The sequence below is a fragment of the Lynx canadensis genome, chromosome E3 (assembly GCF_007474595.2).
Source record: "Lynx canadensis isolate LIC74 chromosome E3, mLynCan4.pri.v2, whole genome shotgun sequence".
In the NCBI taxonomy this organism is placed as follows: domain Eukaryota; kingdom Metazoa; phylum Chordata; class Mammalia; order Carnivora; family Felidae; genus Lynx; species Lynx canadensis.
Window position 1 is genome coordinate 3,896,633 of NC_044318.1, and position 108,141 is coordinate 4,004,773.

General features: G+C 57.1%; 3 protein-coding genes and 1 long non-coding RNA gene across 8 annotated transcripts; 2 read left to right on the forward strand and 2 right to left on the reverse strand.

The window, feature by feature from the left end:
- Positions 1 to 8,661: 8,661 nt before the first annotated feature.
- Positions 8,662 to 11,151, reverse strand: LOC116737818. The gene is made up of 3 exons (XR_004343046.1): positions 10,484 to 11,151; positions 8,852 to 9,622; positions 8,662 to 8,691 (listed from the first exon to the last, which is right to left on the reverse strand). It is a non-coding gene; the product is annotated as an uncharacterized LOC116737818 (long non-coding RNA).
- An 801-nt stretch (positions 11,152 to 11,952) lies between these two features.
- Positions 11,953 to 30,856, forward strand: GLIS2 (GLIS family zinc finger 2). 3 transcript variants are annotated; one of them, XM_030301286.1, is made up of 8 exons: positions 11,953 to 11,986; positions 26,653 to 26,895; positions 27,700 to 27,872; positions 28,407 to 28,583; positions 28,664 to 28,797; positions 28,905 to 29,026; positions 29,670 to 29,867; positions 29,998 to 30,856. In XM_030301286.1, the coding sequence occupies exons 2-8, from the start codon at positions 26,724 to 26,726 to the stop codon at positions 30,795 to 30,797; spliced, it is 1,776 nt and encodes a 591-aa protein (XP_030157146.1). In that variant the 5' UTR covers positions 11,953 to 11,986; positions 26,653 to 26,723; the 3' UTR covers positions 30,798 to 30,856. The 3 variants fall into 3 exon arrangements, with proteins under 3 accessions (XP_030157146.1, XP_030157144.1, XP_030157145.1); XM_030301284.1 differs by lacking the exon at positions 11,953 to 11,986 and having other exon boundaries at positions 26,667 to 26,895; positions 28,908 to 29,026; XM_030301285.1 differs by lacking the exons at positions 11,953 to 11,986; positions 29,670 to 29,867 and having other exon boundaries at positions 26,667 to 26,895; positions 28,908 to 29,026.
- Positions 30,857 to 33,479: 2,623 nt separating this feature from the next.
- On the reverse strand, positions 33,480 to 99,604 carry LOC115504352 (mitochondrial import inner membrane translocase subunit TIM16). Of its 3 annotated transcripts, XM_030301282.1 has the most exons (31): positions 99,466 to 99,604; positions 96,799 to 96,895; positions 95,858 to 95,932; positions 92,078 to 92,148; positions 91,452 to 91,635; positions 88,729 to 88,805; positions 77,897 to 77,947; positions 71,660 to 71,746; positions 71,126 to 71,208; positions 50,991 to 51,045; positions 50,556 to 50,613; positions 50,292 to 50,437; positions 50,117 to 50,209; positions 49,829 to 49,960; positions 49,245 to 49,371; positions 48,853 to 49,028; positions 48,231 to 48,339; positions 48,036 to 48,122; positions 47,813 to 47,955; positions 47,631 to 47,735; positions 47,466 to 47,551; positions 46,578 to 46,719; positions 46,394 to 46,483; positions 45,454 to 45,570; positions 44,809 to 44,937; positions 44,291 to 44,389; positions 43,675 to 43,761; positions 35,560 to 35,644; positions 34,575 to 34,711; positions 34,114 to 34,179; positions 33,480 to 33,646 (listed from the first exon to the last, which is right to left on the reverse strand). In XM_030301282.1, the coding sequence occupies exons 1-31, from the start codon at positions 99,523 to 99,525 to the stop codon at positions 33,560 to 33,562; spliced, it is 3,141 nt and encodes a 1,046-aa protein (XP_030157142.1). In that variant the 5' UTR covers positions 99,526 to 99,604; the 3' UTR covers positions 33,480 to 33,559. The 3 variants fall into 3 exon arrangements, with proteins under 3 accessions (XP_030157142.1, XP_030157141.1, XP_030157140.1); XM_030301280.1 differs by lacking the exons at positions 33,480 to 33,646; positions 34,114 to 34,179; positions 34,575 to 34,711; positions 35,560 to 35,644 and adding an exon at positions 42,943 to 43,562 and having other exon boundaries at positions 99,466 to 99,602; XM_030301281.1 differs by lacking the exons at positions 43,675 to 43,761; positions 44,291 to 44,389; positions 44,809 to 44,937; ... (22 more) ...; positions 96,799 to 96,895; positions 99,466 to 99,604 and adding an exon at positions 40,941 to 41,064.
- On the forward strand, positions 55,654 to 66,130 carry VASN (vasorin). Its single transcript, XM_030301283.1, is given in 6 exon segments — positions 55,654 to 55,679; positions 64,102 to 65,654; positions 65,657 to 65,686; positions 65,689 to 65,851; positions 65,853 to 65,987; positions 65,989 to 66,130. Coding segments are annotated over 5 exon segments (2,013 nt in total). The 5' UTR covers positions 55,654 to 55,679; positions 64,102 to 64,111.
- Positions 99,605 to 108,141: the final 8,537 nt, after the last annotated feature.

Consider the following 108,141-nt stretch of genomic DNA (forward strand, 5'->3'; position numbering starts at 1 on the left):
AGTGACAGAGGGAGGGTATTGGGGTGGGGGCCTCTCTCAGGGGTGACTCGTAAGCAGAGGTCTGAAACGTCCTCTCCAAAGCACTTCTCAGTGATCATTTCACGAGAACTACAGCATTGTGGACCAGAGAACTCCTAGCACTCGGCAGGTTCTTTTTGTTTATTTTATTTATTTTGAGAGAGAGACCATACAAGAGCAAGGAAGGGACAGAGAAAGAGAGGGAGAGAGTGAGTCCCAAGAAGACTCCACATTGCCAACTGTGGAACCTGACGCGGGGCTCGAACTCAAGAACCATGAGATCATGACGTGAGCCAAAACCAAGAGTCAGGCGCTTAACTGACTGAGCCACCCAGGTGCCCCCACTCACCAAGCTCTTGAGGTCGCTTCCTCAGGTTTCTATCAGAATTAATACGGGGAGGTCCGCCTCTATTGCTTTAATTAGAGCTTTGTTGAGATAGCATTCACATATCATGCAATTTACCAGTTTAAAGTATACAAAGTGTAAAGTATACAAGTATTCGTGGGTTCGAGCCCCTTGTCTGGCTCTGTGCTAACAGCTCAGAGCCTGGAGCCTGCTTCTGATTCTATGTCTCCCTCTCTCTCTCTGTCCCTCCCCCATCCATGCTCTCTCTGTCTCTCAAAAATAAATGTTAAAAAAAAAATTTAAGTATACAAGTCAACGGCTTCCAGTTGTGCACAATCAATTTAGAACATTTGCAACACCCCAAAAAGACACCTGGCACCCACTAGCATTTACTGTCTATCACCACACCCCCAGTCCCAGCACCTGCTAGTGTGCTTTCTGCCTCTGTGGATTTGCCTATGCTGGGTGTTTCCTGTCAACAGAATCACAGTATGTGGCCCTTTGTGTCTGGCTTCTTTGCACTTATGCTTTCAAGGTTCATCGGTGATGGAACAGGTGCCAGTGCTTCTCTTCTTTTTATGGCTGATAATACTCTACTGTATGGATGGACACGTGGTTGGGTTTTTTTTAATGTTTATTTATTTACTTTTTTTTTTTTTTGAGAGAGAGCACGCGTGCGGTAACGGGAGAGGGGCAGAGAGAGAGAGAGAGAGAGGGGAACAGAGAGTGTGAAGCAGGCTCTGCACTGATAGCAGAGGGCCGAATGTGAGGCACAAACCCACGAACCACGAGATCATGACCTGAGCTGAAGTCAGACGCTGAACTGAGCCACCCAGATGCGCCGGACCATGTTTTATTTACCCATTCATCAGTTGATGGACATTTGGGTTGTTTCCACTTTTGGCTGTTGTAATGCTGCTGTGAATACCTCTACACGTTTTTGCACGGACATATGTTTTCATTGCTCTTGGGTAGATACTTAGGAGTGCAATTTCTGGGTCAAGTGGTATCTCTATGTTGAGTTGCTGCCAGACTGTTTTTTTTTTTTAAGTTTATTTATTTATTTTGAGACAGAGAGAGCACAAGTGGGGTGAGGCAGAGAGAAAGGAAGAGAGAATCCCCAGCAGGCTCCGCACTGACATCACAGAGCCTGATGTGGGCTGGAACTAACGAACTGAACCGTGAGATCACGACCTGAGCTGAAGTTGGATGCTTAGCTGACTGAATCACCCAGGCTCCCCGCTGCCAGACTGTTTTAGAGTGGCTGCACCATTTGACATTGCCACCAGCAGTGTGTGAGGGCTCCGATCCTCCCTATCCTCCCCAATACTTAACTATCGTTCCTCTTTTGTTATAGCCATCCTGGGGGGTGGAAAGTGGTATCTCACTGTGGGTTTGACTTACAGTTCCCTAAAACCTGCCCTGCGGTGCCCTGAGCTCTCCCTTTCCTTCCGTACTCATGCTGCCCCAACCCCTGAGTAACCCAGTCCCTTCAAACCCTACATCAGGTCCTGTTTGATCCACCTCCCTTCTCGTAAGGGTCAAACCTATAGCCAGCCCAGTTCAGCCAATGTCTACCACTTGAGGTTTCAAGTACAAGAAACAGGGGAGAGGAGAGAGGGGGTCCCGGTGTGTGCCCCAGGGCAGACAGGGAGGGAAAGCGGTCCTCAGGCAAGTTCTGACAGGCGGCCCTACACATCTATCTGTACCCCACTAAAATCTAAGCTCTCCTGCATTGCGCTATGTGCTGACAGCTCAGAGCCTGGAGCCTGCTTTGGATTCTGTATCTTCCTCTCTCTCTGCCCCCTGCTCATCCTCTGTTTCTCTCAAAAATAAACATTTAGAAAGAAAAGGAAGGAAGGAAGGAAGGAAGGAAGGAAGGAAGGAAGGAAGAGAGGAGAATAAGTAAATAAATAGTTTTAAAAAGTAGTTAGAGGGGCACCTGGGTGGCTCAGTCGGTTAAGTGTCCAACTTCAGCTCAGGTCATGATCTCGTGGTTCCTGAGTTCGAGCCCTGTGTCGGGCTCTGTGCTGACAGCTCCGAGACTGGAGCCTGCTTCGGATTCTGCGTCTCCCTCTCTCTCTGCCCCTCACTGCTCATGCTCTGTCTCTCTCTGCCTCTCAAAAATAAATAAATGTTAAGAAAAAATTTTTTAAAAAAAGTAGACATGGGAGACAGAGGTGCAAAGAGACCAGTGCCTGGGGTGCCAGGTAGATGGCATGGTCAGGAAGATGAGAGGGTACTAATCCTTTTATCATGAAAAGCATACAGAAGTCAGAAGTTCCCAGCAGGAAAGCCTGGCTACTGGATGGCTCCCTTAAAAATGGCAGGTTCTAGGGCGCTTGGGTGTCTCAGGTCATGATCTTGAGTTCGTGAGTTGGAGCCGCACATCGGGCTCTCTGCAGTCAGCTCCGAGATTGCTTCAGATCCTCTATCCCCTCTCTCTCTGCCCTCCTTCGCTGATGCTCTCTTTCTCTCTCAAAAATAAACATTTTTTTTTTGATGGCAAAAAAAAATAAATAAATAAAAAGGCAGGTGCTGGGGCACCTGGGTGGCTCAGGTGGTTAAGTGTCCGATTCTGATTCTTGATTTCAGCTCAGCTCATGATCTCACGGTGTGTGGCCTCAAGCCCTGCATCAGGCTCTGCACTGACAGCGTGGAGCCTGCTTGGGATTGTCTGTCTCCCTCTTTCTCTGCCTGCCCCCCTCCCTCCCTCTCTCTCTCAAAAATTAATAAACAAATATTTTTTAAAACGGCAGGTAGTTTTTCCCCTATCAGGGTGTGCTGCTTTGGGAAGGAGCCATGTAGAACCCACACCAGCCAGACCACCTTAGGATGAAGGTGTGGCCAGATTCCCCTCAAATCAGAGTCTATTTGGAACAGCTCAGTGGGCTAGCCTAGGGGAAACCTCAGGTCAGCCCATAGAAAAGTCAGCCTGGCACACCCCAGAGACTGAGTAGAAACACTGGGGATTGTCCTGAATAGAGATGGGTGTTCCCCCTGGCTATGCCTCTTTGACACACGTCTAGCAAAGGAGGTCCAAGGACGGAAGCTAGGGAATACCACAGGCAGACTGGAAGCCAGTATAGAGCCAGAGGGCTGAGGAGGTAGGCACAACCTGGGGCTGGTGGAGAAGCAGCTCAGAGGTCTCTGTGCAAAGAACTGCCTGAGGGAAGCTCAGGACAGGGAGCTCAGAAGAAAGTGGGTGACGTAGGGGCAGACGGCTCGGCCTCTTCGGGGGAAACTTGGCAGGGGAGGGCTGGAGACAGGGCTATCGCTTGAGACGCCATCATTATTGTAAACAGGGGGAGAAGCTGTGCTGATGACAGCACTCCAACGGAGACTAGGATGCGTTTAAATCCAGTCATGGAATCCAGCCACACCAGGCTCCGCTCTGCTAGAAAGCGCTGGAAGGGAAGGGGTTTCTCATGGCTGCCCGGCTGGGAGGTCCAGGCCAAGTTAGAGGACCACATGCATCACAACCATTGGGAGCCTGTTAAACATGCAGACCCCTGGGCTCTGCCTCAGACTTAGTGGGTCAGCTGGTTAAGTTTGGGAACCTGCTGGGGCTCTAAGACTCAGAATACTGCAGAGAAGCACAAGTCCGCAGGGAGGGGAGGACCAGCTCAATAGGAAACAACGCACAGGGAGCAACTGTTCACCACAAGCCCCGTCCCTGGGGGTTACTTGAGGGGACCTGCTCACATGTCCTGGCATGCTATCACCATGAGTCTCAGACCTATCTCCTCCCACCTGGGCACCCTCACACTTGCAGCCCACCTGGTCAGTGGCCGTAACTCCAGCTGCCCCCCTTAGTTCAAGGCCAGGGCACGCAGATGGGTCCCAGGTGCCCAGGTGGACTCATTCGCCTGATGGGCCCAGCTCCAAAACCAAAGCCCCAGACTTGATGAGGAGGAAGCCCCAGCTGGATGGCCCTGCCAGGCGTCCGCTAAGGCGTCTCTGGCCGCACCTACACCAGTCCCTCCTGAGAAGGACCGACTCATCCGGCCTAGACACAAAGGCCTGGGGACAAGGCCGAAGGACTGCAGAGCAGAGAGGAAAGAAGAGCTCAAAGCGTCTCTGTCCCCTTTGGTCATGATCCCCACAGAATATGTGTGGTGTGTGGGGGGGGTGTTCTCCAAGCCAAAAGTAAAGTATATCCCCTCTGTGGGGATGAATCAGCTCCCTGAGGCACAGGATTCGGGAGTCCAACAGTCCCATCTTTGGCTACTTTATAGCTGTGCACTCTCAGGCAAATCACTTAACCTCTCGGAACCTCTGTCTCCTCTACGAAATGCACCTAAGAGTAAGTCCCCCTGTGGACCCATACCATCAGGACTTCTGACTGACTGGTGACCTGAGGCTTGGACACAGAGGGTTGGGACCCGCACCTAACCTCAGGCCTACATTTCACGCCACAGCCCCGGGGCCAAGACTGGAAGGTGTGTCCAGCCGAAGGAGTAAAGTTGCATGATTCGCCATCCCTGCCCCCAGTAGAAACCACATGCCTTCCTGGAACCAGAGGCACAGGCAGACCTACCTCCTTTTTTCCACATTTCCCCCCTTCCCACAGCAGAGGAAAGCAGTTCGTAGAGAACTCAGATTGGCAAACCCTGAGGCCCTCCCCCCACCCTCCCCGCCACGGGCAGCGGTCAGGGAATCCGCTTGCCAGGGCAGACTTGGGTGGTTTCATGCGTACGTTTTCATTGCTGCAGCTCACAGGGAGGTGATTTCACAGGGAGTGATTCTGGTGGTCTGCAGTCGCTGGTGACTACACTCGGCCTGCCTTGCCTGGCACCGCAGGCACTGCCTTTGTTACTGCTCGGAGCACTCGGCCATACTGCCCCCCTTCCCGCCCCCCACCCCCAGGCTCTCAGCCCTTCCACCCTCCCTCTCTGAAGCAACTTGTACCTGCTCCAGAGCCTGGAGGGGTGACAAGTGCTTCCCAGACGTGCTCGGAGGCGCCCACTACACCCTTGTCCTGTGCACTGATTTGAGGCTGGGTTTCAGAGCCCCAATTGCTGGGTATACATTACAGCAGGCTGGCTTTTAGGGCCGACTGCTGGCAAAGCCGGCCCTGCCTGCCCATCCTTCATTCCAGGTCAGTCATCCCCATTTCCGTTTAGGACTCTGGGAGGAAACTGAGGTCGGGCATAGAGGACCTGTCTTGGGCAAGGTCACCCCACCCTGGGTCTCCTGGGTGTGTTTCAGGCAATGACCTAAATTTCCTGGGCTCCAATGCTGTGTGACCTTGGGCAAGTTATTTAACCTTCCGGAACCTCATTTCCTCTGACATAATGATACTGTCCAGGTCCCGGTTGTCCCGAGGAATGAAGGAAATTATATGCATAAAGCACCTAGCGCTTTGCCCGCTACCCGTTCCACACCTGAAGCTATTTTATCATTCTTCCACCCTTTTTGTTCTCCCTTCTCTCCACTCCAGCCACACAGGCCTCAGTGCCCTGGGGCTCCTCAAAACCCCTGCATAGGTTTGTTCCCTGGCTTCTCCTCAGGGACCCTGCCTAGTCGTCTGGTTGACGCGGTCCCCCCCACGTTGTTCGTTGTTCATCCTAGCCTTAACACTCTCTCGGACATACTGGACATCCTACTGAGTCACCCCGCTGGCCTCTCTCGCCCTGGAACGTAAGCCCTCTGAGGGCAGGGCTTTCGCAGTACGGCCCACCCAGGGCTTTCGCAGTACGCCAGGAGTGAATGAAGGAGTCCTATCCAGGGAGCCTAGCCCTGGGGCCGACCCCGCCCTGGGGGGCAGTCAAGCCCAGCCCAGGCCAGAGGAGCAGCGCCCGGGGGGCCGCCGGCCCCAGCAGGCTGCGGAACGCGGGCTCCCGGGGCGCGCGGAGGACAAAGGGCGGCCCTACCTTTGCGGGGGGCGTCGCGGGCACCTCCCCCAAGGTGGCTCCGGCGCGCGCCACGCGAGGTCACATCCCGGGCGCGCCGGCCGGAAGGAGGCCCCGCGCGGGGCGGAGGGCGGGGCGTCATTGGGCAGACCACGCCCCCAGGGCGCGGGGCCACGGCGGGGGCGGGGCCACTGGACCGGAGCCGCCTCGCACTTCCGCTCGCCCGAGCCGGCTCATTCATATTCATAAAGACAGGCGAGGGGCGTGTCCCGTGTCCCCGCGGCGCCCCCGCCCCCCGGGCCGCCGATCCCTCCCCGGCGGAGGCTCCGGCCCCAGTGGGGCGCCCCCAGCTTCCGCCTCCGGGAGGGAGTTTCCACTTGGTCACAACTCAAAAATGTGTCGCTCCCGCTCCTCCGCCCCCTCGTCTTTGCCCTGGGCGGGGGGTCTCCACCCTCGGAGAGCAAGGAGGGCGGGGCCCAGGGGAGGGGCGGCTCCTCCTTCCTGGGGCAGGTCCATAGGGATGGGCTGACCCTTCCCTTTCTCCCTTCCTCCAATTTAGCGCTTGTAATAATCCTCATTTTTAAAACAAAATAATAGTATACTTTATTGAGTGCTCGTTTTGTTGCAGGCACTGTGCTTTTTATATTATCATGCCCAAAAGCTCGGAAAAGAGTGACTTACCCACTATCACACTGCTGGCCTTGAGCTTTTTCGGAAAGGTTCGTACTGTTGGGTTCGAGGGGCAGAAGCTTGTCCCCCACCACTTTTAGGAACTGGGCTTACCTAAAGCACTCATGGCTGGCTGGGGGTGGCTGAGGGGTGCACCTGAATGCCCCATTTGAAGAAGCTACTACTGGAGGAAACCAAAGCATGAAGCCAGGACAGGCTACACAATTTGCCAGACCTAGTGCAAAATGAAAATTCCAGGCCCTGTACTCCAAAATGATTAAGAACTTCAAGAGGGTGATGGCAGAATATTCAGCCAAACATGGACCCTGCTGAGTACCAGGACTGCACAGGTGAATGTCCATGAACCTGCGTGATGAAGTAGCTCAGCAGCTCTTCTCGGGGCTGAGAAGCCAGCAGGGATACCCCCACCGCCCACCTCCAATGCCACCTCACTCACCCCTACACCCCAGCCCAGGACCCTCACTTCCACACTGGCATCCAGGGCTCAGCCTCCAGAACGCCAAAAGCTGAGCATTTCAGGCCATCTAGAACTGGATTCGTGGGGGTCTGGTGAGTCCTGTGGGGACAGTGTGTCCTAAACCTGAAACACCCAGCTGGCCCTTGAGGCTGGGCCTCCTGGACATTCTCAGCCCTGGGCCACCTGGACAGGTGGGCTGGCTCATACATGCCAGACCCAGCACAGGACTCAGTTCTGACTGGAAGCCCTCTTTTCTTGCTGGAGCAGGGTGTGAGGAGCAGCCCGGGCTGCTTCCCAGAATAAACACCCCACCCACAGTCAGCCCAGCCCTGCAGGCACAGCAAGCCAGCGCCAACGGGAGAGAGCTCACCAGGCCCCAGCTCAAGGTTAATAAGTCACCCTGATCTCACCCCCCTCCATCACTCTATCCTTCTGCCTGGGCCCCCACTCACAGTGGTTGCAGGCTCACTGATAACAACAATGGTAGCTACTATTGTTGCACTCTTTCATCCCACCAAGCAGTGCCCTCTGCACTGAGGCTCACGCTGTCCCATAATAGGCATGAGGATCACCAATTTCACAGATAGGGAAACTAAGGTTCAGAGAGATCCAGCTTGGCTAACCTAAGGTCAAGGGCCGGAGTTTGGGGTTTGCTGCCATTCATCCATCCTGGTTCCTGTGGTCTCTCCTCCAGCTACAGCGTAGGTCATAGGGCTCACTTCTTTATTTTGTTGTCTTGTATTATTTACTTTCAGCTCCTTGAATAAATTACAGGCTCTGGAAAGACAGGAACTGTGCATAAGCACAGTGGTGTAAAATGCTGAATCTAGCATGTGTATTCATGGAAGTCATTTAAGCACCTATGTTGTGCAGGACACCCTTCTTGCAGTGTGCATGTGTGTGAATGAGTGAGCTGTGTCCCCTCTGGATACTGATAGGTAAGGGGTCCCCACTAGACTGAGAGATTTCCTTGAAGACATGGATAGGCATACCTAGCCCAATGCACAATGTAGGGCCTCAGTAAATGTTGACGAATAAACACATAATAGGAGCTTAATAAGCATCTGTTGAATGAATGGGAACCTCTGAGATGTTCAATAAATGTTTATTGTTGAAAGTTTAAGGGACCAGATTCAGCCCCCCAAATATATCTTTCAGCAATTATCCTAGCTCAGACTACTATAACAAAATAACATAGATGGAGTAGCTTAAACAACACACATTATTTCCAACAGTTCTGGAGGCTGAAGTCCAAGATCAAAGTGCTGGCAGATTCAGTTCCTGATGAGGACACTCTTCCTGGCTTGCAGATGGCTGCCTTCTTGCTGTAAGTTGGGGAACTTCTGGTTTAGTACTAGCAGGGGTGACAGTCCATAACACAGGAGAGGGGAACAGGTAGCAAAGGATGGTTGCTCAGAACAAGGACTCTTAGAGGGAGGAAGCCCAGGGTGATAGGAGGGGGGGAGGACATCCCCTCTTACCCACCTTTCACTAAGAAGGAGGAAGCCAAGCTTGGTGTGACTGCTATAGCAGGCGCTGCCTCCTGGAAAAGCACAACCCCCCACAAAAAATCCTTTCAGAGCCTGGCCCTCTCAGATGTCCTGCACCCCCACCCCATAACTTTTCTGATGCCCCAGGGAGATAGTGTGTTATAACACAAGCTTTGGAATCAGCTCAGCTGAGTCTGCAATCTGGACCATGTCTCTCACTAGCTTCTAAGACCTTGGCCCAATTACTTCTCTGTGCCTCAGTTTCCTTCTCTATAAAATGGGAATAATAATAGGACACACCCTCAGGGTTACAGTGAATATAATAAAAGTGAGCCATCCAGTACAGAGAAAAAAACTCGTCTGGCTGAGAACTGGGGGTTTCTGGGTCGGGTCAGCCCCACCCATATTATATAGTTCTTCACTCTTGTGGGATTTGCAAAAGCCAAATTTAGGGGGTTACTGGCAGCTAAGGGGACTCCATCTGGGTCCTGCAATTGTGGACACTAGGTAGTGATGGCTAATATGTGTTAAGAATGTACCTCATTTAATCTCCAAAACAACCTTAGAAAGGAGCAAGGTGGGAAATCCCAGCTCAGAGTTCCAACTGCGAGCAACCTGCTTGTCCATGAAAACTAGTGTGTGTAGAAAAACATTGAGAAAGGCCCTCCCAGGGTGAAGGTTTCTTATGGTCAAGTGCCCCTCAAGGTGCAGAGGTCATTGGACTTACCTGGTCATTGGATTCAGGTCCTACTGGATTGTAAGACCTCTGAGGGCAAGGACAGCTGAGGTGGTCACTCTTGTTTTCACTCTCGCCCCGCCCCCCCCCCCCCCCCCCCCCCCCCCCCCCCCCCCCGCATCCTCCCCCTCCCTTCGAGGTCGAACAACACTTTGCCCCTGGATGCAAGGCCGCCCTGCGGGCAGCATAGTCGCGATCCCCGGCGCGCCGGGAGGGGGCGCTCTGCGGCCCTCAGCCTTCACCCCTCCCCACGCACCCGCTGATCCGCGGACCGCGAGAGTCGGCCCTTAACAGCCCCCTCCTGAAAGGTGCTAGGTCCCAAAGCTGGCCTGCCCCCAGGCCCATCTGCCAGCTAATGTTTAACCCGGTCTCGCTCCACATTATCCACACGAGGGAAATCGGGGTGGGGTGGGGTGGGGTGGGGGCAGAGGAGGTCACCTCTAAATCGCCACTCTTCGGCCTACAGGCCTTTCATGTATTACCCAACAGTTCATGAGCACCTACTCTGTGTCTATTCACATAAATCGTGAGTACCTATTATGTGTCCATTTATGCAACCGTCATAAGCATCAACTGTGTATCCATTTGCCTAAAATATAATAAGCATCTACCATGTGTCCATGCAAAAGTTTAAGAGCACCAGCTGTGTCCCTTTACGCAACAGTCATGAGCACCTACTATATGTACATTCGCTTAATATATAATGAGCACCTACCCTATGACTATGACCATCCGTGCAACACGTCTTGAGCACCTACTAGGTGCCAAGCTCTGTACCAAGAGCTGAGGATGTTGCGTGATCAAGACCCACCGGCCTCGGGCTGCGGCGGGAGACAGCAGCATCAAATACACGAACGAAGGCGTAATGACACCCGGAGTTAGATGCCTCACCTATAGAGGATGCTTTTCGTCTCTTGGGCTCCTCAAGGCCAACTGTGAAGCGGCAAGGCTGGCCAGTAGCAGGAGGACTGTTTTTGAACCAAGATTTGCCACCTGACAGCAGAGCAGCAGGAAGATAACTGGGCGGGGGCTCCAGATTGGCCCAAACAAGACACATTCAGGAACTCAGAGCCTGGGTTCAACATCAGGAGGGAGAAACAGCTTAGGCGGGTGCGGGTGCCGGGCTTTCGCACTCGCCGGCATCCACTCCCACCGCGCGTCCTAACCGCGGGCGCCGCGCTGGACGCGGAAGGTCCCAGAGCGAGCAAGGACCCCCGCGGCGCTCAGGCTGGGGATGCAGGTTGTCCCAAATGCTGGGACCAAGACTGGGGCCGAGCGGAAGCCAGGACTGTTCCCGGCCCGACCTCGTCCTAATTCTACGGGGTGGGAAACTGAGGCCGAGGGCAAGGCGGGGACCAGCCCGGCGAGGGACGGGAGGGAGGGGCTCATCCCGGCCTCGAACCCTGGCTTGCGCCTCCCCGAATCCGAAGCCGGGGCCTCTGCCTGCCGGGCGCTGCCCGCGCGTTCCTGGAACTGGGCTGGGCGGAGAAATCAGGGCCTGCGGAGAGGCATTCCTGCCGCCCTCCCCGCCGCCCGTGGCCGCGGGGGGCCTGGCCAAGGTGACCCCGCGGGAGGGAGGCTAGGGGCCCCCGCCCCCTCGGCCGCAGCGACCTCCTCCATCTTCCCGGTCTTCGGGGCTTTTCCTCTGGGCCCGCACGCCCTCCCTCCGGTCATCAGCGCGCCCGCCCCCTCCCCGGGCTTCCCCGAGGGCGGGACATCCCTCCCACCCCCACCCCCGCGCCCCGCGCCACCCCCAGGCCACCTCCGGGCCGTGTCCCAGCGCTGCCCTCGGGCCGGGGGCGGGGCTGCGGGGGAGGGGGGTGACTCGGGGATGGGGCCGAGGAGGACGCGCGTCGCTCGGCCGCGGCCCGCCGCCCCCTCCCTCCCGGTGCCCGCTCCCCGCGGCCTCGCCGCCCTACCTCCCCTCCCCCGGCCCAGCGCCGGCTCCCGTCCGCCCCCTCCCCCCCGACGCGCACGCCCCGCCTGGCAGCTGGCGCCCCGGGCCTGGGGCCGCGGCGGCGAAAGGGGTTTGCTGGGAGGGCGGGCGCGAGGGAACCAGCGGGGGAGGGAGGAGGGAGCGAGGCCGCCCCCCGCGCCCCTCCTCCTCCCCCCTCCTCCGCGGCTCGCCGGGCCCTCCTCCCCGCCGCCTCCCTCCTCCCTCCTCCCTCCCTCTCTAAGACATCCCCGCACGGCCCGGCCGCCGCGGCCACCTTCCCTGCCCGAGCTGCAGATGTGGCGGAGCGGCCGGGCGCCGGGCGGCCGTGCCAGGGAGCCCGCGCCGCGTGAGCCTCGCGCCCGGCCCCCGCCCGCCCCGGCCCCTCCCCCGCTCGCTCCCCCGCCGCCCCCAGACCGCCGGAGCCCGCAGCCGGGAGCCCGACCGCCCCCGCCGCCGAGGTAGGAAGCCCCGCGGCGTCGCGCGGTGGGGATGGGACTGGGCGGGGGGGGCTGGGCTGTCGCGCGGGGGCTGCGGGGGGCTGCGGGACCCGAGGGTCGCCTCCTCCTCCCGCGTCGGCGCCTCGCCCCGGGCCATTGTGAGCCCTCGCCGGGGCCCCTGCGCTCGCTCCCTCGCTCCCTCGCTCGCGCGCTCCCTCCCTCGCCGGCTCCCCGGCCCCGTCCCTCCGTCTCTCCGTCTTTCTCCTCCCTCCCTCCCTCCCTCCGTCCGGAGGCCGGGCCGAGCCTCGGCCGGGCCCGGGGCGGGAGCAAACTTCGGCGGGGAAGTTGGGCGGCCGCGGTGGGGGCGCGCTGCGGGGTGAGAGGGGGCCCCCGGAGCCTGGGCACGAAGTTGTCTGGGGCAGCCGGGCAGCCGCCCCTTCCCACGGCTGCGCTGGGGCTGTTTCTAGGACGGGGTTTGAAAGGTGTCTCCTCCCTTGTCCCGGAAAGTCTCCCCCCTGCTGCCCCTGGCCAGCCCCGGCCCTTCCTGGGGGGGCAGGGGAAGGGAGGCGTCCCTGGGGGTCAGGACAGGGGGTACTGCCGCGTCAGGACTGGGACACTGCAGTCCTGTATGGCACTTTTTCGTCCGCCGCCGCCCAGGGGGAAGCAGAAGAGCCTGGCAAAGTGATGAGGGCAGGGGTATCCAGCCGGCCTGAAGGAGGGTCTGAAGGGAGTGGGGGAGGGGTGAGGCAGGTGCATCCCGAGGGAGGGAGAGGCAGGCACCCTGCTTCCCCGCAGGCCCCCTGGAGTGGGGCTGGAGTCCAAGCTGGCACCTGGAGCCCCTGGCACTCTGCCCTGGCCAGTCGGGTACTCAGGCCACAGCAGGGCAGCATGCCGCCTGTCCCCGGGTCCAGGAGGGCCCGCCTGGCCTGGCCACCCCCAGGCGGTGATGGTTGCAGGGATCCTGGCCCTGCCCTGGGGCTTGGGAAGCGGGAAGAGATCCTGGGAGGAGCCCTGGGCCCCCGGCCATCACAGCCTGGGATCTTGGCTCTGAAGGGAACGCTTGACACCAAGGGGGCAGCCAGGGAAGCCCAGGACCTGGCCAAGGCCTGGGCTCTCATCGTGGCTCTTGGTTTAGGCCAGGGACAGGGGCCGAGCTGTGGTCTTTAGAGGCAGCCATCCTGAGGGTCTCACACGCCTGGTCCTGGCATCCCGGACGAAAGGTGGGGCTTCGCTGAAGCTAGAAAGCAGCTAGGAGACATTCTGCGCGCCCCCCCCCCCCCCGGCCTTCCTCAGCTCCCAAACGCAGGGAAGGGGAGACTGGCCCCTCAAGTCTGCCCACCCACCCAGACCTCTCCAAGCCCTACTCCTTGTGCCACAGTGCCACAGCTGTTCCAGCCCAACCCACACATCCCTCCATCCCTCCCCGTGACCTCGGAGCCTTCCCCCTCTGCTCCTCCTTCTCCCCTCTGGGTCTGGGCTGGGCCTCCCAGCTGGCCCTGGCCCACTCTGGGGGAGGGGCTGCACCTGGGGAGCCCTTCCCAGGACACCCCTCTCCGAGCTCCAGCCCAGCCCATTTTACAACCCCACACCAGAGCTCTATTTGGCCCTCTCTGCAACCAGCCAAGCAGAGGCAGATGCCAGGGGGTTGGGGCACAGTTTATGGGGGTTGGGGACCCCTTGGAAGCAGCCCTGTTTTCCTTAGCTCCTTACCCTCCCCCTCCTTTCCGGAGCTGCCATTAGCGCTGACCCTCTGACCCCTAGTGCCTGCCCGCCCTTCCCTGTCTGTGACCTTTGACCTTTGGTGTTAAATCCCTCCAGCTGGGGCTCTTCGGCCCCTGGGTGACCCTGGCCCAGGTCCCCTGGGGGGCCTCTCCCTGCTTCTGGCTCTCTAAACAGGGACACCTGCCAGTCCCTCCCTCACTGATGGGGAGGGGGTGCCCCAGAAAGCCAGACAGTGAGTCACCCCACTTCCAGGCACCACTGCTTTTGGAGTCAGTGGCTTTGGGGGATTCGCTAGAGCCAGGCCACAGCCTGGAGGATGAGTGGGAAAAGCCCCTGGCCTGGGAATCTGATGTCCTGGATTTGAGTTTTGGCCAGGCCACCAACTCCCTGGGGTCCTTGGGCCGGCTCCTCCCCTTTCTGGGTCTCAGTTTCCTCATCTGCAAAACCAAGAAAGAGGTCAGACAAGGTGAGCTTCCCGAGCTGGAGTCCCTGAGAAGACTTGGTGGGGGGGGGCAGGGACTGAGAAGGGGGGGTCAGGCCAACAAAAGCCAACTCTCAATTATCCGTGGGTGGAGCCAGTATGAATAACTGGATGCCACAGACATCCAAAAACCTCATTTCAAACAATCGTGTGAACCGCGTCCCCCCAAAGCTTTTGTTGTTTCTCAAAAGCCAGCTGCAAACGGGTAGCCACAGCAATGCTTTCAGCCTGGGCTCCCCTTGCTGGGAGTGCCCTTGGAGGGCACACTGGCCTGCAGGAAGACAGAGCTCTGCCAGGGCCCCTCCTCGGGGCCTGTTGGGGAGCCTAGACCCCTCTCAGCCACACCTTGCGGGCCCCACTCTCCTCTCCCCTCCTTCCCTGGCCTGGCCTTGGCCCCAGGCGGTGGGAGTGTCTTCTGCCACCTAATCCTCCCAGGGTCTGAACCGCGGTATAGAAGGAAGAATGTGTCTTCCTGACGACATTTTCCCATGTGCATTTTCAGCTACCCTGACTTGCCTGGAATCCGAATTTCCCACTTGGGCGAGGGGGTGGGGACGGGGTGCCGGGCAGAGTTTGGGGCAATCCCAGGATGAGGGAGGGTGGCGACAGCTGTGGCTGGGGGACCAGATGTTGGGGCTGGGGCCTGCAGTTAAGCTCTTTGGGAGGCATTTGGGGTGGGGCCCTGGTGCTGGGAGGCACATTGGGGTTTGAGGGGACAAGATGGCTGCCCTCGCCGCTCCTCTGCCGCACCGGATGCCTCTCCAGGTTGTGTCCCAGGGGGAGACTGTGGAGGCCCCTCACCCGAGTGGGGAACTGGGCTTGCAGTGGAGAGGCCCTGGGTCGGGTGGAATAGGGGCCCTGCTTTTTCTGAGGCTGCCGAGAAGCCTCCCTCTATTCAGGATTATTGTTCAACCCCTTCCTCCATTCAGGGTTATTATTGTCATTTTATATTTCACACAGATGACTGAGGCCAGAGGGTGACCCGTGGAAGGTGCCAGGTGGTCCCCCCACCTTAACCCAGAGGTGGGGAGTGTTCCTGGCGGCTGAGGGGGCACCTCAGGGCCAGCCAGAAAGATGCAGATCCTACGTGCCTGGTTGCTTCCCTTGTGAAAGGGTCATAGAAATGGGCGGCCCTGACATATGTCTGGGATTTCACCTCTCTGAGATGGGACACATAGCCTTTCCCCAGCCTGCCACCTAGCCTGGGTGTGGGGGACCACAGCTTTTGCAAGGCCCTTGGGACACATCTGCCCCAGTGGCTCCAGCATCACCCTGGTGAATTCTGATTCAGGTGGAGCTAGGGGCAGGGACTCAGCATTTTCAACGTCTCCTAGGCTCTCTAGTGCTCTGCTGACTGGCTGGGGTTGAAGCTTTGATGCCAGAACAGGAAAGGATGTGCTGCTAGGGGTTCCTATGTAAGGCCTCAGCCTAGAAAAGTCCCAGGTTTCTCTCTGGGTTCCAACTCCGCCCTTGAAACCCCTGCTGTCGCTGCAACTAATAAAAATATGCCAGCTTCGGTCCCTGGGGAGGTGGGGGTGGGATTGGTGAAGTGGATGGGGGATAGAACTTCACAGGGGGAACAACTCCCTGAAAAAATCAGCACAGTGCCTCCAGTGGCCCAGCGAACTTTGCAGGTGTTGACGTCTGTCACCTGAAATTGCATTAATTTTGTGAGGAGGATCCTGTGCTCACTATTTCACAAATGAAGGGACTGAGCTTAGGATGGACAAGGGCCAGTGGGCCTCTGGGCCCGAGTTCCCAGGTCTGCCATGGCTGGGGGAGGGCTATCTTGTGGCCGGTTTCCCAGCCTGAGATGAGAGGGGACCCTGCTCTTGAGGGGAGCCGAAGCTGGCCCCAGCAGCTGTGGACAATGGGCCCCAAGACTCCACCCTTTCCCGGGCACCCTTCTGGCCTTAGCTGCAGACCGCTCTACGGGGGAGGTGAGGTCTGCCCCAGGTCCATAGGGGTCCCCGGCCCTTCTTCCCATTCCAGCTCTGGTGCTATGGGACCCTCCCAGGGTGGGGTCCTCCAAACAGCTGGTCCCGGGGGAGCCTCGGAGGCCTGACCTCCCATCCTGGCTAGGATGCTTCTCTCTAAGCTCCCTCAGGCTAGGCAGGGCGGAAGCTTTGGCTCTGGGCATCTTGAGGGGTGGGAGCTCTGGCCTTCTGCTCCTTCTCCCCCTCCCAGATGGGATGGAAGCTTCTGGTTAACTGGTGGTCAGGCCGGGAGGAGCCTGGGGGGCACAGGGATGTGAAGTGATTCCAGTGTTAGGGTGGGGGGAGGACTTCCCATCTGCTCCAGATGCCCCTGGTGGGGGATGGGCTGATGGCCTGAGAATCTTCCAGTGGGAGTGAGGGGAGAGGCAGGGGCTTCCTCAGGCCCTTTGTCTTCAATGTCTGGGAAGCCAGGTAGTACTCGCCACAGGGAGGGCCCCACTATGGAGCATGTGACATGTGTGTGCACACGTACTCCCGCCTTGGCAGATGGCTGTCTGGGGAGGGGACTGACCCGGCCCCTGGCCCCCTCCTCCAGTCATGGCCAAGGGCGGGTGGGAGGCTACAGAGGCCCCAGGAGACTGCTGAGCTGCCTGAGTCAGCCCTGGGAAAACAATCCTGCCCAGCTGACAGGAGGGTCTTGTCTCCTTTGCACAAATGCACTCACAGGCTAGTGCCCCGCTGGGACCCTGGGAGTGAGGAGGCTGCGGTGGGGGCTGGGTGTGTGTGTGGGGGGACTGAAACTCAGAGATTTGAGGGCTTGGCCTGGGGTCACTTGGGGTCAGGGAGGGACAGAGGGGGACTAGAGCCTAAGACCGTCAGGCCCTGGCCCCTGACGTGCCGGTTCAACCAGGGAATCCCCTCAGCTCCACTCCTGTCCACCCCCACCCCCATCCCCTGCAGGGGCATGAGGGCATGACGTGGGGGCAGCTGCGTCCGGAGGAAGCCTCTCTCCCTCCCTTTTCCCCATCGTCCATCTGGGTCTGGCTGGCAAGTCCCAGCCTGCCTGAGCCATTTCTCCCCTGGGCTACTGCCTCCTGCATCCGCAGCCCCCCAACCCCCATCCCCACACTTGCGGGCTGACTGCCCCTGAGCTGTGATGTCCTCCTCCCCCTAGGCTGTGGGGCCCTCCATTGTCCTGTCTGTTCTGAAGTCCCCCCCACCCCCAGTTCTGTCTGCCTGCCAGCCCCACCCTCTTTCAGGCCAGGCCCCCAGCACCACCTCAGGATACCTAGTGGTCACCCTGCATGGTCCTAGGAGCGGACATGGGCTCAAAGGAGGCCAGGCCCGGCAGGCCCCTACTCAGTGGATGTTTCCCTTTGGGTTTGAAGACCTCCCCCAGCTTCTGGACTTGCTCGGCTGCCCAGAGTGAACAAGTGGGGAGGGGCGGGGGCAGCGGGCGGGGGCAGCGGTGGCAGGGAGGAAGGAGGGGGGAGGAGTCCAGAGTTCAGCGCAGGGCCCCTGCTGGGCCTGCTCGAAGGCAGCTCTGGGGTGGGTTCTATGCGGGCACGGGGTGGAAGTGGCAGCAGAGAAGCTGGGGGAGCTAGGCCCTTCCAGTCATCCCAGCTGAACCAGGGCACTGCTGGTACCCCGTCCTTGTCCAGGTCTGCTCCCGGGTCCTTTGCCCTGGACAGGGAGAAGGAACCCTCTGTGTCAAGGCCCAGGCCCTGCCCCTCACCTTGACCTTGGGCCAGCCACTTCTTGCTTTGAGCCTCAGCCCCTCCATACGTACCCACCTCACCTGGCTGGTGGGCACCACAAATGGAGTCATTCACTCAGGAGACGGTCACTGAGTGCCAGCAGAGGGCAGGTGTGTTGGTGCTGTTCAGGGAGTGCTTAGGGTGCTGGGGCTCCAGTTCACTTTAGGCCAGCCCTCTCCCTTCCTGGGTGGGGAAACTGAGGCTCAGAGCCTTGCCCACATCAGAGTGGGGCAGGCCTGTTTTCTGGCTCTGCACCCCCAGCACTTTGTATCCCTGCCCCGTTCCCGATGGTGGAAGGAGTGAGCTCGGTGTAGGGGCCGTGGGAAGAAGTACAGTGTTCTGTCTGTTCCATGAGGCTGTCACCTGCTCTAGGACTCCCTTCTTGGAATGAGGCTCTGAATGACAGGTGCAGGGGTAAGTGCCTGGGGCCAAAGGTCGGGGGCAGCGCATATGACACTCTGTGTGTGGGCCAGGCACCCAAGGTGTGCTCAAGCACCGTTCACACTGGAGCGTCTGAGTGGCTCAGTCAGTTGAGCATCCGACTTCAGCACAGGTCATGTTCTCATGGTTCGTAAGTTCAAGCCACCTCTATCAGTGAGGAGCCTGCTTGGGATTCTCTCTCTCCCTCTTTCTCTGCCCCTTCCCCAACTCACGCTCCCTTTCTCTCTCTCCCTCTTTCAAAATAAATAAACTTAAAAAAAAAAAAAAAGCTGGTGACATTGTGGCATTAGTGAGGACTTGGACCCCAGATGAATGTGGCAGGCAGCACAGGGCCGCTACAGGGCTGGAACGTTTCCCTCAGCAGCCTGGGGACAGAAGTAGGTCCTCTGCTCAGCTGTCAGGCACCTGGAAGAACAGCCCATGTACAGCTGCAAGAGTCTGAGGTTGGCCAGGGTGAATCAGGAAAGACTTGCTGCAGGAGGGGGCGGGTAGCTGGAGGAGAATATGCGAATGTGGAAGGTTGTCACCAGAACCTGGCACCCAAGAGGTGAGCAAGCATTGAGCTCGTGGGAGAAAGGGAATCCTGAAAAAGGAGGTGCTGCAGGGAAGAGCCTGGGGACAGGAGCCTCTGGGCTGGAAAGAAAGAGGGCACTTTCTGTGTGGAACACTCTGTGGCTCCCCGGTGCCCTCCAGGTCCTGGCCCAGCCTCCCTCTTGGGCCCCCTCTTCTGGGTGAGGCAGGTTTGCTGAAGGTCAGCCGGTGCCACCCCCCAGGCCTCTGCAGCATTGGGCCCAGAAAGCGTGTGGGCTTTGGGGCCTGGAAGTGAACCCCAAGATGTGCTCCTTACAAGCTCTGTGACCTCTGCAGATGACTGAAGCTCTCAAAGCCTCCACCTCCCTCTCTGGGAAATGGGAAGGGTAACAGCCAGATTGCAGGGCCGGGAGGGTGTATGGAGATGGTGAGCGGGTGGCAGACTGGCCTGTCTGGCTCTCAGAACAAGTTAGAGGGCCCCTGGGTGGCTCCGTTTGTTGGGCGCCCAACTTTGGCCCGGGGCGTGATCTCATGGTTCGTGAGATTGAGCCCTGTGTCGGGCTCTGCTGATAGCTCAGAGCCTGGAGCCTGCTTTGGATTCTGTGGCGCTCTCTTTCTTTCTTTCTCTCTCTCTCTCTGTCGCTACCCTGCTTGTGTTCACTCGCGCTCTCTCTCTCAGAAATAAATGAATAAACTTAAAAACAAAACAAGTTATGATGTGATGCTCCGTCTGCCCCAGCACTTCGCCCCACATCCCCTCTTCTCGGGAGCAGCCCATCCCAAGCCTGCCCCCACTGAGGTCGGGGCGCCCTTCATCCTCGCTCACCTGTGGGCCCCCAGAACTGAGTTGGGTGGAGGGCCTGGTGTTGGAATGCGTAACTGAGCGATGGGGTAAATGAGGCGGAGGGAGGGAAGGGCCAAAGTCCAGCTCGCCTTGCCTGCCTTGCCCGCCTCTGCCCACAGCTGGCAGGTGCTGTTCAGGGGACCTGGTGCTCATCCCAGGGTAGCGGGACGGATGGCCCGTGGGCAGGAGCCCCCCCGCCCCCCGGACTCGGGAGGTACTCACTGGGTTGTCTTGCAGCCAGACTCAGTTGGGGAAGTGCAGGGTTTCCTTCCCTTTGGGGACTGGGCCTCATCCCCGCTACTCCTCCTCACTCCTGGGTCCCAGCCCCTGACGCTGGTCCCGTGCTATGTCCTGTGTGTACGGTGTCAGAGCACAGGTGTGACACGCATGCATATGCCTGTATGTCCGGGTGCACTGGGTGCCCGTCCATGTCCTATGGGACACTGGCCGTTGCCTTTCCTGGCCCCAGAGGGTTCTGGCGGGGTGCCCAGCCCTGCCTGTCCACCATGAGTGGCAGTGCTGCCTAGCAAGCCTGGCCTCCTCCTGCCTAGGCCTCAAAGGGTGTGTGTCCCTGTCTGGCTCCCCCAGCCCCATGCCAGCCCCTCCCAGGGATTTGGGCAGCCTGGGCCCAGCCCTTCCCTTCCCAACCCCGGGGGCGGGTGTGGGGGCTGCTTGGCGGGCTCGCCCCTGGCTGAGGCCCAGGTGCAGGCAGTGCTCATAGCCCCAGGCACCCCCCCCCCCTTACCCCGCAAGCTGGGCAGACAGGAAAATACCAGACATAGTTGTGCAAAGGTGGCTGCAGGCGGGCGGGCAGTAGGGGGTGGAGGCTGTGAGATGGGGGCCTAGAAGCCACTAGGCCTGGGGGGCCTGTGTGCCAGGCTGGCTCTCGCAGCTGGGCAGGCCAGCACATCTGTGTGAGTGTGCACATGTGGGCCGGACCCGTGTGGGAGTTGCTCCTCCCTAACCCCCCAGCCTGGTGGCACTAGGGAAGGAAGGGCATCTCCTGGGAAGCCAGGACTGGTGAGGGGCGTTGCGGGTGGGGGAGCCAGCTGTGAGCCTTCCAGCTTCAGCACTGCCTGAACTATCTGGGTGAGCTTGGCAGGCCAAATGATTGCATGGGGCACCCCCAGCCCAGAGCCAGGAACAAGAATCTTCAGGGCTACTGGTTGCTGGCACCTCCCGTGTACCAAGTGCTGGGCCAGGCTCTCCCTGCAGGGCGTCCCGAGTCCCCACCTTCCCTGGTGAGCTGGGCACCTTATACTGTACCTATGTTTCCACCCAAGGCTCAGAGGGGGCAGCAGGGACCCATCTGAGGCCCCACAGCAGGGGTGGGAGCTCAGGGGACTGGGACCAGCTAGCCTGGCTCTGGGTAGCACTATCTAAACGTGCCGGAGTGAGGATCCTGGCACACACTCCTGTTCAGGTGCTGCCCAGCTGAGGGCTTTCTTGAGGCCCCCAGAGCTGAGGGCAGAGACCTCATCCCTGGTGGGGTCACTTGGGGCACTTGCACTCCCACCTGGGTGGGGTCTGCCCACCCAGGGGAGTCTGGGGGCGGTGATGGAGGGGGCTGGCTGAGGGCCCACCTTGGGTGGGGGAGGGGCCTGCCTGCTGAGTGAGGTTCCCAGGGAGGGCAACCCCCTTGCTCTTCCAGGAAGTACTGCCTGCCCTGGCCCCTCTCCCGGGGCCTGCTGCTAGAGGCCTCAGGATAAGCCCCTCCCCTGGGTCCCGGGAGGAGGCCTGCTCCTTCCTGGACCGCACACCGCCTCTCCAGGGCCTCCCTCTGTCTCTGATGCAGTCAGGCTCTGGAAGGTGGCTAGGGTCAGCTGTGTCCACTCCACAGGACAGCAGAGGCCTGAAGCTTTCTGAGAGGCACAAGCTTGTTTAGTTGCACCGTAAAATGAAGGCCATGTGGGCCCAGGTGAGAGTGAGACTCTGGTGTCTCTGGGTACAGCGGGGATGATCATGATCCCCACTCAGCTGTCCTCACAGCTCCAGGCCAGCCAAAGCTTGGAGGTTTCAGCGATGGTGACAGTTCATTCAACAAGTCTGATCAAGTACCTACTATGTGCCCAGCACTGTTTTAACTGATGATTATTACATAATAATGGGAGACATTAAGAAATTATAGGATGTGTGCATCATTACCCAAAACCCAGTGAGGGGTGTCTTATTACTATTACTGTCATCCCATTTCAGAGGTGGGGACAATGAAGCTCAGATGGGGAAGTGACCTGCCCTAAGACACATGGGCAGGAAGTAGCAGAGCCAAGTTGGAGACCCAGGTGGTCTGACCCGTACTTGGAGCGTGCTCTGCTGCCTGGTCAGGAAGGGGGGGTGCGGAGACATGGGCTCCGCCCCTGCCCCCAGCCCCTGCTGCCGGGCTGCCAGGAGGGTGGAGCTCTTGGCCAGAGCAGGGAGGGAGCCGGAGCGGTTCCCAGGAATGTGGGGCCGTTTGCTTTGGCAGCATATCTGCCCTCAGCTCTCCAAGCCTCCCTGTGCACCCCCCCCCCCCACCAGAGTTGGCCCCTCCAACGCCCACCCACTGCTGCTGCCCCTCCTAGGCTCTGTACCTAGCTCCCACAAACCCCTGGGCAGGGAGGGTGTGCCCGGCTGGAGCACCTTTGCCTTCCCCCGCCTCCTCTCCCCCAGTGAGCACAGGAGGGGCCAGTAGTGAACATGGGCTTCTGGACTCACCTGGGCTAGAAAGCCAGTCCTTCCACCGACAAGCTGTGTGACCTTGGACAGGTCACTCAATCTGAGTTTCAGGTTTTGCATCCGTAAAATAGAGATGACCAGCACCTGCTTTAACAGGTGCTGGCTTTTTGCCTCACCACCAACAGCTGGCTGTTGGTCCTGTTGTAATGTAATATTCGCTCATGGCTTGCAGTGGGCTCGCTTCCCCCTCCAGCCCTCAGTTTCCCCATTTATGAGAACAGCATGTTGATAGTGATGACCCAGTCACCGAACACCAGGGAACCCATGGAGCAAGTGGCCGGGGGGGGGGGGGGAGGGAAGGGACTTACTTCCCCTTTTCATGAGATATCAAGAAAGCCACTGGACTTTTGAGAGGTGCATCTTGGGCCCTTGTCCCTAAACTCTAGCTAGATGGGCATGGTTGACCAAAGGGCAGCTTCAGGACTGCCTTGGGAATAAGGGGTAACTCTTACATGGCCCCAGGCTGCTGTGGCGTGCACAGGGAGAGCCCCCAACGTACAGACAGTTCTGACCTCTCTCTCTCTCTCTCTCTCTCTCTCTCTCTCTCTCTCTCTCTCTCTCTCTCTCACTTCGGCAAGGAGCCCCTGAGAGCTTCTCAGGGTGGGTATGCCTAGCTATCCCCTCCACCCACACAGGCACCCCTCCAAGCTCCCGGCCAACCAGCCGCCCTCCTCCAAGGAGGGAAGGAGGGGCTTTATTCACAGCAGAGTCCAGCCCACTCCCGAGCCTGGTGAGCTCGAGCCTCAGTTTCCCCATGGTCGTCGTGGGCACCTACTCCCAGTAGGGGTTTTAGAGGGTTCCAAGAATCCATGGACAGCCGGTGCCTGACACATGGTAGGTGTTGGACGGATGTTGACCGCCCCCCACCCCCAAGCAGCGTGCGTCCCACCCCAGGCCACAGCTCCCTGGTGGAGTCCGTTTCCCACCCACCCCCTCCACCCCGCCCCCCGCGCTCGCCCCGCCCGCCGCGGGTGGGCTCGGCCGCCAGGTAGGCCGGGCCGGGCGGGGGCGCTCGCCTGGCGCTGCAGCTGGGGGCCGTCTGCGCGCGGCGGCCGGCGGGCGCACAATAGCGGCCATTGTCTGGGCCGGGCCGGCGGGGCGGGCGCGGCGGGCGCGGCGGGCGGGCGGGGGCCGGGCCCCGGGGGGTCCCGCGCGGCCCACCCTCGGGGTGACCCCCGCCCCGCGGGGAGGCCGGCCGGGGTCCCGCGCCCGCCCCGCCGCCCCGGTGGTCCCCGCGCCGCCCCGCTTCCTCCAGCTCCCTGGGCTCTAATTAGTTCCTTGCGCAGCTGGAGCAGCGGCGCGGCGCCCGGCAGCGCGACCACCTCGGCGCCGCCTCTCTGCCCGCCCGCCCGAGGGGAGGGGGTCGCTCCCGGCAGCCGGGACGCCGCGTCGCTGCCCCGCTGTTGCGGGCTCCGGGCTCCGCCACTGGTTCCGAAACTCGACTGCTCCCTCCGAGCCGGGCACGTCACCCCTCGGAGCGTCCCTGGCCGCCTCTGGGAAACGGGTCGGGGGGCCCGCTTCCCCAGCCCACCTGGTTGTCCAGAGCGTCGAATCGGGTGCTGGCGTGGCTGGCCTCCGGAGGTGATCACGGCGCCAGCCCCCAGGGTTCCAGGCCATGCCGACCGCCTCAGAATCCCGGGAGCGTGCCACCCTGGCTCTCACCTTCCCCACTCCACGCAGCCCCGGAACAAAGAGCAGAGCCCCAGTTCAGAAATGGCCCCTGCAAACTGGGGGTGGGAAGTGGCAGGGGACACCTTGAGGCTGATCAAGGTCAGGACGGAAGACCGGTCATGGGGGTCTTCCCCTTGGTGTGGGACCACCTTTCGGAGGAAAATTCTGGGTGGGGCCAGCCTGGGGCTGGGTGTGCTGGGAAGTGTGGGCTTGTGGGGTGGCTTTCGCTCCTTCCCCAGGAGTGGGGGGCTGGGCTTCTGGGCTGGGTTCTGGCTTCCATCCAGATGAACCCCTGCCTCCGGGGGCAGAACCCAGTGGCAGGAAGTGTGTGTGTGTGTGTGTGTGTGTGTGTGCGCGCGTGCACGCAGGAGGTGGTTCTCTGGGGACTGAGCCTGCTGATTAAGGAGGCTGCTGGAGTCCCCACTCCCACCTTGGGTGCTGTGCTTGCCCGGCTGTGGGAAACAGGCTCCTCTAAGGGCCCTCCCCAGTTCTAGGTTGAGACAGTGACTCCCGCAGGTCACTGCGGGACCCACAGGTTAGGGCCCCTCCCTGGACCCCTTCTGGCCTGGGGCAGAAGCCAGTAGGGCAGATGCCAAAGGATGTTACCTGGGCAGGGTTACCAATGGAAGTGTCAGTTTGAGTTCCCAGTTTCCAAACCATCCTGCCCTCATGGTCCCCTTCTCCAGAAGGTCCAGTTGGTGGTGGGGGATGGAGACAGAGGCTGTGGGGAGGCCTGTGGCCCTAGGCCAGCTGAAGGACCAGGCCACCAGCCCTTCCTGGCTCCTGAATTCTTAATCAGCATAAATATTTACTTCCTTCCTCCCCTTCCAGGCTCCCAGCACAGAGGAGCTTCAGGGAGGTTGGACTGGGCCTGTGTCTAAAAATAAACAGGTGGAGGGACAGGCAGACACACAGACAGACATAACTGGGGGAGGGGGGTCAGGCAGAGGGCAGCTCCCTGTCCAGCCAGAGGGAGAGTGGAAGGGGCCCAGATCCATCCATCACTGTCACTCACCCACCTGCCCACTTTGGGTCTGGGACTCCTAAAGGACAGGGTGGCAGCCTGATGCCAGCCCTGCTTGCATCACTGGGAGTCCCTGGCCCTACGTGGCCTGGGGGGCAAATCCAGACAGATCTGACTGCTCCCACCTGATGCAGTTTAACTGGGACAAGTCAAGTCACAGATGGGGCCCCACCACCAAGTGCAGCTGCCCTTCCGTGAGCTCTGCTATCAGCCGTGTGCTGGTGGGGTCTTGGGATGTCCTAGAAGCAGAGGGTCCTAATCGAGGGAGGGGGCTGCCTTGTTCCCTGTGTGTTTGGAGGGTCTTGGCAGACGTGGAGCATGTCAGTGCAGACACATGAAAACAGAGAAAACTGTTTTAAGTTGCTGAGGTGCCTGGCCTGGGAAAAGGATGAGTGGGGACGTGGGGGCTGCCCTCCTCCTTCCTGCTGCATCAAGCAGGTCTGCACATGTGTGGGCCACTCCGATTCCCAGGCAGAGACTGACAGACACTGAAATATACGGTCATTTACCATGTGGTGGTTACAGGGATGTCCTGTGTTGAATTATGCAAACGTGGATTTGGTGAATGATGTAGAGTGTCTCACAGTGTTAGCTTGTTCAGCAGATAGATTTTCAGGGTGTGATCCTCTCAATGAACAAATGCAAGGAAACACTTTTGACCACATGCGAAAGGCTGCCCCTGGAAAAAGGTTGAGTTTGGAATAGAGAGTTGATCTTGCTCTCCTGTCATTTGTACGTGAAGAAAATGACACCATTGAGAATTTGTAAGGAAGTAGTGAAAATAACAGCATGAGAACTTACAATAAAAGAATATCACCAGCGCTGGTCCACTTCCCTCCAAACCCTGTCCCTGGCTAGCCTGCCTGGATCACAGTCCCCAGCTGCCCCCTGGTGGCGGCCCAGAGCCCTCTGGGTCCCAGGCCCATGGGCACCTCTCTGGACCTCACCTGGGAGGCAAGGCCACCTGTCTGCACCCCCATCCTTTGGGCCAGGTTTTGCAGCTTGCCCGAGACACACTCTCAGCCTCCTTCCCTTGCAGGTGGTCACAGCTGCCTGGGCCCAGCACAGTGGGCCCTTGGCAACTGGTAGCTAAGGGACCACTCCCGGCTGCCTTGGAAGATACTTGTCGCTCTTCTGGTCTGGTTCTGGGTCTTCAGGCTCAAACCGGGCATGTGATCCCGAGCACTTTTCCCTCGGTCAGAAATAACCTTTGGGACATGGCTGGCCATTTCCAGGGAGATCTGGCCTGGAACCTGGTAGTTCTGCCACTTTCTAGCTCTGTGACCTGAGGCAGTGTCTCTAAAACTCAGTTTCATGGCTGAATGGACTCTCTGAGCTTTGCCTCCAGAAAAGACCTGAGGGCAGCGGACATGGAAGCTGTCCGTAGGTGGTTGGCTCTCCTCCTGCCCCCTGGACCAGAGCCACTCAGAGGGCCTCCCTTCCCAGGGAGATGGCCTTCACACTGCGGGACATCCATGCTCCGTCCCCTGTGGGCTTCAACGGGTGCAGCCCGAGGAGAAGCCTGAGGTCACAGTCTCACGACACAGCTCCTGTCCTCTCCCAGGTTCCTGCCTGAAAACCAGCTTGGGATCCCCCCGCTGCCTGCAGCCACCTCCTACCCAGCCCCCCATCACCATGCACTCCTTGGACGAGCCGCTCGACCTGAAGCTGAGCATCACCAAGCTCCGGGCGGCGAGAGAAAAGCGTGAGAGGGCGCTGAGTGCAGTCCGGCACCGAGCTCTGCACAGGGAGCTCGGCCTGGTGGACGACAGCCCCACCCCAGGCTCTCCAGGCTCCCCGCCCTCAGGTACAGCACCCCCAGTAGGCAGGGAGGTCTCGGGTCCCAGTGAAGCCGTGGCAGTGGGAAGAATGTCTAGGGTGTGTCCACCAGGATGTCCACAGCCCCTAGCAGCTTTCAGCCTAGAGCTCTGTCCATTTATCCTTAGCAGTTTGTCTCTGGAAGTGACATTGTCCCCAGGGGGAGGCAAATGACCTGCCCAGTTCATGAAGCTGGCACAGCAGAGCCAGGATTCAAACTAGGCCTCCGGGAGGACACAGAGGGGCCGGTGGGGGGGGGGGGGCAGGGGGCAGGGGATTCACAAGTAGTGACAAGGCCCTGTGACCCAACTCCTGGGCTCTGAGGTCAGGTCAGTAGAGATTGGGGACCGAGCCCAGCAAGATCTTCTCAGGGGGTGCTTGGGGCTCAGGACTCCCACTCTGCCTCCACTGAACCCTGAAAACCCGACCTACACATGTGAGGTGTAAGGCTCTGGAGGCATCCTGGCCCCAACGCCTGGTGTTCCAGAAGGGAGCAGTGAATCAGGAAGGGGCCCAGGAAAAGTCCGAAAGGTCCCTACCTACCAGTACGACAGGAAGCCAGGGGTCTGGCCTCAAGTTCCTGTTCAATGGGTACTTTCCACTCTTTATCTTGACCGATGTCTGAACTCTCATGGTGATGCGGGCCACATTGGTCAGGTGCGCAGCCTGCTGCTAGATGCGTGGGGTCCCAGGGTGGTCCAGGGGTGTGAGGGTGGCATCTGCTTCCAGGGTCGTGGTGGGAGACTCACAGGACCCTCAGCCCCAGCACCTCTGAACAGTTTTTCTCTCTTAGGCTTCCTGCTGAACCCCAAGTTCCCCGAGAAGGTAGAGGGACGCTTTTCGGCTGCCCCTCTGGTGGACCTCAGCTTGTCACCGCCATCTGGGCTGGATTCCCCCAATGGCAGCAGCTCGCTGTCCCCTGAGCGCCAGGGCAATGGGGACCTGCCTGCAGTGCCCACCGCCCCGGTGAGGAGGGCATAAGGGCTCTGGAAAGAGGTGTATTGGTTTCCTGGAAGGGACCACAAACTGGGTGGTTTAGAACAACGTAAATGTATTATTCTGTCACAGTTGTGGAAACTAAAGTCTGAAATCGAGGTCTCGACAGGGCTGTGCTCTCTCCCAAGGCTCTGGCAAGAATCCTTCCTCACTTCTTTCCAGCTTCTCTTGGCTCCCGGCGTTCCCTGCCTTGTAGCTGTGTCACTCCAGTCTCTGCCTCTGGTGTCACCTTGCCTTCTTCCCTCTGTTGTGTCTCTGTGTTCAAATCCCCCTTTCTCTTATGAAGACATCAGTCACTGGATTTAGTGCCCCCCAATCCAGTATGACCTTGACTGCATCTGCAAAGACCCCATTTCCAACTAAGGTCACACCCAAGGTACAGGGGGTTGGGACTGGGACATGTCCTCATGGGGGACACAACCCGCCACAGGAGACAGGGGTGGTGGGGACCTGCTGGCCCAGCAGGGCGCACTGACCAGCTCTGTCTCTCCCCTCTCCCCCTAGGACTTCCAGCCGCTGCGCTATCTGGATGGCGTCCCCAGTTCGTTCCAGTTCTTCCTGCCTCTGGGCTCCGGGGGGGCCCTGCACCTGCCTGCTTCCTCCTTCCTCACCGCCCCCAAGGACAAGTGCCTCTCACCAGAGCTACCCCTGCCCAAGCAGCTGGTGTGTCGTTGGGCCAAGGTGAGTGGGGGGGTGGCCAGGAAGACCGGGGTCAGTGTGCACAGCCCCGCGTAGACTCAGAACCTTCCCCGGCCCCGCAGTGTAACCAGCTCTTCGAGCTCCTGCAGGACCTGGTGGATCACGTCAACGACTACCACGTCAAGCCTGAGAAGGACGCAGGGTACTGCTGTCACTGGGAGGGCTGTGCCCGCCACGGCCGCGGCTTCAACGCCAGGTGAGGGAGGGCGAGAGGGGGGCCGGGGGAGAGGGGCTCCGGAGTCCCGCGAACTGAGTCGAGGTCCCCCCCCCTCCCCCCCCCCCCGCACCGTGCCCTCCCTGGAGCAGGTACAAGATGCTCATCCACATCCGCACGCACACCAACGAGAAGCCACACCGCTGCCCCACCTGCAGCAAGAGCTTCTCGCGCCTGGAGAACCTGAAGATCCACAACCGGTCGCACACGGGTGAGTGGCTGGGCTGGAGGGCTGGCCCCGGGGCAGTCAAGGGGTGAGGGACGCATCTCACCGTGCAGTTGTCGCTTTGCGAGTGCCACTTCTGGGCGAAGCCTCTCCCGCGGGTCCCCTCTGCATCCGCCCTTGGGGCACAGACACATCTCCAGGCGCCGCACTCAGAGGCACTCAGCACCGTTGTTTGTGAGGCTTTGTGAGGCGGCGCGTGCCTCCTCCTGGCTCTGCCCAAGCACACGGTGGGGCCAGCCTGGTGACACGCCCACATACCTGACTTTAAATTTCCCAACCACCAAAAAAACCCATCCTCATTGCCGCATTACACAAAGTACAAAGGAAAGAAATGAATTGCAATGACGTATTTTCTCAAACCCGATATATTAAAAGACTGTCAATGAGACATTAGATTGCACGAAGTCTGTGGAATCACAATCTGGTGTGTATTCCCTCCCCCCCAACCCCGTGTGTTTTACGCTCACAGCACAGCTTGGTTGGGGCCGGCCACACTGCAAAGGCTCAGAGCCTAGAAGTGGCTCCCCGACCGACGTTTAGTAAATGTGGAGGCGTTTTCCGGAGCCAGAGCCGGAACACAGCCCGGCGAGCTTTCCTGCAGCGCTCACGGTGGGCCACGTCCCAGCAGGGTCTTCCTGGAAGTGTGGAAGCAAATGTGTGGTCCTGCCGGTGGAGGTGGTCGCTGTCACCCACAATTTGAAGCACGGGACCGAGGCCGAGGGCACGCCACCAGGCCACAGGCAGGGCTGGGGTGTGACCGGGGACCAGGCCGGCTGCTCAGCGCCTGGGCCCTGCTGCCCCCAGCTGGGAAGAGATCTCGTGCCAGGTGCCAGGGACGCCACCGCCCACGTCAGAGAGTCCCCCACTCTCCGGGAGCTCTCTGGGGCCGGGGGGAGGGGGGGGGAGTGCGGAGGCTGGGCTGGGGAGAGGCCCCTCACGCCGGCACTGCCCTGCAGGTGAGAAGCCCTACGTGTGTCCCTACGAGGGCTGCAACAAGCGCTACTCCAACTCGAGCGACCGCTTCAAGCATACGCGCACCCACTACGTGGACAAGCCCTACTACTGCAAGATGCCCGGCTGCCACAAGCGCTACACGGACCCCAGCTCGCTGCGCAAGCACATCAAGGCCCACGGCCACTTCGTGTCTCACGAGCAGCAAGAGCTCCTGCAACTGCGCCCGCCCCCCAAGCCACCGCTGCCCACCCCCGATGGCGGCCCCTATGTCAGCGGAGCCCAGATCATCATCCCCAACCCTGCTGCCCTTTTTGGAGGCCCCGGCCTGCCTGGCCTGCCCCTGCCCCTGGCCCCCGGCCCCCTTGACCTCAGCGCCCTGGCGTGTGGCAATAGCGGGGGCGGTGGGGGTGCAGGGGGCATGGGCCCCGGGCTGCCGGGCCCCGTCTTGCCCCTCAATCTGGCCAAGAACCCGCTGCTGCCCTCACCCTTTGGGGCTGGTGGACTGGGCCTGCCTGTGGTCTCCCTCCTCGCTGGCTCCGCTGGCGGCAAGGCCGAGGGGGAGAAGGGGCGCGTGGCAGTGCCAGCCAGGTCTCTGGGCGTGGAGGGCCGCAAGACACCCCTCGAGAGGACTGAGAACAGCCGCTCCCGGCCGAGCCCTGACGGACTCCCCCTGCTGCCGGGCACCGTGCTGGACCTGTCCACGGGCGTCAGCTCGGCGGCCAGCAGCCCAGAGGCACTCGCTCCGGGCTGGGTGGTCATCCCTCCAGGCTCCGTGCTGCTCAAGCCGGCTGTGGTGAACTGAACCCGCCTGGTGGACAGCTACCTGCGGCCCAGCTAGGAGCTCCCGGCCCCCTGCCCCCGACGAACGGAAACTCTTCTGCGAAATAGCAATAATGTCCTCCTGCCCCTGGGGCCTGGTTGGCTGTGTCCCCCAGGCAGACCCAGCCCCAGACAAGCTGGGCAGCAAGGATGGTGCTAGAAGGTCACTGGTGGTGTCCCAGGCTCCGGAGGGGAAGCTGGTCCTGCTAGCCAGGGAGAGCTGTGCTCCTGGGTGCTGAGGCCTCGCTCACCTCCAGCCCACCCCCTGCCCTCTCCTTCACCTAGTCCTCAGATGCCCTGGCCCTCCACCATCCTCCCTCATCCAGGACCTCCCTCATCCAGTCACCAGCCTGGGTAGGTCACCTGTCCCCTCCCTGCCATGACCACCCGCCAGCCATGTTCCCGTCCTGCCTAGCCTCTCTGGGCCCCTGCTCTGGGGGCTTCTTGGACCCCTTTCCCTCTGGCCCACTCTCCAGAGGGAGAGCAAGACAGACGCAGGCAAAGCCACAGGAAAAAGCCACCTTATCCCTATGACAAGGCGCCTCCAAACTCCGAGAGGGAGGCCCGCTCTGCCAGCTGCCCCTCACCACTAGCCTGTCTGGAAAGAGCCAGCATGGAGGGTCAGCCCCTTGTCCAGGCTGGACACTCTCCCAAGTGAGGGGCCCACTGACCACTCACCTGCCCCTTCACTACTGGGCCTTCTCCCTCTCCTTTCAGGGAGCCCTGGGGATGTGGGGAGCAAAGCCCTAAGCGAGGAAGAGAGATGCCAGGACCTGGGGCCCTTGCTTGGCTCAGGGGGCAAGTGGGACCAGGATTGGCCCAGGGCAGTGCCACTCTGCACAAGGGACCATGGAAGCTTGCAGGGTGTCAGGAGATGGGAGGCTGGCTGGGGACAACCCCAGGCTAGGACACAGCCCCAATTCTGGGGGTGCCAAGTCACAGCCAGCACACAGGAGGGGTAGGGCTCCAGGCCAGTGCTGGGCATGGGACCTTTCCAGAGGCCATGGACAGAAAGCCCCGGGCTTGGGGGTGGTAAAGCGAACCGGGATGGCCATGGGAGGGCCCCAACTCTGTGCCTGGGGAGGGGAAGCTGGAGGAAGGTGCCTGGATTTAAAACATGATTGTTTCCTTTGGCTTTGGCTCCTCCCAACTGAGCCTCTGTCCTAGAGGTACCCCCCCGCCCCCCACTTTCACTGGCATGGGCCAGAATAAGCTAAGGATGCTGGTGCTCCATATGCCCTACAGCCCACAGCCCGACCCTAGCAGGCCTTGGGGCCGCAGCACATACGCTTTCCCCACCCTGAGCCCCTGCTGTTCCTCCCTGGAGGTGGCCTGGTGCCACCTGGGAGGTGCTGGCCTGGCAGTCAGGACTTCTGGCTCCAAGGCCTGCCCGGTCCTTGGCCACATGACCAAGCACTCCATTCCCCTGCTGTAGGACTGGGAGCTGCAGGCCAGCAGCGGGGTGGTTAGCAAGCCTGCAGACCCCACCCTTTCCTGGACTGCCCTTCTGTCCTAGAGGGGTCACCCTGACCCGGCCTGCCCTGACAGGGCCTCGCAGTGCTGGCTCTGCCCCTTGAAGGGGCTGTGAGCAAAGCAGGAGGGAGCTGGTCTCCTTTCTTCGGGCCCCACCCAGGACCCAGGCCTTAAATCCCCAGTTGGGGGTGAGGGGTTTGAGACTCAAGCCCAGGGAGCAGAGGAACAGGGCACTGGAAGGTGACATTAGCTCAGCATGTGACTCGGTGATAGACCAGGCTCGAAAGGGCTGGTGTACGTGTTGTTGTTGTGGGTTTGTTGTTGCACATTCCAGGATATCAGTATTTTAACAGGTTCTAAGTGCCTTTCTATCGTAGCTTATGTTTTTCCTCCTCTTGGCTCCATTGCTGTTAGCATAGAGTTTAAAAAAAAAAAGAGATAAGCTAATGACTATAACAATATATTCCTCCATGTGAGAGGAAGTTTATAAAGAAACAATAAAATTGAGTTGCAAAGACAGTTTCTGTTTTGGCCGTGCCACGAGCTGAGCCACCCTGCTTGGGAACCATCCTGTGCCTGGTTTGGGTCACCCACCCCCAGAACGCAGCACCCAGAAGCCCTGTTCTGGGGCTTCCTTCCCACCCTGTGGGTGCCTCGGGGAGGGAGCGGCCAGAGGGGGCAGGTGCTGAGGGAGCAGAGATGGAAAAGATTCTAGGTGACGCAGGACCTGGTCCTACCACCACCTGCTGTGACCCTGATAAGAGCCTTAGTTCTGGGAAGACACAACTCGTCCATTGAGAGTCTGGCAAAGGCTTCTCTCTCTCCCTGTACTGGAGCATTCCACCCAGATTCCAGAGACGCTAGAGTCAAACCCAGCTCAGGGAGAGGTTGCCTGTGACTGAGCCGTGGGCCTGTGGGCCTGGGGCTCTGGACCCGGTGGGAAGGGCAAGGGCAGGCCTGAGGGCGGGGATGCTCATCGCAGGAGGGGCCTGGCACTGGAGCTGTGAGGGCAGGAGTGGCCCTGTCCAGTACGTGACAGCTCAGCAGGCAGGGCTGGGCTGGCTTCTTGCCAACCTCGCCCACCCCAGCCCTGTGGGGTGTCAAAGTCATGTTAACAGGGATGCGGTACTACTGGCTTCCCCCCTCCCTGCTGGCAGGAAGAGCAGTCTGCCTTCTGGAATGTGGATGTGTGCACTGAGAAATGCGGAACAGACATTTATTACCGAGCTATAAATTAGAGGTGGTGGGCAGGGTGCAGGAGGGGCTAAGTGGTCACGTTTTGGGCATCCGCTCCTTCTCTCTGTCCTCCTGGGCCTGGATTCTGAGCTCCTCCTGCAGGCGCTCCCTGGCTCGGACCACCTGGAAGGGAGTTAGAATCAGGCAGGGCAGTGAGTGGGATGGGCCTCTGCCCTTCGCAGTCCTTCCAGCTTCGAGTCCCTGCAGAGCCCTGGGCATGTCTGAACCAACAGCCTGGGAAACACAAGTGCCTCCTTTACGGGTGCCCAGCATTCCCAGGGGGACAGGGCCCGGCCACACCCTGCTCTTCACCCGCCAGTGGTCCTGTTCCCTCACAGCCATGGCTGCTGGGAGGGCCACTGTCAGAGTGACACAGGGCCCAGACATTTCAGCCCAACTGGCTGGGCCCCAGGGAGCTGAGGCAGCCAGAGGGAGTGGCAGCCTAGGGGGGGCCTCCCTGAGGCTGGGACACCAGGGACTGCCCGGCACACCTGCCTGCCTGCCAAGCTCTGAAGGGCCTGGGAATGAGGGACCCCCCCCAGTGAGAAGGGCCCTGGACTTGTCCCCTCCCAGCATCAAAGAGCACTCACCTTGGACTGCAGGTAGAAGGAGCCACCCACGGATTTGTCGTTCACCTTGAATAGGTGTTCGTAGTTCTGCAGGGGAGGGGAGACGGTGAGAGGGTGTGCAGGCTCTGGGTTACAGAGGCAGGGGGAGCTAGGAAATGACAAAGAAGGAAAGCCAAAGGGTTCAACCCTGCCGCCCCGCAGGCCCATGGGACTGCTGGCGGACAGAGAGGTGGACAGGTGCCCACAGAGGGAAGGGGCTTGTCTACCACCAACAACTGCTCTGTCCCTGCCACTGCCTGCTTTGGGCCTAAAAACAAATGAGTGACAGCGGCTGCCGTAACTCAGGGGTCCAAGCACCTGCTCCTTTCTACCAGGCCACATTCACTCTGGAAGACCCTTGTAGCCTGACTCCTCCTGCCCGATCCCCCCCTTTCTGGTCTTCTGAGGCAAGACCTGTCTCAGAGCCAGCCTAGTGGCCTCACCTTCTGGATCTCCTCGGGGCTCAGCTTGGAGACATTGAGAATCTGCTGTGCCTCCTGGAGGCTGAGGCCGGACAGGTTGGAGGCAGCTGCAGACTGGTGTCCAGCGCGTCCCCGAGCGTCAGCTGCTGCCCGGCTGGCTATGTAGACACATGGGTGAGTGCTCAGCCCTCAGCAGCCCAGAGGTTCCCCTTGGGCCTTCCGAGTGGGCAGCTCAGCCTGCCAGGAGGCACGGGAGAAGACACACACAAGGGACAGGGTACATCTCTTCTCCAGGAGTGGCTTTTTTTGGGGGGTGGGCGGTGGGGGACGGTGAAGTGAGGACAGATTTACTCCACTGGAGGACAGGGGCAGGGTCTGGTCCCCAACCTAGACCACAAGATGGTTCTATTCCTCTCTTCTCCCCTGCCCTGTCATCCCCAGTGCACAGCAAGTTAGGGAGCTTTAGGCTACAATGGGAAGCAGAGTGAAGCCGCACAGATATGAAGAGGCAGGAATAGCTCAGTTGAGACTTGGCTGCCCATCAGCTACCTAGGCCAGCCAAGCAGGTGGCTCAGGTGACCTCTTCCCTTTCAATGACCCTAGAATCAGGGTCCACTAAACTTTTTCTTAAAGGATCAAAGAATAAATATTTCAGGCTCTGCGCACCAATTAAAATCTGGGTTTGCAACTGCTCGAATCTTGAAAGTAGCCAGAGGGTATGGCTGTGTTCCAGTAAAACTTTACTTATAAAAACACGTGGTCAGGTGAACCAGTTTGCCCATTCCTGCCTTAATGTTCAAGTCAACCAGCTTTCCCTTTCACGAGAATGTCGGGAAGTCCAATACCCCCACCCCCACCCCCTAGAAATGCCCCAGACTGCCAGAACCTCAGCCAGAAGTGGGTCCTGGCATCCCAATGGACCCATGGTGAGGGGCCATACACAAGAGGAAAATCTCACCGGGGCAGGAGCTCCCAGCCCAGGGGGAAGACTGGGGCTCCAACTTACCTGCAAACTCCTGCCGCAGGGCTCGGGCAAAGGCCCTGCCCACCACCTGCACCCCCATCACAATGATCTGGGCCAGGTATTTGGCCTGTGGGCAAAGCAGGTACCTGGTTAGCAGGTTGCATTTTCCAGAGATGGGACCCTGGAAATGGCTGCTGAGTGGCAAGGCTTCTGGAGATCTGAGGTAATGAAGTCCAGGGCAGCAGCCTCAGGCAACTTAATCCAAATTACCTTGATAAAAGGCTTCTGCTTTGGGTGGCTTCAGATGCTCTCTGGAGAGCTGGCTGGGGTGGACCTGACGGTGTTCCCAGAGGCAAGTGGGACCCTCCCTTGGCCTTCAGACCCGAGGACAGAACAGCTAAAACAAAGGGGCTGCAGGGCACAGAAGCTTCCAAAGGAACACTATGGCCTGGAGCCAGAACCAGGGGCTGGTCCCAGACCAGCCACTGCCACTAACTCACCCAGTGCTTCTGAGACTGGAGGTCCCAACCTTTGTTCTACCAGCAGGAAACTCAGGGAGCCTGGAGCCACCCCAATTCTCCCAAGACTATTCACGAAGGTTGCAATCAACACAACAAAAGAGAAAAAGAGGCTCCACCTTTCAGCAGCAAAAAGCCCACTAGGGAGGCATTTAAGACAACTAACTGGTGAGGGAAAACAGGACTGGTCACCGGTTCCTCCACTGGTTCAAACACCAGCACAGTCGCACAAGGACACACGGAACCCTGCGGTGCCCTCAGAGCTCCCGTACACCGCCTGGCCTGGCCTGGCCTGGCCTGGCAGGGGGAGCCTCTACAGGGCACAGCATGGTGGTTTTCTACTCCCAGACCGCGTGATTCAACACACCACAGGGGCACACAGAGCCTCATTAAGCATGACCAGAAGTATAGAAAGGCAATGGAAGGAAACCTCAGGAATGAGACGGAGACATTGGAAAAAGATGAGATTTCTACTGGGCTGGATTTCGAGGGCAGGGAGGATCACAATGGGAATACTGGGGCTTTCTAGGCAGAGGAACCAGGGCGAGCCCACCAGGAGAAAAGTGTAAAGGCCGTCCCGGGAGCAGCCAAGAGCATAGGGGACTTGTAAGGTCGTTGGAGAGAAGACGAAGAAGGTGGCCGGGATGGGAAAACGTACAGCCCTTATGGAGAAAAGACGATACAGACAGCACACCGGAAACGACCGGTGTGTGCGATGGTACAAATGAGGGCGGGCAGAGGGCCCAGACAGGCCTCACTGCAGGCCGACACTGCTCAGGGGGCACATGCCCGTGGTTTCCCTTACTCTTTCTTGCACTTGTCGGTAGTTAGATGTTCTATCAGTCAGCAAGTATCAACTGAGCCTGGGTGCCAGGCACTGTGCCATTTAACCCAAGACCTCAAGCCACCAAGGCACAGCAGGGTTTAATGACGAGCCCAAGGACACGGCTAGTACTCGGGGAACGTGGGCAGGAAACCCTGACATTGGTACTCTCAGCCATGGCATCCTCAGGCTGCCCACCTCACAGAGGATCCTGCAGGGAGGGCAACTCAGCAACCTGACAAGGATCAGGGACTCAACCCAGAGGCCAAAGAGGGGCTTGTGAGATGCCAGGGGAATCCGGATTCCAGAATTGGCTTTGTGTGGCTTCCAGTGGACTTGCCCTTATAGGCAGGGCGGGATGTTGGTTCTGGGACATTAGCAGGAATTAAAAAATGGAAGTGGGTTTGGATTTCACACGTAAATGGAAATTTCATAAGCCCTGTTATTTCACACCAGAAAGCAAAGCTCAGTGAAGGCTCTGTCCAGGGATCAAAGGGAGGGGCGGGGCTGCGTGCCAGGAGGAGTCAAGACCAATACTGTGTGCACTGGAGGGAGGGAAGCCTCCCAACTTCTCCGTCCAGGCCCGAAGCCCTTCCCAAGTGGGACTGGAGGTTCCCAGGTAGACGGCTGGCCCCGTCTGAGGTACAGTGAGGCTGACAGGCCAGTAGGTGACGGCTTACACACCCTTCGGCCTCAGACCACACCTTCTTCACCTGCTGCCACACGCCTAGGGGCAAGGCCACTGCTCCACCCATCACTGCCCTTCAACTTACTTCTCTGCCCCGGGATGGTGGCTGTTGCTCAATAACGAACCTTAGAAACTCAGAGTGTAACTGGGCAGCCCCCCTAACCACCCCTGCAGGCTTCAAACCACAGTGGCATGGTGTCCCTGTCGTTCCTGCTGCCAGAGCTCCATGGCTGCAGAAAAGGTGGGGATAGCCTCTAGTTTCAGAGGGTACCCTGACTGACCAAGGGAGCTGCCTGGTTGGTCCACTGAGGCTACCAAGGTTCGTGTGGGGGGCATCTCCAGGGGATGATGTGCGCTCATACAGGCAAGCTTTGGGATCACCCGTGTACAAATCCCAGCTGTGTGCTCCTAACGTGTTCTCAGGTCCCCTTAGCCTCAGTTTTCTCACCTGTAAAATGGGGACACGATAGGGCTGTCACAGGGATTTAATGAGATAATGCTTGTAAACTGCCTGGCACGGAGCCTGTTGATACAATAAGTACTCAATAAATGTTGGTTTCCATTTATTATACACTGTTTCACAAAACCTGACAATGGTCAGACATTATGGAGTAACAAAGCTTTTCCCAAAAAGGCAACTCATTTGATAGATCCACTAATTCCTCACAGGAAAAGGCTGAAAAAAGCCAGCCTACACTCCTAAGGAGCTGGAAAGCAGCATGGAAGAAGAGGGAGAGGGCTGCTTTGCAGCTCTAATCTGGCTCCCAGCTTGTCTTCTTGCTAGCTGTGTGGTCCTGGGCCAATTACTCAACCTCTCTGAACCTCAATTCTCTTATCTGCAAAATGGGGAGAACAATACCTTCCTCACAGGGGGGCTGCAAGGTCCTCAGGAGGCAATCCACATAAAACCAAGCAGACAGACAGTGGCAGGTTCACAGCAGCCCAGCAGCTACCTTGCTTCTGGACCAGACCCTGCTTGGTGCTCAGTGGTCTAGAGACCAGGCAGTGCAGCCAAGTTTCTCATCCACCTATTCAGTACCCAGTGCCAGCCGTGGGTCAGATGTGCTCACAGTTCTGCCAGCTACAAGAGGTGGAGAAGACTGCCACTGGGTGAGGTTTCTTCTAGAAAGTCCTAAAACATCCCAGAGTCCACTCACTGGCACTTGGGCCTGAAGACCCTGGGCCAGAACAACCAGCTGCCATGGCATCCGACTGAGGCCAAACTTCAGGGTTAGCAGAGATCAGAGCCACAGGTCGCCAAGCCTGGAACCCACTGTGGAGGACACATACATTTTCTCATCTGAGGAACACAGCCCAGTGAAGGACCAAAGCTCTGCAGGTGGGGCAGAAGGCCACAGGAAAGCATCTGGGGACACTCGGGAATGTGGCTTATCTCATGTTAAGTGCATCAAGAAGGGACCTGGCTTTCAGACAGACCGATGTGCAATGTTCCCTTCAGAGCCCAGTTCCAGGTTCTTGGGCTGGCGGGCAGAGACTATCACTGAGACTCACTCCCTTCTCAAGGATCCACTGAGACAGGAGGGGGCTCTGTTCACCCAGAGCCCCTGCAAACAGCTGCTGGCATCACAACTAAGCAGGAGGGCAGTCAGGAACATCTATGCCTGGGGTCCCCGCCTATGGCCGGCACAGCAGCCCACTGGTATGTGAATCAACGTGACACTTAAACAGGTCACCGTCGGGAACAATGCTATGCCCCCAGACGGGGTTTCCAAACGCCTACCACTCCCTCTGCTGGAGGGCTTCAGCTATCCCCCAAGACACACACAATTCTGCCATTGTCACTGCCGGCAAATTCAGTCCACTTTTCAGTCCAGCGTTCTCAGCTTTGGCTACAGACAACTTCTCTGGTCTTCTCTCCCCTCACCTCTCTCCGCACCTACTTCGAGATCAAGCTCTCTGACTTCTTTACCCCAATGTCTGCAGCTGGCAATTCACACACCATACAAATCACTCTTGTCAAGTGTTCAGTGCTTTTTAGAGTATTCGTGTAGCTCTGTAAATACACTAAAATGCATGGACGACTACTACTAGTTCCAGAACATTTTCACCACCCCTCCCCAAAAAAGAGAGCCATTAACTTTGAATATCCTATTACCCTGATAGTCAAAACCCAACATCCTGCAAAACTTAACACAGCCTGGGGTGCTGGGTGGCTCAGCTGGTTAAGCGTCTGGCTCTTGACTCTGGCTCAGGTCATGATCTCATGGTTCGTGGGTTCGAGCCCCATGTGGGGCTTTGTGTTGGCACTGTGGAGCCTGCTTGAGATTCTCTGCACCCCCCCCACTCATATGCTCTGTCTCCTCTCTCTCAAAATAAATAAAACACTAAACACGTTACCCCTATCCCCCCAAGTGAAACCTCCCCAGGCTCCTACCATGTCTATCCTCCCACAGCACGATCTTTTCCTACTAATATGCTGTTCTAGTTCACAGACCTGCCTGATTCCTCCTTTAGGATACAAACTCCCCCAGAGCAACCTTTTAACTTTGCTCTTGAGGGTGGCTCAAAGTTACACGCACAAATGAGAAGGACCCAGTTCAACCGTTCGTTGTGGGTCCTCAAAAAATGGCAGTAACCGGGCTCAAAACCAGACACTGCTGCATGAATGACCCTAGACGAATCAAACTCTGAAATTCAGGTTCCTTAGCTGTGAAATGCGGACAATGACAGTACGAACTTCATAAGCATTACACGAGAGAACCCACGTAAGGCCTCAGCTCAGGGCCTGGCACTTGCAAGCCGCTTCCTTATCCTTAATAGTAAGAAATGGTTCCCCAAACTGACTGCCTCAATCCCTTGGGGAACTGACAGAACCTCCGAGGGCAGAGCTCAGGACCATGCATTTTTATAGGGTCCTCAGGTGCACCCGTCGCAGCCAGTGTGGCCCAGGTCTGTGGATTGGCTCCAAGTGCCAATGGTACCGCAGAAACGCTCAGTTTTCGGTGTCGAGGGGCCTGGTTCAAGCCCTAGCTCTGCCACTTCCTTGGCAAAGTCTCGGAGAGCGTTTGGTCAGCTGCGAAAGGGGAACAATAATAGGGCGACACCACCAACTACCTGCGGGGCCAAGCAGGGGCTCCCGGGTCGGCCCTAGCCTCCCGCTGGGGCTGTGCGCTCATGGGCTGGAGCCCACGACCGCACTCGCTGGGCATTTTGCGGCCGGCCAGGCCCTCCCTGCTTTCCGGCCAAACGACTCTCCGTCGCCCCGAGGCCGCCAGCGCCCGTAGCGGTCCTCCCGGTACGACGCCCCCGGACCCCGCTTCCCGTCCGGCACGAGGCGGCGCGCGGCTCCCGCAGCCCGGCCGCAGCTCGCCGCCCCTGACCCGGCTCCGAAACGGCCCCCCCGCCCCCGGGCAGCGCCCATCTCGGGCCTCACCATGGTGGCCGCTCTGCCTCGGGGTCGTGAGCTGCTGCTTCCTGGCCCCGCGGCCCCCAGCTCAAGGGCGGCCGGCGGGTCAGAGGTCAAGGGAGAGAGCGCGTGCGTGACGCCGTACAAAGCATGCGTACTGTTCCCTCCGGAGGGCGGGGTGTGCCTTGACGTAATCCGTAGGCGGAACCAGAGGCGGAGTCGGCCCCGGGCTCCGGTTCGCAAGACTACCGGGGACGGGCGATGGCGGACGATGGGCGGGCGATGGGCGGTCCCAGGACTCACCCTGGCCCTCGCCCGGCCCTTCGCCCTTACCCGCTGTGCCAGATGCCACAGAATAAATACAACTGTCAAATGCGGAGCAATTTCTTCCCTTGATTTTGCCAAAATATTTGGTACTAAAAGATATGCAATAAACATACGACACCCCACGAACATAAGGAGTAGGATGCCAAAGTCTCACAAATATATAAGAAAACAGGAAACTTCAAAATAAGTTTCATGCTAGGGTCCCTCTACTCTGGGAAGGACCTCTCACTGCCCCCTCCTTCAAGTTCTTGCTCAAGTGTCATCTTCTCAACAAGGCCCACCCCGATCCCCTACCAACGCTGAACCTTGTCCTGCATTGTTTTATAGTAACAGCTTTATTGAAATAAAATCCACACACCATCCAATTCACCATTTTAAAGTGCACAATTCAGTGCTTTTTAGTATAGTCACAGACTTGTGCAACCATCACCACAAGGACACCACAACATTTTCATCAACCCCTCAAAAAAATTCCTGCGCATTAGCAACCAATGCCCCTGCCCCATCCCCCTGCGCCTGGCCACCACTCATCTTTGTTCCGTCCCTATGGATTTGTCTGTTCTGAACATCTCCCGGAAAGAGAATCCAACTATATGTGGCTTTTTGTGTCTGACTTAAACTACCATTCTTGGTCCCCTCTGTTTTTTTTCCCGGAAGTTCTTAATCATCTTTAAAAAAAAAACATTTTTTTTTTTTTTAATTTTTGAGAGAGAGAGAGAGAGAGAAAGACAGAACAGGAGTGGGAGAGGGGCAGAGAGGGAGACACAGAATCCCAAGCAGGCTTCAGGCTCTGAGCTGGCAGCACATAGCTGGCCTTGAGGCTTGAACTCAGCAACTGTGAGATCACAACCTGAGCTGAAGTCAGCCGGTTAACCGATTGAGCCACCCAGGCATAATTCATGTACTTTATGTTTATTGTTTATAACTTGTTCCTGCAATTAGAATGTGGATCCCTGGTGGGCAGGACTTCTCTCTTTTCCCCACTCTGAACTTCAGCACCCAGAAGGGTGGCTGGCACAGGAAGGTATCCAACACATGGTTGTTCAATGAACGTTAAGTCAGACTGCCTTGTGCTATGTCCCGGACCACTGCCCTTTCCTTTCCTCCAACTCTTCAAATTCTTTCTTCCCTCAGTGCTGTGGCCACCTGACTTTGGTCTGAAACATTCTCATGGCTCTGTGGCTCACTGACCTTCAGGTCTCAGCTCTCAGCATAAAGGTCACCTCTCAGACTGAACACCCTGCTTCGTCTGTATCTCTGCTGCTCTGTTTACATAATTGTCTTCCTTATGTATATATTTGTGGTTAAGTAATCTCTATGCGCAACATGGGGCTCAAACACGCAACCCCGAGGTTAAGAGTCGCACACTTTACCAACTACACCAGCCAGGTGCCCCTAATTTGTCTTCTTTTATGTCTCTCTCACAGTTTGCTTACTTGCACACAGTCTGGCTCCCCTGCACAGGAGGACAATGACAAGTGCCTTGAGAGGCCTGGTCTCTCCCGTCCCTTACCGTATCTACCATCCAGACCACTGTTGGGTATCTATGTGTTGGATGAATGAACCAACTCATAGCAGCTGAAAAGGCCTGAGGAGCAAAGTGAGGCCTGGAACAAGGGGGAACCCAGGGCCAAACCGCCTTCACCCATACTCCTGTCCCCGAACTCTCGCAGTCAGCAAGAGACCACAGCAGCACAAGAGGTAGCCAGCTCAGAAAAGTTTAATTGCTGAAACATCCAGGGTATATTCAGGCCAGTCCCTGAGGGGCTCACACCCCGCTCTTAACTGGGCCATCAGCTCCGTGATGTCCCCCTTCTCCTGGTTTCAAACCTGGGGAGGAGGGCAACTGGTCCCTGGGCTGGTGCTGTGCCAAACGGCCCTGGCAGGGGGCCAGCACCCAGGCCTCTTACCTGGAAGTGGGGGCAGCAGGCAAGATGGGATGTTGCCCGTGCTAAGTGAAGGTGCTGGGCAAAGCCAGCCCAGGCTGGGACCAGCCCAGGGAGCTACTAACCCCTCAGCACTCCCAGCCACCCACGCTCCCATGCCATGGCTCCACATGCTAGCAGGCAGCTGAGGAGAAGCAAGCCAGTCCCAGGTGAAAGCAGAGGTGCAGACAATCCATGGGAGTTGCAGCGGGACCTAGAGGCTTTGGAAGTGCCCAAGGCCCAAAGGAAGTCAGGGCTTTGGGGAGAGGTGTGCCAGGGCCACGAGGCATCTTCCAGTTTGAGGGGGAGGACCGGAGGTGCGCAGCGGGCACATCAGGTGATTCTGGGAGGTGGCGGCAGCAGGTGAGGCCAGAGGTGGCTGGTGGGCAGTCTAGTCCTGGGGAGATAAACCAAGTCGGAGGGAGTTGAGAGGTCTGAGAAGGGGGGTGTCGCAGGCTGCAGGGTGAGGGAGGGACGGAGGGGATGCCAGGGCCCTCTCATCTACTCACCCACTCATCCTCGTCCACACCTTCAAAGGAGTCCTGAGGGAGCGGGTCCTCGCGGTTCCCCAGCTTTGCCACCATGGCACTGAGCAGCTAGAAGAGTGGACAGAAGAAGAGGTGGCAAGGGAATAGAATAGGATCGCTAACCCCAGGAACACAGGCCTTCACAGTTTGAACCCAGTCAAGGGTGTGAAAGAGCCATTTTCATCAGAGCCCTGACAAAGGGGATGGTTTTCACAAAAAAATACACTTCGACCAATATTAGGGAGCCAGTGACAGACTCTGTGCCACGCAGCACTGGAGTCTGCACACTGCCTCAGATGCTCAGATGTGCACCAGGGCCCCAAATGCACTTGGGTCCCAAACCCTTGGCTCTGTTTGGGATGGGCCAGGCCAGAGGGGGGCCTCCTTCTTCCCTTCCCTGGATTCCTGAGTCCTGTGCCCCATGGGTCCACTTCAGGGCTCTGGAAGGTCTCCCCCAGTAAGCTGCCCAATCGAGAGAGGTGTGTGACCCTGGCTCCTGTCCCAGCCTGGGTCGGACAGACAACTGAAGGGCAGTCATTAGGTACTGCCAGGACTCTGTGTGCGCCATACTGGTCAACCCCCTCCCATGCCTACCTACCTCTTCCTTCTTTTGCTCATCTGACTTCTCTTCCAGGTACAGTGCTGAGGACGGGGCCCGACGGGCAGGGGCTTCACGGGGTGCCTGGCTCACTGGGGTAGGGCAGGGACAGGCATCAGACATCAGAGAATCTCCTCGGTGAGGACTCCTTGCCCAACCCTTTGGTACCATTCCCTAGGGAATCCTGTGGCGGAGACCCCAGAGAGGGTAATAACAGCTGCCCCACCCTCTGCTCACAAGGCTGCCATGGGCACCATGTAGCGTATGTGTGCACATCAGGGGTGGGAACTGTGATGGAAACACAAACCCTGGGCCCTGCCCTTGAAAGGCTCAGAGTATGAGCCTGGAAATGCAAACACCCCATCCTTGGAAACATCAGAGGTTTCTGTGTGACAGGGATATTGGGGGGGGGGATCTTGGACTTGACCTTTCGACCCGTTCTCCAGCCCTCCCCCCCCCCCCACCACTCACTTCCCTGCTTCCTACTTGCCACCCCCAGCTCCTCAGCCTACTGGGGTCATGCCGGGGGGCTGTAGGCTGATCAGCCGGGGCTGACCATTAGCACCTCCCAGCCAGGCCTTCGCACTGAGCACCGGCTCCCAGCTCATGGCCGTGTCTGGGAACACGTCATCCTGGAAGAACTCTTTCTGTAGGGAAGAACAAAGGGGCTACCCTGGGGAACCTACCAGAGGCCCAAGGTGCATCAGCATCCCTTCGGAAGGGGGTAAGGTAAGATCCGGGGCCCACTCTGGGGTTTCTGCCAGTTTCAGAATCTCAGCAGAATAAGGGAACAGACACCCCAAAGAGCAGTGAGTGGGATAGTTTGGTGACAGGGCCAGTCGGGCCCCAAAGCCCCTTTTATGGGGACTGGTGGGGGTGGGGAGGCGCCTAGGTGGCTCAGTCAGTTAAGCGGCCGACTTCAGCTCAGGTCATGATCTCACGGTTGGTGAGTTCAAGCCCTGCGTTGGACTCTGTGCTGACAGCTTAGAGCCTGGAGCCTGCTTTGAATTCTGTGACTCTCTCTCTCTCTCTGTCCCTCCCCTGCTCACGTATTCTCTCTCTCTCTCTCTCCAAAATAAATATATGTATATAAAGATTAAAAGAAAAATTAAAGGTACTGGGAAGGAGGACTAGGTGTTGGGGTGTCAGGCCCCCAACCTCACCCTGACTCGGGGTAGACGGAAGGCAACGGGCTCCAGGGAGGTCTGGCGAAGCCGCAGACATCGGGCAAACTCTACTTCCTGGACGTCGCACTCTGTCTTGGGCAAGAGGATGAAACCCTGGAGAGCAGGGGGATTGAGTGGACACCTGCACCCCCACAGACTGCCAGCACCCCTACTTAGGACCACCAGAACCAAGGCCCATCCCTGAATGGGAGCGTGCTAGCAGATGCTTAACAGCTAGCTCTCTGGAGGGGCGCCTGGGGGGCTCAGTCAGTAAGCTTCCAACTCTTGATCTCGGCTCAGGTCACAATCTCACAGTTCATTGGTTTGAGCCCTGGCATCGAGCTCTGAGCACACAGTGCGGAGCCTGCTTAGGATTCTCTCTCTGACCCTCTCCCACTCACACACACACGCACACACTCTTCTCTCTTTCAAAATCAACATTTTTAAAAAATCTTTAACAAGTAGCTCTCTGGAGGAAAAATGCCGTTTTGTAGCTCTGACTAGCCTATTTCCATGTTGTAAGAACCCACCATGGTGATTTCTCACCACCAACATGACTTGTTGAATGCAGAATGGGGAACACATGTGTGGTAGCAGCATCTAGTCTATCCACTGGCAGAGCCCACAGGTGTAAGTAGCCTCGACGGCACAAAAAAACCATAAAATCAGGTAAAATAATTAAGAAGTGATACATTGAATGTTTACTGCCTAGGTTTTCAATGTAATTTACTTGTAGGTTCATATAACTTAAGGTTTTATAGTTTAATTTCTAATAATGGTGGAGTTTAACAACCAGCTCCTGACAGCTGCTGGGCACACCCTGGCCCAGTGACCTGCTGACCCGACAGGCCCCTGCACTTCCCCATCTGGCCAGGAGAGGGCAGGGGAGCCCTGTGTCGCACCCACCAGGAGGACCAGGGAGGGCGCACAGGCTCACCTTGTGGGGGTCAGGCGATGTGAAGCTATTGCACTCCAGGAAGAAAGGAGCCTCTGGGAGCAGCTCGTATAGGAACACACGGGTGTCACCCTGGGTGGGTGGCAAGAGTGAGGCAGCCAGCTAAAGCTGCCTTTCTCCCCACCTTTCACCTGCCCACCACCCCCGCCTGCACGCTCTAGCCCACCTTGCCCGTGAGTAGCACCAGGCTGGTGTCCGGGTCATAGCTGGGAAGCAGGGTTGAGGGAGCCACATCCAGCCCCAGCACTGCCAAAGGGCCACCGGCCACAGCCTTGGCGGGGTACAGGAGTAGCTGGCGCTCACTTCGGCTGCAAGGGAGACCCCAGGAGCAGAAGCAGGTCCTTAGAGCTGCAGGGACCTGAGTCAGGGAAAGGACTCTAGCAAGGACCCTGATCCTGTCAGGCTTCAACACCTGAGGAGTGCCTCTGTCCCTTTTCTTTCCTGATCCAGTTCTCAGAACTACTGTCTCCGGTCTCCTGCAACAGTGGCCTAACCTGCTGGCCTCATCCCCTACTAATGCTCCCTCTGCTGTTCTCCGATCCTCCACCAGCATGGGTCTCGTGGCCACTGTGGCCTGCTGTCTGTACTTCTCTCCCCATATTCTGCTTGTCATTCTCTGCTCCAGCCAGGCTGGTCAGCCTCCTAGCCTTTCCACCCACACTTGAATGCCCTCTCCTCTGGATTTCTGGCTACTAGCTCCTTTGTGACTCAGTTCAGATGACATCTACCTTAGGAGGCCCTCCCTGATCCCTCTTCCAATGTGCCAAATACTCTCCCTTGGGCCTCTCCACTAGGGCTTGGTTGTTTCATGCTTTTCACCCGGTCCATGCCAGGCATGGGCTCCAGGCAGTAGGTATGGCTCTCATCCCTCTGGGTCTCCCTCCCTCCCATCCATCCACTAACTTACCCACCAACCCATCCATCCATCCATGCACCCAATAAGTGAGTAGCAGGAACAGCTTTTGATGCCTAACATGTGTATGCGTGTCTGGGGAGAAAGGACACAATTAGCTGCTTAAGTCTGGGTGTGGGGATGGTAGTCCTGAGTCCTCACCTGTCAAAGCCGGACACCAGCAGACAGTGACCGTCACACACCCAGACAACGCGGGCTCCACGGGCCCCCTCAGGCCCTGGGCCTTCCTGTTGGGATACAGCACATGAGGGCCAGCAGCGGACCCTCAGTCAGGTCTGAAGGCTGCCCTCATTGCCTCTTGCTCACCTGCAGGGGCTCAGGGCCACCCCGGGGCTCATAGACCCGCAGGTGCCCATCCTTGCAGACAGTGGCCAGATGCTGTCCGTCGGGACTCCAGGCCAGGCCGAAGATCTGGAGGCAGATGTGGATGGATGTGAGAGGCGGCCTCTCAGCCTGTGGCTGGGCGCCTGCTCCCACAGATGTCCTACCTGGTCCCGATGGCCCTGCAGCCTCAGCCGCTCAGCTCTGGCCTTAAGGTCCCAGATCCGAATGGTCAGGTCATAGGAAGAGGAGGCCAGCACGTCGGCTGCCAGCGGGTGGAAGCGCAGAGAGTAGATCTTCTCTGTGTGGCCTGGGGGTGAGGCAGGGAGTAACACTGAGTTCCTCAGGAGCCACTGCCTGTCTCCCAGCCCCCACCCTGGCCCACCTGACCTGTGAGCACGGCCTCAGGTGTCGTGAGCACCTCCTCCAGGCCCTCTGGGGGCACCCGCCACAGTCGGATCCTGGCATCCTCCCCACCTGAAGAGAGTGCTGGCTCATCACTGCTGTGCCCAAGACCTCTGGGCTCCCCCTACCCTCATTCACACCCCTGGGCCCTCCCTTGAGCCTAGCGCCGAGCCTCCTTACCCACAGCGAGGCGGTAGGGGTCAAAGGGGTCCCAGGCCAGATCGGTCACAGCTGCGCCATTCTGCATTGTGGGCAGTGCTGTGTCGGGCAGGCGGCCAGGCTTCCGCAGCTGTGGGAGGTAACCCCACCGGCAGGCCCATCAGTAACAGGCAGGAGAGCTCGGTCCCCAGGGTCTGCAGGGCAAACAGCACGCCTGGGCCCCCCACCTTCTGCAGCTGATGCCCCACTGCCGGGTGGCCCAAGCTCTCTGCCTCAGCCGCCTTGTGCTCTGAGCCCCAAGCGCCAACTGTGATGTCCCAGAAAGCGAGGGGGACAGCGTGGAGTGGTGGAAAGAGCTCAGGCTTGGGGCTCAGGCAGCCTGGGTTCGAATCCCAGCTCCACCACTTACACAGCTGTGTGACCTGACAGGTCACTAAGACTCTCTGTGCCTCACTGCTTTCATCCATCTGTAAAATGGGGATAAGAGTGGTATCCCCGCAGCACAGCTGGGAAGATCAAAGGGGACGCTGGCAGGTGCTTGGCACATAGTTTGTGCTCAGAGAGTATGAGCTGGTGTGGGTACCCAATGCCCTTAACTTCCTGCAGGGCCCTGGGAGGGCACCATGTGAGTGGGGTCTCTCACCTCCAGCACAGCCACCTGCCCGCCACTGCTGAGCAAGGGCACAGCCACACGAAGCCGGTTGGCACAGAACCCATCGCTCTCGCCAGGGGTGGTGAGGTTGAGCCCCTTGAGGTTGGTGATGTGGCTGTCTCGGTGCAGGACGGTGCCCTGAGCATGGCGGAACTTGGAACTGGGGCCTGGCAGGCGGCAGGGATGGAGCCACATGAGAATGCCCTGCCCACCGGCCTGCCTGTTCACATCACAACAGGATGGTGCACGACCTGTGCCCAGGCCTCCAGAGAACATCCAGGCTGCCCTCTTACTGCAGACTTACTCCATCCCACAAGGACAGGTGACCCCACCAGGAGAGGAGCAGATGTAGACTGGGTTAGTTCCTGCCCTGATGCACTTACCTAGCAGGCTCTGTAGGGATCTCTGGCTGGGGCTGGTGCCGATACCACTGGTGCTAGAGAGCGAGGGCCCCAGGCTGGAGGGCGTGGAGGGGGAGGTCAGCGAGCTGAGAGGGGAAGAGAAGCCCTCCTGGGGGAGAAACACCCTGGGTCAGCCAGCAGGCCCCCAGTTTCTTGGCCAGAGAGAAAGGGGCACTGGGGTCATCACTCTGGGCCCCACCTCCCAGGCTATGGGACATGCAGGGCAAGCTAAACTTCAGACGGTGGGGACAGTGGGTGGCAGCTGCCAACTCCTGGCTTGGTAGGAGAACAGGCAGGCCCCGTATGGTTAACATCTGCCAGTGCTTCAAGAGAAACCAGAAACCTAGATTTTTCTGTGAAAGTCTGGCTTTTTAAGGGTTTGCTCAATTTGGAGAACAGCGTGAAGTTCTTTGTTTGTGCTTCACATGTTTCTGTCTCTGTTATGCTTGATGATGACTACAAAAGGCTCAGAGACCCTCAGGCAGGCGAACACACTTGGCAGCTTTGACTTAGGCACCAGGATGGTGGCAGGATGGAGACGAAAGGAAGACCGCCCTGGCACTCACGCTGGGATCCGCATCACCCGCGGGAGTGTCTGCAGGCTGGGCCTGGTCCGGGGAGGGCTCCGCAGGGGGCACCAGGCAGGAAGTGAAGCTGAGGTGGGGCCGCCGAGCTGGGTGGAGGCTAACCTTCTGCACCTGAGGGAAGAACGTGGTGTCCCAGGCAGGGGATAGGGACAAGGAGGGAGACACAGGGCAGCTGAGTTCATACAGCTGGACTGTGGGGTCGTGCGTGGGGCAGGTGGAGGCTGGGAGTGGCCAGCCAAGCTGGAGGGCAAGGGTGAGGGCCCCTACCTGCTGGTTGCTCCCCACCCACCAGGCATGGGGGTCGGAGGCAGGGATGCAGCCTGCGGTGTCCGGGAACAGGTCCTCATGGAACTCCACAGCCTGTTGGCAGATGGGGACGTACGTGGCCAGTCAGGTCTAGGCCCCCTAGACCTTCCCAGCCCCTCACCCAGGTCCCCCTCACCTTGCGAGGCACGTGGTAGCTGACAGGCACGATGGCCGTGTCGCTCAGCTGCAGGACACGGAGCACCTCACAGCCCATGACAGCCAGCGCCCGCCGGGGCACAAGAGCCGCGCCCCTCAGCACACTCTCAAGGAGGCACTGCGTCACTGTGGGGGACAGCATGGGAAGACAGGTGGGGAGATGCGGGGGTGGGGAGCATGGGAAGAGAGTCAGGGAGGTGGGGGAGGGAAGGCAGGGGGACGGGGAGGAGGGAACAGGGCTTACCTGGGCTCAGCGCTGGCTGCTGCGGGGTCACCTCGTAGCAATACAACTGACTATCACCCTGAAAGGAGCCCAGACTGAGCGCCACTCGCCACCCGCGCCCCGGTGGCCTCGCATGTGCTCCAGATCAGACACCGGCTCCCACCCCCGCGCTCTGGGCTGAGTTCCTCGGTAGACTTCACTGCACACGGAGTAAGAACAGGGCGGCTTCGGGGCTTACAGAACGCCCGCTGTGAGCTAACACTGCTTGATTGTTGGCCTTGTCCACAAAGCTGACATTCTTGGGAATTACGGTCACGCCAACCTGAAGGCCACTCAGCCTGGCAGAGGTGGAGGGCATCCTGCTATCTCCCAGCAGGCCAGCTAGGTCGAAGGTTGGGGCCTGGCCTGGCCGCCCTGGGGGGCTGATGTGGGTGGGCACTCCAGCTTCTCACTTACCTTTCCTGCCAGGACCAGGAGCCCGGTGTCTGGGTCCAGGAGGGGCATCAGAGACCTAAGAGAGAGGGCTGGTAGGCAGGATGCGGCCAGCCACTGTGCCTGAGGGGCGGCTGGGGGCCTCATGACCCCAGACAGGGGCTCAGGCCACACACCCCACTGGCTAGGATTGAGACGGTCCCTCTAGCTGCATCTAGCCTGTCCGGTACTCTCTCCTTGCGCGACTACACGCCAAAGCACATCCATGTCCGAGACTTCCTGCCCTGCCCACCCTCCATCTGCCCACCCTTTTCATCCCAGGACTTGTATGGACCCTGGGCATAAGGGAGCAGGCCCCTTTTCCACACCTCAGTCCCAAGCTCCATCCCTGGCTCACCACATACGTTGTCTCTGGTCCCCCCTTGTGCCAACACTGGGCATCAGGCCAGAGTTCCCAGGGAAGAGGCGTAGGCGTGCTAGACAACTACCCTACACCCTAGCCCAGGACTACCTACACCCTGCCCAGTGCAGTTGGCCTGGGCGCACCAGGCCTGCACAAAGGTTTGGGGGCCACCTCCTCAGTTATCCCAGGCTCCTGATGACATCTTAGAGACTCAGAACCTCCCTTGGCATGACTTCGAGCCCCTGTGCCCAAGCCTAAGCCAGGGGCTGGGAGCAGGGCCTCCTTCACCACAGTGCATCCCTGCTGTCCCCACTCTGTTCCTGAGGTGGGGCTCTGCGTGGGGGGGGCAGTGGCTGGGAATATACACCCCAGCGTCCCTGCCACTTTGTGGCCAATGGGCTGTCACTGTCCAAGAGAACTCTGACAGGTGCCTTCATCCATTTGTTTCTTCCCTTGGTTTTAGTTTCATGTCCCTGGACCCGAAGGCCTGGACTCTGACTCCAATGCTGCCACTCACCCTCAGACAGAGCCCCTTCCTCATCATGGTTCCAGTGGTCAGAGGTCACCAGCTGTGGCAGCTGCATCCAACCCTCACCCAGGCAACAAAGCTCCCCCACCCCACCCGTCTGTCCCCTTCTGGCCAGCTGCCCACCCCCCCCTCCCCACCCTGCTGGGAGCCACAGAGTGGGCTGGGAAACTGGGTGGGGCCGTGGGTGTCTCCACGGCTTCCTGGAGTGCTCTGGGCTGGCCACCTGTGAGTAACAAGGGCTCTAATTACCTTGAGCCGGTAGGGTGAGCCGGGCTCAGAACTGTCTTTCTTGACCTGGTCTATCGCCTTCTCTGTGGGGGAGCAGGTGGGCAGGGGGACAAGGTGTGTGACCTAGGATGGCCCTCCATGCTGATGCTGGCTCCAGTGGGGATGGAAGCAAGTCCCTTCAGCAGCCCCAACAAGACTTTCATTCATTCACTCACTCATCCATTCCCATTCATTCCCTTGTCAAATTATCCATGCCCAGCCCTTGGCTTAGCCTGCAGGTGTGACCAGAAGTGAGTGCAAAAGACCCCACCTCTGTCCTCAAGTTGCTCACAGCTTGGCCTGAGAGGCAGATGCAGCTCCCTCTCCCCCCAACACACAAAACACGTGAAGGCAAAGTTCCCTGAGGACAGCCAGCAGGGAGCCGGGATACCAGACCCTGGCCACAGGGGAGGGGGGTGTTCCTTATGCCCAAAGGGTAAGGAGGAATCAACCAAGCGGGGAGGGTTCCAAGTAGAAAGAGCAGCATGTGCAAAGGCCCTGCAGGTGTGGTAGGCAGATGCACGGTCTTCACGGTGTGAGGAACAGGGCAAAGGACGATGTGGTGATGGCTTGGGCAGTGATGGTGAGGGGCTGAGCCTCAGGATGGGGGGGGTTGGGGCCAGACAGAACGCGGCCTGGTACCTGAGGAGGGGAATCTTGCCTCCCTCCAATGGACAAGCAACAAGAAGCTGATGGCATGTCTCAAGTGAAGGGGGACAGGACAGAGACCACCACGCGGAGATGGACAGGAGAGGGCAGAAATGAGAATGATGGGCTCCAGGCACCGTCAGAGAGCAATTGGGACGGGGGACTCCTGAGGCACCCCGCCCCTGTCACCTTAGCAGGAACTGGGGAACGGGCCTGTGAGTGGCACAGACGGCTCATCCGTGCTCCACACCGACCTCCTCGAGATGCTCCACCTGGCCTCCCTGCACCCTCACCCGTCAGCCCCAACGGGCCGGCCCATGACTCAGGTGCTGGGGGCGCGGGGCAGGAAGTCAAGGAGGGCAGGGCTGGCTCCCCCAACAGGTCAGGCCAGTCTTCCTTGCCTTAGGCAGAGCCGTCCACGGGCACAGGGCAGGAAATGGGGTCATGGCACCCAGCCCCAAGGGTTGGCCAACAGCTGGCACGGGCCTGACCCCTGGCCTTGTGAAGAGATCCAAGCCAGGTCTGGGTCTGGAATGCAGAACATAGTTCCGGCCTGGCAGAGGGCCACCAAAGGTGGTAAGAGCTGGCACCTCTCCCGCTGTCACGGTATGGGGCAGGGCTGGCATCTGGGCTGGCCACTGGAAAGGGCTCTGGCCCAGGTCCAGGGGTCTGCCCCAGACCCAAAGTCATAGAAGGTCTACAGCCTAGAGTGGGCCCCTACTTCCAGACCCAAGTCCCAGAAGATGCAGATACCAGGTCACATGAGGGAGAGGTTGGTGCCTGATAATCTCATCAGCTTTCCTAATATTCCTGCAATTAGCACAGGAAGTACTGCCTGCCAGGAAAAGCTGCTTTAAGAGTTCTCCGGCTCTCCCTGGCAGCGCATCTCTCCCCTTCAGACCCACCAACCTAGATATCCTGGCATCACCACTGGTCCAAAGTAGTCCAGATCTCCTGGATCTGCCCGTGTCACCCAGGCTGGGCAGCCGAGACCCCCTTGGACCAAGCCTAGCCCCACACTCCCTTAGAACCAGGTTCTAAGCGGGGCAAGGGGAGGGGTACCTTGATGCCATATGAGGGGAGAATGGAAAAACTGGGGAGGGGGTCCCCTGGAAGCTGCCTGTGAACCTCTGCGTGAGTAGTAGCATGGCATGTGTAAGCCCAGGCCCAGCACTGGAGTAAGGGATGCACCCTTTAGGCAGGTGTGTGGGCTCTCTCCATCAGCAACAACCGGACAGGGAGGTGAGAAGCTTGGGGGCCTGTCACAAAGTCCTGTTCCTTAGGGAGGGTTAGGTTGCAGCACCACCCCCCAGGGGCATCTGTGGACGCTCCTGAGGGCTCTAGGGAACACAGGGCCATCTCACTGAAGCCACACAGTACCCACTGCAAACTCAAATGCTTCAGGAATGTGAGCGGGTGGAGTGCTCCTGGTGGAAGACACCTGGGAGTTGTGGGGACGGGGGTGGCCAGTGAGCCTCGGCTTCCATCAGAGGGGGCAGCTACTCCTCGGCCCTGGCCCAGAGTTCCTACTGAAGGGCAAGCTGGGAAGTCCCGTTTTGATGTGAAACCACCGGATTTTTCAATGTTGGCAATGGCTTCAAAGTTTTAAAAAGTCCCAAACGAGCCAAATGAAACACACCAGAGATCCAGCACTGGCCCAGGAGCAGAGGTTCACAAGTCATGCCCCGCATCTCCACACCAAGACAAGCATGCAATACAGGCCAGGCTGGAGGGGATGGCGGGTACCCCAAGGCCTTCTGGAAGCTGGCAGCTGAGCTGGTCCCCAAAGGCTCTGAGGCATGATTCTGACCACAAACATGGAGCAAGAGGGCAGAGAATTTTCCTGGAAGACTCCAAGGCAGGGAGTTTTTCTGGACTAGTCCAGTCCCTGGCACCCACCCCTCCTGCCTGTCAAGGGCCACCATCAGCTGCGCCCAGGCCCCACTCACTGAGTGTGAGGCCCAACCTCCCAGTTCATCCCACCCCGTCCAGCACAATGGTAAAAGTGGGGCCCTGGGCAGACGGTCACTTCCCTTCCTGTGTCTCAGTCCCTTCATCTAAAATGTGGAGAATGTGGTCCAGGGATGCTCACCTCCCTGAAAGCCCTCATGGCTAAAAGCACCCCCGAACTCAGATTTGGCATTAGAGATTGTATTTAAGAGGCTCTCAGAGGGCTCTCTGTGGCCTGCCCAAAAGTTTTTGAAATTGGGATTAGCTACCAACAATAACACATTGACAGATTTCACCTCAAAAAAAAAAACAAAAAAAAAAACAAGAAAAAAACCAAAAAACAGATTCCCAGTTTCTCTTGAAAAACCTGCAACTCTCACAGACTGGGGCAGGTCATAGGGGTTGAGCCCTTACACCAACCCTCAGCCACCCACTCCGGCCTCTCCAGGTCCCCACAAACTCTGGGGTCAGCTCCTCAAGTTTGTATTACCCTTATATCACCTGCCTGTTGTGTCACAGGCATCCGGGTTTGGGACTCTTGGCCTCGATATTCTCTTCTTTTTCACACGAAAAACAGGGGCCCGCCCAGGGTTGTAGGGCGAACTAGTGGCAGACCAGACTGGAGCGCGGGACTCCTGATTCCCTCGGTCAGGAGGTGGAGTATTAGGTTGCCCGGCGGAACGACCCCTTCAGCGGAGAGAGGAGGCGGGTCTCTGTCGGCCCCGCCCCGCCCCGCCCCATGGGGAGCGGCCCCGCCCCCGGCCCTTAAAGAGCGACCCGCCTCCTAGCCAGCCGACTCCGCAGCCCAAACCCCGGGCGGGGAGACACCGACGCTGCTGCCTCGGGACCCTGGAACCAAGGACGCTTCCAGGCCGGCCGGCCCACCCCGCCCGGCTCCCGCTGCCGCCGCCGCCCGGTGAGTGTCTGCCGGGCTGGGGCGCTGCGGGCGGAGACGGGGGGGCGCTAGGGGGCGGGCTGTGCAACGCGCCGATCACGCGCGCGAACCCCTCCTATCGCGCGCACACGCACTCAGGACCGACACCTGGACCCCAGCCCCGCACGATCACCCGGGCGCAGGGCGGGCGGGCCCCGTGCACCCCCTGCCCGCGCCCGAGTCGACCCCTCCTCTTGTAGTCCCGGACAACCCCACGGCCGCGCGCGCACCCGCGCGCGCGCACAAGACTCACGGGCCAGTAGCCGGCAGGGCTGCGAGCAGACAAAATAAACACCCCCTCCCTCGCTTCCTCCTCCCACGGCTGGGCCCTCCGGCATGACCAGTTTTATGAATCAAACCCCTTTGAGGGGATAGCCAAGCCATAGTCTTGGGTTACTTTTACCTACTGGAGTGGGACACTCTGGTTCTGGGCCTGGAGCCCTCCGTGCCCCTGTGCAGATCTGGGCAGATCGGCCGCCTGGGTATTGAGGACCCTTGTCACCCAGGGCAGAGCAGGGGGCCAATAGGCATGCAACCCTGAGGAGGATTCGGGGGTGGCTACGAGGTATTTGACGCCCCATGGGGCACGAGGGACAGACCTTGGCTGGCTCGGGCCCTTCATTTTCCAGATATTAGGGTGTTCTGTCTCTGCCTCTGCCATGGACAGGGCTCTGCTTGGGCTATGAACCCAATGGCCTGGAGCCAGCTTAGTCCTTTGTGTCCCTGGGCTGGCAGCTCTGGGGCCTGAGGGCTGCTGAGGTCCTCTGTGGTCACTGGCAGGCCAGGCAATTGGTGCCAACCATTCTGCCTTGCCCCCATTCGTTAAAGATTACCACACCAGGGTCACTGACTGCCTCTCCTGCTGGGGCCCAGGGGTGGAGTCTGAAAGGTGGGAAGGAGGAAATGGCCCTGAGGGTCCCAGTGTCCCCCCGCTTGCCTTTTGGCAAGGGCAGGTGAGGTTCTGGAAGAGGCACCAGGATGCAGAGCCCTCTTCTCCAGGCCTAAAGCTTCTGGGGCTGGGTAACTGTACTAAAATGTAAAGGCTCCTTCCCAGTCAGCTGGACTTTGAGTGTTGGGAGCATAGAAGGGTAGCTAGGTGGGTGCCCTCCAAGTGCGGTCCATTTGAACTGACTCAGAGGGTAGCGAAGTCCAGCATGGGCCCAGCTGTTGGCAAGGCCCAAAAGGGATAAAGCAGGCGGGTGGGGGGATGGGAGAGCAGTCCCCTGGGCTGGCTGTCTTCTCCCAGGGGACTCAGCCCCCAGAGCTTCTGTAAACAGAGTGTCAGAGGCAGGAAGAGGGCTCTGGTAATGAGCAGCCCAGCTGGATTCCCTCCAGACCATTATCTGGCCCAGGGAGGGGGGATGAGCACACACGTGCCAGGCTGGGGGCCTGGGCACTGCCTGTCCCCACCTCCCCCAGTTGCAGACTGAAACAGCTACCCTGGGACCTGTGGGTCCAGAGGGTCAGATGGGGTCAGTGGGGGGTTGCTGTCCCAGGGCATTTGCTTTCTCCACACTCTGGAAATGGGGGAGGAGGGATTGAACACAAAAAGCCAGACCCGTGCTCTCCTTAGGAAGCCTCCTCCGGCAGGCATGGAGATGCCCTGGGCAGGAGACGGGTCCACAGTCTCTTGACTCCCATTCCTGACACCCCTACTAATGCCTTGGGTGGGGGGGGCTGGAACAAGTCCCACGTAAAGATAGTTGAGTCCCCATGGGGTCTTGTAAGTGAACCCCATCCCTGAACTGGGTAGCTCCTGGGAAAAGGAAAATGGTGTCTCAGGTGGGCCCAGGAGGCAGCTCCCACCTCAGCAGGCCAGCCAGCCAGCCCCCTTGGGGACCAGAGAGAAGGCTAGGGTGAGTCTGTCCCACAGAAGCATCCCTGACCATTGGCAGGCCCTGAGCTCTTGGAAAGGGCAACAGTGCCACCTAACCCGGTTAGTGACCCCTCCTATAAGCCCCCCTCAGCTCCCCTTAAGAGTCCCTCCCTGAGCCAGGGAGCCCAAGGCTCTGCACTGCCAAGAAAACCAGCTCCCCTCACTGCTGTGGAATTTGCAAGATTTCTTGGAGAAGGGGGAGGGTGTGTGTGTGTGTGTGTGTGCGCGCGCGCGCGCGTGTGTGTGTGTGTGTGTGTGTCAGAGCACAGCCCAATGGGCGTGTGTCTGGCGTGGGCATGTGTCTGCGCGCGCGTGACTGAACAGGGCTGTGTTTGGGGGCGGGCAAGGGTGCTGCGGGAGTCTGAGTGCACCACAGGCGGACAGGGGCTCAGCCTTCTTCCTTTTATCGGTTTCCACATTCCAGAGTCAGCCGGATTGCTTTCCCTCAGCTGGCTGGTCCGCCTGGCCGGCCAGGCCCTCGAGCCTCCCCCACTTTTCCTCATTCCAGCCTCTCTGGGTATGAGGAGGCTGAAGCAGGCTTCCTTGAGCCACCTTGGTTTTGGAGGGTAGAGGCAGGCAAGGGGCCAGTTCTCCAGGTTGGGGATGGTCCCCCAACCAGTCTCCTCCAGGGGAATGCAATAAGGCTCTGACATTCCTCCGCGGCTGCCTGAGAGATTTAATTAAAGAGGGAGGAGAGAACTGGCTTGCATTGAGAAGGAGCTGGGGCTGGGGCAGTCACTGGGGCCCCTACTGGCCCTGGGCCTGGATGGGCAGCAGTAAGAATTGAGAGATCCAGGCACAGGGGACCGGGTTGTGGCTCCCCTGAGCCACTCGTGGACTCCAGAAAAGGCCATTTCTGCCACAGGGAAACTGAGTACCCTGGGCACGGCAAATGAGAAGGGCAAGACCCCTCTAGGGCCACTTACTTCTCAGTCCCTGCCTAGGCCCCAGACAACCTGGGCCCAGCTGGCTTGGGCTGGTGACCTCCCTTGGTGACTAAGGTCTTCCTCTGGCAAATTCAGGGTTAATTGCAGGGTTAGGGCCTTCCCTGATGAATGCTTGGCCCTGGGTGGGGACAGGGCAGCAAGGCAGCCCTGCATCTGACTGGGCCCAGCCCCCGTGGCATCACACCTGCGTGTGCGGATGGTAGCATCTGGACTGGCCCATTTCTAGTTGGGCTGCAGCCACCAAATAGCTTCTGGGGCAGCAGGTGTCCTCTCCCAACAGAGTGGCACCTCTCCTGACTGAAATGACATATCTCGCCGCCCTGAGGGCCCACTTGAGCAGAATGGCTTTAGTCACTGGTCTCCCAGCCCTGGGCTGACAGGTCTGGTAGCTGCCAAGTCATCCATGGTGCCAAAGAAGGCAGCCACTTGGGGCCAGGCAGCTCCTGCCATGGAGGAGTGGGGGCAGTGGGGAGGAGGGCCCAGCTCCTGCTCTTCTAGCGCTGCCAGCCAGCCAGCCACACCTGCCACATTTGTTGGGGATCCACACCCCTCCCCAGACAGGGAGAGAAGACTGACATCCAGACTGTCCCCCTTTGCAACCTTCTGCCCCAATGTCTGTAGGGGCGACTCACCCAAGGAGCCTCTCCTACACAACTCTGCTGGGGCCTTATCCCAGAAGTTCTCATTTAATTGCCCCAGGTTAGGGGTAGGGGTGGTAGTGGTGGTGGCAGAGGGCATCAGGAACTTTCCAAAGCTTCCCAGATGATTCTCATGTGCAGCTGGGGTTGAGAAACCTCTGGGTTATAGGTGGGAAACAGAAACCCAGAAAGGGAAGGAAACTGGATGGGGTCATGAAGTGGTGTCTGGGCCTCATCTGTAGAATGAGCAGAGCTGGCTGGGGAGGTACACAGAGTAAGGCAGAGAGGCGGAGACTAGTACAGACTCCCAGCTTCATCACAGGGTCTGACTAAGGCCCCCAGCCCCACCTCAGCCCCTTCCCCTGAGGGCCTAGGACAGAGATTCTGACCTCTCGGCTTTGCTGTGCCCCAGGGATGGGGAGATAGGCGGACCCAGCCCAGGCTCTGAGCCTCCTCAGACACGTCAGCGAAACCGGAGCCAGCCGTCCTGGCCGCCGGCATGGTCCCCGCCTGCCTGGGGGGTTGGCAGACTCCTGGGCTGGGCTGCTGCCAGGCCTGGCCAGCAGTACTTAGCCTGGGGGGGGGGGGGCGGGAAGCACTGGGAGCCAGAGGCCCAGAGTCTCAGGGTCTCAGGGTCAGACCTGCAGCACCTGACCCCTGCGCCCACTCTGCAGTGTCTGGCACGGGAAGGGGCTGTGCTGGCCTCATCTGTTCATCTGTCCAACCCTATTCCCTCACCAGCCTTGTGGCCTTCCCCAGGAGCAGTGAGATGAGCAGCCTAAGGTCTGATGTGGTCACACAAATGCCTGGGTTCCACCCACTCACCAGTCCCTGCCTGACCCAGTGCCTGTGTGAGAGTGGGTGCCTCCAGGTGTCCCCTACACTCACAGGTGGGTGGGGGCACCAGGATCCCCCTGAGAGCTCCTCCCTCTGCTCCCTTTCCCCACCTCCAGGTCATAGGCTGAAGGGGGGCTGGCCAAAGGTCAGCTCATTCCCCCACCCACTGCCAGAACTAAATACACCCCTCATCAGTCGGCTTTCTCCAATTCCTACTCTCCCACACCCAAGGGTGGAGGACAGAGGGCAGCCTCTGCATGGAAGCCTCCCCTGGACCCAAGGGACCTCCTGTCTGTGCTGAAAGTGGCACAAAACCCCCCTCACACCATGGCATCCTCACCCTGTATGTGCAGAAGGCAGGGCTCAGGTTTTATGGGTAACACCTTCAGGAACAAATGTTTACTGAGCACTTAGCATGTGCTCCAAGAACAAACTAAACAGCCCTGACAATGAGGCGCTATAACCAGGACCCCTCCCAACTCCCGCCTTCACAGATGGGAAGGGAAGTAAAGGGCCATGGCCAGGCTCTCATACAGCCAGGCTGGGACTGCGGACAGTGGGACCTTAAAGCCCCATCCCAGCAACTGTCCCCTGGAGGGCAGCAAGGCCAGCAGCAAGAGCCTGGGCCTCTGTTTCCTGCCTCTTCCCATCACACCACGGTGGGGCCAGGTCAAGGCAAGTCTGCAGAGTCCAGGTTTAAGAGAAGAGACCTGGACCCTTTGCCCTCCTCCCACCCCACCCCCCAAAGCCTCAGGGCTGCCTCCAAAAGTCTCCCCTCACCCTCTGCAGAGGGAAAGGTCCTACCTCCCTGCCTTGGGTCAGCAGATCAGATATCAAAGCCCAGGCCCCTGGTCCTTCAGAGCTGCAGGAATTGTAATGGCCAGGAAAGCCGTGACCTCCCATGACAGACCCCACCCCCAAAGCACACACACACACCAGAGCGAGCCCAGACAGGGAGAATCACTCCCAGAACTTGTTAAAAGAACTTCCCCATTTAAAAACAAACAGAACAACACACAACTACAACTCTGGGTGTTCAGAACAACTCCAGAGAGTGAGGCAGGGCTGGGGTGAAAATGAGGCCCAGAAGTGAACAGGGACTTGGGAAGCTACTTAGGGGCTGAACTTGGGCCTACACTCAGGTCTCTATCTCCTGTAGCTCTACTGCCCACCCCCTCCATGGTCAGTCTTCACCTTCCGGGTCCCTTCTGGGGACTCTGTGGTCTCCTCTTGGTGCCAGGACAGCCCACGGCGGAGCCCCCAGAGCCACCAGCACCCACCTTCCCATTTCCCAAAGCCCCCATGCTGACTCCTCACTGGGCAGGTGGAGCAGGGCTCTACATCCTAGCTGCTGCCTGCTGGGGTCTTCCCAGCCCAAGATGCCGATTGCTCTTGTGAGCCAGCGCCTGCTCCCCACCAACTCAACCAGACTGCTGCTCTATGGCTAGACGGACCTACAGCGAGCGTCTCTGCCTCCCTCCCCCGTGATGACTTTATTGATTAAAGGGCCAACAGACTCTGGAGTGAAGCCCAGAGCCCAGGCTGATGCCTCCTCCGTGTAGACTGGGGAACACCCTCCAGCATGCACCCCAGGCCCCCAGGGGCCACGCCCGGCTGCTCTGTGTTTAAGCGCTTCCAGTCGTAGGAGGTGCTGCCTGAAACGCCTGGGCAGACAGCGGAGAAACAGAGGCTCTGAGAGAAAAACGCAGTCTATGGCCTCATGGCTGGGATGCCCCTGGCCCAGGTTGCCTGACTGGAGCATGAGCTCTTAACTACGACCTTATACAAAACCCAGAGGGAGCTGAAGCCACAGGGGTGGCCACGTGTAGGGTCCCCTCCCATCCTGGAGCCTGGCTGCTCCCTTCCTGACCCTGCCGGCCCCACGGGGAGGGCTGATTCAGGGGGAAGCGGCTCACCCCACACGTGGATGTGGGGGGTGGGGGTCGCACACAGCCCACATCTGGAGGCCAGGCCACACCCACTGCCTTCTGAGTCAGTGAGGGTGGAACGGGTCCACTCCGGGGAGGAGGCTGGGTGCGGTGCACGCAGCCCCCTCGGGACGGTGCCGGCAGGGCCAGCAGGGGCACAAAGCCTTCCAGGTTCTGGTCCAAGCGTCATCTGAGGTTCAGCACGAGGCCCTGCCCCAGCACTCACTTGGCAAAGGTGAGCTAGGCATGCTCTGGGACACACGGGAGCAGGCAGGGTCTCCCCTCAGGGTGGGGATGGTAGAGCCAGGACCTTAGACAGCCAGGGAAGGGGCACGAGCTGGAGGTCGAGGAAGGCCTCCCTGGCTGGCCTGTGAAAGGTGGTCATTGGTGTTAACTAGGGGGGCAGAGGCTGATGGCCCCTCTTCCCTGGCACAGGGGACCCTGCAGGCAGGCCGGGCCTGGGCGGGCCCAACCTGGGTAGCAGGCCTTTACCTAGAGCTGGTCTCCCCAGTGACTTGTCTAGTCTGTCCTGGGACCACCTGCTCCCCCTCTTCTGCCTCACATTGCTGGAGCCCATGTTCCTGGGGGAGGAGCCCGACGGAGGGCAGCGGGGCAGAACACAGGCTGGATTGGGGTGGGGGGCACGTTACCTGCCATGGCCTGATGGCTGGCAGGCATGGGGGAAGGGGAGGCTGAGGCCCAGCACAAAAGGCCCTTGTGTGAGCAGAAGGCGCCTGGAGGGGAGGAGTGCTGGCCTCTCAGGGACTCTAGGGGCCCAGAGAGTGGGGACTGCTGCTAGGGTGGCCCCTGAGCTCCTCACAGGAGCCTGAGTGAAGGGGGGCCCGTGCTGTGGCCCCATTCTGTCTTGAGCAGTTCCAACTACGAGCTGGGGCCCAGAACAGCAGAGGGAGCACCCCCCCACCCCGCCCCGGGCAGGACTGGGCCCCACATCAGGAGGGCAGGACCATCACGGACTGCAGGCCTAGCTGCACCTGGACGTGGTTAAGGACCTGGGCTCCGGCTCAGATTTCCTGGCAGTGGGACGGCAAATCACTGCACCTCCAGGAGCCCCCCCTCTCTCCTGCCATCTGGGAGCAATGAGAATAGTTTCCACCTGCTGTGGCTGCTGGGGGTGCCACGCGAGGGGAACATAAATGCTCAGTGTGCCAACAAGGGGAAGAGTTGCCTGCCGCTCCTCATTCTCAGTGCTCTGGCCAGAGCACACCCCAAGAAACAGCAGACAAACCAATCTGCAGAATGTTTCTAGGCCCAGCCCTGCTTCTGGGGCCACCCCGCAACCAGTGTCCCTCCACCTGCCCCGGGTCAGTCTGGGGAGGCCAGGACCCCCACCTCTAGATCTGTCATCACACCTCAGAGATGAGAGATCTGAAGACCAGGGGACACCTGCCAAGGGCTTAGGCCCTCCTCTGCCCCCTCCCCAGGAGCGTCCCCCACCCTGGCCAAGTCCTGGCGGGCCCTCAGCTCCCATATGGGGCAGGTCTGACTTCATAAGTGGAAAAACACCGATCCCATAGTTTCCGTGTGAAGTCTTCCCGCCGCAGTCTCTCTCATTGGAGGACACAGAGCGTGGCGGCAGGGGCCAGCGGCGTGGGGCAGTCAGCTTCTCTGCTTACGCGCTGGCTGCCCGCCCCTCCTCTCCCAGACGCTGTGGGGAGGGGCTGCCGCTCTAGGACCCACCATGCTCCCTCCTGGCCTGTCCACCTCAGCAGAGGCGAGGCGGGGAGGAGGGGTGGGGCTGGAACTGCAGGGAGGGCACAGAGCCTGATGCTTTCTGACCACGTGTTCTCCCTGAGCCGCAGAGGCAAGAGGGCTGGGGTTAAGGAGAAGGGGATTTTCATGATCACTGAGTGTTTGGGGGCCAGCCTCCCTGTGCACACATCAGCCCACTAAACCCTGGTGACAGCGCAGGAAGTAGCAACCGATAGCCTAACGAAGTCATGTGACTGCTCAAAGTCACTCAGTGAGAGACTGATGGGGCCGGGGCAGGAACGAGGCCGGGGCACTGGGGACCTGACTCATAACTACTGTGTGCTGTCAGATTTGGGGGCAGGGAGTGACGAAGGGGGCTGGGAATTCCCTTCTTGGTCCTTCCTGGCGTGGCTGTCCCCTGGGTCCCTGACTCATGGTCTCCTGTCTTTACCACTTCTCTGCTCCCAGGACCCAGAAGATGTACCCCAGAATCCCTCTGCCCCCAATGCTGCCGCCACTGCTGCTGCTGCTGCTGGCCCCAGTCCCCGGAGTGCAGTGCTGCCCGACAGGCTGCCAGTGCAACCAGCCGCAGACGGTCTTCTGTGCCGCCCGCCAGGGAACCACAGTGCCCCGGGACGTGCCCCCTGACACGGCAAGCCTTTACGTCTTCGAGAACGGCATCACCACACTCGATGCAGGCAGCTTTGCCAGCCTGCCAGGGCTGCAGCTCCTAGACCTGTCACAGAACCAGCTCGCCAGCCTGCCCGGCGGGGTCTTCCAACCACTCGCCAACCTCAGCAACCTGGACCTGACTGCCAACAGGCTGCGCGAGATCACCAACGAGACCTTCCGCGGCCTGCGGCGCCTAGAGCGCCTCTACCTGGGCAAGAACCGCATCCGCCACATCCAGCCCGGAGCCTTTGACACACTAGACAGCCTCCTGGAGCTCAAGCTGCAGGACAACGAGCTGCGGGCCCTGCCCCCGCTGCACCTGCCGCGCCTGCTGCTGCTCGACCTCAGTCACAACAGCCTCCCGGCCCTGGAGCCTGGCACCTTGGACACTGCCAACGTGGAGGCACTGAGGCTGGCCGGCCTGGGACTGCGGCGGCTGGACGAGGGGCTCTTTGGCCGCTTACGCAACCTCCACGACCTGGATGTGTCCGACAACCAGCTGGAGCGAGTCCCGCCGGCCATCCGGGGCCTCCGGGGGCTGACGCGCCTGCGGCTGGCCGGTAACACCCGCATTGCCCAGCTGCGGCCCGAGAGCCTGGCCGGCCTGGTGGCCCTGCAAGAGCTGGACCTGAGCAACCTGAGCCTGCAGGCGCTCCCACACGAGCTCTCTACCCTCTTCCCCCGCCTGCGGCTCCTGGCGGCCGCCCGCAACCCCTTCAACTGCGTGTGTCCCCTGAGCTGGTTTGGCCCTTGGGTGCGGGAGAGCCGCGTGGCACTGGCCAGCCCGGAGGAGACACGCTGCCACTTCCCACCCAAGAACGCTGGCCGGCTGCTCCTAGACCTTGAATATGCTGACTTTGGCTGCCCAGCCACCACCACCACGGCCACGGCACCCACCACAAAGCCCATGGCTTGGGGGCCAACTCTCTCACCTTCCAGTCCAGCTCCCACCTGGCTCAGCCCCACGCAGCCTGCCACGGAGGCCCCCAGCCTGCCGCCTGCCGCCCCACCCACTCTGGGAGCTCCCCCGAGGCCCCAGGACTGCCCAGCGTCCATCTGCCTCAACGGGGGCACCTGTCACCTGGGAGTGCACGGCCACCTGGAGTGCCTGTGCCCTGAGCTCTTCACGGGCCTCTACTGCGAGAGCCGGGTGAGGCAGGGGCCCCAGCCCAGCCCCGCCCCGGCCACGCCGGAGCCGCCGCAGCCCCTGCCCCTTGGCATCGAGCCAGCGAGCCCCACCTCCCTGCGTGTGGGGCTACAGCGCTACCTGCAGGGCAGCACCGCGCATCAGGAGCCTCCGCTCACTTACCGTAACCTGTCAGGCCCCGACAAGCGGCCGGTGACGCTGCGGCTGCTGCGCTTGCTGAGTACACAGTCACCCAGTGCGGCCCAACGCCACCTACTCCATCTGCGTCAGGCTTCTGGGGGCCGGCGGGTGCCCGAGGGCGAAGAGGCCTGTGGGAGGCCCGCACACCCCAGCCGTCCGCTCCAACCATGCCCCTGTCACTCAGGCCCGGGAGGGCAACCTGCCGCTCCTCATCGCTCCCCCTGGCTGCAGTGCTCCTGGCCGCACTGGCTGCCGTGGGGGCAGCCTACTGTGTGCGGCGGGGGACGACGGCAGCGGCTGCCACTCACGGCAAAGGACAGGTGGGGCCAGGGACTGGGCCCTGGAGCTGGAGGGGGTGAAGGCCCCTTGGAGCCGGGCCCCAAGGCGACTGAGGGCGGTGGGGAAGCTCCACCCAGTGGGCCGGAGTGTGAGGTGCCTCTCATGGGCTACCCGGGGGCCAGCCCCCAGGGGCCCCTCCCCACTAAGCCCTACATCTAAGCCCGGAAGCGACAGGCTGCCAGGCCAGGCTCTCAGCCCTGCTGGACCCGCCAGCACCCTCCTGCTGCCAGACCAAGGAAGTTCTCGGATCCCTACAAAGAGGACACATCAAGGTGAGGGCTGTGTGACCACAGCAAGATCCTGCCCCTCAGTCTCCTCATCTGTGAGATCCTGGGACGCAGGTGACCACCTCTAAGGTGGCGCTATGCCTGAGTGCCTACGAGGACGGCATCTGCCCGGTTCTCTGCAACGTGCACCTTCCCTGGGGAAGGGTGGGGCGGGCCCTGCCGTGTGCTGGTAACACAGGCCCAGGGCTGCCAGGCCCCCCTCCCAGGAGATCCTGGGGGCCAGTGAAGGAAGCCCCCAGAAAGACAGCAGAGGGAGAGAAAGGCTGGGGATGGGGCATGTGGCCCAGCCTCGGCCCCAAGGAGCAAAGGAACAAAAGAAACTGGAAAGACAGACGCTTAGGAACATGTTTTGCTTTGGTTTTTAAAAATATATTTATAAGAGATTCTTTCCCACTTATTCTGGGAAAATGTTTTTCAAATTCAGAGACAAGGACTTTGGTTTTTGTAAGACAAACAATGATATGAAGGCCTTTTGTAAGAAAAATAAAAGATGAAATGAGTGTGTTTCTCTGGCATGGCCCAGGGTACCTGGGTGGGTGTGGAGGTAAGCGGGAGGCCAGAACCCCCAGGGTGGGAGGGCTGCCGCTGAGGACTATGCCAGGGTGGCCTGCCCTCCTGGGATCCTGCCCTGGGCTGTGTCTGCCCAGCCTCAGCTGGGGTGCCTGATTCAGTCTCTTGTTGAGACTGGGATGCAGGCCGGAGCCAGACGGGAGCTGGGCAGCTCCTAACCTTGAAGAAGAGGAACATGAGGGCAGCCTTACCTTGCCCAGGCCCAGTGGTCAGCCAGCAGGAACTGTACTGCCCCTGTGAAGCTGGGGAGGGCTCGTAGCAGATAAAGACCGAAAGACCGAGAGGGTCTGCAAGGGCTCCTCCTCAGGGAAGGGCCTGACAGGCAGTCACCTCCCACTTCCTCTGCGGAGGGAGTGCGCCTACTGCAGCAGGAGCCTGTGTCCGGGCCTGGCACAACACACAGCCCAGCCCTGCCTGCAGTCCTGATGCCCTTCCGCATGGGCTCGGGCTGGGAAAGCTTGCTCCCGGCCTCCTGTTCCAGCTGCAGCAAGGCACCTTGGAGGGGCAGCATGGATCCTGAAAGGCAGGAATCCTCTGGTGACTGTGAAGGGACCCAGCCAGGGCTGTTTGGGGCAGGTGGCCCAGGGACAGGACAAAAGGTCTGAGCCTGGCTTGTGAAGGCCTGGTAGCCCTGTGATGCCCCTTTACTCTCTGCATTTGGGATGTGCCCAGGCTTTCCAGAAACCCCGGAAGTGGGAGTGTTTTCCAGGAAAGCCGCAGGCTGTGTGGGGGCAGGGCCAAGGATGTAGAGTGCAGTTCTGGCCCAGACTGGGTGCTGGAAGCTTGGGAACAGGGACGGATACACAGCACCTTCTCCCATGACCGTGGGACAGGAGGCAAAGTGGGCCCTGAGGCCTCAGAGAGGTGCTGTGACTGCTGAGCGAGCCTCCCCGAAGCCCCGTGCCTGTGTCTCCTCTGTGGGTCATGGCCCCTGGGCCTCACCAGCCTCACCCTGGCTGGAAGGAGGCAGCCCAGTCAGGTCTGGGGAGCAGGCCCTGTGGCTCAGGGCGTTGATGTCAGCGCCGAGTCAGGCCCAGCCACGCGAGGCTCTGGATTCAATTAGTGGCTGCTGAGGGTTCTGGCATGGGAAGGGAGGAGGTGGGCGGTGGGTCGTGTCGGGCAGCAGAGGATGGTGGCAGTGAGCCTGGGTGGGGCCCCTTCTTCCTGAGGCAGCGGCGGCAGCCCAGGTGGATTTCCTGTGAGCCTGGGTCCCATTAGGGGAGCAGTATGGCGAGGCCTGCCCTCCCCCTCGGCAGCCCTGTCAAAGGGGCCATTGTGGGCCCACGGGCCGCTGCTGAACACAGCGTGGCTGCTGAATAAATGTTTTCACTGCAAAGCCAAACCTGGCCTAGTGGGATGGGGGGGGGGGGGGGGAGGCGGGACCTAAAGAAAGGGGCTAAACGCTTACTCCAGCCCTCCCAAAAAAGGGATTTGGGGTATCCCAGCAGATCAGGAGCTAGGGGATGAAGGGGGGGGGGGGCAGGGGCAGAGTGGGAGACCAAGCCAAGATACAACCCTTACCCAGGACAATGCCCACGGCTCTGGGGCAGGGTCCAGGGACAGATGTAGGGAAAACGTCAATTCTGACTGCTGGGTTTTTGCTGCCACAGGCCCTGTGCCATACGGGCTACACACGCTCCCACTAATGCCCAGCAAATCCTCTCCAGATGAGAACCACAGCCTGGGAGAGGTGAGCTGGCAGCTTGCTCACCGCAGGGGAGGATAGGATCCCACCACGGGCTCCCTGGCCCAGGATGGGGTGGCCAGCCACGTGGGTGTCCAGGAGACGGGCAGGGCCACTGTGAACAGCAGAAGCTCCGCAGTGGGAAGCAGCAGAAACTGAACCCCAGCCTCCACCCTGCACAGCCTGGCTGCTGGGGTGTTCTCAACAGAGGATCGACTTCTCTGGCCTCCGCTGCCTCTGAAGTAACCGGAGGAGAGACATCCCCACCTGCCTGTGGCTGACGATGGGTACAGCTGACCACTCCGCCATCCAGAAGCACTGGACTGAGGCAGGCGGCATTTTTACATCTCCCAGTCTACAATGTGAGCTGCTCCTTCAGTGCCAGGCCCTGCTGCCTACCTTCCCACCTTCACCCTGCACTGCACACAGCCCCTGGCACATCTGAGGGACCTGCTGCTTGAGCTTGGCTTCACACATAGGCCCCTGATGTCCTGCTCTTCCCCTACTCTTGATGAGGTATGCTCCACACGTGATGGTGGGGGCTGTGACAGGGGCCCCTGGGAGGCGGGGGGGCCCTGGGCTCTTCCTAGGAGATGACCGGGAGGGGTGAGTGCCTGAGCCCTGGCCCCCTCTAGCTCCTATAAGAACACACTGCTTTGCTCAGATTGAGATGGAAAAGCTGTAAAAGAAACTGAGAGTGGGAGAGAGGAGGGCGGGTATACTGGAAATCCACGGCTATCCCCACATTTGACACCCTGGACATCTTCCGTCCCAGTCACTCAGCAGGCCTAACCCTCCAGGGAGCCTGAGGGGGCAGGGCATGTGCCACCACTACCCTGGTCCACCAGCTTCACGGAGGGCCGGAGAGTCCCCACTCCTCTGCCAAGGGTGTGGCCTGGCAGGGCAGGGGCCAGGAGTGGGGGGAAGGAGGGGGCGGGACACTGGCCTGGCCACCCATCTGGGAGTGATTTGAGAAATTCCAGGCCTTGCTGGCCCTGCGAAGCTATTCTTAACCGCTGTAATTACAGGGTCAGCCTTGGCCAGTGGCACCGTGGGGTCTGGGCATCGTTAACTCCTCCAGGGCAATGCTGGGAGGGGCGGGGGCTGCTCTGCGGGGAGGGGGACCCATCAGGAGCCAGGGGTGGAGCCTAGAAGGCAGGAAGTGGTGGGTGGAGGAGGACTTGATGGCTAGTGCTGGGTCCCTTTTCCTGGCTGGTCCAGCTCCCTCCTGCTGGGGAGCCCTGTAGGGAAGGAGATATCTGGCCCGGGGAGGCATGGGGGGCTAAGATACCAATGCAGCCTCAGGGCCTGGGTGCTCTTATTCTTCCAGCGCAGGGGGGCAGTCACCAGGACCCCAGGGCCCAGAGTAGGAAGAGGCCTTGCACTGTGTGGTTCTAAGGCACTGGATCTCACTCAGCCTTGCCTTCCCCATCTGCAAAATGGGCCTCACCAGCTCCCCAGCCTCTTCCTGGGTTTTAAGAGGGGGGTGGGAGTGGAGGGTCACTGCCGCTGTTACCCCTTCCCTGGGAGCTCTCAGGTGGGGGGTGACTTGGCAAGAGTTCTTATGGCATCAGACTTCCCCGCTCCCAAACACGTCCATGCCACACCTGGAGCTTGGACAGGTCACCACCCCCTTCTGTGACTCAGTCTCCCCAGTCATGAGTGGAAGAGGAAGGGGCTGGATAGATAGCCAAGGGACCAAGACTTTCTCCTGGCTCTGACCTTCACAGATCTCTGCCTGGGGAGCAGCAAGCCCCTCCAAGAGTCATGGGAGAGCAGGGCTGAGGCTTCTAAAAGGGAACCGGGCCCCTGCCTCCTCCTACCCCAGCCAGACTGGTCCCCCACTCTCCTACGCCTTGTTTCCTCACTGTGACAGGCAATCATCTCTGAGAGCCTCCTGTGCCTAAGCCACAGTGAGCCTAGGCCCCCGTGCACGGAACTGGCTTGGCCTGGACCCACGGCACCCCACAAACCTCCTGCACACACTGCCATGAGGATGGAAAGATGAGGCGCACATGCAGTCCCAAGCCACCCAGGCGCACCCACCCCCTCACTCACCCCCCAAAACCACCAGAGACAGGCGTGTGGCCCGGGCTAAGGAGCTTCCATAAGGCCTGCAAGCCTGCCAGCCCGAATGTCCCCCCCCACCTCCCCACCACGTCCACCCTATCAAAGCTTTGGTCTCTTCGACCCTCGGCATCACCAAAACAGCCACAGCAAAATCAAGGGCATGTCCATGCCTCCCACCCATGTGTCTGCCGGGTCACAGTCCCTCCCCCAAATGCCAAAACACGCCGACATGAGCCCTCAGGCTGAGGCCTGCACGGCCAAGGGCCCACTCTGTGGCTAGGGTCCACGTGAGATGGGGTCAACAGGCGACCCCACAGCCCAGCTCAGGCACCGTGACCGCTTTGGTGCTCAGCCCCTCACTGACAAGACCTGAACCAGGTGAGGCCTGTTCCAGCTGGACTGGGCCCCTCCACTCCGCAGGGGGCCTTGCCAGGGCACATTTGGAACCCTCCCCGATGGTGTCCATTACAGACCTGGACTTAAGACACCATCTAGCCCTTGACCCTCCCCACCGATCCATCCCAACATGCCAGCTGCTCCTACCCGGGTGAGGTGTCCAGGGTGATGGAGGTGAGGGCGCTGGAGAAGTGCCGGGTGTCCCAGAGCTTCACTTCACGCTCACGCATCTGCAGGGAGGGAGCCAAGAGGGGCTCAGAGGGGCCCATCCCCAGGAACCCAATGCCTGAGGAAACAGCCTTGACACAGGGGCACCTGCCCCAGAGCAGAGCTTGGAGGGTGGCGGTGGGGGGTGAGTCATGGCAGGGAGGGAGGGTTTGGGTTTGCATGTCCGGCCCCTTTAAGAACCCTTAGGTGACAAGGGACAAGGGGCGGTTCCCTCCATGGACTCTGGTCCCCTGGGGGGGGGGGGCTGCCACGGTTCCCAGGGTCAGGCTTAGCTATTGCAAATGGAATCTGCCAGTTTTCAGCAGCTGGAGGTCCCCTGGGGCTCTGAGACCCAGCTGCACACAGGGCCGTATATGGACAAGCCTAGAGCTGGCTAGCCGTCCCCCACCTCCCCCTGGGCTTCACTCCTACCCTCTTGGTGTGGGTACCCCACCCATCTGGGAGGAGCCCTACCTGGTTGAATCCACTGGACACAAGGTGCTCCTGGGTGCCCGTCCACACCAGCCAGCCATCCTTGCTGTTCTTGTGGGCCTCTGTGCTCTGGAGGACACAAAAGATGGTGCTGAGCCACCAGGTCCTCCTGCAGGGGGGACACCTGCCGGAGAGCCCTACAGAGGGCAGGAAGGGCCAGGATGGTGACCCCAAGAGGCTAGCTGGGGACAGGGAAGACTGTATCACTACAGGATGGACCCCAGCCTCACCTTGGCTGAGGAAAGCTCTGCACCCAGAGGGCCACCCGGTCACCAAGCTTGGGCTCAGTCTCCCTCCTCCAAAGGGGACTGCTGGGCTGTCCTGCCACAGTGACGGTGCCAGGCCAGCAGCACATCCTTGTCCTTGCAGGTTCCTAGACTGGGAGGCACTCAGTTGCCGGTCACCAACCCCAGCCTCTGGGGACCCCTGTGCTCTCTCAGAACCTCATTTTTCTCACTTGTGAATGGGGCGTGTTGCCTGGGCTGCCTACTTCCCAGAGCTGTCTGAGCACCAAATGACACTACATGCAAGAGCCGGCCTACTACAGATCAAGGGATAGCAAGCATCCCAGCTGCCTCCTGAGTGCCAGGGGCTGGGGAGAGGGCCTGATGCCAGGCTCTAGGGAATGGTCCCTGGAGAGCGGAGAACGCACAGAAGTGCTCCTCCTCGCCCTCCCGTGGTGCTGGAGCTGCCAGCAGGAAGGCTTCCTGGGCCCAGGGAGGAGAGGCAAGTTCACACCCCAGGCAGCCCTGTCTCCTGGGCCCAGGCAGGGAGGAGCAGAAGGGGCCAGAGGAAATGCAAACAGCTCCCTCCCAGTCACCTCGGCCCCTGGAGCCTGAGACCAAAGACCCTGTTACCAAAAATAGCTCACCCCAAACTGTGGCCAGCTTCCTCCAAGCTTCCCACGATCTCCTTGGGAATGAATGAGAGAAGGGAGGTGGCCTGGGAGGAGCTGGCCCAGCGCCCCCTCCCCAGCCTGCGGAGGCGGACCCCAGCGTGGGAGACCCTGGAACGCCCGTGTTGTTTAAGGGGCTTTTCTCACTGCTCCCTTCCCACCCAGCAGTCAGCACAGGAAGTCGGGGCTGGTGCCTGAGAACCAGGGCCCCACACCCCTCTCTACACGAGGGGGCTGTGGGGCCAGGGCAAGATCAGCCTTGCCCTCACACCCCAGAGTCGGTGAGAAGTGTCACATGGGCCCTCCCTCTCATCAGTGTGCAAATATCCCGTGTAAGCAGCAAAACAGATGGCCGGCAAAGCATCATGCATCATCCATTCATTCGACAGACATTCGAGGCTTCCCCAGGCCAAGTACCATGCAAGGAGCTGGCTGGTTCTCAGGTGGATGGTCACATGGGGGAGACCAGGCTGCTCATTCATTTGTTCTTTCATAATACGAGTGGAGTGTTCAAACTGCATACTCCACTGGGCGCTGGGGACATGGTCAAAACAGAAAGGGTCCCCAAACTCACAGCATATACAAGTCGGGAGATAGAGGCGAACCAAACAGAAATACCTATGTCACTACATGTTGTTGTAAGTGCCAGGAAGGAGCAAAGGGAAGGCTGTGGGCACAAGCTTTGGAGTCACTGCCTGGGTGAAAACCTGCCCGGCCACACTAAGCATGTCTTCCCAGCATGAATTACCCGACGTCTCTGTGCCTGTTTCCTCAACTGTAGAAAGAGTACTGAGCACTGTATTGGGTCCTCCTTTGGAGGGCTGTTGTGGGAAGTGTCAACACTGGCGAACACTCAGGGCTGTGTCTGATACACATCCAATAGGCATGTTTTTTAAAAACATGGTAACAGATGGGGCGCCTGGGTGGCTCAGTTGGTTGAGCGTCCAACTCTTGATCTTGGCTCAGATCGTGATCTCATAGTTCATGGGTTTGAGCCCTGCGTCAGGCTCTGCACTGGTGGTGCGGAGCCTGCTTGGGATTCTTTCTCTCCCTCTCTCTCTGCCCCTCCCCTGCTCGCGCACATACTCTCGCACTCTCTCAAAATAAATAAACTTATAAAAAAAAAAAAAGATTTTAATTTTTTTTTCCCAACGTTTTTTTATTTATTTTTGGGACAGAGAGAGACAGAGCATGAACGGGGGAGGGGCAGAGAGAGAGGGAGACACAGAATCGGAAACAGGCTCCAGGCTCTGAGCCATCAGCCCAGAGCCCGACGCGGGGCTCGAACCCACGGACCGCGAGATTGTGACCTGGCTGAAGTCGGACGCTTAACCGACTGCGCCCCCCAGGCGCCCCCCCCCGCCAAAAAACAGATTTTAAAGTAACATAAGAGATAAGACGGGAAGGATCAGAAGGTGTGAACCAGGCAGGGGAACTGGCACCTGTGAAGAGTCTGGGCCAGGGAGAGCAGAGGCCAGTGAAGATGCAGGGGGTACGGGGCGAGGGAGAGAGGGGCGCCCTTGAGCCTGCAGGGCGTGCGCGTCAGAGGCACAGGCTGGGGATGGAACATACCTTGGCCCGTCTCCCACCTTCCTATTTCACACATGGAGAAACCAGAGGCTCAGGGAGAAGCAGCCACCTGCATCCAGTCACCCAGCAAGACAGCTGTCAGCTACCTGAGCCTCCTGCCCGCCGTGGGCCAGGTTACTATTCTAGGTCTGCGTGAGAGGGACCTGCGGTGAGAAGAGTTGAGCAGCTGGAAGGCAGAGCGGGGACCAGAAGGGACTCAGGATGTCCACAGGGTGGTGACGGTCTCTGAGCAGGGCACTGGTCTCTGAGAACACTGAAGGCACCAAGGAAGCTGAGACCAGGTAAGAGCTTAGACAGAGCCCAGTGTGCCCACTGTGGGCACACCTGGCTCTGTGTGCCCAGGGGCCACAGGAAGCCCCATGGGCGGGAGAAGGGTGGCCACCCACCCTTCCATCCCTATCTCCAGATTACTACAGTAATTTTTATTTTCAGAAATGGCAAGTTCTTCTTCCCTGACCTCAGCGGGACTAGGGAGGAGGAGCCCTCTCTCAGATCCCCAGACTGTCATTCTCCGGGGCAGGGGGGAGGCTGTAGCTGGACCCCAGGCAGCCTGCGAGCCCTGCAGCCCCAGCACTGTCCCAGGAGGCTCTGAGGGGAACCGCAGGAGGTAATTCCCAGCCTGCAAGCCACAGGGGATGAGGCAGCAGGGCATCCTGCTTAGGGAGAAGCCCCACAGTCCCCTCGTGTTTCCCCCATACCTGGCCCCAAGGAGAGAACAGGAGGGGCTGACTGGCCAGCACAGGGGCACCAGGAGCAGGCACATAGCAGCATTCCAGCAGCCATACGGCCAAATCCCACCTCTCTGTCACCATGGCAACACTTCCTGCGTGGGGCAGGGCAGCTGGAGGAGCAGCCCTGGGCTCCTGGGGTCCTTCCTCAGGGCCAGGGGACCTTCTCTGGTGTAAGACCCCCACCACCCACCTATTCTCCTTCCCGGCCAGGCTCAGTCCTGGGTTCCAGATGCTGGCCCCAGGACCTGCCTGATGCACACAAAAGGCACAGGGCCACCAGGCCACGCCAGAGGTCAGAGGGCTCACTCCAGGCCAGTCCTAACCCTGGTGAGGGTGCTGAAGCCTCACAACTCCCTGGACACTCGCTTTGCTGCAAGCTACTTCCCTGGCATGCCCATGGCTTCAGGGCCTGCCCTCCCACCCCTCCCCCCCCCCCCCCCCCCCCCCCGGGCTCTGGCACCGTGAACAGGCTTTGGTGTCAGACGGAGCCTGCCTGGGCCACCCAGCTGTGACCCTGGGACAGAAATGACCAATGGGCCAACTTTACAGGGCAATCATGAGGGTGAGAAAAGACTGTGTGTGCCAAGGGCCCGGAGTATGATAAATGATCATAAATGGAATCTAGAAATGAAGTAGGGGATGTGAACAGGAGACAGCTGCCCAAGCATCCCCTGACTCAAACTCAGGTCACACAGGGCCCAAAGAGGCAGCAGGAGATGGACCCCCCCAGGGCTCCCCACCAGCCTCCATGCTACGGTGACAGCCAACGGGGCAGGGAGGGCAGCGCATCCTCCCGTGACTCCCCCAACAAAGCCCCCCTTCTAGTGGGGAAGGAGGATCTCCAAAGAAGGAGCTCCCCAAAGGCCTCTCCCCTGAGCCGGCCCCTCAGCTCACACCGACCCTGGCCGCCAGCAGCGGTTTTCCTAATAGAAGCCAGGTGTGGGCCAGATGCCCTGGGCGGAAGTGGGGGGCAGGGCCATGAGGAGGGCAGCGTTCCAGGCCCTACTGCCCCCGCACCAGCGCACCAGCGGCAGAGCACAGGCACCAGCCCAGCAGCTGCGAGGGGGCAGGAGCCACCCACGCTCTTCCCAGGTCTCCCTGGCCCAGAAGCCCCATTCAGGGGGGCTTCCTCCAGAACGAGATCCTCTCCCCCCTCTTCTAGAAACTTGGAGCCCTTTGGACCACAGCCACTCTGTCTCCACCTCGGCACCATCATGGTCCCCCACCCCCCTTTGCTGGCGGAGGAGGCAGGGAAGGAAGAAAATGTTCAGGCTGGGGGAGCTGGCCCTTCAATGCCCAGTCAGGGCAGGAATGGGGGTACTACGCACAGTGCCCTGGGACCCCCCTTTCTGAGCACAGAAAGCTCCAGCGAAGCCCCCTGATCATACCTGCACTGCTCTGAGACTCTGCTGCCCTGCCAGCCACAGGGCCACAAACCATAAGCCAACTTCCCTGGGAAGCAGGGCCGCTGGGGAGTGGAGTGGGGAGTGGGCTAAAACCACTCCTGCCTGGCTTGACTCACCTGTCAGGACGGGACCTCCGTCCGGTCTTCAGCCAGTCAGAAATGGAACAGACTGGGCCGTCTGGGGCCAAAAGCTGCTACGGCCTACCTGAAGGGGATTCCGTGTGTAGGGTGGGGGTGGGGGAGGAAAGGCCTGCCATCCCTGGCTACTGCTGGTCAGGTTTAGGCTGACAAAGTGCCCTCTACCCCTGGTAGGGAACAAGTCCTAGGGATGGGGAAAGGGTATCTGTGATGGGCCCGGGGCTTTGCCGCGGAGCTCTTCCCCTGAGCTGTCAGCAGGGCCCGGATCTTTACCTTCCTCAGGAAAGAAGCCTCTTCAACTTCTAAAAAATACTTTTTCTTTTTTAATATTTATTTATTTGGGGGAGAGTGCAAGGCGGGGGAGGGCCAGAGAGAGGGGGACAGAGGATCCGAAGCGGGCTCTGAGCTGGCAGGCTGACAGCAGTGAGCCTGATGTGGGGCTCTAACCCACGAACCGTGAAATCATGACCTGAGCCAAGGTCAGACGCTCAACCGACTGAGCCACCCAGGAGCCCCTAGAAAAAAATTTTTTTAATGTAAATCTGAGCAGGGCACCTGGGTGCACTCAGTCAGTTGAGCGTCTGACTTTGGCTCAGGTCATGATCTCACAGTTCGTAGGCTCGAACCCCACATGGGGCTCTCTGCTGTCAGCGTGGAGCCTGCTTCAGATCCTCCGTCTCCCCCCACCCCCCGTCCCTCCCCTATGTGTGCGCATGCTCTGTCTCAAAAATAAGTAAGTATTTTTTTAAAATGTAAATCTGCTCACCTCACTTTCAGCTTAAAACTCGAATGGCTTCCCATAGCCCAGATGACAGGCCCCCTTCATCACGTGCTCGACACTGAGCCAATGTCAAATGAATGAATGTATGAATGAATGAATGATTCCCCAGTGGCTCACTGGCTATAGCATGAGCCCAGAACCCAGACCCCCGCTCAGCACTCAAAGGGCCACATGCACCCCAAGCACCATCACAGACACAAACCAAACATGCTCAGTGCCTAGATCCCACAGACCCAAAGGAGCAGAGTGAGAGTCCACTGGCTGTGAGACTGGACAGGTACGAGGTGGGCAGCTGTGTCTTTCTGGCTCCTCTGAGGCTGGCTTCTGCCAACTGTGCCAGGAAAGGTAGGGGGGATGGGGGTCTCAAAGGAGGAGAGGAAGCTGGATTCTGAAATTAGCTTCCTAAAGCCACAGGATGCCTCCACTGAATGCCTGTGGACAGCCTGGCTGCACCGCACCCTGTGATCAAAGCCAGGTACTCCCAGGACTCAGAACATGCCTCCCGGAAAGAGCTGCCAGCAGCAGGAGCCCACCTCCCAGGTGACCCCTTCACACTCACAAGGCCTTGGCCAGGGGCGTGGGGTGTGGCAGAATCTCTGCCAAGAGGCAGAGCCTGTCCTGGCCGGCACCTGTTGGAGCCACTAGGGCCTCAACCCAGCCCCCTGCCCACACAACTCACCTGGGAGGCCCCGGGCTTCGCTCTGGGGTCGAAGATCCTCAGCTGCTTGTCCTGGGAAAGCAGAGAGGAGTAAATAGAGCACACTTAGGACAGGCAGCGTCCTCAGGGGCCAGATGTCCCCTCCACCCACAGGCTGTCATGGTCCCACACCCTAGTACACAGAGCTGGCATCACGCACCAGGGGAGACCTCCCCAGCCTGGTTCCTTCTTCTCACTGCAGGGGGCAGGTCCCCTTTCCTGCCCCAGTCACCCACAATAGAGAACTCAGTGAGAATTCACATTTCCTGAGCACCTACTATGTACCAGGCCCGCTAACACACATGATCTCTCTCCGTGCTTCCAAACATCTTATGAAACAGTCCTATCACCACGACCCCCTCATAGATAAAGAAACTAAACCAAATTCTAGGCTACCAGCTGGCAAATGTTTTGCCCTGTACCCAGCCCAGCCCAGAGAGGTGTAAAAGATGATGTCATTTCTATACTTAAAGAACTCGGTGTCTAACCAGGACAGCGAGCTGACACATCCTAACCATCACTCAGCATACAGTTACTGACTCAGGTTACCTAAGGGTGGAGATGCGAGTAGATCAAAAGATACGTACGTGTATTGTAATAAAGTACCATCCCTTATAATAAGGACTTTATTCCCGTAGAATAATTGACCTGTGTGTACACAGGTACGTGCATAGCGGGGCACCTGGGTGGCTCAGTCAGTTAAGTGTCCAACTCTTGATTTCGGCTCGGGTCATGACCTCACAGTCATGAGATCAAGCCCCGCATCAGGCCCTGCACTGACTTTAGAGCCTGCTTGGAATTCTGTCTCCCTCTCTCTCTGCTCCTCCCTCTGTGTACCACGTGTGCACGTGTGCGCTCTCTCTCTCAAAATAAATAACTAAACATTAAAAAACCCTTTAAAAGCCCACAAACATCCATGCATAAAGAACTGGAGAAGAGGAGTAGAACCTGCATTCCCTGACTACTTAACGCCTTGGCCACGACAAACTATTAAACACTACAAAGAAGGTGCAGAATAACATACATGGTGTGATTCTGCTGTGGTAAAAATAAACAAAAATCCATATCTGACCACATTCCTGTAACTTTTGCGAGCTTGGCTAAGCAAGGAGAAAGGTCTTAAACAGTGTGGGCTGTGCATTAAGGCTGGGTGCTGGGGAGGGGGAAGGCGGAGGGTAAGTAGCTTTTACTTTTTTTTCCATCTTAGCACAGTTTCACTTTGTTTCAATCAGCATGGATTCATATTTTCATATTTTGAAAAACAATGAAGCAGCAATAAACTGGAATTTGTAATTAAAAACATAATACCATTCACATCAGCATCAAAAAATATGAGACACATAGCTATACGTCTAACAAAATACATACCAGATTCATGGGAAGGATACTACAAAACTCTAATGAAAGGAATCAAAGAATTAAATAAACGGAAAAATATTCCACGTTCATGGACAGGAAGACTCAACACCTGTACAATGTGGTACTGGCAGAAGGATAGACAAATAGATCAAAGGAACAGAACGGAAGGCCCAGAAACAGACCCCCACAAATGTGGGGAATCAAATAGCTATGTCCTGGTTAAGGAGATTAAAGGGAATGCATTGCAAAGCAGAACAGTACTTTCTGGCCTTGCTGAAAACAGCAGACGTGTATCTAGTTAATCTGTATACAGGGGGTGGGTCCTGCCTGGGCTCGGGAATTCCCTAGACCCTGTTATCAACGGGGTATCTTATCTTATTCTCCACCTTGCTTTCAGCATCTGCTCTTTTGTAGTCTTTGGAATGCCATGTTGTTGTGTTTTTTTGCCTGATTTCTTGTTTTTTTGTTGTCTTGTTTCTTCTTGTTTTTGTTTTTTGTTTTTGTTTTTTTTGCCCGCAGCCACTGGCACACTGCACAATGTTTTCCCTATAGTTATGCCTGATAAATGTGGGAGCCGGGGAGTTGGGAGGGGTGCAGGAAGACTTCCCCTAGCCTCCCTCTCACCTCTTGCTCGGAGTCTTGAGTAATCCTTTCTGCTGTCATCCTCGGCTTTGCTGGACAAAGCCAAAAGCCAAACACACACAAATACAGTCAACTGATTTCTGACAAAGGACTGAAGGCAACACAATTGAGAAAAGACAGTCTTTTCAACAAACAGCACTGGGACAAGTGCACATTCACATGTGAAAAGGTGAATCTAGACACAAACTTTACATCTTTTACAAAAACCAACTCAAAATGGATCACAGACCTACATGTGAAATGCAAACTTACAAAAGCTCTAGAAGATAACACAGGAGAAAAATCTAGGTGACTTTGGATTTGGCAATGAGTTTTTAGATACAATATCAAAAGTGTTGGTGTTGCATCTATACAACGTGACCAAAAAAACAAAAAACTGGATTTCATTAAAATCATAAACTTCTGGTCTATAGAGGCACTGTTAAGAAAAAGGAAAGACAAGCCACAGGCTGAAACTACCTGCAAAGCACCTATCTGAGAGAGGACTTGAATCCCAAATACACAACACTTAAAACATTAGAAAAATTAAAAAAAGTAAGATTCTATTTAAAAATAAGAAAATAACCCAAATGAACAAATGGGCAAAAGACCTAAACAAACACCTCATCAGAAAAGATACACATGATGAACAATGAATACAGGAAAACCTGTTTCACATCATGTCTCATTAGGGAATTACAAACTAAAACAAGTTACCACCACACACCTATTAGAATAGCTAGATTTTTTTTTTTACAAAATGACAACACCAAATGCTGGAGAGATTAGGGAGCAACAGAAACTCTTACTCATTGCTGATGGGAATGCAAACGTAATAACCACTTTAGAAGGCAGTCTGGCAGTTTCTTACAAAGCTACAGATAACTCTTAACTGTATGATCCAGCGATTACACTCCTAAGAATTTATCCGAATGAGTTAAGAACGTATGCCGGTATAAACGTTCACGGCACTTTTAAAAATTGCAAAAAAAAAATGGAAGCAATCAACAGGTCCCTCAACAGGTGAACAGATGAACTGCGGCACATTCGTACAATGGAAGGCTATTCCGTGATAAAGAAAAGAAGGAAGAAGCCAAACCATAAAACTCCCAGAAGCAAACGTAGGGGAAAAGCTTCATGACATCGGATTTGGTAATGACTCCTTGCACAGGACACTAAAAGCACAGGGAACCAAAGCCAACAGCAGACAAACAGGACTGCATCAAACTTCTGTTCTTCAAAGGACACAATCAACAGAGTCAAAAGACAGGTTGCCCTAAGGGATGGGAGAAAATGTTTGCAAATCACAGATCTGGTAAGGGGGTTAATATCAAGAATATATTGGGGTGCCTGGGTGGCTCAGTCGGTTGAGCGTCCGACTTTGGCTCAGGTCATGATCTCACGGTCTGTGAGTTTGAGCCCCGTGTCGGGCTCTGTGCTGACAGCTCAGAGCCTGGAGCCCGTTTCAGATTCAGTGTCTCTCTCTGCCCCTCCCCTGTTCATGCTCTGTCTCTCTCTGTCTCAAAAATAAATAAACGTTAAAAAAAAAAAAAAAAAAGAATATATTGAAGGGGCGCCTGTCTGACTCTTGGTTTCCGCTCAGTTCATGACCTCACGGTTTCATGAGTTTGAGCCCCACATGGGCTCTGTGCTGATAGCGCGAAGCCTGCTTGAGGTTCTCCCCCTTTCTCTAATCCTCCCCCACTCACACTCCCTCTCTCTCAAAATAAATAACTAAATAAACTTAAAAAAATATACATGAAGAACTCCTATAACAACAACAAAATCAAATACCTGTATGTAAAAAATGGGCAAAGGCACCTGGGTGGCTCAGTCAGGTGAGCATCTGACTTTGACTCAGGTCATGATCTCACAGTTCGTGAGTTGGAGCCTCGCCTCGGGCTTGCTGTGGAGCCTGCTTCGGATACTTCTGTCCCCCTCTCTCTCTGCCCCTCCCCCATGTGCGCTTGCTCTCTCTCTCTCTCTCTCCCTCTCTCAAAAGTAAACATGGTGTAAAAAAGGGGCAAAGGATTTGAACAGATATTTCTTCGAAGATATACAAACGGCAGACAAATATGTGAAAAGACGTTCACCATCACTAATCATCAGGGAAATGAGGACTAAAACCACACGGAGATACCACCTCACATCCATTAGGATGGCTACTATCAAAGACCCAGGGCCGGGGAGGAAGTGCAAAAGCTGGGAGCCTTGGGCACTGTCGGTGGGAACATAAGACAGTGTGGCCGCTGTGGAAAAGAGAGCTGCAGCTCCTCAAAAAGGTAAAACCAGAATTACCTTATGATCCAACAATTCCACTTCTTAGCGTATACTGAGAGAACCGGGAAGAGGGTCACCAAGAGGGTGCCCATGTTCGTTATTCACGTTATTATTCACAGCACTCACTGTAGCATTATTCACAACAGCCAAGAGGTGGAGGCAGCCCAAGAGCCCACTGACAGATGAGCGGATGAACACAATGTGGTCCCCACATACGATGGGATGGTATTCAGCCTGAAGAAGGACATCCTGTCACATAGCACAACACAGATGAACCTCCAGGACATTAGGGTAAATGAAGTAGGCCAGCCACAAAAGGACAAATCGTCTATGATTCACTTACACGAGGTATTTAAGGTAGCTCAAATCACACACGGGGAACAGAATGGCGGTTACTGAGGGCTAGCGGGGAGAGGGGGCAAAGGGACGTTGTTGTTTAATGGGTATAGAGTTTTGGTTCAGGAGACCTGTTTCACAACAATGTAAATAAACTTAATGTTACCGTATATTTAAAAAATGCTCAAGGGGCGCCTAGGTGGCTCGTCGGCTAAGCGGCCAACTCTTGATTTCAGCTTAGGTTATGATCTCACGGTTCGTGGGTTTGAGCCCCACGGTGGGTTCTGCTTTGACAGCGTGGAGCCCGCCTCGGATCCTCTGTCTCCCTCTCTCTGCCTTTCCCCAACTTACACGTGTTCATGTACACGTGTGCTCTCTCTCTCAAAAGTAAGTGTTAACAAATTTTTTAATGGTTAAGATGGCAAATTTTATGATGCGTTTTTTACCACCATAAAGAAGTAGCTCTTGGTCCACAAAAAGCCATGGAGGGCCCACGAGTGCACCTGACTAAGGGAAAGAAGCCAATCTGGAAAGGCTGTGTGTTGTATGATTTCAACTACATGACATCCGCGAAAAGGCAAATAACATTTGAGAGACAGCAAAAGAATCAGTGGTTGCCGGCAGTTTGGAGGGGGATGGTGAATGGGTGAAGCACAGGGCACTTTAGGGCGGCGAAGCTATTCTGCATAATGCTGTCACGGTGGGCACGTGATGTCGTGCGTTCGTCAAAACCCCTACAACGCATCATCCAGAGTGAGCCCTCGTGTAAACTGTGACCTTCAGTTCACGCAGCAACAGCGGTTTACCTACAGCAAATGCACCACCCCAACCAACGCGAGACCAGACAGGGAGGAGGGACATGAGAACCCCAGGTACCAGGTACTAGCTGCTCAGTTTCTGCCTGGTTCCCGCTTGGGTGCTGAGATGAACCTTGAAGGACAGGCAGAGCTTGCACTGGGAAGGGAAAGGTATTCAAAGGAGGTGGAAACGCATGAACAAATATGTGGAAACAGGAACTTGCTGACACGTGACATGAAGGGGAAGACAAGGTCATGCCAGGAGACCAGACGGTGGGAATGGAGGGGGCAGCGGGTAAGTGCTGGACAAGTGGACAAGTGAACAACAGAGAGGGCCAGGCCCAGGACTTCCTGACACGCTGGCAGGGTCCCAGGGTCCTTGGGTCACTCCTGTCAAAGTCTTCCCAGTCGCAGTTCACAGAGCACTTGCTACGTGCCATGCGGGAACCAGGCCCGGCCCCAGGATCAGCCGTGCTGTGCGGCACCACCCACAGCCTTGAGTTCAGGAGGACGCTGTCTAGAGGTGCACAGGACAGAAACAGGCCGAGAGAAGAGCGAACAATGGAGACAGATGGAGAGAGGCACAGACTGACAGAGACAGAGAACAGGGAGAGAACAGAGAGAGACAGAGAGACAGAGGGGCAGAGGACAACCAGAAGATCGAGGAGAAACAGGGCAGCGAGAGACAGACAACAGGGAGAGACAGTGAGAGACAGAGGATCTTGAGAGACTATGGGCAAGAGAGAATGCCTCTTTGGGGCGCCTGGTTGGCTCAGGCATTTAAGCGTCCAACTCTTGACTCATGACTCAGGTCATGATCTCATGGATGGTGGGTTTGAGCCCTGCGTTGGGCTCTGTGCTGACAGTGAGGAGCCTGCTTGGGATTCTTTCTCTCTGCCCTTCCCCCTCTTGTATTCTCTGCTCTCTCAGAATGAGTAAATAAATTTTATTTATTTACTTTTAAATGTTTATTTATTTTTGAGACAGAGACAGAGATCGTGAGCCAGGGAGGGGCAGAGAGAGAGAAGGGAACAGAGGATCAGAGGCAGGCTCTCTGCTGACAGCAGTGCACCTGACATAGGGCTCGAACGCATGAGCCTTGTGACCATGAGATCACGACTTGAGCTGAAGTCAGATGCCCAACAGACTGAGCCACACAGGCACCCCAATAAATAAACTTCAAAAAGAGAGAGAGAGAGAGAAAGTCTCCTGGCAACAGGGGCCACTCCCACCAGGAGCCATGTGGAGAGACAGATGGCCTGGGTTTGGATGCCAACTCCAGCACTTACGGGCTCTGTGACCTGGGCAAACCCCTAAGCCCCGGGTAGGACGAGGACAAGTGATAGCAACACGTCTCACAGGTCAGAGTCCCAATTCTTGCCGCATGGGTGCTCCCCAAAGGCAGCTGGGCCACCAAATGCAGGGGGTTCAACACTGGATCCACACCAGGGGTCAGACTGGGCACTGGAGGCTGGCCTGGCCTGCTGGGCCACGGCAGAGGGGGTGGCCCTGGGTGGCCAAGGTGTATGTCGTCACTGGGCTCACAGACACAACCGGACCACGTGGAGCGGGATCGCAGCTTGCCTGCCCATCCGTGAGGCCGACACGCCCCCTAGTGGTTGGCTGCATTTCCCTCAGCTGGAGGAGCTGGGAAGAGAACAGGAAGGGGCTTCTGCGGTAAAATCAGGGGTCCTGGGAGGCAGAACCAGACAGCCAGCAGGAGATGGTGTGGAGAGGGGGAAGCCCCGAGAGGAAGCAGAGTGTCCCCCACGCTGTACCCAAATCAGGCAGTCCTGTGTATAAACCTAGAGCCCAGCCTGCAACCCGTCTGAGTAGAGCCCCCTCCTGCGGAGGGCGGGCCCCTCACTGGCTCCCCCACGTGCTCAGGACAAACCCAAGGACACCTCCTCCTGACCTTCAGTCATTGGGGGGGGGGGGCCCACAGGACCATTCCCCAAAGGTTTTGGCATTTCAGACCCCCGACCAGGATCCTGAGGGTGCCCCTTGACAGGAGAGGGCAGCAGCAAACTCAGGACCACGGTGGCCCCCAGCCACCACTGACAGCTCTAAGTGGAGATCACACCCTGTAGGACAGCGTCCCCTCCAGGATGCTGCACCCAGATGCGGCAATGTCAGGTGCTGTGTCCCCACAGGTAGAGCACCCAGGTCCAGGAAAGCAGAGGTGGGCGTGGGGGAGGGCTCTACTCCAGCCACCCATGTGGGGAACCAGTGGTTCCTACTCCACAATCTCAGGCTCCTGGGTCGAGAGGGGCAGGAGAGTTCCATCGGACCGAGCTGTGGCCTCATCACACTCACTCATCCTCAGGAGACAACAGCCTATAGGAAGCTGACTCATCACGCCGACAGGAGGTGGCAGGACACAGAGGGGCATTCTGCGACCGGGCCACTTTTCACCCCCCCACCCCACCGTTCAAACTGGAAGGCAAATGGGGCTCAGACCCCTGGGGAGGAGTGCCTGGACAGCTGCACACTTCCTCAGTAAACCCTCTGCTAACTCCCCAGAGCTGACACCCTCCTTCCCACGCTCTAGGCCCTCCTCCCTGCCCTCGGTCACCCAGTCCCGTCTCCAGTCCCGGAGGCCTGGCACCTGCACTGCCCCCTCTCCTAGGGGCTGCAACAATCCTCATGGCCTCCCCATGCCCCCCCGCCAGCTCCACCCCCTCTTGCTGGATTCCCCCCTCCCCCATGCCCACTGCTCTCAGCTGGCCTCATACTCGCCCTCGCCCCACCCGCCTCCCTTCGCCGGCGGTCGCCCGCAGCTCCTTTTGCTGGCACTCCTCACCTGGCTGCCTCCTCACACGGCAGAAGCCCTGGGAGACAAGCCTGCATCCTAATCCAACTCTTTGTAGCCTCACGGAAACCAGAAACCACCGTGCTGGGCTGTGAGCTCTGTGGAGGGGAGGGGTCTCTCTGACTGCTCCACAGGAAGTGACCCATGTCAAGCCTCTAGACACCTGACTCTCAGACATCCTACCTGCGACTGGGCTGGGGGCCTGGAGCTGACACAGGGCAGTGGATGCAAGACCGAGAGAAGCCACCTCCCTCCAGGCTGCAGCCTGGACTGGCCTTGTGGGCCGCAGCTCTTAAGTGAACGACCATCCAAGTCACACCTGCAGGCCATGGGTGGACACTGGCGGGATCCCCCTCACCAGGAAGCCATCCAGCCTTGTGGCCAGAGAGAGCTCTAAGAGAGGTGGCCCCGGCTTGCCCTGAGCCCCACAGCCATACCCCAGGCAGGCCGGTCCGGGCGAGGGCCGTTAACATCAGAACATTCATACTGGTGGAGACCACACCTGCACCTCCCGTGAGGATGCTGCCCTCATCTGCTCAGGGCCGCTCTGCTACTGGGGAAGCCAAGGCACCTTCCCACTATCCTCTGTCACAGCTGCAGATCTGAGCCCTTCAGGCACCCATTGGAGGAGCTCTAAGGCCAGAGAAGGGCAGGGGCCCAGCGGCAGGGCTTCCGCCTGCGGGACCGGTGCTCCTGCTGCCCCGCGTTTCGGATGAGAAGCGGCAGAGCAGCAGGTTCAGAGGGCGGAACAGACACCCAAGTCCCCTCCCAAAGCCCAGGCTGGAACCACAACCTCCACACACAGCCCCAGGAGGCTGGCATTACTCCTCTGGAAGACAGCTAGGGAAAATCTACCAACCAGCTGACAAACCTTCACAACCTCCAAGCCAGCAATGTCCCTGGTAAAAATCTAGACCCGGGGTGGCGGGTGGGGGGAGAGGGAGCTAAGGCCCTCAGGCCAAGTCAGCCAAATCCAACCCACAACCCGAGATCTGATTCTGCAGATACAGTTTTACTAGAACGTGGACATGCCCACCATTTACATTTGTCTGTAGCCGCTTCCTTGTTACAAAACGGCACCGACAGAGACAGTGTGGCCTGCAAAACCCAAAGTATGTACTATCTGGTCCTTTATAGAAGTTTGCCGGCCCCTAAGCTTTCTAAGCTAAGAAAGTCACATTGAGGGGCGCCTGGGTGGCTCAGTTGGTTAAGCGTCTGACTTTGGCTCTCACGGTTCGTGAGTTCAAGCCCCTATCAGGCTCTGTGCTGATAGCTCAGAGCCCGGAGCCTGCCTTGGATTCTGTGTCTCCCTCCCTCTCTCTCTCTGCCTCTTCCTGGCTCATGCGTGTGCGCTCTCTCTCTCTCTTTCTTTCCTCCTCTTTCTCAAAAATAAATAGATGTTAAAAAAAAATTTTTTTTAAAGTCATGTTGAGCGGCACCTGGATGGCTCAGTCGGCTAGGCGTCCAGCTGTTGGTTTCGGCTCAGGTCATGATCTCACGGATCGTGGGTTCGAGCCCCACGTTGGGCTCTGTGTTAACAGTGCAGAGCCTGCTATGGATTCTCTCTTATTCCATCTCTCTGCCCTTCCCCCATGTGTGTGCACACAGTCTCTCAAAATGAATAATCTTAAATTTTTTTTTTTAATTTAAGAAAGTCACATTGCAAACAAAAAACAAAACCCCTCAAAAAATCTGTATACAAATATATTCAGATGTTATAACTTGTAACAGCATAACTCAAGTGAACTCGTAAATCTGAATGATAGAATATTTTCTGTGATGTTCATTCAATTACTGATGAACTGGAAAACATACATATTACACAGAACGTAAAACACAGGGTAGAGTAACGTGGAGAGTGCGATCTCAACACATACAGGAAAACATGCCCAAGAAAAGTTCAGAGAGAAAGATGTCAAGATGGTGACAGACATCGCCCCTGGGGGGGGAGGATTACAGGTGATTTTTTTTTACTTTTCCACTCCTGTGCCAAATTTGTAAAACAGGCACAAACTATGCTCCTCTGGTAACCATAAAGTAAAAACTCCCGGTGGTGACTATCTCCTACCACTCTCCTCCTTCCCTCCCTCTCGACCTCACTCTGTGAAGAGCTAAGGGCATGCAAATCAGGGCAGAGAGGGCTTCTCATTGGAGGGGGAGGTCACAGCCCCAACCCAGAACCCTGTCCAGCTGGTGCTTCTGCCTGGAACGCCTGTCCCCTCCTCCTCAGCGAGGGAGGCCCCACCTCGCTGTCCCTGGGAAGGGGCGTGCACCAGCGGAGACGGAGCAAGCCAACCATGCCCTGCTGCACGACCACCTTGCCCTCCAGCAGGGGCTGCTTGGGGTCTAGCGGCCCCGCTGACTGCAGAGCACAGGCCAACACCTGGAACTTACTGTCTAATGAACCAAATGGGAAATAAAACTTGACACCAAAAAAACAAAAACAAAAACAAAAACCCACCTGGAAAATGGGTCTTCCAAGAAGGCAGAGAAAAGAATTTTGGAAAGAGGATCTCCCAGGTATGCAGACCCCACATTTTCTCTTTCAGAGAAGCCCTTGGTCCCCCTGGTCCCCCCACGGAGCCAAGTCTCACTGTCCAGCTGCTTACCTTGCACGTCGTGCCCACCAGGGCTCCATCCCGGCTCCAGACAGCACCCTGCACCAGGTCCCCATGGGCCGCCAGCTCTGTAGAGAAGCAACCAAGGTCAGGAGGACATCTAGTGTCTCCCCACCCTGCCCTGGGCAATGGGAGCACCAGGGAAGCGGGTGCAGGAGGACCTAGCTGGGGATAACTTCCCAGGGCGCAGGCCGGAGTTGCAAGGGCCCCTCTCCTGCGTGAAGAGCACGAGGTGCATGTCCTCCCAGACACGCTGCACTGCACCCAGGACTTCTCCCTTTAGCCCTGCCCTCAGCAGGCCACGCTTGCACTCAAAAACCTTCTGAGGCTCCCTGCTCCTCAGACGGGCTCTCACTTCCCACCCAGGGTTACTTCCAGTCACTCACCAACACACCCCACCTAAGTGACACCACCCCGTGGCTGAGCCACATTCCCACCTTGGACTCTGCTTGGGCCACCCCTGCTCCTTCCCCAGTGTGACAGTTTTGAAATATGTCCACATAGGCATAGGGGCTCAGTCAGTTAAGCATCCAACTTCGGCTCAGGCCATGATCTTGCGGTTCGTGAGTTCGAGCCCCACATTAGGCTCTGTGCTGACAGCTCAGAACCCGAAGCCTGCTTCAGATTCTGTGTCTACCTCTCTGCCCCTCCTCCACCCTCTCCCTCTCTCTCAAAAATAAATAAACGTTAAAAAATTTTTTTTGAAATATATCCACAAATTCTTTGATGCTCCTCCTATTATAGGTTGAATTGTCTCCTTCACGAAAAGATGCTGGGACGTCTGGCTGGCAATATTGAAAGAGCATGTGACTCTGGATCTTGGGAGTCATGAGTTCGAGCCCCTGTGGGGTGTAGATGTTACTTAAAAATAAATAAACTTAAAAAAAAAACAAACAAGGATGCTGACATCCTAACCCTCAACACCTGCGCTATAACTTTATCTGGAAATGGGGTCTTTGCAGATCAAGTTAAGCTGGTAACATTACGGTGGACCCTAGTCCTGTATGACTGGTCCTCATGAAAAGGGAAATGTGGACACAGAATTGGACGTGCACAGAGGGAAGACGATGCGAAGACACGGAAAAGACGCCACGTACAAGCCAAGGGACACCTGAGGCTATGGACGCAAGGAGAGAGACCCAGACGGTCCACCAGGGGCAGCCAGCCGCCATGCTGTGGGGGCACTCAGGCGGCCCGGGGACAGGCCCCATGGCAAGGACTGAGGCATCCTGCTCATAGCCAGCACTGTGTCCATGAACCCTCTGAGAAGCTGAGCCTCCTGCCCCAGTCACGTCTTCAGATGACGAAGCCAGTGTCTCAACTGTAGCCTCGTAAGAGACCCTTAGCCAGAACCACCCGGCTAAGCAGCTCTCAAATCTTGGACCCTCAGAAACTGTGACATAAACAGATGCTCCTAATTGTTTTAAACCCCTAGGTTTTGTGATCACTTGTTCTGCAGCAGCAGAGGACCACTATGCCAGGGCTTACTGCCCCGAGATCAATCCCAGCCCTGCCACCCACTTGCTCCTTGTTCTTGGTCAAGTTGTTTAATCTCATCTGCAACATGCAAGGCCCTCAGCACAGTGGCAGCACAAGAGGACCTGAGATGCAGCAGTTACAGCTGGGTGACCCCCTAGTGACATCCTGCCTGGTAACCTTCACCTCTGCTCCAAAGGTTAAGCTGGTCTCCTTGACTGTACCAGGAGCTCTCTGTGTGTAGTTTATGCTACTGGGGGCCCTTGGTTGGCCCCTGGGTCCCAGCCCCAGAGATGGGGACACCACCTTGGTGTCCTGCCCTGGTCACCCTGCACAGTTCTAGAAGGCAAGGCTGTCCTTTAACTCATTGAGCCTCGCGTCTTTTCCCTAAAAAAGGGGATGAGTGTGTCAGGGCTTCGGCAGAAACGACTCAGTGGCATCACCAGAGAACGCCAGGGCTCCGTGGGGGTCACAGTGCAGGGTCGTAACCATTCACTGAGCAATCGGGCTCTAGACTGTCATCATCTATGCGTAGTCTGAATGTTTGTATCGCCCTACGAGTTGAAGCCTAACTCCCACTGTGTTTGGAGGCAGGGCTTGAAAGAGGTGATTAGGTCACAAGGGTGAAGCCTCCCAAACCGGATTAGTACCCCTAAGAAAGGGGCCCTGAGAGTGTCCTCGTCCCTTCCACCACGTGAGGACACACCACCAGGACGACCATCTGTGACCCAGGAAGTGGGTTCTCACCAAACACGGAACCTGCCGGCACCCAGATCTTGGACGTCCAGCCTCCGGAACCACGAGAAATGAGCGCCCCGGCTGTGGTGGTGTGTTAGAGCAGCTGGACTCGGGATGGACTAAGACAGGCTAGGTCGTGAAATCGAGAGAATCGTGGGGGAAGGGGCTGTAAGAGAGCAAAATCCCCGCCTGGCAGAGAAGCAGCCAGACGTTTGTTTTCAAAATCGAAGTGACATACAGTTCGAGAAATAACAGTATGAGGAAGTTATTTAGACATATGGAAGAAAAACAGCTACATGAAATGAAAACAGATGCCTACAGGAAGTGGGGACGGATGGAGCATGTGTAATACGTCTGCCGGAATCTTACCACCTTTCAAACCACGTACACATGAAACTTTAACACAGATTTTAAAATTCACGTTAGCAAAAACATAAAGCAACAGAGTGCCGTCCAGCCGGGGGGCCGCCCAGGGTGGGCAAGGCCAGCGCGGCCCGTACCTGTGAGGGCCTGCTGCTTGGTTACATCCCAGACCTTCACGGCGGTGCCCGCCGCACTCACCAGGACACCGTCCACGGTGGGGTGGAACTGCAGTACCTCCACCTGGACGCCCTCAGGGCCCAGCACCAGCCCTGGCACCGAGGGCAGCGCCTGGCCAGGGGCCGGTAGTCGCCACAGCTTCACCTACGGGAAACAGCAGGTCGGTGAGCCCAGGGCTGGGGAGAGCCTCCAGCTGGTCTTGCTCAGGGCTGCCCCCAACCCCAGGGGTTGTACCTGGACATAGAGGCTGTGTATCCTGTGTTAGGAAAGCCAGGGTAATCCAGCCCAGGATCATAGGGTGTAATTAGAGGCAGGGGTGGGGGAGACAGGAGCCACGGAGTGGGGCTCTGCTCTGTCTCCTCAATGTCCCACACCACCCCAGCCCTGCTCTCCTTAGGCAGCCAAGCAGCAGAATGGCAAGTCAGGGCCACAGCTCCCAGCAAGCACACAGAAGCTCACGGGAGCTGGTGTAGATCAAGGAACTGAGAATTTGGGCTAGCCCAGCCCTGGAGGCCTGTGGAGGGGCTGAGGGCCCTTGAGGGGAGGGGGAGGCGCATTGAGCAACTTGTCCGGCAGCTCCACTCACCGTCCTGTCGGCTGAACCCGTGGCCAGAAGAAAGTCATCAAAGGGAGAGAAATCCAAGTCCGTGACCAAGTCTGTGGGAGAGCAACGACTGACATGGGCCTCATGAGAACTCACCAGAACTTTGTTTCCAGCCCGATGTGATGTCTCCCCAAGGCAGAGAACCGCAGCCTAGGGTTTCACAGGGGACACCTCTGCCCACACGGTGGCGGGCTGAAAGCCCACAAGGAAAGGCACTTCTGGAAACCCCTGCCTGTGATATACATGCCCCAGAACGGGCAAAGCCCTGCGTCAGGAAGCTAGCAGGATGACAGACACAAAGCTCCTCAAACTACTGAGCACCTGCCTTTGCTCAAAACCCAGAATGCAATGCGGGGTTCAGCACATCAGCATGTGAATGAATGCGAGTACCAGCCCTGCTCTGGGCCCACGAGGTATTCACAAACCAGACAGTTGCCACCCAGCCCTAGGAGACCCTCACCACCTCACACGTCTCTGCAGACGTGGCAAAACATGGACTGAGCACGCAGGGGGACCCCAAGGTCAGGGGTCAGGGCAGCTTCGTGGAGGAGGCACGGGGAGCCCTGGGGAATATGAAGGACCAGAACAGGTTAGAACATCTGGGAGGCGGGGCCTGGATGACGGGCCTAGGCTAGGAGCTCTCTGCTCCTCAGGTCCCACCGGGGCTGACACTTGGCTTGAGGGCACCTGACACGAGCCGCAGAAGCCAGCTGCTCTCATAAGGCAATTAAACCAGGAAGTGAGGTCTGGTGACAGGGTGCCTCAGGGACTAGCCTTGGGGGGAGGGCAGCCAGCTGGGAAGGAGCCGTCAGGTCCTAGCCAGGACCCTCCTAAGGCCTGTACATCCAGCTGCTCCTTCAGCTCTGGAAGCTCCCCAGGCTTTCAGTTCTGGAAGCTTTCCTCCAAATCCCTTTTTGGCTAAAGCAAGTTGGAGCTGGCCTCAGTTCTTTGCAATCTAAGAACCTGAACTGCTCAGCTCCGGAAGGCCAGGAGAGGGAGATAGGGGCACGCAGAGTGAGCCACAGCGCAGAGAGGAAACCCACAGTTCCTGAAACCAGCAGGGGGTGTGAGCATGATGGCCAGGCTTGCATCACCAGAGCAAGGCGCACGGTGACTTTCCCTGCTGCCTGCCGCCCCAGTGGGGTCAAGCAGGTATGCTTTCCTCTCAGGCCAGAGCCAGACTCTGGGCACCCCGGCCGAAAGAGACAAAGACAAGGAGCAGTGAAGACAGGGACCCCGTGGGACAGCCCTGGCCCAGACTCCCGGAACACTGCCACCCTGCTTGTGGGCTCCACACTGGACAGGGCAGTGGCCAGCGAGAGCCACCTGGCATTCCCAAGGGGATGAGAAGCAGCGACCGGGTCGACCTGAGTGCGCAGCTGAGCTGACAGGCCAGTGTTCCGTACGTGCATTTACCTCACCGAATCCTCACAACCACCCCTCGGGATGGCACTGTGGCATCATCCCCAAGCGGAGCATGGGGACAGAAAGGTTAAGTAACCAGCCCAGAGTTACACAGCTAAGAAAGGGCCAGGCTGGTGGTTGTGCGGGCAGTTTGGTTTCAGAACCTACATCCTCAGCATACCACCGCACTGCCTCTCCCAAATCGGAGCAAGCACCCAGCCGCCCCACAGCGAAGAACGCAGGACTATTCTCTCAGCGCTTCCCAGCCGTCTGCTCTCCTGGGCAGCTGGGCTGGAGGGCCGCTTGGCCTTGAACCAGGAGGCAGAAGGCACCCCCAAAGGCAGGGAGGCAGCCAGAGGCCAGCCCACCGCACTGCCCCCCACCACCGCACCTAAGAGGACAGAGTGTGCCACTGTCTCCAAAGCAGGTTCTCAGGAGCCAAAGTTATCCCGGGAGCAGTGTGCTGGCAAGGTCAACAGTTGAGGCCTTCTGTGAGGCTACCAGCCCTCAGAAGAGGCTTGGTCCAGCTTCTCCTCAAAGCCCTCCCAGTAACGGGGCCTTACAACCTACAGACACCGGCAGCCGGGGCAGTTCCCCCATGGGTCAAGTGCACCAAGCACACAGGGGTCTCACAAGACCCGGTTCCGAGTCTGGCTCCGCCAACCGCGGTGCCGGTGTTGGCAGGTTCCCGATCTCTTCAAGCCTCAGTTTTCTTAGCTAAAAAACGGTTAAAAATCTACTTCAATAAGGTGTAAGAGTGGATGAGAAAGCAGACTTCTTCCACGTGTTACAACACAGACGAACCTCAAATCACGAAACTCAGTGAAAGAGGCCAGATTTTAAAGACTACGTGTGGTGTAATTCCATTTATGTCAAGTGTCCAGAAAAGGCTGCGCTGTAGAGCAAAAGCTGGCGAACGTCTTCTGCAAAGGGGGAGGCAGTAACTATCTCAGGGTTTGAGGGCCAGACGGTTTCTGTCACAACTACTCAATTGTGTAGTTGCTGGGAGAAAGCAGTCACAGGCTGAATGTCAATGAAGAGGCGTGACCACGTCCTCACAAGACTATTTACAAAGACAGCAGCTGGCCGGGCAGCGGAGGGAGCTCCAAGACCCTGGCAGCAGGGGCAGGAAGAGGATCCACTGGCACCAGAGGTGGAAATGAAGTAACTGCAAAGGGGCACGAGGACCCTTTGCGGAAACGTCCTAACACTGGGTTACAGATACCTACCTCTGTAACTTTATTTTTTTATTATTTTTTTTAATGTTTATTTATTTTTGAGACAGAGAGACAGAACATGAACAGGGGAGGAGCAGAGAGAGAGGTAGACACAGAATCTGAAACAGGCTCCAGGCTCTGAGCTGTCAGCACAGAGCCCGACGCGGGGCTTGAACTCACGGACCGTGAGATCATGACCTGAGCCGAAGTCGGACGCTTAACCGACCGAGCCACCCAGGCGCCCCTACCTCTGTAACTTTAGTAAAAGTAATCACACTATTAACTGAAAACAAGTAATATCAATGGAATATAAATGATACCTCAGTAAAGTTGTAAAGAGCTTTAAGAAAGAATTAGATGAGAAAACATGGACGAGGTTCTTAGTGCATAGACGGCTCCTGACCCATCTTGGCCACCGTCACTCTGTTAGCTGCCGTCATCATCATCTGGACCCCTATGCTGAGCTGCACACTCAGACTGGGGAGCCAGGGTCAGCCCCATTCTGTCAGCCGAGGTCGCCGGCCAGGCGGCCAGGAACGCCAGCAAGCCAGGGGGACTGGCCCACAGCCTCCGCCGCAGCTGCAGAGGGACAGACGAGGCAGCTGGGCCAGGGCTGCCGCAGTCCGGGGAGAGCAAGCCGTTCTCTTGGAGTGGGCGGACTGCCAGGCGGGCTGCCGGGCGCCCCCAGAAGCAGCTGCAGCAGACAAAAGCTCTCTTTGTGAGGGCCTGTCTGCAGCCCTGCAGCCCAGCCAGACCCCTCCCTGAAGGGCCCCAAGCAGCCCTGCTGGGGAGGATGGCTGGTGGTGAGGGGTGGCCTCCTGGGTTCCAGGAGAGCACAAGGGGCTAAGAACTCCACAGGGTTGAGTCCTCTACAGTGACTGGGAGCCAGCATCAGCCTGGAGCCTGGGCTGGCCAGTGCATAACCCCCTTTCTCAGCTTAACCACCTGCAGCACTCAGCTTCCCTTCTCTCCACCCAAGTGGAATTCCCAGCCAGGACCCAGCCTTCCAATATGGACACCATCTGCACAAATGCACAGTGAAGACAGCAAGAGGGACTGGGAACCCATGGGACCGTAGGAGTCCCTGCACCCAGGGAGGGAGGAGCAAGTTCCAGACCTCCTGGGTCCAGTTTCCACTCACCTGAATGGCAGCCCAGGTGGGCCACCTGTCTCTTGTCCTCTCCTTGGCCATCCAGAGGCACAATACCCAGCACACCTGTCAAACACACATGGAGGCTCCGACATCAGGCCTGCTGCCCAGGGCTCCCAGAGGACATGAGACCCAAAGCTCAGCCTTGGACCTTCCCAGAGCCTCCACCAATCATAAGATCATAACCCTCTGGACACAGTCAGTCCAAAGTTAGGTTCTTACCCCCTACAAGAACCTTCTGTGACATCAGATGTACAGAAGACACTGGGGAAAAGGTGGTCTTTTTAGCATTGTGGGTCATACGAGGCCAGCTTAGGGCCACCGGTTGCCCCTTTTCCCAGCTTTACCTGAGAAAGAAGCTATCACTCAAGGGCACCGGGGGCGAAAGACAGGACACAGGTCAGGGCCAATGGCATATGTGAGCCTCTAGAGAAGCCTCTGGACCTTTTACTTATATGAGCTAAAGAGGTACCCGATTTTTGTCAGTTTGAGGTCTGAGTTAACGCTAGCAACAAAAAAAGTCCCGAGTGACATAGGGAGCTTTTCAAATCTTGGTGTTCTTACTGACCTGAGCCATTCTCAGGCCCCCAGATGAGGAGGGGGCTGCATATGGGGATCAGCTGAAAACAAAGGGGACAGTCCCCTCGGTGTCTTCCTGGCCAATCTCTTAAAAACCACAGCCAGGGGGAAAACAAACAAACAAAAACAAACAAACCCACAGCCAGTGTAGTTTATACAAAGTATACACACATGCCCTAATCAAAATCAATCTGATTACTGCACTTGAGCAGTTTGTAGGGGTTGAAGGCCCTTCATGGTGCTGACCTCTGAGCCCCATGAGGATCCCCTAAGCCTCCAACCTGAAATGAGTCTGCCCTTCTGCCCCATCCTAATTAGGATGATAATGTATGAATCTATGTCCACCTTCCTACCTGGACGGTCAGAGTTAAACGCAATCAAGTGGCAGCTGGATTTGATATGGTTCCTACACGAGGGTGTGGTTCCTGCTCGAATGTCACCGATCCAGGCCTGAAAATAAAGAATAAGAATTGAGATGGACAGGCCTCTGATAGTAACTAAAGCAGGGGGTGTGTTATAATGCAGGGAACTCGACCTTAAAGCTGCACCACTAGAAATGCATTCCTTTAGATCCAACCCTGTCCCCATTCACGCACTCCCTTAGAATATTCAAAATGTTCCTGAAATAATAACCTAAGTCATGGAGGGAACAATTTTGTCTATTAAATCAAATCTCTAATAAGGGTGAGAAGGCTGTCAGAAGTGACCTCAGGCTAAATGAAGTCAAGAAGGCAACTGAACAGTGTGTGTGGTCAGGGGACTGTTTCTGTTAAAAGGGAGAGAGAGAAGCAGAGAAAGCAGAAGTGAGCACCTAAGACAGAAGATAGACTCAACTTCCTCCAGGGCACTGCTGAAGGCCTCCACCAAGTACAGGGGGTGTCTCCTACGAGCCCCAGGAGATAACACTCAAGCTCAGAAAGGGGAAGAACCAAGGCCTCTCCACAAAGTCTCATAGAAAGGTGAGCAATGCACCTCCACGAAAAGATGATAATGTTAACACCCCCACAAACGGGGGGCAGAGGAGCACTTTTTCTGAAACTAAGACCAACAAGGCCCACATGTTTTCTCTGTTGGTATCAGAGCACTGTACAACACTCCTGCCTGCTTCCTGACACCGGAGCGGCCTTGTTTTCCAGCCCACCCACCCACAGCATGCCGGAAACCACCCCCATCGTGCAAGTTTCTATTTCAGTGTTCACCTGCCGTGGGTAGAACACTACCTTCTTGCATTATTTTTTCCTCCTGATTCATGTTTACTGTTCAGAGTGACGGGGAATATCTCTGAAAAGGAGAACAGATCACCTGTCCTCCCCTCTCCCTAACCTAAAGTGTTTAAAGCTTTCTCTGTAATCCCTGGTCCCATGCTTGACTGTTTACATTGCTGGACTAAGGCCCACCTGGGACAAGCCCCAAGGCCCATCAAGTATACTCGAGACCCTTTCAAGGAGCGCTGATGGCACTCAGAAAGACGGTATTAATGCAAATCTGAGCCAATCTCTACCCAATGCTCTCCACTTTCAACCTTTTAATGGCTCCCAACCGCACTCAGAAAACACCCAACTGGGGGGGCCTGGGTGGCTCAGTCGGTTAAGCATCTGACTTTGGCTCAGGCCATGATCTCACGGTTCGTGGGTTCGAGCCCCGCATCAGGCTGGGGACTGACAGCTCAGAGCCTGAAGCCTGCTTCAGATTCTGTGTCTCCCTCTCTCTGCCCCTCCCCCACCTGTGTTCTGCCTCTCTCTCTCAAAAACGAATAAACGTTTTTAAAAGCTTTTTTTTTTTTTTTTAAAGAAAACCATCCAACTTCTTCCTGTGGTCCTTGAGCTCTGCAGGACAGCTCTGGACTCATGTGACACACCCTGCTTCCCCAACACTGCCCCCCATCCACCCAGGGCTCACCTTCCATTCCTCTGCTAGGTTCTCTTCCACCGTACTTTTCTTGTATCTGGCTGCTTCTCACCCTTCTGGTCTCAGCTTAAATGTCACCTCCTCCCTGCAGCTGACCCTGACCACTGTACTGAGAATGACCTCCACGTGGCCATTTAGCTCCTGTGTTCTTCAGGGCACTTACTACAACTTGCAGAGCCCTTGAAGGCCTGTCTGCTTGCTGGCTGTCTCCCTCACAGGGGTGTAGGCAGTACAGAGGAAGGAAAGTGCGGTCGTGTTCACAGTGGTGGTTTCAGGAGCAGAGGGGAAGTACAGAGGAAATATCGTCCAGAGGATGAAAACTGGGCTTCTGCCCCAGGCTACCCTGCTGTGCTTTTGCTCCTGATGGGGTTACTAGAGGTCAGTTCCTAAGCCTTCCAAATAACATTGGGAGCAGCAGACCAGGGCTGGCATCTCTAAAGCATACCTCTCATCAGGCCGGCTGCCCTTCCGGGGGTCTGAGACGCCCCCTAACACCTGGCTCAGCTCTTCCTCTGGGCTCCACCTCCTTGGGCCTCCCCAGACCCCACCCAGCCCCTGGCAGCATCACCCCAGTAAGAGAAGAGCTGCTCTTGCGCCAGCCACGAGAGAAGGAAGCGCCGGCGGAAGCCCTAGGGAGGGGCGCGCCTCTGTCTGAGGGGCTCCTGTTCTTCAGCTGACACACCCGGACTCGCGGAGGCCAGGGGAGAGAGAGGCATCCCTTCCACACCCCAGCCCCGGGCAGGGCCGATCGGGGCGGCAGGGAGGAGCTCGTGCCAGCAGCGCCCGGCCGCGGCTCCCCAGTGAGGCCAACCGGAAGCGGAGAAGGCAGGCAGCCTCGCAGGCCTCAGGCCTCCGCCGGGTCGGGCTGGTTACACCAGTTGGGGGTCCCAGGGCGAGGCGGGGGAGCTGGCGAACCGCGGGTCTCTCGAGAGGAGAGAGAGAGAGAGACCGGGTCAGGCAGCGCCGGACTCTGCCCTCCGGGTGCGACGGAACAACCCGGACGCCTGGCCCAGGCCTGAAGGGGGCGCCCCGGGGCAGGAGGGCTCGGGGGTCCCCGCGCGGGTCTGGGGAGGGGGAGGGGCAGGGGCGCGGGTCCTGCGGGCAGGGCTCACCTCGCGTCGGGACGGCCGGGCCTCCATGTGCCGGAACTTGGACACCTTGAAGCGGCTCATGGCGACGGGGAAGGCGGCGGGCGCAGCTTCGAAGACCCGGGCGTCGGCTCTCAGGTGCACGGACAGCCAGCCGTGACTCCCGCCGCCTCCGGCCCCGCCCGCGGCCACCCCTCTCGCGGCCACGCCCTGGAACGCCCCCGGCCAATCACAGCCCGCTCCGGTCCGCCTGGCCCCGCCCCCGACCAATCGCCGCAGAGCTGTCCTGTGAGGCCACGCCCCGATGCCGGCGGGCTAGCCGCGCGGGCGAGAAGGTCACGTGCCGCGTGCGGGTCTGGTTGTCCCCGGCTCTGCGGGGCGTGCTCCCAGGCGGGGGGCAGCGTCCAGGTTTTGCAGTCAGGGGTTTGTCACGGGAGGCTCCGGGGTATGCGGGGCGCGGCCGGGGCGGAGAGGGGGCAGACGTGGACCAGCTCCATTTCGGATACTGGGACCGTGCTCAGGACAGAGCAGGCGCTGGCCGCGGTCACACAGCTAACGAGTGGCAGTTGGGGGAGGAACGGGAACCCGGGTCTGAGGCATATCCCAGCCGCGGGGCCCTCTCTAGGCCGGGTGGACTTGAAGGCCGGGCTGGGGCCTTCAGCGTCCCGGCAGTTAGGGCACGTCTTGGCTGCAGGGCGCGATGGGGCAGGACTGACCCCTGCAAGGAAATCAATGTATGATTTACAAATAAACCCAAAGGGAGAAAGATGAGGGAAATGGGGAATACCTTTAATAGCACATGCACCCCACCGGCGGCTTGCTTAGTCCCCGGGTCATTCAGGAAGACAAGAGAACAAGCTTCATTCCACCTGGGGCCATTCGTTCCACAAGCATTTGTTTGCGCTTTGAAAATCGAGTCCATGATTCCAGAACACGCTTTCTGCTTGCTAACAGACAGAACACCTGCTCAGGCCTGTCTGGAAAAGGGACTTTGATCTGAGGAATGTGAATGATTGCCGCGAAAATAACCTTTCCTAAGCGCATGTTAGAGAACGGCCTAGCCGCCTAGCTGGAGTTACAGGCCTACAGGGTGATTCTGAAGGCTTGGCCTGGTGGAGGGCACCAATGGACCCCACAAATGCAAGTTCCTTTTTACGGTGTTTACAGGTAAACTATGAGGACTAAAAGGCTACTTCCCTGTACCCTACCAAGGGAGTTAAAGAGCGACGACTTTGATCTCCATATACTAAAAATAGGATGCCAGTGCAGTTGAGGGAGGCCTGGAATTTGGAATTCTAAGCAGTCCGGCTGCTGCTGAAGTACAGCTTTCCCAAGGCTGCTACTCTTCAGACTCTGGAATTGCAGCAGCTTTGGAAAAGGCACCAGCAGTGCAGTCTTGGGATGGCTATGGTGTTCAATTACTGCCAATATTGCTTCTTTTTCTTAAAATTGTGGTGAAAAACAACATATAAAATTTACTATTTTTGACTGTATAGTTAGTTCAGTAGTGTTAGGGACATTCACACTGTTGTGCACAACCTTATTGTGCAATCCTGAGACTCTATATCCGTCAAACAACAGCCCTTCATTTCTTTCCCACCAGTCCCTGGTAACCACCATTCTACTTTCTATTAGTTTGACTTTATCTTTTATTATTATTATTATTTTTTATTTTTAAGTAATCTCTACACCCAGTGTGGGGCATGAACTCACAACCATGAATGAGATCAAGAGTCACATGCTCCTGGCACCTGGGCAGTTCAGTTGCTTAAGTGTCTCTTAAGTGACTCCTGATTTCGGCTCTGGTCATGATCTCAAGGTTCATGAGATCGGACCCCACATTGGGCTCTGTGCTTACATTGAAGAGCCTGCTTGGAATTCTCTGTCTCTCCTCTCCCTCTGCCCCTACCCTGTCTGTGCATGCATGTGCACACACACTCTCTTCCTCTCTCTCAAAATAAACAAACAAAAAAAGAATATAAACTTAAAGAAAAAAAAAAAACCCACACAAGAGTCATGTGCTCTACCGACTGAGCCAGCCAGGCAATCCCCCCCCCCTTTTCAAATCATTATTATTTTTTAGGATTTTTCTTTTTGAGTCTGATTATTATACCACTGTATTTACCACAGAATATATATCATTAATATACCACATTTTGTTTATCCAGCAACAGCCATTTGCGTTCTCCCTCCTCTTGGCTGTAGTGAATAATGCTGCGCTGAACATAGATGTGCAAATATCTCTTTAAAGTCCTGCTTTCAATTCATTGGGATATATACCCAGAAGTGAGGTTGTGGGATCATATAGTACTTACATTTTTTTGAGGTTCCTCCATACCGGATATTGCTTTTAGAATTACAATTATTAACAGCTTAATATCATCTGCTAATGTAGATTGTTTAAATCTATGGTATGCAGTAATCTCTTTTTGCATCAGCAGAATTTGCTTCATAGTCTCCTGGGAGGGGACATTCAGACATTATGCATTGTAGTTCAAATGTAAATCAACTATAGATCTAAAACTATAAAAATCTTAGAGGAAAACACAAGGCAAAAGCTTCACAACACTGGATTTGACAATGATTTTTGGTTTTTTTTGGATATGACACCAAAAGATCTAGGCAAAAAAGAAAAAATCATGAAAAATTTAAAAATCTGTTTATCAGGGTGCCTGGGTGGCTCAGTCAGTTGAGCATCCAATTTCGGCTCAGGTCCTGGTCTGCTGTCATGGCAGAGCCCACTGCAGATCCTCTATCCCTCTCTCTCTGCCCCTTCCTTGCTTGTGCACTCTCTCCCTCTCTCTGAAAATAAACAGTTAAAAAAAAACTATCATGGGGGCGCCTGGGTGGCTCAGTCAATTGAGTGATTCTTGCTTTCAGCTCAGGTCATGATCCTGGGATCAGCGTGGAGCCTGCTTGGCATTCTGTCTCTCTGTCCTTCTCCCCCTCTCCCCCACTCTCTCTCTCAAATAAATAAATAAATAAACGACTCAAAACCACTATGAGATACCACTTCACACCCAATAGGATGATGCTACTACCAACAAACAAAAAACCCTAGAAAATAACAAGGGTTTACAAGGATGTAGAATAATCAGAACATTTGTGCTGTTGGGAATCCACAGTGTGTTGATGGGAATGTAAAATGGTACAGCCACTGTGGAAAAGAGTATGGTGGTTCCTCAAAAAAATAAAAATAGAATTATTGTATGATCCAACAATTCCACCTCTGGGTATATACCCAAAATACTTGAAAGCAGGGTCAGAAAAAAACACATTTGTACAACCACATTCATAGCAGCATTATTCACAAAAGCTAAAACATGGAAGCAATCCAAGTGTATGTTGATACATGAATGGATAAGTAAAATGTGGTATATACATATAATAGAATTTTATTCAGCTTTAAAAATGAAGGAAATTCTGACACATGCTATAACATGGATGAACCTTAAGAATATTATGCTAAGTGAAATAAGCCAGTTACAAAAGGACAAATAGTGTATGATTCCACTTATATGAGGTAGTTAGACTAGACAAAATCACAGAGACAGATGGGAATGCAAGCTGGTGCAGCCACTCTGGGAAACAGTATGGAGGTGCCTCAAAAAACTAAAAATAGAACTGCCCTACGACCCAGCAATTGCACTACTAGGTATTTATCCAAGAGATATAGGTGTGCTGTTTCAAAGGGACACATGCATCCCAATGTTTACAGCAGCACTATCAACAATAGCCAAAGTATGGAAAGAGCCCAAATGTCCATCAATGGATGAATGGATAAAGAAAATGTGGTATAGGGGCATCTGGGTGGCTCAGTCGGTTGAGCGTCCGACTTCGGCTCAGGTCATGATCTCACAGTTCATGAGTTCAACCCCGCGTTGGGCTCTGTGCTGACAGCTCAGAGACTGGAGCCTGCTTCGGATTCTGTGTCTCCCTCTCTCTCTGCCCCTAACCCACTCGCATTCTGTCTCTGTCTCTCTCAAAAATAGATAAACATTAAAAAAAAATTTTTTTAAGAAAATGTGGTATATATATATATATATGATGGAGTATTACTCGGCAACCAAAAAGAATGAAATCTTGCCATTTGTAACTACGTGGATGGAACTGGAGGGTATTATGCTAAGTGAAATAAGTCAGAGAAAGACAAAAATCATAGGACTTCACTCATATGAGGACTTTAAGAGACAAAACAGATGAACGTAAGGGAAGGGAAACAAAAATAATATAAAAACAGGGAGGGGGACAAAACAGAAGAGACTCATAAATACGGAGAACAAACTGAGGGTTACGGGAGGGGGGATGGGCTAAATGGGTAAGGGGCACTAAGGAAGCTACTCCTGAAATCATTGTTGCACTATATGTTAACTAGTTTGGATGAAAATTAAAATAAATAAATAAATAAATAAATAAATAAATAAATAAATAAATAAATAAAATCATAGAGACAGAAAGTCGAATGGTGGTTGCCAGGGGCCTAGGGAGAGGAGGGAATGGGGAGTTTGTTGTTTATGAGTGTAGAGTTTCAATGGATGGTGGTGAATCAAAATCAAAATTTTGAATCAAAAATCAAAATTTTTGCAAGAGGATAGATGAGGCCAGATTCAGTGCAAACAAATTCTTAGATCTAGTTATCTGCCCCTGAAATGACTGTTTATTAAGATGCATGTTGGGGGTACCTGACCAGCTCAGTTGAAAGAGTGTGTGACACTTGATCTTGGAGTCATGAGTTCGAGCCCCACCTGGGATTTAGAGATTACTTAAATAAATAAAACTTCAGAAAAACAAGAAAAGATTTTTAAATGTCTATTTATTTTTGAGAGGGAGAGGGAGAGAGAGAGGGAGAGAAGGAGAGAGAAAGAGAGAGAAAGAAAGCTAGTGAGTGGGGGAGGAGCAGAGAAAGAGGGAGACACAGAATCTGAAGCAGGTTCCAGGCTCTAAGCTGTTAGTGCAGAGCCCGATGTGGGGCTCAAACTCACGAACTGTGAGATCATGACCTGAGCTGAATCGGACACTTAACTGACTGAGCCACCCAGGTGCCCCCCCCACCCTCCCAAAAAATGTTTTTATTTTCTTATTTATTTTTTAATTAAAAAAAATGTTTATTTACTTTTGAGAGAGAGGGAGACAGTGTGAGCGCATTGAAATGTTTTCAATGTGCAAAATACATCACAAAAATTGGGAAAAACACTCCATATCCCATCCCAGAGAGACAGTGCAACCTGCATTATTATTTCGTTGTGTCTCAAATGGAGGTGCACCCATGTATTCTTGGAGCTCTTAAGTTTTACTATACCTAGTGATCTGATTTTTTACAGTGACACGTGAAATATTTTGACAGACACAAAATTTGACTTTTGTGGTGATAATTTACAACCAAAGGGCGTTTTCATAGAAAAGACTGTCATTTGCTAAGGTGATGTTTTTCACATTGGAGTCCACTGATTGCCAGAGGATTTTGGAGCTTTATTCTCCATGTCTGTGATCTTTGTTTGTCTGTTTCCTTTAAAAGAGTCCCTTTCCGGGGGCGCCTGGGTGGCGCAGTCGGTTGAGCGTCCGACTTCAGCCAGGTCATGATCTCGCGGTCCGTGAGTTCGAGCCCCGCGTCAGGCTCTGGGCTGATGGCTCGGAGCCTGGAGCCTGTTTCCGATTCTGTGTCTCCCTCTCTCTCTGCCCCTCCCCCGTTCATGCTCTGTCTCTCTCTGTCCCAAAAATAAAAATAAAAAACGTTGAAAAAAAAATAAATAAATAAATAAAAAAATAAAAATAAAAGAGTCCCTTTCGGGAGCACTGGGGTGGCTCAGTCCATTAAGGAGCCGACTTCGGCTCACATCATGATCTCGTGGCTCCTGACTTCAAGCCCCACAACGGGCTCTGTGCTGACAGCTTAAGTGCCTGGAGTCTGCTTTGGATTCTGTGTCTCTGTCTCTTTCTGCCCCTCCCCTGCTCCCACTCTCTCTCTCTCTCTCTCTCTCAAAAATAAACAAACATTAAAAGGGCCCCTTTCACTTCTCAGGTTTATGAAACATTAAGTTTAAGCCTCATTTGGGCAGAATAATATTTAGCTGCGAGCCAGAGACACCTGTGGTTTATTTAAAAGGTCGTTTAGGAAATTATCAGCATGGAGGTCCCACTGAGGAACACCCAGGTGATCAAGGCGAGGACGCCCCATCCCCCATCCCAGTGTGACACTGCACCTCGATTATTTTGTTGTCCTGTAAGGAAACTGCACCCACACGGATGTCATTCGTGCAGGGTTACACATCTGGGTTACACATTGCACACCTCCTTGGAATTGTCCCGTATCCTCTTGGAGAGGAAAGGAAATGCTACAACTAGAGAAACAGCTGCCTCTTGTTGCCTCCGAAGAGACTGGCTCAGGCCCTTCTGTCTTCCCTGGAAGGGACCCTCACTCACCAGGGGAGGAGAGCAGCCAGCTCATGGGGTAGCCATGGACTCTAGTCCCATTGTGGTTTGGATAGTCAGAGTCTGCAGGAAATCACCGACTAGACCATACTTCAAACTCCCTACTAGCTCTCACTGATCTCACTGCCTCAGGAGAGTGGCAAAGAGCCCAGTGGGACAGTGTAGCGACAAGTGCAGAGGGGGAGTGAGTCTTGTGCGCCTTTTGCAAGTAGCATTTGTTTCTCCTCAAAGCTACGGCTTTGGCTTTAGACTGGAGAAGGGGGGGTGGGTGGGTGATGGACACATGACACACTCTGCCTGGGGCCATGGGGAGGCGTGGCCCGCCCGTGTGCTCATTCTAGTTTTTGGCAACAAGCCTAGGATGGGTCATTTTGTGTCCTTTAACAGCTGAAGTCCTTGGAAGGCAGTGAAACATCCTGTAGGTGGGGTGGTAGTAAATACTCGCCCTGCCCCGCTTTTGTTGTGAGAAGCAGAGGAGATTCAGCATGAGAAAGTACATTGTAAACTAGTAAGGGCTTTTCTTTTAAAAAAAATTTTTTTTAACGTTTATTTATTTTTGAGACAGGGAGAGACAGAGCATGAACGGGGGAGGGTCAGAGAGAGAGGGAGACACAGAATCCGAAACAGACTCCAGGCTCCGAGCCGTCAGCACAGAGCCCAACGCGGGGCTCGAACTCACAGAGTGCGAGATCGTGACCTGAGCCGAAGTCGGCGGCTCAACCGACTGAGCCAACCAGGCGTAGTAAGGGCTTTTCAACCAGAGTTATTGATCACAGTGACAAGAAGGTGCATTGTTTAAAGGGAAGAGCTCCGGGTTTTGTTAGGGGCCTGAGTGTAGATCTTGGCTCACCTATACACTGGCTGTGTGACCTTGGATGAGTTCCTCATCTTTCAGAGTTTGTTTTGTTGTGTGTGGATGTTTTTGTTTGGGCAGGGCTGGGGGGGGCGGGGTTGCGCAGAGATGCAGGGGTGGGGCAGGAGTCCATATCTAAACATGGGAATATTCGTCTTTGCCTTACCTCAAAGGATTGTGATCAAAATAGAAAATATGACAAAGTTCTTTGTGAACTGAAAAGAGAATGTTCTTTTTTTAAAAAAATTTTTTTTTCAACGTTTATTTTATTTTTGGGACAGAGAGAGACAGAGCATGAACGGGGGAGGGGCAGAGAGAGAGGGAGACACAGAATCGGAAACAGGCTCCAGGCTCTGAGCCATCAGCCCAGAGCCCGACGCGGGGCTCGAACTCACGGACCGCGAGATCGTGACCTGGCTGAAGTCGGACGCTTAACCGACTGCGCCACCCAGGCGCCCCATAAAAGAGAATGTTCTTAAAAAAATTGTTTTTCAGGTTTATTCATTTTTTGAGAGACAGAGCATGAGTGGGTAGGGGCAGAGAGAGAGGGAGACACAGAATCCAAAGCAAGCTCCAGGCTCTGAACTAACAGCACAGAGCCCAACGCGGGGCTCAAATTCACAAACTGTGGGATCACGACCTGAGCCGAAGTCAGACGCTTAACCGACTGAGCCACCCAGGCACCCCTGGAAAGAAGATGTTCTTAACACAGCTAAAGTTTTCAGATCTCTCCATAGCCACCAAGTACCTGAAATCGGTCCCACAGACATTTCAAACATGACACGTCCAAACAACAGTGACTCACCATCTTTCTCCCCAAACCAGCTCCTTTCCTGGGTTTTTCAGCTTAGCGGTGGGGGAACATAAAGACGCTTGCTTATTCACTGGCCCCCAACAACTATCAAATCAAGGTGATCCAGGTACCATGGACGAAGGACCTCTGTTGTGAAGATTTCCAGAGGCTTGTAACTTACCCATGTTTACTAACTGTATCATCTCCGGCTTCTCTATAGTGACTAGCAGTGAAGGGGACCTCGTACAGACCTAGGCTGCTCTCATCAGGGAGTCTTTCCGGAGGCCTCCCAAAAACCTGTCTTCCTCTCCTCGGGTAGCCACCAGCACCCACTCCATTTCCTTGGGGTTCTCCGCTTCCTGAGAGGGCATGTGGGTCCCCAGCAATCAGCCTTCCTGTGATCCCCTAAAATAAGAACGCACACCCCTTTTTAGTGTGGAAATAGATGGGGGGGAAAACTAAAATACCAAAAATATGAGGAAGTTACAAAGCTGACAAAAGTTTTCATATTAGTGAGCTCTTCTCTGGTTCCTAACTCCCTCTGATGTGGTAAATGCAAGTCTCTTTGCCTCTTGCTGTCAGCATTTATTCCTGAAAGTTGTACTTCTCAACCAAAATCCTCCCC

Excerpts from the sequence above, each read along its gene's own strand:
- LOC115504352 (XM_030301282.1), bottom strand. The coding sequence starts at position 99,525 with ATGAGCCGCTTCAAGGTGTCCAAGTTCCGGCACATGGAGGCCCGGCCG. Across the intron at positions 77,948-88,728 it reads TGGTGGGCACGACGTGCAAG|GACAAGCAGCTGAGGATCTT; the intron begins GTAAGCAGCTGG and ends CTGCTTTCCCAG. Across the intron at positions 44,938-45,453 it reads TCCGTCTACCCCGAGTCAGG|AAAGAGTTCTTCCAGGATGA; the intron begins GTGAGGTTGGGG and ends TCTTCCCTACAG.
- GLIS2 (XM_030301286.1), top strand. The coding sequence starts at position 26,724 with ATGCACTCCTTGGACGAGCCGCTCGACCTGAAGCTGAGCATCACCAAG. Across the intron at positions 28,798-28,904 it reads GGCCGCGGCTTCAACGCCAG|CAGGTACAAGATGCTCATCC; the intron begins GTGAGGGAGGGC and ends CCCTCCCTGGAG. Across the intron at positions 29,868-29,997 it reads GGGAAGAGATCTCGTGCCAG|GTGAGAAGCCCTACGTGTGT; the intron begins GTGCCAGGGACG and ends ACTGCCCTGCAG.